The sequence below is a fragment of the Triturus cristatus genome, chromosome 2_1 (genome assembly GCF_964204655.1).
Source record: "Triturus cristatus chromosome 2_1, aTriCri1.1, whole genome shotgun sequence".
NCBI lineage: Eukaryota > Metazoa > Chordata > Amphibia > Caudata > Salamandridae > Triturus > Triturus cristatus.
In genome coordinates this window covers 467348192-467492370 of record NC_140581.1, presented here as the reverse complement: position 1 = coordinate 467492370, position 144179 = coordinate 467348192, and the positions used below count along the sequence as shown (strand labels likewise).

The window sequence follows — 144179 nt, the reverse complement described above, 5'->3', positions numbered from 1 at the left end:
GATTCAGGCGAGTAGGCCCAGAATTCTGTCATCAAGCCTTTTCCTGCCTTCTGCCTCTGAAAGCTCCAGTCTGAGCCTGCATCTGTATCCATGAACTTTGTCCTACTCCCTGCGTGGCTAACGGTGCCTGATCCAGCCTGTTGCCTGCCAAAAACTGTATTTCACCTTCAAGATTATCTGCTCCGCTCCTCATCCGATGCATTCCTGTCTAGTAGTTTAGGTAAACATTCCTCCAGCTACCGTGCAAAGGGCCAGGCCTCGCTGTCCTCATGCAAGTAATTCATAGCCCCCGTTACCATGGAATATTCCTACCCCCTCGCATCTCATGTAGACACTTAGACGCTTGTACACGCACTAACAGTCAGTATAGAATAGATTCTATCCTAGAGACCTTTCCTTTTGGATAACACAGTTCTTTAAACATAGGATATTAGATATGATTTGGGATTAGGTTGACATGACCCCCCAGACTTCTGTCTCCACATGTAGAGCTAAATGTCAAGTCCCCTTCACCCTCTAGTTGCACGTCAATCACACGTCATGCGGCTGCGCGCGCATCTCTGCCAAATATTTCTGCTGACATTGCAGGATTCTTTTATGGATCCACCCACTTGTGACATCATGTATAATGACGTTTACTAAGTTACGCCTATATGTCCGCCTTTATTAGTTACGTATGCACATTTTATCTGTATTATCAGCTGTTACGCCTCTTGCATCTGTTTCACTGTAATGCATTTCCTATAAAACTGATTATCTGTCAATAATGTATGCCCTTCCTTCCTGAACTTTCGTGGTGATGGAATTAGAAGCCTGCAATTCGAATTGTATTCCTTTGTATAGGAATAAAGCCTTTTAGAACCTCTAATACCACGGATTCTGCCTCTTATATTTACTGAGTTATTCTTACTAGACTTTACCGCATAAAAAATAGTACCGGTAATGAAATATTTACCACATAAATTGGCGCCCGAACAGGGACACTTTCTCATCTCACGCGCCGGAGGTGCGTTGCAGGCCCGGTCTCCTGCCACAGCTGAACGGACAAAAACGCGTACCTGCAGGATTTCCTGTATCTCCCTCCGGCCAAGCGGGGGCGACTGAGGCTGCGATCAACACCCAGAGGAGGCGGTGAGAAGTGCGAAGTATCCCGACCAGAGCCTAGCTGAGAGAGCAAGATCCGAGGTATACAGAGGCCCACCAGGTTCCGAAGTTCCGAGTCCAGTCGAGTCGAGTCCAGTCCGGTCCAGTTTCAGTTCCGTTCCGAGGCCTTCCGTTCCGAGCTACCCGGTGAGTACCATTACCGGGGAGGCATTTAAACGTGCACATAGTCTGTGCCGGTCAAGACGGGTTTGGGTACACAAATCCGGTCTGCACTGTTTCAGCAGTGTATCTGTACTGTTTAGCAGTATATCCAGTATGTCTTGCATATAAATAAGTATTATCTAGTGTCAGTATTATGTCATTAACTAGTTTTCTATTAGTTATCATCGTTCGTTAAACTATTAAGTGTTAAATGTTTTAATACGTTCTATATTGTGGTGTGAATGACTGTTCATTATTGTGTTTATTGCATAAAGTGTGTCCTAGTAATAAGGTCTAAAAATGCCGCTCTTTTCGAAATTAAGACAGATCAAAACTAGAAAAGGTGTACTCGAAGAAGCTGTTCCCATCCCACCTAGGGACACTCCAGGGTACTTTATGTATCATAAGCATGGCCTAGATGCCGTATTATTTCTTGATTTATGGGTAGACTACACCAAGGATTTGCCAGAAAATCAGAGATGGCCCGCAGCGGGGACCTGGGATGCAGATAGCATCATGAGAGTAGAAGAAGAATTATGGAAAAAGAAAGCCAGACAGTCACAGAAAGATGCCATTGAATTATGGCGTAAAGAATCATATAGACGTACAGAAAAAGCGCTCAGACAGGAAGAGAAAGGTAGAGAGAATTCAAACAAAACCCGAGAAAATCTATTAATTGAGGAAGGTACCCGAGTAAAATCAGAACAAGTAGATAGACAAAGAAACACTCTTATGAATGGTATGTATCCTCTTCTGGCCGAAGGGTTACCTAAGGCTACCCCGGAAATACCAAAAGACTTGACTCCTCCATTGCTCCCGATAAAAGCACTTCCCAAAACACATCCCAAAACAGCAAAGGACGTTTTCCTTTCCTCCTATTTAGATGACGTAGCTCCCGAGTATGCTAATACCATACCACACACACCGCTTGCCGATGGTGTTCAACACCAAGAGCATCCGTCTGTATCCCCGCAACAACAAACTCCTACACAAGTTCCCACAGGTCCGTCCGTTTCTACAGTTTTTCCCGCATCGACAATCTCTATCCTACGTCCAACGAATCCTTTCTTGCCCAGCACCTCAGATGGTGCTACAGGAGGTACGACAGACATGTTTGCCACACCGCCGCAAAATAAACAGACCCTTAGAGATTTAGCACTCCAACGTACACCCCAACTAGCGACATCCGACATGTTTAAAGAACAGCTTGTGGATTGTAGATACGATCCAGTGCCAGGTAAACAGGACAAATTGCTCATATCATCACTACGTATACGACGAGCTACATTGTATTTAATGACGATACCAGGAATGGTTGAACACCTAGACAATATATATCGCTTTTTCCAAACAGGGCGAGGTCCAGAGAGTATTAACGAAGCTATGGAATACCAGAAAGTGGATGTCCAAAGACAACTACTACGTTTTTTCATAAATTGCGTGATTAGGAACCAAGACAGGCCTGGGGCAGATCATGATACCATGCAAAAACTTGCCAAATGGGGTCAGAACATATCAGAAGAGAAACATGATAGACAGGCGTGTATAATCGCCATGTATCGAAAGATCCGCAAGGAAGTAGAACGAATACATAAAGAAAGACGAGAAGCAGACAGAGTAGAATCAGAAGAAGAGGAGGAGCAAGACTCAGAACAATTAGAAACGATAGCTTACGTAGGTAGAGGAAGACCCCATAATAATACTAGAGGCTTTAATGAGCCGATACGTCCGATACGTCCAGAATATAATAGACATTTTCCAAACCCTATGTTAAATACAAGATCCCCTGAACACCTATTCCAAACCGCTGATAAATTACTCCGAGATCGAAGGGGGTACCACATGCTCGATTCCATGGATGAACAAGAATTAGCCAGGTCAGCAGTACAATGGGCTGATAGTCCCAGCGAATACAATGTTGATGTACTAGCACACACGTTTCTGAATCTTGACCCATACGAACAGCGTTTAGCTAGTATATACATGATTCAACACCTCCTTATATTATATAAAAGCCAACACTCCGATCCAGGACCCTTACCTGACATATTGACAGAACTACTCACGAATAAATGGAGAGGGTCAGGTACTGATTTAATTAATGAAATTCTAGAATTTCGAAACCAATATATAACTTTCGTATGCCCAGAACACGTTCCAGTTCCCATTATGGGAAGAAAAATGTATCACATAGATAGACAGAATCCGTTACGCGAAGTACACCCAATCAGAGGTGAAGGTAATAACTTTACACGCGTGTTTGTGTACACGCCTATAACTAAAATTGAATTATTAGAAATGAAGAAAGTAGTACCCAGCCATGACAAGGATCCAGCAGGTTTCCACCGTGAGATAAAAGACACGTTACTCATGGGAGAGTATACCTACCCCGACATTATGAAAATATTAAAAGTCCTATTACCCGCCGGTGTTTACGAGAAACTCAAAGAAAAGGAATGGGAGGTGGGAGACCAAAAGATAGATTGGACAGCATTAGAAAACGAAGAAAGGGCCCGAGCTGTAGGAGCAGGGCTTGGGGAAAAGACTACAGCATTACCAGGATTACTAGTGCAGGTACTGCCACGTTTATTAACTACGAAAAAGGAAGACTGGGGTGCAATCTCAGCCTGTAAACAAAAGCAAGATGAAGACACTAGTGATTTCTATTCCCGATTTGAAAAATGTTTTGGTATAAATAGTGGCATAAAAGCAAGTAGCGAGTCATATCCACATCTGTTTGTGACAAAATTAGTTGAAAATTCCCTACCACAAGTCAAGAATAGAGTATTGAAATTCGAAAGTACCTGGCAAGGTAATACCCCGTCACAGATGTTACAGATGTTACAATATCACCACAATAGAATTAGAGAAGAACAAGAACACGAACAAAGACGTATGAAAGATACAAAAATGAAAATGCTTGTTGCTCAGTCAGTTCCAGCTGATGGTCATCAAAAGGGTGATTCCGCAGGTCCAACGAAAGGGACATGCAACTATTGTAAACAACAAGGTCATTATATACACGATTGTCCAGTCCTGAAACATAATATTGCCACAGGTAGAACCCAGGAGAGACCACGTCCACCTAGACAGGATCAGAATCAACAACAAATCCCTCAGCATGCGCAACCTAGGTTAGCTCCGCAACAACTAGCTCCGCAACAGGCAGCTCCACAACAGACCGTAGCACCACCACAAGCGCAGCCTATTGCTGCAACACAAGCAACAACACAACAGATGTATCAGTATGCACAAGCAGATTATCCCGATTATCAGCGATACACATGAAATAGCCTAGAGAGGGAAGTTGGCTTACCCCTTATTGAGGTTCCTGTAGACCAAGAGGGACCTTATGTACATAGTGAACTATTAGGGGAAGACAGAAAGTTTTTACTTGATACAGGGGCAAGCAGAACAACTATAAGACGCAGTGAAGTTCCAGGGGCACCCCTCTCAGGCTCACAAAATATTTCCCTTGGATTCTCAGGAAAACCTATAATTAATGATGTAACACAACCTCTTCCACTCACAGTTGGTCCATTGACACGTACTACAGATTTATTGCTTACTAAATCATGTCCAGAAAACTTGTTAGGTATAAAAACATTGAAAGCTCTAGGAGCCATTGTATGTTGTTCTCCGGAAGGAGTACGATTATTTTTACGTGACTTTAAAGGTCACTACGTGTCCAGAGACATGGATCACCGGCTGCAGAATTTACCTACACATTTATGGGCACAAGGCCCCACTGATGTTGGTTGCATGAATATTACACCATATCGTGTCACACTAAAAACAGGAGTAGTACTACCACGAATGCGACAATACAAGTTACCACCAGATGCTGTTGTGGCTTTGCTGCAAATCATTGACGAGCTCATTGCACAAGGAGTGGTTGTCGAAACCGACTCCAATGTATGTAATTCCCCGATAATTCCGATTCTTAAAAGAACGGATCCAAAAGCACCACCAGTATATCGATTAGTTATTGATCTGCGCGAATTAAATAAATGTATTGTACCACAATACCCTTTGGTCCCAGATATCTCTTCATTACTAACAGCTATTGACTCAGAAGCAACGTTCTTCACTGTAATTGATCTCAAGAATGCTTTCTTTAGCGTCCCAATAGATCCGGAAAGTCAATATCTGTTCGGATTCAGTTTAAATGGACGAAGTTTTAAATTCACACGCGCACCTCAAGGATTTACAGAAAGCCCCAGCATCTATAGCCAAGCACTGAAACGAGAACTTGACAGTATCCACATGCCAGTTAACACTGCCTTGCTTCAATATGTCGATGATCTGCTGATCACCGCCCGAAGCGAACCTGAATGTGAAAAAGCGTCACTGACGGTTTTGAAATTTCTGGCCGACAAGGGGCACAAGGTGTCCCCTTCTAAGCTGCAATTCTGTGTCCAGCGAGTTGTTTACCTTGGGCACTCGCTGTCCAAGGAGGGAAGACAGCTTACACCTGATCGTATCCAGTTAATCGCTAACATGCCACCACCCACGACACAAAAGGAGGTGCGGGCTTTTATAGGCCTCACTTCATACTGTAGGCAGTGGATCCCTCAATATGCATTTCTAGCAAAACCACTCATCCAGTTGACAACACAGGAGGCAGCCACATCGACTGTCCTCCCTTGGACTCCAGAACATACACATGCCTTTGAAAGCTTAAAGAAAGCTTTATGTCAAGCACCTGTTTTAGCAACACCATGTTACAGTAAACAGTTTACACTCTTTGTTACAGAACGCGACGGTACTGCCTTGTCAGTACTCACTCAGGAACAAGCAGGATCACACAAACCATGTGCTTATTTCTCCAGTACATTAGATCCAGTAGCTCAGGCTCTTCCTGCGTGCCTGAAATCGGTGGCAGCAACAGCTTTAGCAATCAGACAAAGCGATGCCATAGTGTTAGGACACCAATTGACAGTGCAAGTACCACACGCAGTAGAGGTTCTTTTGAACCGCACACAAACACAACACTTGACTATAGCGAGACTCACTGGTTACGAATTGACATTGTTTCAGCCACACATAGAAATCAGACGTTGTAATACGTTGAATCCTGCCACACTGTTGCCAGTAGGCGGAACAGATCCATTGGCACATGATTGTGTCGAAGTCATTACTATCACGACGAAACCTAGACAAGACTTGACAGACATCCCTTTATCAGATCCAGACCTGACATTGTATGTAGATGGTTCATGTATGAGAACAAGTACAGGAGAGTTAGTGGCCGCTTACGCAGTTACAACAGACACTGAAGTCATTGAAACAAATTGTATTAACACTTTGTCAGCTCAAGCAGCAGAGCTCATCGCTCTGACACAAGCCTGTACTCAAGCCAAAGATAAGAAAGTCAACATATACACAGATTCACGTTATGCATTCGGAGTCGTCCATGACTTCGGCGTACTGTGGCGAGAGAGAGGTTATTTAACTTCTCACGGTGCCCACATCCAACACGGACCCCTCATTCAAGCCCTATTAGACGCGATTCATCTACCTACTGCAATATCGATTATGAAATGCAAAGCCCATACAAAGGTTACCGATATCATTTCTCAGGGTAATGACCTAGCTGACAGAACAGCTAAACAGACTGCTCAGAATCAGACTCACACAACTGACACGACAAAGACAATAGTTCCGACACCAACACATTGCATGACAGTTAAGGATCCCGCCCTTGATGTAATTGACATACAGACACATGCTACACCAGAAGAAATAAAGAAATGGACTGAATTAGGAGGGATCCAAACGGATCAAGGATGGATGACGAAGGAAAAATCTATATGGTTTCTTCCCGACTCCATGGTTCAAGTCATCATTAACACAATACATAGTCCAGCGCACCTAGGAGAAAAAGCCATGCTAGACAGCATTCAACACATCTGGTTCAACAAACATTTACGAGCCGCAGCTAAACAAAAAGTTCGTACCTGTATGATATGTTGTCAGTTTAATCCAGGTAAAAGCATCCCCGTAGAGCAGGGTGGATTTCAACCTCCCGATCATGCCTTTGAAGCCCTCCAGATGGATTATATCCAGATGGAACGATGTCGAGGATTCAAATATGTTCTCGTAGTTGTTTGTGCTCTTTCCCGTTGGACAGAAGCCTACCCGGTTTCAGATTACACTGCCCCGACTACTGCCAAACAGTTAGTTCGAGAATTCTTCCCACGGTATGGTTTGCCACGTGTTGTCTACTCAGATAACGGCCAGCCATTCTCATCCGAACTAATGAAACACGTTTCCCTTTTGTTAGGCTATCAATGGAAATTCCACTGTGTCCGACATCCCGAGGCAGCAGGTCTCGTGGAACGCCATAATCAAACTCTGAAAATTAGATTGTCCAAAATATGTAGAGAAAAAGGTGTCGATTGGATAGTAGCCTTACCAGTTGCGCTCTTTTACATGAGAATGGTAGCACATTCTCGAACAGGGCTATCCCCGTACGAGGTGATCTTCGGTAGACCACCAAATATGTGGGGGACGCCTATACCTCGCAAAATCACTGATGTTGACTGTAATATGCTGACAGATTACCTGGCTTCCTTGATGTCTGCACTACAATCTTGTCGTTCACAGGTAGCTGCAGCTTTTCCCGATAATACTGAGGTGAAGCCCCATGACGTGGTTCCAGGCGACCTGGTTCTGGTCCGGAATTTCGACCGGAAGACCCAACTGGAGCCTAGGTGGAAATCGCCAAAGCTTGTTCTACTAACCACAAGGACAGCCGTGAAGATCGAGGGACGTAAAGGGTGGTTGCACTCGAGTCATATCAAGAAATTTTATGGACTACCATCCAGTGTGAATACTCAACCCTGCATTCCCTCACAGACAGACTCAAAGCTCCCCTTGGTTGAGCAGTCAAAACCGGAACTTTATAAACTAAAATTAAGGTCTAGCAAGTCAGACAATTTGATTGTTTAAGTCCTCTCCAAGGTGAATCGGTTGAATTTGTCTCTGACATGTATCCTCTAGACCGGAATAGAGAAAGAAATCAACAGATACAGCTTAAAAAGCATGCGTATTGTAAATCACTTCGTAGTCACTGCACAGTAACATTATTAATTTTGTTTTTTCTAAGTCTTCTGATCATCATTTCCAGTATACTATTGCACATGTATTACCCTATTTTTAAGCGTGCTTACAATGTAACTGCAGAACATTCTTTTAGCGAATTACCCCCGCATGAGTTGTCCTATAGATTTGCGCTGCGCAACAACACATTCATTAGTATGTTACATCATTCCCATCAGACCAGCAATGCCACAAATTGTTGGATATGTGGCCGACTCCCTCCCTATCAGAACTATAAGGGAGTTTTGCCCCTCTTTCCATATCCATTCACACACAATGGCTCCTGTGGAGCATGGTTTAGTTTGATTAATTCCCTAGATTCAAATTCTGCAGTTTATCAAAACAACTGGGTATGGGGAAACCTGAACCTAGTTTTGCTTAAAGTCTGCTACCCTAACAAGGAGGGACTTCCCAAAAGAACAGGAACTGATCTAGAAAATGAAGTATATGGATTAGGTAATTTTACACTTAACCTCATGATCCTGAACGTTGAATCTGAAGCTACACCAATCTTGCCCGCCATGTCAGTATTCCCAGTAAAAGGGGAATTATGTGTAAGAAAGAATGGTTCCATACACATGGGCCATAGTAAATGCACCACTGTAATAAAATTCATTGATCAAGGCAAGTCTACATTTAGAGCTTCCCGTCATTCCTACTTCATATGTGGCCAGATCGCATATATACGTCTACCTCTAGATTGGGATGGTACCTGTTACATAGCATTCCTTCTGCCACCTGTTTTCCTAGCCCCTCCTGATTATCACAGAAATACCCATTTAGTACACAATAGACAGCAGAGAGATCTCCTAATTGTCGATTACACTGAAACAGCATGGGAGCAATACACAGATTTCAATAAAGGTTTCTTTCCCTATATAGGTACAGTCACTAATAGTAAGCTGATACGTAGATTAACTAGAACCCTTGAAGCAGTAGTGAACGAGACTACTTCCGCCTTAGGCAATTTAACAGAAGAGCAGTCTGCTATGCGGATTGTTGTGCTTCAAAATCGTCTTGTCCTTGACGTCATCCTGGCCGATAGGGGCGGAGCTTGTAGGGTCATCGGATCAAGTTGCTGTGTTTTCATACCAGAAAATTCGCCGTCAGTATATAAAGCCATAACTCGCCTTCATAAGATTGTGAGCCAGATACACCAGAGTTCAAGATCCCGGAAGAAGAAAGAAGAACAAATGATGCTATATGAACAGATCGATGGATTGATGAAGATCAATATCTCCTGAGGGTCCGTAGGGGACAAGGAGGGAATGAGGAAATATGAATTTTGTGATCAGTTATGTCCCCTATCGTAGACCCCAACGGCTCCATGTGCATGCTATAAGTACATGTATGTTCCCTCCAGTTCCAGTTTTGAAGACGCAAATATATGTGCGTCCACCGTCAACATGTCCTCTTTCAGATCCGCCATGAATGGGTCAGATATTCCATTCCTAAGTATGAAAGGCCACCGACTTTATGTGGTTCACTTTCCACATTTTACAGATTCAGGCGAGTAGGCCCAGAATTCTGTCATCAAGCCTTTTCCTGCCTTCTGCCTCTGAAAGCTCCAGTCTGAGCCTGCATCTGTATCCATGAACTTTGTCCTACTCCCTGCGTGGCTAACGGTGCCTGATCCAGCCTGTTGCCTGCCAAAAACTGTATTTCACCTTCAAGATTATCTGCTCCGCTCCTCATCCGATGCATTCCTGTCTAGTAGTTTAGGTAAACATTCCTCCAGCTACCGTGCAAAGGGCCAGGCCTCGCTGTCCTCATGCAAGTAATTCATAGCCCCCGTTACCATGGAATATTCCTACCCCCTCGCATCTCATGTAGACACTTAGACGCTTGTACACGCACTAACAGTCAGTATAGAATAGATTCTATCCTAGAGACCTTTCCTTTTGGATAACACAGTTCTTTAAACATAGGATATTAGATATGATTTGGGATTAGGTTGACATGACCCCCCAGACTTCTGTCTCCACATGTAGAGCTAAATGTCAAGTCCCCTTCACCCTCTAGTTGCACGTCAATCACACGTCATGCGGCTGCGCGCGCATCTCTGCCAAATATTTCTGCTGACATTGCAGGATTCTTTTATGGATCCACCCACTTGTGACATCATGTATAATGACGTTTACTAAGTTACGCCTATATGTCCGCCTTTATTAGTTACGTATGCACATTTTATCTGTATTATCAGCTGTTACGCCTCTTGCATCTGTTTCACTGTAATGCATTTCCTATAAAACTGATTATCTGTCAATAATGTATGCCCTTCCTTCCTGAACTTTCGTGGTGATGGAATTAGAAGCCTGCAATTCGAATTGTATTCCTTTGTATAGGAATAAAGCCTTTTAGAACCTCTAATACCACGGATTCTGCCTCTTATATTTACTGAGTTATTCTTACTAGACTTTACCGCATAAAAAATAGTACCGGTAATGAAATATTTACCACAGAACTATATCTGCTATTTACTCTTTTGGTGCTTGTAATCACTTTGATGTGCTTCTGTCTACTGATTATCACAGCACACCTATTTTATACAAGAATAACATTAGTTCAATAAATATATTGAAACATCCCATTGAGTATTCTCTGTGTATTTCTCTGAGTGCAAGAAGCACAAGTTACTGAGCGGAAGGGTTCTGATATGGTACCATGATCCCTGAGGGGTCAGGGTTGTCATGTTCAGTGGTTGTCAGAAACCATTCGCTCTTTTTTTGGGTGTGGGGGCTTATGGTGGCACTTTGGCCAACATATCCTGAGGGGGTGCTTGGCATCAGCCTAGGCACCTCACCCAAAGTTTATTTTGTTAGCAAACGTGCAGGTCGTACATATTAGTGGTAACTAGACGACATGGCGCTGCCAGCATTGGTTGGGTTCTTATTTAACAGTCTACTTGAGTACTTCAGTTGTGATTTCTCAGAGACCCCTACTGATCTCCAAACTGGAGACTTCGAGGTGGTAGGGAAATCCGCCTCACCTAAGTAGGTATACTCTATGTATTGGCTCGCAGTAGGGTATTCAAGATTGTAGGATAACATTTTCTCACATTGTGCATACCCAGCTCCATAAATTCATTTATTAAATTTCCTTTTTCTTCAAAACAATGTCCGTAAACAGAGAAAACATTGAAGAAGAAGAAGCTTTAAACAAAGCAGAAAATCGAAGACATGCGGTTACTCTAAAATTATTACAGAATTTTCTTCCGGCAACTGGTGTCGATGTTACCTTTGTGGTAGAGTGTTACAGCAAACAAATGATGGACAGAATTCTGACAATGCAAACATTCTCCCCCAGTCAAAAGATCTGGGTTAAATCCATTGTTCATTTGCCCACTACGCCATCCCAGTTTGTACCCATCCATATGCAAATCAGTCTTGACCCTGTGCCCCATGGGAAGTCCAGACCGAACTGCCAGGCCAGGTCCTCCCTGGACCGGAATCAAGCATCCTGCAATGTATGACATTGTTCTGCATTTTGTCCATCAACTGCTGTTTTTGCATTTGTCACCCCGAGTGGGACGGGTATGCCCAGACATGGGTCCCGTGCTCTCCATGCCACTGGAATCAAGCTATCCTGGCTGAAGAGGGGTGAGACCCTGAAACCGGTCTTAGGATGCTTGTTTCCAGTCCAGGGAGGACCTGGCTTGGCAGTTTGGGCTGGACTGTTCCCATGAGGCGCAGGATCAAGACTGATTTGCATATGGCTGGGTTCAAACTGGAATGGCATGGTGAGCAAAAAAACGATGGATTTAGACCCAGATCTCTGTACTGGGGTGAATGTATGACATTGTTCTGCATTCTGTCCATCAACTGTTGTTTTTGCATTTGTCATCCCGAGTGGGATGGGTATGCCCAGACGTGGGTCCCGTGCTCTCCATGCCACTGGAATCAAGCTATCCTGGCTGAAGAGGGTTGAAACCCCGAAACCGGTCCTAGGATGCTTGTTTCCAGTCCAGTGAGGACCTGGCTTGGCTGTTCTGGCTGGATTGTTCCCATGAGGCACAGGGTCAAGATTGATTTGCATATGGCTGGGTTCAAACTGGAATGGCATGGTGAGAAAAAAACGATGGATTTAGGCCCAGATCTCTGTACTGGGGTGAATGTATGACATTGTTCTGCATTCTATCCATCAACTGTTGTTATTACCTTTGTGGTAGAGACACACAAAGCATTCTGAACAGAGGTATTCTATTCCTGGCTTAAATTCCCATCTTGAAATGCCCATCCACAAATGTTTCATACCTACATTGAAGATGAATCACCAAAGGAATACACTCCATACGCAGACACAGAAATTCCTCTCTCTTACCAAGAACATATATATTGGTTTAAAGACGCCCTTCCCCACACTACAGATAAAGTGAAACTTAGTCCGTTCAGCAAAGATGGAGTGACATGGTTAGTCCTAGCTGCATATACACCGCATCCTAACACTGCTAATTTAATTGCAGCAGAAATGCATACACTATATAGAGATTTAGTAAAGAAAGAAGACGTACCGCTTATATCAATTGGACTTCCATTTCCCTATCTTTTGGACCTATTGCCCTCCCAAGCCTCTGCCCACCACTGTGGTAGCTACCCGATCCTGAAGGAATGAGAGCTGTAATCTGCATGTGCCTAACCTGCTCAGCCAGGGCCAAGCTGAGAACACTAGCAAACTGAAACCTAGTAAGGGGTGTTCCATCTTCGTGTACAATGTGCACGTAGCCCATTAGGGGTGGTGCGCAATATAGTCCTCTAAATTCCCTAGCGGGCAAGCAAGTGAGGAGCCCTTTTCAGCAGCACTGCTCCCCCTACCTAATTGGTTGGTTTTTGAGCGAATAATGCTCACTGCCAGAGAGTCGTCTGGTCATCCAATATCTCCAACCTGAAGATCACCCTGTCTGTTCTTCATATTGCTTGCCAGCAGCTACCCTATCCTCAATGCCCCATAAAATGCCAAGCAGAACTCTGCTTTAAACCGGTGTACCTCAGCAGGTGATCTGCAAACCTCTCTCTTATGCTGGCCATGACCCTTTCCAATTTTAGTGGGTCTATGGGGCACCTAGCATCATGCTTGGTCCCCTCCCTCTCTGCTAGCCCCTCAGCGCTCTCTGTACTATGAACAAGTGGTCCCGTCGGTGTGCCCATCCCTTCTGGAGAAAAAGGAGATATCTGCCATGTGCCATCTAGCGTACAATGCTGGCCTCCCCTCCTCCCTTAACGATGCCAGAAATGCTATCATGGAATCAGGTGAAAAAATTCCCCCCTCTTTCCTCCCTCTGAAACATGGAGTATTTGTGAAATGCCCCCTCAAAGGCATGCCTTGTCCTGGGCACAAAACTGGCAACCATGCAAGCTGGGGCTCCAAGCCGCCAAAGTTGGTCAGGGAAAGGTGTAGGGAACTTCGCCGCTTCTGGATGGTGGTATCTGAAAACCTGTATCTTAAAATAAGACAGAGCATCTGCTGCATTGGTCAATACGCCAGCTAAGTGTTTAGACTTAAAAATTACATTGAGTTTCAAACATAGCAATACGATTTCCTCCAATAACTTCAAGATCATCTTACACTTTGCGGCTTGTTGGTTAATGAAGTCCACTACCATCATGTTGTCAAACCAGAATATGACAGACTGGTTGCGAACTGGTTGGGCCAAATCATGAGGGCCACCAGGCTGGGAAAGATCTCAAAGAAACCTATGTTTCCTACAAGCCCAGATTAACCCCAATCCACTGTCCATCGTTGGGCACAGCAGGAGGAGTCCAAGATGGTGCTAAAACCTACAATGCTTGCAGAGCCTATAAGCAAACCCAGCTCCCCAGTGGCCTCTACGGGGCTTGGCCAAACCACAGTTCCATTGAAATCCTTTAAAAATGTCTCCCAAATCGTTATGTCCTGCCACACCTTGCATGAGAACCTGGTGTGAGGGTGATACTGCTTCAATCTGGACATGGCCTGAGCAATACACCTTGAGAAAGAACGGCCCATGGGTATGATACTCAATGCAAAATTCAGCTGACCCACCACAACCTGCAGCTGATGCTTTTCACCTTCTTGATCTCTAGGCACTCTTTTAATGTCCTTTTAAAAGTTTTGACTTTATCCTGAGGTAGTCTAGACACACTTCTCGTTGTATCTAGCTCTATCCTGAGAAATTCAATTGTTGTGACTGGGCCGCATGTCTTAGCCTGTGCTAGCAGAACTCCAAATACCTTTCATTACCTCTTGAAAATTCTCCAAACCCACACCACACCTTGCTGTGCCTGGAGGAGCCAGGAACAGGAAATCATCCAAATAATGTAACACCCATGGGTGCCCTGAACTGCCAAAATACCCACTCTTAAAAGTGTTAAACCTTTTCGAAGTAGGCGCAGGAGACCGAGCGACCCTTGGGCATGCATTTGTCAAAGTAGAAGGAGACCTCAAATTGAAAACCTAGCAAATTGAAATCCTCAGGATGGAGTGGTATCAACCTAAATACAGATTCTATATCTGCCTTTTTCAGTAATGAGCCAGGCCCCATCTCCTGGAGCATCCTAATGGCATGGTCCAGCGAGGTGTACTCGTCAGAGGACAATGCCCCACACATGACCACATTGACAGACTGTCCGTTAGGTGCCAACAAATTATTGATTAAATGATACACCCCTGGATCTTTCTTTGGAACCAACCCCAAAGGGGAACACACAAAATTCTCCAGCGGGATGGAGTCAAATAGGCCTGCTGTCCTCACCTAGCTCTTTTCTTTCAGGATTTTCTTTCTGGCTACATTAAGATTAGCCTGCAATGATCGCTGATTCTTACAAAATGACACACCTACACATCCTTGTGTTGGGATTCTGGAACCATTCATAAAACATTCACACAGCACCTGTGTTGCTGCTGTGTTGTTGTAAGCATTCATCCATGCCACCACTGCTTACCAATTAACCGGGGAAGGGGACTTGTCCCAAAGAGACTGTTCACTCTTGCTTCTTAGGAATCAGTCCTTTGACTTATTGAAACATTTGTACTCTGGTTGCGATGGGAGGCCACAGAAGGAGCAGCAGTGTTTGAGCATACACTACCGGGGGCTCAAGAGCATGTCCTTTTATTAAAATCCCCAACATGACCTCTTTCACTCTACTCCTCCTGCATGGGTGGTTGCCCCCGACACCATACAGAAGGGATGCACCTGTTCTGATAGCATGCCATTTGTCCCAATTGTAGGGAATTTTCCGCCCATGATTGCCTGAAAAATTCTGAAACGTTTGACCCAATTGATCAATGGTTGCTCAACCTTTTTCTTGTATGGCCAAATGCACAGTCCCTTGAATGTTAACATTCCTTACAACTCTTACTCTCCTCCCTTTCGGGAGTATCCAAAATAAGCTCACACATTTCTACATAACTTCCTTTCCAAATCTTTTCTTTCACTTCAACCAGTACATGCCTGCCCAACTGGTCATGCTCAGAATACACATCCCCCAACCCAATGCTCTGTAGAGGAGCAGCTGTACCTGCTGGCAAAGAGTCTGTGGGGGTGTGCGGTGCACCAACTGCTGCCTGTGGAGTCTGTGCCACACCGACTGTGCTATGTGTACCAACAGCTGCTGGTGTCTTGGCCACCGGTGTGGCCTATGGTAGTATCTAGTTGGGTACCCTCCCACTAGATACTGAGGGTACAACAACAGCCCCAGTTTGCTGCCCTAGTAATGTCTAAATGGGCCACAAGCCTCTTGACCCTCTCCACATTACGCAACACCGCTAATGCACTCCCCATAAAAGGCATAGATAACATCCCTACTTTTGACAACCAAGGTAACCCACTGGCTAGATTAGCCACCGTGCTCATCCCTGGAGTTATCCCAATAGTGATGCAACTATTGCCACGTTGAACAATGCATAGGCACTACCACTGCTACCGAGCCCTTCTGTAGTTCAGCTGGGCCTACTCACCCAACCGGGACAATAACCGGATAACAGGTAGCCCCTAACCACCTATAACCTGCCTCCAACCCCGCTTTTTTACTGGCGGGAATGCTGCCCTTGGGGAGACTCCTGATCTTCTAGACCTCTCTGCCAGTGCTGCCGGCTCAGGTGCTTGCCCCTCCTGAGGAGCCGGTAATCGTAATAGCACCAACAATTCAAGCATTGAATCCATCATGGCATCAGTAAATCCATGTCGACTCCCAAGTGAATGCGCTTGGCGCCCGTCTTGGATCCCCCAGGCATGTTAGCTTAATAACAGTACCTACTCAAACCATCTCAACCAAACAAGACACACCACTCAAGGGTTAGCACTCAACACGCTGCAACAAATCTACAAATTATCAATTAAAAAAGCCTGATATGAAGCCCCAAAAATCCTAAGATGCTAGTACTTAAAAAAATGCTTCACTGCACCTGAGGCGGCCTTTCCACATGAAACAATTGCCTCACATATTGAGTCTCATACAAATATCCAACACTTGATCTCACTTTCCCCATCCTCTCGTACAAAAATAATGGTCACAGAAGAGATGATGTGCAATATATACATCAAATACTGATATTGACCACCTATCCAGCCACTTTGAAGGCTAAATATGCAAAGAACATAGTATCCTCATGACACAGTAAATCAATTTCTGTTGTCTGTATGTGAGAAACCAAGAAAGACTGTCGACGTTTCGACCCCCTTGATGTGTGCAGGGTATTTTATCCTTAGCCTGGGGTTCTTCACCAGGACATGTGGTGACACCCTTCGAACCACCTAGACAAATCTGGTGGTAAAAGTTGGAGATGTGGGCCCGTAGACTCCTACGTTGTGGAGGAGCGCAAAGAGGATGCACAGCTTGTTAGTTATGATTTTGTGTAGCATCAGGGTTAATCAAACGTGGTCCCACTGTATACAATTCAATATGCTCTAAATAGGAGACATAAACCCATGGATTGATAAAACGTTGGGTATACCCAAAATTCAACGTGGGCTGTATCATTGTAGCAATCTGTATATTTGACCGCGGTGAATCAGCGATATGGAGTCATTAGTGGAACGTTAGAGTAAATCAATTATTCCATCCTAAACTTGAAACGATCTGTGCGCTTGGTCAGAATAAATCAAGGAAACAGTTAAGGAACCCCATCCTCTCAGCCTTTTGCTGCCACAAGGACATTTTTCAATAATTTGCAATCAGATCTGAAAAGACTTGTGTTGGTCAAGCCAATGCTATGTCACTCATCTATTTCCCCTTACTTGCACTACACTCCCAAAATATCCACAAAATTACAAAATTCAGCTGAACGCTGGGGTGGGGGAGTAAATGCTCTACAACTGAGTTACCACCAAATACAAGAGTTCAAAATGTGGCTGCCCCTGCACCCTCTCCCCCCTAATCTCTAAAACCTGATGTGAGTGAATACCGCAGTGAACTGCGCGACGCCACCCAGAGCCTTCACCAGAGCTCAGAGCTTGTTTGTCAGACGGGAAAAAAAAGTATCCCTGCTTGTATGGCTCCTGGAGGGCAGTTGACAAAGCCAGCAACTGGCAGCAGTTGTCCTGCATGAGGACGAGGGTGGGCGGTGTTCGGTATCTGTGGTGGGAAGCAGGAAACAAAGAAGCCCATTTCCTGTCCCACGGCCCCTTTTAAGGTGCAGACTGTGTGCCGCCATCCCCGACCAGAAATGGCATCCCCTCTCTACACCCAGAAAGATTATGTGATTCTGGGGACAATGTGGCAGTGGCCAAGCTCCCAATGACCCCAGTGCAGCGTTGTGATTGGTGGGGACGTTGCCCAGCCAGGGGCTAGTGGGGTGGGCATGTTCTCCACGCAGGCTGCAATGCAGCCTGCATTGAAAGGGCAGAGAGCGCATGACTGGTTTGAGCAGCCCGAGAGGGCCGATCAAACAGTCTTTGCGCACATCAGGAGTGGGCAAACCAATCCTCCACTGCTCTGCTCTGAGAGTAGAGCAGCCTCGCCCACCCGCCAGCCTGCAATGCCCAAAGCAAACATAAAATGGTAATAACTTTAAGTTATTGCCATTTCATGTTTTGGCTTTATCCAATGCTCCCCCGCCCTAGTGGAGTAGCCGCCCCTGAGTCCTCATTGTCTTATGTAACATTTCCTATAGACTGCTTTTTATGCACGTATGATTCATTGGCTCTGTTTAATGTGTGTGTGATGTAAAGTGGTCGGACACACTACACTGGTCTGAGTAGTGCTATTAAAAATTAAATGCATGTGAGGGGGGGATATGGAGAGATGAGGGGTACTGCTAAAACGTGGTAGTGAGGGAATAAGTGGAGAAGGAGGTTTTTGGGGGCAGCCAACAGAGACTGTCGCACTGTGAGCCACCTGCGCTAACGCCGGCCTTGAGTGAACCATCAGCAGATGACAGATGCCGCTGAAACTCCTGAGAAGGACAAAGTCTAATGCCGGCATTGCTGGTGCACGCGACAAAACAATAAATTGTTGCTCGCTCAGTAAAGTCCTCATGAAGATTTACCTCAGCAGCGCACGGCAAACATTTGTGCGGGGACGGAGGCCAGCAGGGGACCCGTGGAACAAGAGCGAGGATTACTCTACTGCTTTCAGGCAACACCTGTCCGTCACATATCGGAAAAAAAGGACTTTATTGCGCAGCACGAAAGGCAGAACCCCGTGTTAATTGAAAAGCCACAAACCTGTGATTGAGTTGATAATATTTTGTGTCTGTGCCTTTAAATTATAAGATAGCGTCCTCTTTAATGCCGGAGCCTGCAGAAAAATCCATTATCAGCTGCTTGTTTGAATTCAGTTCACATCAGCTTCTCATGAGCTATAAAGAGGTTCAATCTGTTCCAGAACAGTAATCACAATCCATTAAACTCCCTTCCCTGTAGTCTTTGTTCCCACTTATATGTGATACTGCAATTCAGTGCTGGGAGGGGGAGGGGGTTACTACAACCAACTGTACCGAGTGTATTAACCCCTCGGCGCCCGAGGCACAGAGATGCCGCAGTGCAAGCACTCTTTACAGGAAATGATACAAGCTGCGCAGAGCCAAAAGTGTGCATCTCTCTAATGGATGCAGTCTAGAAGGGCTCTGCCCAGAAATATGCTGGAATGCTGCCAAAATTACATCTGGAAAACACTAGATTGGGGGACTAAGCCTGCTATTTATTAATCCGTGGTTCACGATTTATACGTCATTGCACTGTAGCAGGTCGAAGGAAAACAAAAGGGCAAAATAGCAAATAGTAAAAGAACTTAGGGGCATATTTACTAAGAAGTGACGGAGTGCAGCGTTAGCCTTCCTGGCTTAACACCGCGTTCCCCCACTTCTGAAACTCAGGGCTGCACCACATTTACAACAATATGGTGCAGCCCTGCATTTCCCCCTGCGCTGGCGCTAAATTTAGCAGCCTAGTGCCGACGCAGACACCCTTGCACGATAGTTAAAGGTCTCCCTTCCTGCACATAAACAATCTTTAAATAGCGTTTAGTAACTTCTATGTGTGCAGCTTAATGCAGCAGCACACATAGAAATAGCAAAATGTCATTTTTTTAAAAGTGATTGTTGTCTTGCAGGAAGGGGCACATAAACAATCAATAGTGTTTTGCTGTTTCCATGTGTGCTGCACAATGCAGCACACATGGAAACAGCAAAAACAAGAGGAAATTCAACATTTCTCCTTGTTTCGCCAGGTTAAGACCAGGCTTTCCCTGGTCTTAATTTTGGCTTTGCCTCCTATTTAAGCCAACCTTGTAAATAGGGAGCGGCATCAAAATCAATGGGTGTTGCGATGGAACACCCATCGCCCTCCCCTTGCACGCTAGGTATAGCATGAAAGGGTGCCTTATTTACAACGCAGGGTAAAGCCACTCTAAGTGGCTTAACTGCATTTTAAATAATGCGCAGCCCCCTATCGCCAATAAAATGTCCTGGAAAGTGACGTTGTGGTGGAGAAAGGGACTTGTAAATATGCCCCTTAGTTTTACCTTGAAGTCATCTAAAAAGCGTCCGTGTTCCCATGTAGCAGGTTAGAGTTCAGCGCTATAAAGTAAAGTTAGTAACAGACAGGTGGCAGTAGTGCCAATGAACTTCCTGCCACTCACCGCCCCCTGGACTCCATGGCAGCAGTTTTACGCCATATGAGAATAATTAGCCAAGGAATGGAAGGACACTGTAAATACACAGGACCATCCCATCACCTACCACCCAGCACTGCTACACTCAGCAACAACGTTAAAGTAGATCTAATGCTCAACAACAGTAAACAAGCTTTGGTAGCATTAGCTACATCACTACATCTCTGGGGGCAATTCATATGACATTTTCAGGCATGAATATAGATTTACAGCTGAAAATGCCTTCATTTACACCTGCCAGGAAATCACAAAAGCAATCCTGAGAGGAGTATATGTACTTACTACAGCATATTTCTTCAGCATGAATGTGAAGAAATGTGCAGTAGTAAGTCCCATCAAAGGGTGGGTAGAATAATATGTGGGTAATCTTGTACGCTTGTGAGCGCCGACAAACCTGTACAGTTGTGGGAATTCACATTCTCTGATCCCACACCCACCACACTTAAAATGGTTGGAAATTGACCCCATTAAAGGGCTGGAGTAACTCCCCTTCAACGAGGAGAAAGGAAACGGATCACCTTCAAACTTGGAAGAGAAGTAGGACAAGAAGTTTCTCCATAGGGAAAAATGTTTTCACAGCAAATAAATAAAAATACAAATGTGCATTTGCACATTAGGCACCATTTCCACAGTGCTTAAGTCTACACTATGTAGATTTACAAACTGGAGAAATAGGAGCTTTGGGAATATGTTACAGGCCGTTCCAATTGGTATTTCAGAAAACCTGTGCCTAGTACAGCTTTGCAGGTGTAGTACAAGTCCTACATTTGTAAAAAACATAAGTGCCAGGGCTCTTATCAGGAGGCCACTGCAACCTGCACCACACATTGCCCCTGCCATGCTGCCAATGATAGTAACAACACAACTACTAACCATCACACTCCTCCAAGTGTGACAATTCAGACTATTTCAGAACCCCAAAGCTGTAAGAATGGCTTACATGGCAGGGAATAGTAATTTTTAATGTATATTTATTGGAAAGCGCCCTTTTTGCAGGGTTATCCCCAAACTTTTGGCTTCTTCCTCCTAATTTTTCCTGACCTGCGTTTGTTGGCTTTAGGACTCTGGGCACTTTACAACCGCTGATCAGTACTAAAGTGCATATGCTCTCTGTGTAAATTGTCATTGGGATTGGTTATCCATCATTGGCATATTTGTCTTACCAGCAGGTCCCTAGTAAAGTGCACTGAGTGTGCCAGGGCTGGTAACTCAAATGCTACTAGTGGGCGTGCAGCACTGATTGTGCCACCCACATGAGTAGCCTTAAAAGAGGTCTCAGGCCTGCCACCATAGTGCCTGTGCGAAGTTTGTCAACTGCCATTTTGACCTGCCCAGTGTACCCACTTGCCAGGCCTTACCCTTCACTTTTCTTACACATAGGACTCCCCTATGGTTGGCCCAAGGTACCCCCTTGGGCATGCTGCAGTGAATGTGAGAGGTAGAACATGTACTGGTGTGTGTAACATGTCCTGATACTGAAATACTGTCAATTTCGTTTTTCACTATTGGAAGGCTATCTTGCCCATAGGACAGAATGGTGAATGCTGTGTTTTACAGGCATATCTTCCCATAGGAGTAAGATAAGAAATTAGAGTCTGGTATCCATGAACTCATAATTTAATAACAAATCTTTTAGGAAGGATGGTTTTTAAATTCTGTGTTTGAAAATAGAACTTTTAGAAAGTGGCTGTTTTCTTGTTCAACCTTTCTGTGCGCCTCTGCCTGTTTGTGGATTGACTGTCTGGCTTGAGAGATGACAGGGGCTGGGGTGGCTCCAGGAGTCTGGGTGAGTCAGCACTAGGCTGAATAGGCCGATCTGCATTTGGAGTGGTGGGAGGAGTAGCACCTGGGCCTGAATAGGGGTGTGTCTGCCTTCCACAATGCAGGCTCCACCCCCTGTGGTGTGTCTGATGACCCTGGCCCACACTAACAAAGGAAGAAGTTGTGCACTGACAGCGTGCACCCAGAACTGGTTTGGACTGGGCTCAGAGCCCTTTACACAAAGGAATCAAAGACATTTTGGGGTATAAGTATGAGACCTAAAACCCCTGAACTTTAGATCATTCCTGGAGTAACAAGCATTGGCATAGCCAATAGGTCTCGCTTTTGGGACCTTATAAGTATTTAGCCATGCAACAGTTGATGTTGTTGCACAAAGGATATTGTGCTGCATAACTAAACACTTATAAGGTCCCAAAAGCGAAACCTATTGGCTACGCCAATGCTTGTTATGGATCTTGTTACGTGGTTACGTGGCACAGCCAGTTCTAACATGTGCATAAACAGCAAACGCAGTGCTTATCCAGTTCATAACTATTTTTTGAACATCATTTATGAAAAGCGTTTGAGATTTTTTATAGGGCGGAATATGTTACAGGGTCCATTTACTCCTTTCCCAGACATGAAAATGAATGGATCGCAAATCGCTGCTTCTTTTGTGATCAGGTCTTCTGGCAGATACAGCTTCCCTTCATGGGGGGCGTGGCTTTGTCTGTATTATTGTGGGTGGTGTGAGCTTCAGATTTTCCAACAATCACGCTGGCCTATAATTTTTAAACTACCTTGTGCGACAAGCAGGGCGCTTGAGGGGGGTTTAAGGGTGAGTGGGAAGGGAGAGGAATGCAGATTGGTAGGGGTACTAAGTGAGAAAAATCACAATATTTTGTAAAATAACCAACATTTTTAAGACTTTCCAAACAGAGAGGGAGAGTGTGTGCATGTTTTTATCTGCATGTATGTCAAAATTCCTGGCAAAATCCAATAGGCACAGCCCCATACCCGACTGAAAGCACCTGCACCCAACCATTTACCAGAAAATACATCTATTAGGGGGTTGTAGCAACCCAAACTACGCCCCTGGGCCTTCTATGCCCTAGTAACCATAATTCAGACAGGTTCGATATAGAAAACGGTACCTCACGTGACCACAGCTCACGCCTTTCTTCCCCCGCAAGGGTGCATCTCTGCTTCCCATTATACAAGCTTTATCTACTCTATTAAACCAAAGCGTCTGCTTGGTCTGGCCCTTGCAGTGAGCAACTGACCCCGTAAAAGAGAGTTCACACTAATGATGTGTAACTTTAAACTTGTTTATGTTAGGAGGAAGTGGGGCTAGCCCTGGCGACTATATCTTAGGTACAGGGATTGGTTTATGTTTTTAAAAGTAAAGGTATTAAAGTGGCGGCTGGTGAATTTTGAAAAAGGTACAGTGTAAATACGTAGCTTATGTTCAACTAAGTAAAAAAGATAGCAAGCCCCACTTCACCCCGGAGGATATTTTTGGGGGGGATGGGGGTGTCTTTCCCTAGAGAATATTATTCAGCAAAATGAAGCCAAATTGTACATTATCAGCGCATGTTGTACATGTGGTTGAATAATAGAGAGATTCTGGGGGCATTAATAAAATGTTATCAAGTTGTTGCATGTAAAGCTTATTTTGTCTTCCCCTGGCCAAGAACAGACATGGGTCAAAAATATGGCCTTTGTGTGCAGAGCAAACCATGCGTTTCAAAGTGGCAGCTTCATTTTCTAGGTGCTAGCAGTGCGTACATGGAGCACTCTTTTGATATAGACAGGTTGAGGAGGACAGGATCACAGGTGAAATGCCCTCCCCCAAGGAATCAGCACATTATAGCTCTGACAGACTTTCTATTTTAATAAATATAAACTTTAAAGAAACACATTTTTTTGCCAGCTCATGAAAGTGTGTTATAAAATTGAAATGCTGGCATACAGGGTAGTGAGAGCCCATTGGATCAAAGTACAGGCTAGCACTGTAAATGTGTCTCTACTGAACAAACTGCCTTGTAAACTCAACAAACAAAAAAAATGGTAATTTACAGAGCTTTCAGCCAAGTCTGTGCTGCTTCTCTGCACCATGTCTGCTCAGGTTTTGCTCTCGGTGATTACACGCCACGTGCATTGTTCAGGGAACGGCAGTCGTACTTTCATACTGGAGCAGCTTAACATCCACTCCACTCTTACATGGCGTATAATCATGTTGATTTCGTGCAAATTAGCACTGTCTATGCACAGTGTGGTCCAACTTTTAATAAAACAATGGATTTTCAAATGCATTTCTGAAATGTTGTTTGGTAGAACGATATAATCATGTAAACGTGCACACTTATGCCTAAGCTTGTATGAAAATGTAGTTCTCCTTTATAGTTATACAAATGTTAAAATATAACTCTCAGTCCTATGTCTAGTAGGTTAATCATGATTTTTCCTGTTCTAAAGAGCGTCATATTAATGCTTATATATGGTGACTATACGTGCACATATAGCCAAATATCGAGTGCACTTTAACTGCTCTGCTAACTTAGCGTGACCAAAGGCCTTACATTTCTAGGTTTCACGGTTTAAACTTTAATTAGAGGATTGTTTGCTTGCATCTTTCTCACCCCTGCAGGTGCAGACTCAAGGCTTCATTAACTAGTGAAAATCAACTGTGCATATGTAGCAATAGTAAGGTACTGAAGGACATTTTTGGCAAAAAGAAGATGCGCTAACAAAGTTGGAGACAGGTTCTCATGGCAGAGAAAGGGATGCTCAAGGTCGATCGAATGTTCCCACTTGGAGGTGCGGGAGAAGAGCAGAAAGTGGCCATTTTCTACAGAGGAAGATGAAAATGTACTGGATGATCATGACGTGGGTTACCTTGAATGCTTTACGTGTTATTTGTATTGCACAGCTAATTAGAGGGCAGACATCTTTAGGGCTTCATTAGGTGCAGCCCTCTGTGATACCTCTCAGTGTATGGCTTCATGCTACACATTATTCTTTTGATTTGGAGCATTTGTATTTGAGTCTCCATTATACTGACACCGGTCCTTGTTTCCTGATTGACTAGGGTTTTCCAAAATGTTAGAATTGAGTCGGATAAGTCAGATTTCTTTAAATGTACTAATGACTAAGCAGGAGGATCAAATCTTGCAGTTTAATCTTCAGATCCTCTTCTACATCTCTTGCATCACCACCAGCAAGTTTTTGGTGTGCTTTTTATTGTTTAGATTGAATTTCTTTAGGAGGGTTCAGATTTATTATGGTGATATTTTATTTCTACAACATGCTTCTGAACCTCATTTATATTAGTTTGTTTCTGAGCTCGTAATAAATCAGTTTAACTTCATCTAGTAGACTTGGCTTTTTATTGTGTGATAATTTGGATTCACTTGTCATTCAGATTTTAAAATGATGCTAACTCCCTCTTACCTCTCTAGCAACTAAAAAGGTCTATCAACCGAAGAGAAGTGGAAATCAAAAGGCTCAGAGCTTTCTCAGATGGTAGCAGAGCGAGGATGGTTAGTTCTTGAAGTAGAGAGAGACAGAAACATGATTCATTACTAGTTTAGACCCAAACCCTAGCCCCTAGAGTCCATCTCCACACTTGGAGGATCGTTGAAGTTCCAGGTGTTTGGAAGAGAGTGATAGCAGAAGAGGAGTGAGTATTGATAGGGTTGAGTGTCGCAGTGGCTTCTACTTAGCTTGCTGGTTGTATGAGAATGGTATGATGTCTGGAATAGATGTTTGAATGTTGTGTGAGTGTGGTGTTAATTGAAGTTGCTATTGGGTCCTGCCCCACCTAAGATCCTGGGATGATATAAAAAAGTGTAGAAGGCATAATATTGTATTTGTCTGCAAAGGTTTGTGATGTGACATCGTCGACAGCCTAATTGAGATAGGGACTTTTTCTTTATGTGTGACAGTTAGGTATGATCAGTGCCGTGATCCTTTTCTTTTACTGGTCTAGATGATTCCCTGCAGGTTGAGGTGTCATTCAAATATGCTAGAATATATTAAAATCGACTTCTATAGCAAAGCAGACAATTGTTGTTGGTCGTTACTTGCATTCCAGGTGTTTGTGTGTGTTGGTGAAGAGAGTAAATTTGTGACGATTGTAAAGATGGATGAGCCGCTGCAAGGAGTGGGATTGGTGTCATCGTGTACCGCATTGAGATTGGTTGGTTTGTGTAAAGCCACGCTGTTATTGGCTGTTCAAGTCATCGAGTGCCTTACTGTTATTGGTCATTGGCACAGTACCAGAATTTTGGAGAAAAGGATTGTTTCCTGGGTAGAAATACATTCTGATTTCTATCGACAATTTTGCTGAAAATGAAAGGTTTTAAAATCTTACGTCATTTGATGAGGGGTGATGTGACAATACCTGTCAGAGAGGGATAAGAGGCACAACCTGAAAACAATGCAGGTCAATATATGGCGATAAATGTAGGGCTTCACACCTGTTTTTGGCTTAATCAATGGCACATGATCACAGAAAAAGAAGGAGCACTGGCAGTTCCATGCTATGGTACTTTCAATGTGTGGATTATTGAAAATTTAAGGAGAATAATATGAGATGAAACCATTATCAGAAACCCACACAATGTGAAGTGCTCAATGCATGTAATGATAATAGTACTTGATATAGCGCATGACTCGGCCCTGGAGAGACATCTCAGCGCTCAGACCAGTAGGCAGCTCAGCAGTTAATTAAAATAGTCAGGTTTTGACATGATTTTTTAAATTAGAAAAGCAGGATCATGCATGGATGGACAGTGGCGGCTATTCTAGTGGTGTGGGGCGATATAGGAGAAAGGAGGAGATGCGGTCCGTCGGCTAGACTGCCGACTTTGGTGCTGGAAACCAGGGTTGGGGTCGCATCTACATCCTTTGATTCTGGGCAAATCACTTAATCTCCCCGTGCCTGAATGTGCAATGTAAATACGGTGCTCGTGTAAAGCGCTCCAATACCTTCGGGTGCGAGTTCGCGCTATATAAATATGCAACAAAAAACACAAAACAAAAAAAGGCCCTGCCACCATATTTTGAAGTGAGAATGCGATGAGGACAAATAAGTAGTTGGTCTTTAGACCTAAGGTTCCTATTAGGATGATAAGGAGTAATTCTGTCTTGTAGATATTTAGGACCTGCACCTGACAAGGACATATAAGTCAGGAAGAGCAGTTTAAATGCATGGGAGCATGCAACACATGCAGAGAAAAGGAGAAATATTAAGGAAGAGCTAGAAAGTTAGTATTAAAGTATGTTGATGCTAGATGGAATGCAGAAACGAAAAGGTGGAGAACAAATATGATACAGGGAGTGAAATTGTACCCCGCATTAAACGGTGAAGAGAGTGAGACTGGGAAAGAGAAGAGAGAGAAACAGAAAAGGGACAAGTCAAAAGAATCAGGGGAGAAGATAGAGGATAGCGAGAGTGACACTAGTGATAGTCATCATCATACACTTTTATGGTCATAACAACCAAATAAGGTTTGAGTGCTTACAGTACAGTTATCCAACAATATATATAAATAAGAGAATCATTAGATAGTACACGTCTTTTGCCAGAGTTTTAAATCATCACTGTTTAAAATATTTTGTCAAAAGATAAAATCTATTATTATTTTTAAAACATATACCACATTATAAAAGGGATTCCACCGAACGTCAAAATTTGATCAATTTACAAGGATAAAACATTGCATAGTTGTTACAAAGTCTGGAAATAATTGTTTGATACAATTATGAAATGCAGACGCATACCTTCTGATAATCCACATTTTTCCAAGGAACTTTGCAGCTCCACATGCTACAGAAGGCCTACAATCTGAAGAGCTTTCCGGTGGCAACGAGTTCCCTATAATCTACAAACAGGGGCTAGCCACGTATGTCTCTGGAGTCTATACAGAGGGCATACAAAGAAACTGTGGCCAATTGTTTCAATCATTGTAGGACAGCCCGGGCAGTGCTGTGTTATAGCCAAGGGCAGCCTCCGAGCAGCTGTAAAGGAGTTCACAGGAAGGGATCCCAATCTAAATTGGATATAAAGTTTCCTATCCTGCAGGATGATTATAAACTCCATATACTGTTCGAAAGTGCTTTGTAGTTTGAATATCAATGAATTCTAGCGTGAGACGGCCCACAAGTGATTGAGTGACCAAAGACTGTGATACCGACATCCAGTATTGTTTTTTAACAACTTCTTTGCTTGGCAGTTGGCCAATGTCTTTGGTTTCCCATGAACTTCCCAGACCTATCACTGATAGTAGTGACCTCACCTCGTTGAACCACCCAATCTTTTTGAAGCGGTCAAGCTTGGAAACCTCATCAAGTGCTGCAGCCTAATGGGAGAACTCTGGAGTTAGTTTGAGACGAAGCAAAAAAAGCAGGGGGCGCAGCATAGCTTTGTCTGCAATTGAGCATCTACCCATACCTAGCTGTAGTGGTTGAATTGGTGTACTCTGGGGAAGTGAACATAAATATCTTAAAAATATATTCTCTGTAATTAACAGGCTTTCAATGTTTTCAAATCTCCAGAGTTCAGCCCTATACAGAGCAGAACTTGCTACCTTGTAGTCATAAATCTGGAGAGAGGCAGCTATTGGCTTAGTTTTGGAAGTTCTTTGCTCCTTAATCAGTGCCCCAATGGTCTGCCTCTGCTGAAGATTCCGCTTCGTAATGTGATCTTTCCATGCCGTTTTCTCAGAAAGGGTCATGCCCAAATATTCAAAGGTGGCCACTTTCTCAAGAGGGAACCCCCCCCAGCAGCATTTTACCTTTGAACGTTCTATGTCGTTCATTAACAAAAGTCTGGTTTTCCAGATATTGACCTCGAGACCTCTTTGATCGTAAAAGGCCTTGAAGAGATCCAAGAGCAGTTGCAGACCACTGGGCGTTTTGGACACTATCAATGTGTCGTCCGCAAACAATAAGGTTGTTACTTTGATACCCCCCAGCACAGGGGCGTCAGCTGGTACATCCGCTAGGTATAGGAAAATGTGTAAATCTTAATAAGTGTGCCCAAATTCGCCATCACTGTAAAAATTTGAAGTAGGACTTCTGTTTATGTAGACCATGGGTACTCACAAACTTTCTCTCGGGGACCAAATTTACAGTGTGGTTTGAGACCGAGGCCGCACAGGTGGGGGTGGGGTCAATGGAGGCGGAGTCAGTAGGGGCAGGGCTAGAGTAAAAAAATAATCACATTTTCAAAATATTACTAGATAATGCTGTATTTGAAAAGCAGATGTAACTAAAAGGAGCATATTTTGATAATACATTTTTATTATCAGACAATAGCAATCTTAAGAGTAAAAAAAAAGGTACGTTGAAGACACATATACTAGGAACTTATTTTACATTTCATGTCTCCTATTATTGTCCTGAAATATGTATACTGGCCATAAAATTGTAAGATCTCAATGTTCACACCACCAATAACTTCAAAAACGAACTTCCATTGAGGGAACCTTCCTTCCCCTTTAACCCTTCACTGATTTTATGGACCCGCATTGTGAGGTCTAACTTGATGCATCAAATCCGATAATCAGGTATTTTCATTCACATCAATCACAGGAGGAATAAAGAAAGTAGCTATAATTTTCATATCATATCATATTTCATTTATTTTATTTTAATATCAAAAACACAAATAAATTCAGTCTCTCCCACTCATATCCTTCATGACTAAATTGTACTGCAAGTTTGAAACCATTGAAATATACCATTGAGCAATATCCAATGTCCTTGCCTAAAGGATGCAGCCGGGTTCACATTTCACTACTTAATGATCCAGCACAGTTTCAAGGAAATTAAGGGTCACATTCTTCTTCAAATATTGTAGGTATTATTCAGGTCATTCCTAAATCTTAAACACCAACATTTTCAACCTTTGAACCTCATGCGTATTTTATCTATAGAAAGAAATCTTCACCAAATGGGCATTTTAAATGGTGACCTGTTAACAATGCACTTCCTCATTTTGATTTCACAAGGGACATAGAAAGCAGCTTCATTCTTTTTAAAAGTGAGAATGGTTACACACTCCTTTGCCCCAGGGCCATTTTCAAAAATAAAGAGGAGGGGCCACGCAGCCTCTCTCCTCGAGCTGTTATTGGCACCGGGGTCCCCCTTCCCCGGGGCCACTTATTTAAATGAAGAGGAGGGGGCCACACAGCCCCCCTCTCTGAGCCTCCTTAAGCCCTGGGGTCCCCATCCCCAGTACTGTGTATATTTTTTAAGGGATTGGGCCACGTGCCCCTCTCCCTGAGCTGTTATAGGCCCAGGGTTGCTTATCCCACAGTGCAACTTATTCAAATAAAGGGGAGGAGGTGCATGTGGCCCCCCATCCCGGGTTCCCGGGGACCTCATCCCCTGGGGGCTGGCATAATTTCAGGGAGGGGGATGCTGCCCCCCTCCTCGGGTCGATTTCGGCCCAGGGGACCCCATCCCAGGGGCCCTACACAGTTAAAGGTGGGTGCCCTGGTGCCCACCCAGGGTACCCACCATAGTCTCATTGGGGGCCAGATGTGCCATCACCCAAGCCCTAGTCACCAGCCAGTTGGACTACAGCGATGCATTCAATTCAGGAATCAATTTGCACCTCTTGAAGACACTCCAAACCATATAGAACTCTGTGGCCAGACTCCTCTTCGACCTCCGGAAGCAGACCCACATACCCCCCCACCTCAGGAATCTTCACTAGCTCCCCATTTAGAAGAGATGTCACTTCAAGATGATGATTCACACCTACAAAGCCCTACACAACCAAGGACCAGCATACATCAACCACTGCCTGAACTTCCACCAACCCTCCAGACTCCTGCGCTATGACTCCCTTCATCTTACTCACACTCCTTGTATACATCAAAGACACAGCAAAGGTCATCACTTCTCCTACTGCTTGTCAAGGGCATGAAAAGACCTCCCTCTACACCTCCAGACCTCACCCTTGCTGCTGGAATTCAATCAAACAATCAGGGGGTTTAAAGCGTGCTGCACACCCGTGAGGGTCTCAAGGCGCTGGAGGGGGTTGGGGGGGGGTGGGAGGGGATGCGGCTCCAGTTCAACCGAAAAGCCAGGTCTTGATGGTCTTTCTAAAGGTGCAAAGTAGGGGAGCATCTGATGTTGACTAGGAGCTTGTTCTAGGCTTTGGTCGCGATGTAGGAGAAGGCTCTTCCACCCGTTCTGGTTCTGCGGATGCGCACGGTTTCTGCCAGGGCAAGGTCGGCGGAGCATAGGTTCCTTTTGGGTACATTGAAGGAGACTCTTTCGTTGAGGTATTTGGGTCCAATGTTGTAGAGGGATTTGTAGGTGTGGGTGAGTAGCTTGAAGGTTACTCTCTTCTCGACGGGGAGCCAGTGGAGGTCTTGCAGGTGTTGGGTGATGTGCTCATGTCATCGGAGGACGAGTCTGGTCGCGGTGTTCTGGATGGTCTGGAGTTTGCGTAGTAGGGATTTGTTGATTCCAGCGTGGAGGGTGTTTCCATAGTCCAGTCTGCTTGTTATGAGTGTGTGGGTGACGGTCTTTCTGGCTTCGGGGGATCCACTTGAAGGTCTTGCGGAGGATGCGGAGGGTGTTGAAGCAGGTAAAGGTGACGACAGTGATCTATCGGGTCATGGTGAGGGAGGAGTCAAGTATGATGTCGAGGTTCGGGGTGGTCTGTGGGGGCGGAATGGGCACCAGGGCGTGGCATACCCCAGGTCTGGGGGAAGCCATTGTCGCATATCAAAGGTGGTAGAGGCTTTGAAGCCTCTCGCCTTGATATGCTAAATCACTAGCCATCCTGCCGGAGGATGTGTTACCACCTTTCTACAGAGCAGTCAGTGTTTCTGGCCTCTGAGAGCACGTGCTCTCACCTACAGTGGGGTCTTAAAGTTGTCTGTGGTGGTAGACTTGACGATACCAGTCAGAAAATACACCAGAGGACTAATAGGTTTTCAGGGGGCGTCTCTGAGGTGCCCTCTGGGCACATGTCATAATAAAGCTAGTACTGGCATCAGTACAGTTTTATTAAGACAAGGTGTTTAATACTGAACACAAGTATTTTCAGTGCAGCCATCATATAGTTGGGTAACTCGTAATGACCAGTCCCCAGTAAATGTCCTTGAGATGGCTGCCTAATCACTTGCAATATCTAGCAGTGGAACTAGATATCACCGGGGCACGTCTGCTCATGCAGAGGTACCTTCACATATAATATAATGCACCCTTCCTTAGGGCTCTAAGGCCTGATGTAGGGGTGACTTACTTATGGTATATGCAATGTACATTGGCATGGCACACAGGGAGTGTGCAATGTTAAGTTTTCAGAATGGTTTGCACTATTTAACGCAGCCTGCAATGACAGTCTGCATGCAATTGGTACAGGGGTCCCTTAGGGTGGCAAAATGCATGCAGCAGCCCTTAGAGAGCCTCTTAAGTATCCATGCCCTAGGTATGAAGGGTACCATTTACTAGGTGCTTACAGAGGTGCTAAAGTCCTTGCCAATTGGGTTACAATTAGACATTTACCTTGGTCTAAGAGAAAGAGCCCAGGGGTCTGGTTAGCAGGGACCCAGTGCACTATCAATCAAAAAGCATCAGTATTAGGGCAAAAAGTGGAGGTGACCATGTCAAAAAGGGTACTTTCTTATAGGTGGGAAACTCAAAAATGCTCATGTCAAGCGAGAGTAAACACAGGTTTCCCTGCCTGCACTGGTGCAGGCAGGGAAACCACTATGTCCCGGGGAACATAGCGACTGAGCCGGCCTAGGGAATGGAGTCTCCAGGGTCATTATTGGCTCATGGAGCGGGCCCCCCCCCCCTTAAATAATGGGCCCCAGGGGTGGGCTCCCCGGGGCATTTTGAATCAGGGAGGGGGGAACATAAAGTTATAAAGTTTTATCACTGGCGTGGGCTAGCTGGGAACTTTAGAGACTTGGAGGAGGGTGGGTGCATAACCCTCTCCCCATAAAAAGAAATTTCAGCCCAGGGTTGGGCTCCCCGGGGCCTTTGGAGGCTGGAGGAGGGGGGCTGCACAGTCCCCCTCCCCACATAAAGGAAATTTTGGCCCTGGGGAGGGCTCACCGGATCCTCAAGAGGCTCGGAGAGGGTGGCCACATAGTCCCCCTCCCCACATAAAGGAATGTGGGCCCCGTGGGGTGGGGTACCTAGGGACTCTGGAGGTTCAGGAAGGGGACCAAGCTGCCCCACTCACCTTTATCAACACAACCCCGGGGCATAACAGTATTAAATGAAGCCAGGTGCCATTTTTTTTCCTAACCTGGGAATCTTGCAGGATCGCAGCATTTTTTTCTTCTTTTTGGCCACAGGGGGCTCTATCTGGGTTCCCCCATGGGGCCTATAGAGCAGGGTATCCCTACCCTGCCCCTTTACATTATTTAATTTTATACTTCAGGACAGGTGACTAAATCCCCGCGCCCTGTAATGGATGACCGCAACATTTTTCTCATGTTCCTGGCAGCCAATCAGAGCACTCACTCCCACAGGAGTTTGACTCCGGCAGGATCGAGATGGCTCAAGTGAAATAAAGCTCTCTTTGCCAATCAGAACAGTCTATTTTTAAAATGGCACTCTTGCGAGAGTCTCCTGAGACTACTGCAGACACAACCACCCAGATATACAAATATTTTTGTCCCTTAATTTCTCAAAAACTTCTGAATGGATTTACACCAAAAAGCACAATCTGCAGCACAATCTGCAGACCAAGATCTAGCTTCCTGCCAAATGCGGTGTAATTCCGTTCAGCAGTTCATGCTGTGACCTTGTCTAAAAGAATCTATGGAAATTGTGTGGGGATTTTGCCTTTGGGTGCCCCCTTTTGTCTTGCCCCCAACTTGACGGATTACCTCAAAACTTTACAGGAAGGAGCTGAGGTGGAGGAACTTTTTTTGGGAGGGTTTTGTGAAGATTAGTCAAACAGGGCCAAAGTTATTAGCACACCAAACCAAAAAAATACTCTTTCTATGGAAAAGCAAACCTACCTGTAACTACCGAGTAGCATAGATTTTCAGTTATTATTTCAAACTGGGCGATATTTTTGTAGATGATATTTAGAACACCATACTTGTGTCAGACAGTAGCCTGACAATGATATTCTGATATCTACAAAAGAAGGGGAGTACTAGGAGCTGATGAAGGTGCAGTACCCATGCTCCGAAGTACTTAATTACTAATACAATAAGGGACTGTTTCTGATGTGGAAAAGAGGAAAGAGGAAGTGGTTGGAGAATCCTTGGGGATCCTAATTATTCCTTTATGTCCTCATACATTCAAAAGGATGTCATGTTTCATCCTATGGTCCTCGTAGTGCCGGTGCTGCAATGCCCTTAGGGCTCCACGAAGGGTCTCTTTATCGGTGATCTTTTTTTTTTAGCCTTAATGATGCATGTATGTGTGAGTGAGGACTTGGAATGTGTAGGGTGGCGTGGGTGCAGAAATTATAGTGAAAAAAATAAAAATTAAAACTCTTTTTGGGATGCCAAACTATGCTTAATGTGGTAGTTCCCTTGACAGAGTTAAAAAGCAATGACGAGAGGCTGTCATAAGGACTCAATGGACCAAAAGAGCTTAAATAAATGGGAGAGGACAAGATTGTGTATTTACGTTGCAAGGGAATCTCCAAAGGAGGCGCAAGAACTTGACCTGGATTGTATGTTTCGATTTTTGTCCACATCTTACAAACCGTGGCAATTTACAGCCTCATACATTATTGACCGGGCTCCTTTGCAGCACTTATTGCACAGCTTCTGAACTGCAACCCAGCCAAATCTTTCACTGCATCAGTCTAGCACTACCCAAATGGAGCATTTGCATACATATGGAGAAATCCTGCTTCTTTAATATGCAAGAGGCAAAATACATTCTGTCATTTCTTGAACACAGCTGTAAATACAGACATAGAGCTCAATGTTTCGCAGTAGCAAACCATTGGTGCACCTCCTTGCCAATCACGATGAAAGGGGACCACCCATAATGCCAGTTTGACACAACACCGTTTTTCCATAGAAAAGCTGCCATTTCTGGTGGAAAGAACAGAGAAGAGTTCCGTATTGTCACATTAGCTCACCAGGGCTCTGAGTTTTACAATGCCTGCCTGCGGGCTACTTCCAACCCGTACATGTGAGGCAAGCATGTAATATGTTTTATCTGTGCTCTACGCAGGGTATAGTTTAGCAAACTAATCCCCTAGTAAAATGTGTTGCCATCGACAATTCTTGCTTGATGCAGCTATCTGTGCAGAAAATACATTTTGACAGGCGAGAGATGCCTGCTCGGTTAGGGTGAGGAATTACAGCGAGCGGACCAAAGGAACCCTGCTGCTTTGAAGCTGGCAAAAGGATTCGTTTTGACGTCGATGAAAAAATCCAATAGGCTGCTGGGAGGGAGTCGCCTGGTGAGCCGCAGGGCCGCGCCAGAGGCGCCCCTCGGAGTCTGGAAGTCCGACAGCTCGCTGTCGGTAAACATGGTTAGTCACAGCTGGGGGCAACCTGCTGCCATTTTGTATCCCTCTGTTAAAACGGAAGCCGGAATGGTACGTATACGGCTGGATTTTACATCAAAGAGTAAAAATAAAGCTTTAAAGAAGATTAGGCGTTGATTTGTCGGCTTAATGTAGATCCTGGAGCTGCTATCTACGTCTTCGCAGGATTCACGTTACATTTTCAAAGTTTAATTCTTAGTCGAACCGGCGGAGAAGCTTTGGTGGCGATGGAATAGTGCTGGCGGATTTATTAAACCGGACCGGGAAGGGAAACGACTTACACATCCATATATCTACTTTTATTTATTTACGCTACATGGTGCAGCTTCAAAAATGCTCACAATGCTAAAATGCCTCACGCGTAACTATAATATGACATACCGTACATGCCAGAAAGCTTCTCATGAAAAAACGATGCCTACAGCCATGTTTATGGTCTGGCTTGACAAGACAGCTTTAGCCAGACAGTTATGTGAGCATCCCTAGAGAGGGGCTTTGGCTCCAACCACATGTTGGGAGTCAGGAGAACATGTTTTGATTAGGCAGAAGTTGTATGCTTCTGAAAAAAAGTGCTTGTCCTACTCTCAGCTGTGATCATTTAGTTTATTTATACAGCTGGCTGAGCTTGAATTTTCAGGGGAACACACATGACATTGTAATGCAAGTGAAGTTTCTTATATGACTTGTTTTTCTCTGGCAGCAGTGCAGATGGGAGGAGGGCAGTCGTTAATCTATATGCATTTTTAGGTTTGGGTTGACTGTGCAACTGCTCCCTAATCTTTTTACCCATATCAATATTATTTTACAGTTTTTTCCTTCCCCACAAATACATATCTGTTCCCATGCTATTTACGTGTAATGCTTCACACTACCATACATTCAACATTCCTTTAAAGCCACACCTATTGGCATGGCCAATGCTTATCTATAACATTTCAAGACAATCGCACACATGCGAGGGATGGTGTACAGAATTGCCTGAAGCAAAGTGTTAGTTGGCAATGTGCAGGTTTAGGTTTTCAGACACTACTTCAACTTGAAAAATATCTTCTTGTTGAGAAAATCTTATCTCCACACTCCATTAGTGTTGAGTGTGTTTTTTCTCCATCACAAACATATTCACTCCGCCTTTAGACAGAAGTGACTCTACAAGCATTTTCGGCAAGGGCAGCTATCTAAATAAATATCGACAAATATTTGTGCCATTTGACTAACATTTGCAGATTGGCCTGCCTAGATCGCTCTCAATTCAGCACAAGTTGAAATGCCATCATACTACAACATTTCTCAATGAGAAAATCCCATTTGCCCCCCCCCCATCCCAGATTCTATCAAACAGTGCGGATTTTTACCCTCACAAATGGCTTCTTTTATGCATTGACTAACTTTGGTGTGCGAAGCCAGCTGCAACAGCACCACCATGGCAAGTACATCATATTTACAGAGTCAAAGAGAGATTGCATTGTTTAATGTTAAACATACCCAAATTACACCTTAGACTTTATTTCCACCACCTGGACTGGGTTATGGGAGTTTCTAGGAACCAAGGATGAGTGGTGCAAAAGCCGATCATGACATCGTATGCCAGGACCATAGGGCCACTGATTGTAGTGCTGCGTGGGGGATTGCACATTTTCCAACAGGAGCAATTTCAACAAACAGTGATGAATGATGGGCAGATGACAATAAAAACTGGACATTCCTCATTATCTTGATTCTAATGTTGATGAAGACCTTGATCTTGTCCTATGCCCCTTCTCCTAGAACCAGAAGGAAAGCCATGCTCTACATCATCACGTGGTGCAGAATCCAACCATATTGACCCAAAGCAAGAACACTTGGGTAAGCAAAGTTCACAAATTGATTCCTAGACTCGCACATAAATTGAATGTGTTTGCCTGCCCGATGCAATTTCCATAAACCAATAGTGTGTATGCTGTATTTCAGAACCCTCCTTAGAAAGCAAAAGCGGCTGCCAGAACAGGCAATCAGTTCATACCAGTAATGCCAGAATCAGTAGTTGCTGCACCAGTCCTTACTGCAGACCATGAAGATCACAATCCTACTGAGGTTCTGTAGCGATCCGAACCCGTGAATTCGGTATCATAGTACTGACACGATTTTGGTACCAATGAACCGCAAATGATCCATTGTATACGTGACAGTGTTTTCGCTGCGCAACTAGCACGAATTCACTGGAAACTAGGGCATTTTCTCTAAAAGTCACGGCATCCATTTTAGTTACGGCATCCATCTTGTTTCTTGCCCTCACATAGTCAATGAACGGACGATGACCCCGGCAAGATCACCTTGTTAAGGACACGTAAGCTCGAGCCCGAGAAAGGCTGACGCTGCATGACTCGGCAGAATCAAGCTGCCTCCCTTGCCTGAGGCCAGTCCTGCTATACTGGTTCTCGTGTCCGTTGTCCTGACTGAAAGGCCGAAGACGATTGCCCTGCCCGTTTATGATCCATAAACACCTCTTATCCTACATTTCAATCCTTTGCACCTGGCACTGCTCCTTTCCTTCTGGGCTTTTACAATGGGGAGGTTACGATTTTTATGGTGGGGAGGATCGGGCGAAGAATGAAAAACTGTCGAGAGGACCTGATCGAATACCGAAAACCTACAACTAATCATTGTTTGATATTTATTTATTGTCTGTTTGGGATACCGGGTTGGGCATGAGAAATATTTGTGTAATGTTGCCCCGAGACATTTTTCTTGTATTTAAGAAGCGACCCACTTAATGCAATTTGAACAGTCTCCTAGATTCTGCCTCTGTGTGGTTCCTATGATTTCTGTATCCCTGCAGTAAATAAACCTTGGTCTTTGACGCCGCCATCGAGAAGCCCGTGTCTCTGTTTGTTTGTGCACCGGGACAGGGGGAACTCAGGGGTCTTCGGGTGTTGTTTCCCTGACACTTCTGGACTCTTAAAAGTCCAGAACCTCAAATTGGCGACCAACGTGGGGCGACGTCATCCGGTACCGGTCCAAAGCCTGAAAAGTTCGAGAAGTTTCGTGTGAAGATTCCGGAGGGAGGTACCCCGCTTCATCGATCCCTGCATGTCGTAAAAGTGGCCCGACGATCTCTTCCACGAGGGTTCCCGTTCCCAGACGGCTACAGAGGACCGCTGCCTTGACTGTCGCCCTGTCTTGGACCCGAGGTGCAGACCTTAGTACGGCGAGACGCAGACGGGTTCTCCTTGGTGACGTCTTCCACATTTCAGTTAAGTATTAATTGGGTTGTGCTCAGTCTGGTTATTTGGATACGTTTGTTTTGGATTTGTAGATTATCATTGGTTGCTCTTGTTAAGATAATCTTGGTATTCGGTATTGGTTCATTTTGGTAGGCCTAAGTTCTCTGCGCATTTTGGTTGGAATTTGTCTTTGTAGTCATGACTAAGGGTAACAATTGGTTTTTGTCCTGGTTACGTTGCAACGGGGATTCACGGTTGGAGGACTCGTGTTTGGTTCCTCCGATTGGGACTCCTACATATGAGCTCTATTGTAAACATGGTGTGGGTCCTATTACGTATAATGAAGTATGGGTCCGTTATACCAAGAAAGATGGTGTCCTTAGTTGGCCACCGCATGGTAGTTTCGAAACGGAAATTCTAGATAATTTAGAAATGAAGTTGTTTAAGAGAAAAGCCCGGCCGGCGATGTTTGATTCTTTTCGCGTATGGCGCAAAGAAGCCAAACAGAGAGAAATTAGGAAAACAAAGAAAGAACAGAAAGAGAAAGGGTTGACTTTAATGGAGTCTGCTAGGCAGCTGCATGTCAACGAGACCGAGAAAGCAATGGAGATGGCGAGTAGAAAACATAATTTGGTGATCGATAAATGCTACCCTGTCTTGCCATCTTGTCCTGCTAAGCCGATAGAGGACCCTGAAAAGGATCCCCTGTTGTCTTACCTGTTGAGTTCACCTCCACCGTATGCACAGGGTATTACAGTACCACAGTTACTACCTGTTGTACAGCCAGCTGTTGGTCAGCCTGGGATAGGTGCTCCACCCCCTTTGAATCCAGCTCCTGTCTTTCCCGTGGTCAATGATCCTACGGCACCCCCTCTTCCTGGGTCGCCTATTCCGCCTTTGCCTATCGTTTCGCAAACTGCTTTACCTACTACTCCTACCCTTACTACTTCATCTGCTTCAGCTGCCCTGTCCCCAAGCCCTGTCATTCTGACTCCGCTTTCCGTTCGTCGGAAAATAACCGACTCTGTAACTAATATATTAACCCCTCTTTACAGGTCCTTAATTGGGACCCCCGTTTCTGACTCTATACAGAGACGTAGCCAGCTTCCTGGTCCCGAGGAACGAGAGACGTTAGATTCGACAGCTCTTAGGTGGATGTCGAAAGCTGTGAAGTATGATGCACGAAGAGTATTAGACACATTTATGCAGTGGAATGAACCAACTCAACGTTATGTTTTTGACGTGATGTGTTCTCTTGTGCGTGAGGAATGGGAAGATGATGACTTAGATTCCGTCCCTTCTGATTTAATAAATATTCAGCAGAAATTCGCCGCAGGAATGGTGATAGGTTCAGAAGTAGGGAGAGCGATAGAATTGATTCTAGCTTATAGGGATGAGTCCCCTTTTAGGGCGGCAAGAGACCCTGATGGTACACCGGTAACTAGAAAAAGACGAGGTCAGTATCCGATGAGGGAAGTTCCGCCCATATGGCGCGAAGCAGTTGCTGCTGATGGGGCTAATAATATTGTAGCTGCTCCAGCACAATTCCAGAGAGTGTGGATACACATTCCTTGGAAACGGGCTGAAGTACTAGCGGTAAAACAAGCATTGCCAGATCCTCGTAAGAATCCTGCTGGTTATTACAAAGAATTAACGCAGACAGTCCAAGCGTGTATCATGAATTTGGCAGACATTGAAATGCTGTTTGGTAATGTAGTGCCACAGCCTATATGGGCCAAGATTCGGCAAGAGAACCACCCAGTCGCCTTAGGAGGTGATTGGCCAGCTATCGTAGCGGCAGACGCACAGCAGGTTGGCGGAGCTAAACCCGAACCTCTGATTGCTGACTTACCTGGCAGAATAATTAACCTGATGAAAACGCTGATGCCAGCGTTACGAGTAAATTGGGATAAACTATCAGCATGCAAGCAAAAGAAGGACGAAAGCGTCTCTGACTTCTTCACTAGATTTGAAGAGACCTTCGTAGATCACAGTGGGCAAGATATGAGTACCGAGGGAGGTCAGAGGTTGTTTGTTGATAAGTTTGTGTTTAATTTACTACCTGAGCTTAGTAACAAGTTAAAGGATTCTGAAAGTGCATGGGCAGTGTCGACGACAGCACAGATACTTGCAACTGCTCAGTATTACGAGAATAGAGAGAAAGAAGAGAAGGAAAAGTCAGAAAAGAAAACGAAAGATTTAAAAACCAAAGTTCTTTTGCAACAGGCATATCCGCCTCGTTCGAATCAGTCAGACTCACAGCAGCGACCCCAGTTTCAGCAGCAGCCACAATTCCAGCAAGGAACGGCCCAGAGATTTAATTATAGTTTTCCCCGACAACAGTTAGCATGGAATCAGTGTGCCTATTGTAAAAAGGAGGGTCATTATAAGAATGAGTGTCCAGTACTACACCCACAAACTAGTGGTGTCCCAGCTCAGAGAGGTAATGTTGGATTTATGCAAGCTCCTAGAGGTAGAGGGCGTGGTACGATGACACCACAGGCTGATCGCCAATCGAATTATTTCGACCAGCGAAATGTACAACCTACGCAACCAGGTAGATCTCCACAGTATCATGTTGAAGATTACTATGATCATAATGAAGAGATTCAAAGAAACGAACAATAGGACAGCCGCAGGCAAAGAGAGGGAGTAGTATCAGTTCCAGTTGATCAGAGTGGACCTTATGTCACAGTAGTTACCTCAGGCGTGGTCGAACCGTTTCTGTTGGATACTGGTGCGGCAAAAAGTTCAATCATGCGTGCGAAACTCCCTGGCGCACCTTTGTCCGGCTTAACGAACACTTCAGTAGGTTTCTCAGGCGCCCCTGTTCACAATCCTGTGTCTAGTCCTTTATCTATCTCTGTTGGGCCATGCGAGCTAGAAGCACCCCTCATTTTAACAACCGGTTGTAATGAGAATCTGCTTGGTTTAGACCTGTTGAAATGCCTGCATGCGACGTTGTACTGTTCTCCTTCGGGAGTACAGTTCACATTAGGTAAAGGAGTCATCTCCCCGATGTACATGTCGATGGACAAGCTCCCACCGGAGCTGCGTTCTCTCCCTGATACTCTTTGGGCAACTGGTCCTAACGATGTAGGCCTCTTGGAAATTCCCCCTTACGTGGTAAGTCTAAAAGCGAATGTTAAATTTCCACGAATCCCACAGTATCGGATTTCAAATGAAGGTGAACAAGCACTTTTACTGATTGTAAAGGACTTGATACAAAAGGATGTGATAGAAGAAACGAGAGGAAATGTCTGCAATAGTCCTGTCCTGCCGATTTTGAAACGCACTGATCCTTCCAAACCTCCAATCTACAGATTTGTGATTGACCTCAGAGAGGTTAACAAAATTGTGATTCCACAGTTTCCAGTGGTACCAGATATCACTGCATTACTGACGTTGATTCCTGCATCGGCATCATGGTTCACGGTGATCGACTTGAAAAATGCATTTTTCAGCATTCCGATAGCAGAAGAAAGTAGAGACATTTTTGGTTTCTCATTAGGAGGACGCAGTTTCAGATTCAAACGCGCTCCACAAGGTTATTGTGAGAGCCCTTCAATTTATAGCCAAGCATTAAAAAGTCAATTAGACGCTCTTGTACTTCCTCATGGTGTTGCTCTGATCCAATATGTAGACGATCTTTTACTAGCCGCTGATGACAAGGAAACTGGCAAAGCAGCTACAATTTCTTTATTGCGTCATTTGTCAGACTTACATCACAAGGTGTCACCTTCTAAACTACAATATTGTTGCCAAGAAGTGACCTATTTAGGTCATCTTTTGTCAAAGGAGGGAAGAAGGTTGACCCCAAAGAGAATCAAAGCAATTTCACAGATGACTGTACCAAGCACACAAAGAGAAGTGCGTGCGTTTTTGGGTATTACGTCATACTGTAGGCAATGGATCCCAAATTTTTCTCTCATGGCAAAACCGTTGGTAGCCCTGACTGGAAAAGGTGTTCCGAGCCCTTTGCCATGGTCTGATGAATGTCAACAGAGCTTCTCTGACTTACGTGATGCGCTGTGTTCAGCTCCTGTGTTGGGTACTCCTGACTACAGTAAGCCGTTTACACTATATGTCCATGAAAGAGAAGGTTGTGCATTGAGTGTATTAACGCAACAATTTGGCGACAAACACCGGCCTTGTGCATATTTTTCATCCACGTTAGATCCGGTAGCCAGAGCATTGCCAAGTTGTTTGAGAGCCACAGCAGCAGCCGCAGTGTCTATTCGACAGTCTGCTGGACTAGTCATGAACAACATGCTAGTAGTCATGGTTCCACATGCTGTGGATACACTCATGAATCGAACGAAGACTCAGCACCTCACCAGTGCTAGATTATCAGGCTACGAGCTGACGCTTTTGGCAAGTCACATTCAGATCAAGCGATGCAACATATTGAATCCAGCAACACTGTTGCCGATTGCTCAGGAGTCGAGTGATTCAGAGCTCCATGATTGTTGTTTCAGAACTGAGGAAGAGACAAAAGGTAGAATTGATTTGAAAGATACTCCGTTATCAGACCCAGACGGCACGTTATATGTCGATGGGTCCTGCTTCAAACTCCAGAATGGTGATGTGACGGCCGCGTATGCAGTTACGACTTTGAGTACGATTGTTGAGGCTGCAAGAGTGAGTCAGAATTCTGCCCAAGCAGCAGAATTAATTGCATTGACAAGAGCATGTGTTTTAGCTGAGGGAAAGAGAGTGAATGTGTTTACTGACAGCCAGTACGCCTTCGGCGTTGCACATAGTTTTGGACGTCTCTGGAAAGAAAGAGGTTTTCTCACGTCCCATGGAACTAAGATCCAACATGGACAGCTAGTCAGCGATCTATTAGAATCCCTGACTCTACCGAATGAAGTTGCGATTGTGAAGTGCAGTGCACATCGAAAGATTACGGATGATGTTGGCCGAGGGAATGCGTTTGCTGATGAGGTCGCTAAAGAAACGGCCAAGAACATGATGAGCCGAATGTACGTTGCAACGTCTGCAAGATGGATTGCTGAATCAGGAATGTGTGAGAATACGATTGACAGTGTGAAAGCAATCCAAAATGAGGCAACTGAAAATGAGAAGAATGAATGGAAGGAGAAAACGGGTAAAATAGATTCGAGTGGATGTTGGATTGATCTGTCTGAGCAGCAACGTTGGATGTTACCTGACGCGTATGTACTTGCGGTAGTCACGATGGCGCATGGAACAGCGCACATCAGTTCGAAAGGGATCTGTAAAATGTTAGCTCCAGTATGGAAGAACGATGGAATTACTAAGTGTGCGGAAAGAGTGGTGAAAAACTGCATGGTATGCCTGATGCATAATCCTGGCAAGGGAACCCCAACCCCAACTGGTCATTTTGCTCCCCCTTCTTGTCCCTTTGAAGTGATTCAATTGGACTATATCCACATGGACAGGTGTAACAATCTTAAGTATGTCCTAGTGGTAGTATGTGCCTTTTCAAGATGGATTGAGGCATACCCATTAAAGGATAACACTGCCATGTCCACTGCCAAAATCCTCCTCAAAGAATACTTCCCTAGGTATGGTATGCCACGGATCGTTTGGTCAGACAACGGAAGTGAGTTTGTAGGGAAAGTTATGAAGAGTGTGTGTGCAGGTCTAGGAATTGTACAAAAATTCCACAGTGCGAATCATCCACAGTCAGCAGGTTTGGTGGAAGGGTACAATGGCACCCTGAAGCTGAAACTTGCGAAAATTCAAGCTTCCACTGGTCTCTCTTGGCCAGACGCACTGCCTCTAGCTTTACTGTCCACCAGAGCGACTGTACACTCTCGAGTAGGGCTTAGCCCATATGAGATTGTGTTCGGCCGCCCTGCTAATGTTTGGGGAGTCCCTAGGCCAAAGGAATTTAAACAAATAGAATACCCAATGTTGATTGATTACCTTCATGATCTGACTGCTAAACTGAGCCTTATTCATCAACAGGTATTCGAATCTTTGCCTAAACTGCCGGAGAGTCCAGGCCATACGTTGAAACCCGGTGACCAGGTAGTGGTGCGGAACTTTGAACGCACCCGAAACCTTCAGCCAAGATTCGTAGGCCCGTTCCAGGTCCTCCTTGTAACCAGAACTGCAGTACGCCTGGCTGGCAGGAAAAATTGGGTGCATGCCAGCCACACAAAGCGTGTCCCTCTTCCACTTCCCTATGACAACTGGGTTAGACAGGGAATTGGTGTATCCGAGACAGAACCTGTTCCTAGGCACATCCCTTTCAGAGATGCAGAGTACCTAACGGACCATCCACGAACTGAAACGCAGCACTTTGACACCTCAGCAGAAACCGTTCCTTTGAATCCTGAACCAAGTATTGCACAAAGTGAACACTTGTCACCTGTGGAGTCGAACATTTCTACACCTGTGGACCAGCTATTTCAAGACCAAACAAGACCTGGAAAATACAGATATAATCTACGTTCTCATGTGATGAACTGATGACATTGCATTATTACATTTCCGTTTGATAACTGTAAAACTGTTTTGATCGCATTGCATCCCGTACAGTCAGGAAGTTTGCTTTTATTTTTGCTATCCTCTTGCCTTGCCGTCTGGGTTACCGTAGGGTCGTAACGTGTGCCTTGTTTTAATTTACAGGGAATCAGACATTAGGTCGGTTTCTTCTGTTTGTCTTGGGAACTCCCAGGATAGACAGAGGTAAGTTTCTAACAGGTACAAACCATCCGTTGCGAACGGTTGTAGAAGATGGAGCTTCCTGAATTACGACGGGTTAAAGTCATAAATGTGCACAAGACAAAATTATATGACATATTGTACAGTAAATGTTTCCTAATGCAATGTGCTCTGACACTTCTGATTGTTTTTATAACTCTAGTAGGCGGAATTATTTTTGGTATTCAATTGATCTTTGCACCTGTTATATCTACAGTATCTCCCCATATTTCTGTTTCCCCAACTATTGGTACTATTCACTCTTTCCACCCTTTTCCTGCTCATGAGCAAGCTCGACGCTCACGAGTTTATAAATAACACTTTCATTCAGCTCTTGCACCAACATCAACTAGTGGTTAACACAACAAACTGCTGGGTATGTGGCCTGATACCACATACCATGGACAAGGGCATCCCTTATTTGGTGCTGCCTTTCAGTTATAATGGATCATTCTGGGCATTTCAGACCATGTTCGCCTATGCTCTAGAGACCTACCCTCCACGACCTCCGCGTTCCACCCGGTATAACTCTGCTAATAGAGCCTTGGTAAAAGGAATCACTGATATAGTGAGAGATGTCACTAATACTCCGTACATTCCCAAGGATGAGTTGCGAGTTTACATGGGGTGGAACATTACAGAATATGGCATCACTCTGGGTGAGAACAAACGTAAGAGCTCAACTCCGATCTGGGTCGTACCCCACCAAGGTCAGGTCTGTTTGCAAGGAAATGGGAGGAATCCGAAAGCTCGACTAGGGAAGAGTGACTGTATTGAAACGTACGTGTTCCCGTCACAATCTTCCCCTGCATTCTTAGCCGCTAAGGGTACCTATTTTGTTTGTCAAGACAGAGCATATATATGGCTGCCCGCTGACTTCTCAGGCTCATGTTATATCGCTCAACTGTTACCTCCGACATACACTGCTGCACCGGATTATCACAAAACGAGAGTTGTGAGAGGTGTATTCAATAAAGAGGATACTGCTGGCCAAGAAGCAGGAGACTTTTTCAAAGGTTTCCTCCCGTTCTGGGGGCCTATGGTCAACAGTAGAAACCTGCGTCAACTAACACGAGTAGTTGAATCCACCATTATCGAAACTACAGGTGCCCTTAGTAACCTGACAGCTGAGCTTCAAGCGGATCGCCTCATGACGTTACAGAACCGTATGGTTCTTGATGTGTTACTTGCAGATCGAGGTGGGGTATGCAAAATGATCCAATCAAGTTGCTGCGTTTTTATCCCAGATAATGCGCCAACAGTATACAAGGCCATCTCTAAGTTACACAAAATCTCCGACTCCATTCATGTAGAGCAAGGTGACTGGTCACTTATGGGATGGTTCTGGAATCTGTTATCTGCATGGGGGTGGAAGGTTCTAATGGTCATTGGTGTTACGTTGGTATTTTTATTCTCGTGCTGTCTCATTATTCAGTGTGGCCCTGCCTTATGTAACGTTTGTGTTTCATCGTGTGTAAGGAGACCACCTGTTTTCGGAGATGCATCACGAGATAAAGTAATGCTACAACAACATATCAGTGACCTAATGAACATAGAAATGGACTCTGATATAGAGTGAGTTATTGCCTATGTAAGGGCAAAAGGACGGTCTGAGGTTCTGTAGCGATCCGAACCCGTGAATTCGGTATCATAGTACTGACACGATTTTGGTACCAATGAACCGCAAATGATCCATTGTATACGTGACAGTGTTTTCGCTGCGCAACTAGCACGAATTCACTGGAAACTAGGGCATTTTCTCTAAAAGTCACGGCATCCATTTTAGTTACGGCATCCATCTTGTTTCTTGCCCTCACATAGTCAATGAACGGACGATGACCCCGGCAAGATTACCTTGTTAAGGACACGTAAGCTCGAGCCCGAGAAAGGCTGACGCTGCATGACTCGGCAGAATCAAGCTGCCTCCCTTGCCTGAGGCCAGTCCTGCTATACTGGTTCTCGTGTCCGTTGTCCTGACTGAAAGGCCGAAGACGATTGCCCTGCCCGTTTATGATCCATAAACACCTCTTATCCTACATTTCAATCCTTTGCACCTGGCACTGCTCCTTTCCTTCTGGGCTTTTACAATGGGGAGGTTACGATTTTTATGGTGGGGAGGATCGGGCGAAGAATGAAAAACTGTCGAGAGGACCTGATCGAATACCGAAAACCTACAACTAATCATTGTTTGATATTTATTTATTGTCTGTTTGGGATACCCGGTTGGGCATGAGAAATATTTGTGTAATGTTGCCCCGAGACATTTTTCTTGTATTTAAGAAGCGAACCACTTAATGCAATTTGAACAGTCTCCTAGATTCTGCCTCTGTGTGGTTCCTATGATTTCTGTATCCCTGCAGTAAATAAACCTTGGTCTTTGACGCCGCCATCGAGAAGCCCGTGTCTCTGTTTGTTTGTGCACCGGGACAGGGGGAACTCAGGGGTCTTCGGGTGTTGTTTCCCTGACACCTCTGGACTCTTAAAAGTCCAGAACCTCACTACAGTACAACAAAGAATGGCTTGCATGTGTTGCATGCCAGGTGATGGTGCACCAAGTGAACGCTCAAATGAGTTTGGAAATCTAATCTGCGGACAGTCATATAGGGAGGCATCACTCACATATTTGGGCTGAATATGAGCCAAAATCAGCATAATAAACTAGCTGGGTAGCCAGAGGCTCACGAGCTGGTAGGGGAACTGCTGCTGGCATTTCCTCCTAATACAGACATGTTATGTTTAGAAGCCGATTTACGGAAAAATTAATGCATACTATATCCCAGTGGATTGTGGCAAGACAAGTGTGTGTGCATCCCAAGGGAGCAGGACAGAGTAGCTTTCTCAAATTCTGTGGATGAAGACTTCTCTTCAGGGATTCGGGATGATGTTAAAGTCAAAGGGCCCGTTTACGAGTTTGGCGGTGTAGGAGCGGGCTGCCATGCCACCACCCCGTTCCCACAACACCAAACAGGGCTGCCGGCTGCCTGCCCGATTATGAGTTTCCTTGTAGCCTGACGGGCGGTCTTTTGGCATTCACACGGTAGTGCCTTTAAAAAAGGCACAGGAATAGGGACGTCAAAGCCTGTTCCTGCACAAGCATAAACTGTAAAGTCATGCAGGAAAGGGGGTGCATGCAGACAGGTGGTGTACCATGTGCCCCCCTGCATGCATCCCATGGGCCTGAAGAAAGAGGGGGCCCTATAGGGCCCAGTTTGTTTCCTCATCGGCACCCTTTTCAATGCGTTCTCACCACCCTGGTTCGGGTCGCAGTGAGGAAACTCGTAATATGCTTGGCAGTGCCACAGCAGCACTGCCAAGCACATTGCGATGTCAAGACTGCGGCGACAGGGAGCGCGAATCCCTGACGGCTGTGGAGGTTTGTAATACGGCGGTCGGACGGCCGGTGCGCACTGCCACTGCTGCACCACCTCAGATTTGGCAATCCACAGACTGTCAAGCTCGAAATCAGACTCTAAGATAGCAGCAGCAGTAGCATAAGTGAAAGGATTGAGCTGTAGTAGACATTTGCACATGAACAATCTTCCTCTGCTCTTTCCTGGATCATCAGTGCTCTTTTTAGGTCTCACTATCTTTTATAAGACCCTTTGTTAACTTACAATGGGCTTTAATGGCATCCATTGCTTACTATTGTTTGGCCTCATTGTCATTGTCATTTTCTTACTTCTTATTCATCGGATTCCATAGACTTTCCTTCCTTTTCTTTTGTTTGACCCTACCCAGGAGCATAGACGCATCACTTTGTCCATCCAATGCTCACTTTTTCAGGCCTACTTTTTTCCTCTTTGTTTATGTACTCTACAAGAATGCATGTGTTTTCCAGCTGTCGTCTTAGTGCATTTCTCTCCTTTGTGTTCCTCCCCACATGCCGCCTGTCCACTCTCTGATGTGTGTGTGCTTTCCCCAGTCCCTCCTACCCCCTCTTTTATCTGTGTGCTTCTTCCAGACCCTCCCACCCCCACTTCGTTGTCTGTGTGCTTCCCCCTTTTCCTCCCACTCACCCTCTATTGTCTGTGTGCTTCCTCATCCCCTTTCACCCAGTCTTTGTTATCCATGTGTTTGCCGCAACCCCTCCTGCCCACCCTCCATTGTCTATGTGCTTGGCCCAGTAACTCCCGCCTAATTTCCATTGCCTGTCTGCTTACCCCAGAATCTCCAGCCTACCCTCTGTTGTTTGTGTGCTAACCCCAGCTCTTCCCGCCCACCGTCCGCTGTCCGTGTGCTCCCCATCTCCTCATGCCAGCCTTCTCCCACCATCTGCATCATACTCTACCACCCTCCCTCTCTTTGTGTTGCCTCTTCGCCAGTCATTACCATGTTTGTTTGTTATTTTCAACAAATGAGGGAGTGCATTGGGGGACAAGACAACACAGAGAAAGGAGACCGGGACAGAAGGAGAGAGGTGTAGGAAGAGTGCAAGTGAGAGGGGATGGTGCTATGATGCAGTCACACTGATGTGCTTTAAATAAAAAAAACACCAATAGCAGCGGCTGTGCCAGAGCGCTATTTTTTTGTTAAATTAAGCCATACTGCACAGCAATGAAGCTGCCGTATAGCATGGCTACAAGTCACGGTCAAAGTCATAGATGGGAAAAATTGGCTTTGCCGTGGCTTATTATTGTTTCTCTCTCCAAGGTGAGCCACTGCTTCTGCCCAGAAGTAAATCTAATCAGTTTTATATGTTTTTTCTTGGAAGACAGTGAGGTAACCAATCTTTCTGTCTACCTCCCTGCTGTTCAACAATGTGCCCTGGCTTCGACTCAGATGGGTCAATTATTCAGTTATTCAAGCTCTCCCTCTGAAAATAGTAATTTAAACAATGTTCCGGAGTGACTACATAGTGGGGCGTGAAACTACATTTCCAGGGTCTACTGGCAATGAGAACCACTCGAACAGCACATCTCTGCTTCTATGTAGAGTGGTACATTGCCAATCATTTCGGCTTTCCCTCCAAGGAGAACCATTGAACCATGTCGTGGACAAAACAAGGAGAAGACTTGTACAGCACTTCACTCTCTGATGTCTGAGCTTAGAACATTCATATGATGAGACTCACTATAAAAATATATTTCTAAATTGCAATCAGACATAGGACCTGATTACGATGTTGGGCGGGTGCAAACCGTTGCGGTTTGGGACTGCCCGGCCATAGTTCGGCCGTTCCGACTGAACAATTCGGATGCGATCAGAAACATCAATTTTTCAATGGCAGCCTGTGCGGCGGGCGAAGAAGACCTGCAGTACAAGCTGGCATTGAAAAATGGATGTTTGTAAACATCCCTGCACCATGTGGTGCCTGCCAGACGGTGCAGGGATATTTAGGGGGGGGGGCATGGGTGCCCTCTAGGCCCCATAGCGGAGGCCACGGAGGGATGGGGGCTCTGCTAGGGGCCTCCAATGTCACTTTCTGAGAGCCGACATGCTGGCTGTCGGAAAGGTCGACATGGAAAGGCTGTTGGTAAGTGACATGATAATCCCGACTGAGGAGCCGAGGCTGGCTTGCCATCATTATGGGATTGTGATTCTTTCCGATGCAGTAGCAGATGGTCACTCATCCAGATGCCTCAGCCCGCCACATCGTAATGCAGCTTGTGGACTGCAGGGCGAGATCTCGGGCGGACTGCAACCGACGGTCGGTCGGTTACGTTCCGCCCAACATCGTAATCAGACCCATAGTGTAGTTGCAGTGATTAAGTTGTGCCTGTTGTTGCAGGTGTTAGGACAACGGCCCTCATTTTTAGGGACTATGATGTATCTACCATCATCAGATTTTAACCCAGAGTTAGACAGAGTGAAAGAGAAAAGGTGAAGAGACGAAGGATGAAAAATATAAGAAAACAGTGACACATGTAGAGATCAGCGATGAAATGAACCTGAAAGCGTGACATAAACACTCATGAAGTGTAGGATGGTGGAAGGAAACGGGGTGGGTTGGAACAAAGACTAGACAGCCTTGACATTCGATCACCCCAGCATTCAGTAGCGCCGGGGCGGGCTCCTAACAAAAGCTTTGTGCCCATGCACTTGGTATTAATTTGTGTTTCTTCTCAAATTCAGTACTTTGTTGTTGTTAATTGTGCCAACTTCATATATAATTTCTTGCATAAATCTCTTTTGTGATTTGAGAGGATGAGAGAATAGGAGTGACAGGGTTTGAATCCAAAGCCCAGAGTAAAGTGTTAGGTGCTAAGGATGCAGTCGCGGCCGGCATGACTTGCGGGGGGCACTTGGGGGGTTCGCGCTGGGGGTTTAAATAATATACCTTTCCGGGTCCTCGGATGTCGCCGCTCCTGGCCAGGTCCCGTTTTCCTGCGTCTATTGGGAGACCATTTGCTCCATGTAGGCTGCATAGAGAAGGGAGAGTGGTAATGACTTGTTTGGTCAGCCTCAGAGGGCCGATCAAACAGTCAGGGCCCGCAACATTGGGAAAGCCACTACTCAGCCCCGCTTGCCCACCCATCCGCCCCCAACCAGGCATACCCTTCTGCTTTCTCGCAGTGCGAGAAGCAAAAACATAAAATTGTAGTTTTACCAATGCAGTGGGGCGATGCTCCTCCACCCTAATGGACGAGCCGCCCCGTTAGGATTTTGCCCTGAATGCTAATTGCACAACACAAAAACACTGACAGGGGAGAAAGGGGAAGCTGTGGAAGACTGAGGAATGGAGAATCTGAAAGTTAGACCACTAATCACTGCATGATGCGTGCTTTCAGTTGCAGTACACTTCCGGGTCACTAGTGTCAGAGCACATATAATCTCATTGCGCACAGATATCTTTGTCTGGCAATGATTTGTAGTTGCGTTGGCTCGCCACTTCAATCAGTTCCCAAGGTTCAAACTGGTTCTGCATCCCTCATGTTTTTATTTTTCCCCTTTACTGTTTCCCTCTCATAGCCCTTCCGTGACGCAATTATTTTTATTGTTGTATCTTTTGTTCACTTGTATTTTGTAGCCCAACGGTCTGCTGCTGATTCTCCATTGCCTGGGCATGCTGGGGAGCAATGCCTTTATCTGGGTAGACATCTGTTTTCAAGACCCCGCAGTACGCCCAGGGTTCGGGTAAGTTTGTGATTACTATTGGGGTTCAGGTCTCACTATCTGTACTATACATTAATCCTAACCGCCTGCTGATCTCTACCTCTTCACATACTTATTTAGCCTTTTCTCTACATAATATCTGAGAGTGAATGTGCGGTAAAATCCAGAAGCAGACACCACTGCACTCCAGGTTTTGCCAATACTGACTTGCAACAGCAAGCACTCCTGTGTCTCCCCTCTCCCTTCCCTGTTTTCCCCCTCCTTCTCTGCTGAGGTATTGTACTGGCAGTGCCAAGAGAGAGAGAGTCGGGGACACTGGGACTTTCAGAAGATCTTTGCCTTCAGTCAAAGAAGATTTCCAGACCGCCTCATCAGACCAGATCCTGTCGGGAGTCTACTTCAGGGAATAGCTCAAGCCATTGTTAAAATTTGGGGAGATTTGGGAATGGCCTTTCTGTTGAATCTTCTAAATCGATCCCCCGCCCCCCTTTTAAGCACTAGTCGGATAATGGATTATTTTCCCGTTCTTATCAGCAATGGGGAGGAGATAGTTTAACTGGGGGCTCATCGACAACAAGAAGATCATCCCTCACTCCTTTAGCCGCACCTGAAATATACTCCGGCAAACCCTTTGAATTTACAGTGATTTTTGACACAGTGTCAATTACACTTTTTGTCAATGCCCCAGTTAAAGTTATTTTAATTTTGTCCTACCTTAAAAAGGAAGTGTTGACTAGGGTGACTCCCTTGATCACAAATAAGAGTCTATAGCAGGGTCATTATGAACAATTCATGTCTCACTCTACAGCAATGTGTGGGAAGACACAAGCCTTGCAGATGACCCATAAGGGGCTTCTTGTGCCAAGACAAGGTAACCGAGAGCTTGTCTCTTATATCAGTTCATTTTATCAGTTAAGGCCTGATGCTGCTTGGAAACATGAGGCAGCTGCTGCTGGCTTTTTTCAAGGCCTTTTGGGAGAGTTAAAAGGCGCCCTCCCTTTGGTTGAATCTCCCAATACTAATGCAGCCCGCATAGATTTGACTCTACAAGCTTGAGAACAAAACAAAGAAGGGAAAAAGTAGAAGAGAAGGCTTTCGGGATGTACCTGTTACTCGTCCGCCATAGACATTTGTGAAGAGAAATATGTCTGCGAAGCCAGTGCAGCCGCGAGGGTCAGGAAGACTTACCTTGGAGGAATGGAAGAATCAACGTAAAAAGGACTTATTGTGATACTGCAGGCCATTATGTTTATAGTCCATCGGAAAATGAGCCTATTTGTCCCTTGAAGACAGACCTACGGTGAGCACATCAAATAATGACCAGTCTGTCCTTTCAAAGTTCAACTTTTTTCTGCAAGTACCCATCACGGTGCGAGGAGGTCCCATTACCCTCCATACATTAGTTGATTCTGGTGCATCTGGTTGATTTATGAATCATGCTTTGCAGCTGCGGTACATCATACCCACTGCCACCAAGGAGGAGCCTAAAAACATCAATTGAGTTTATGGCACTTACCTCCTGCCTGGAGTAGTGCAAGAAGAAACCAAACCGATACTTATGAGTACAGTCTGCTGACATGTTGAAACCATTTGGTTTCATACTTTAGACTCTCCTACATTTCTTATCATAAAGGAAACTACTTGGCTCAATCTCCATTGTTTTTTTTAAAAAACATATTTTATTAAGCTTTTACACATCTTATACAATTAAGACATAGCTAGTAAATCCATGTGTCTGTTATGTACCTTCACAGTACTGCAATTGTATTCTTCATATAACAACAAGTATAATTTTACAATACTACTATGAACCAAGATCTTGGTATCTCATTTACATTCGTATTATTGGCTCAGTCTCCATAACCCAGTCATTGACTGTCAGGTTCCATCTGCTTTCTTTTCTGTACCTTATTGTTTAAAGAAGTGGTGCACAACAGTGAAAAATTCACCAAATCAGGAATTAAAGTGTTTTGCCTTCAAAGACTGATGGCCATAGATAAGGAAAAACCCAAGTTCAATAAAGATGAGTTTCCCGCAGCCATATAGGGAATTTGCCATATTTTAATTGGAAAAAGGTGCTGACAGCTTGCCACCTCATCAACCAACAGCTGTGCCATAGACTCAGGTCCCTGGAGAAAAGATTCTACATTGAAGAATTTGTCACCTGATGGATTAGGACGATGAGGGGCTTAAACAGTACTTAAAAGAACATCTCAACAAATATCCATTAAGTGTTCAACATCACTGTTTGAAATGGGCCATTTTTGCAGGATCACCCCAGATGTTTACCTGCGGTAGCTGAACCTGTGTCTTTTTCTTGACATTAGGACTCTGTGCACTTCTCCCTGGCCAACCAGTGGTAAAGTTTAAACATTGCAAAATTGGCCTTCACGTGATTGGCACATTTAATTTACATGTAAGCCCCTAGTATAAGGTACTACATGTATATATGGCCTTGTAAATTAAATGTTACTAATATGTTGCGGCACTTATTGTGCCACCCATTAATGTAGCCCTTTAAAACACATGTGGGTGTAGATTTAAAACTGCCATTTTGACTGGCAAAACAAACCTTTTGCCAGACCTAAACATTACTTTTTAGTACTTATAAGTCACCTCTAAGATAGGCCATAAATACTCAAAGGGCAGGGTGCATGGTATTTAAAAAACAGGATATGTATATTTAAAGATTGACATGTTCTGGCATTGTAAAATCCTGAAGGTCGTTCTTCACTGTGGCATGGGTGGCCTGCCATAGACTAACATCGGTTTACCTCGCAGGCTTGGTTTGTGTATTTGCTGCTGGGGCTGACACGGAGAACTTGATTGCTGAACTGGGAGGCAGAGGACATTTTTACTTGATTTTAACCACCTCAGGACTGCGAGGACCAGGGCGCTTTGCTGCCTGCTGACCTGCCGCACCTGGTTCCTCTTCCCGACTCCTCCCCTCGCATCCACTTAGCGCCTCGCGGCCCCCTCTTCGCGGGAGCCGCTCGCAGGCTTGGTTTGTGTATTTGCTGCTGGGGCTGACACGGAGAACTTGATTGCTGAACTGGGAGGCAGAGGACATTTTTACTTGATTTTAACCACCTCGGGACTGCGAGGACCAGGGCGCTTTGCTGCCTGCTGACCTGCCGCACCTGGTTCCTCTTCCCGACTCCTCCCCTCGCATCCACTTAGCGCCTCGCGGCCCCCGCTTCGCGGGAGCCGCTCGGAGGCTTGGTTTGTGTATTTGCTGCTGGGGCTGACACGGAGAACTTGATTGCTGAACTGGGAGGCAGAGGACATTTTTACTTGATTTTAACCACCTCGGGACTGCGAGGACCAGGGCGCTTTGCTGCCTGCTGACCTGCCGCACCTGGTTCCTCTTCCCGACTCCTCCCCTCCCATCCACTTAGCGCCTCGCGGCCCCCGCTTCGCGGGAGCCGCTCGCAGGCTTGGTTTGTGTATTTGCTGCTGGGGCTGACACGGAGAACTTGATTGCTGAACTGGGAGGCAGAGAACATTTTTACTTGATTTTAACCACCTCGGGACTGCGAGGACCAGGGCGCTTTGCTGCCTGCTGACCTGCCGCACCTGGTTCCTCTTCCCGACTCCTCCCCTCGCATCCACTTAGCGCCTCGCGGCCCCCGCTTCGCTGGAGCCGCTCGCAGGCTTGGTTTGTGTATTTGCTGCTGGGGCTGACACGGAGAACTTGATTGCTGAACTGGGAGGCAGAGGACATTTTTACTTGTTTTTAACCACCTCGGGACTGCGAGGACCAGGGCGCTTTGCTGCCTGCTGACCTGCGGCACCTGGTTCCTCTTCCCGACTCCTCCCTTTCCTTATATTAGTCGTTCCCTGTCTCGCGTGAGTGGGACGCGTGCGGGGCGTAGTCCGGGGCTAAGCCCGGGCAAAGGGCGGGCCCTCTTAGGCCCTCAGAGGCCAGGAGAGGCCGGGCTGGGCCAAATCCCTTACGTCCCTATTGTGTTGTATAGATTGTTTCCCAGCATTGTTGCTATGGCCCAGAGTCTGGCCAATGTTATTGTAGAAAAGCCGGGGGGGTTTTCAACTGGCACTCTTGATAGTTATTTCACAAGGGTTCCCACTGATCAAGACAGGGAGTTAATATTAGAAGAGCGTAGGGTGGAGCGTCGTCGCTCGATTGATTGCTTGAAAAATTGGGCTCCAAAAGATCTTATGCCTCAGTCTCTCCCCCCTAGTGGAGGATGCCCTAGTGGTATTGACGACCTTATATTTCTTGAGAGCGCCCCTCTATTGTTACGTGATTCCATATGTACTCCTACCCCTCTAATTGACCAGTCTGGTAGTCATTCCACCCCTCCTAGCCTTAGTGCACTAACTGTTAATTTAACTAATCCAACTACCAGCAGGGGTAAACCTGATCGATACAAGATGATTAAATCAAACCCGCCCAAGGCTCATGGTCCCCCTCCAGGCAAAAGAAGACGTAAAGGGGGTGCATTTCAAAAACTTAAGATTAGTCATAAAGATTTTGGCAGACATCCTAAGCCGGACACTAGAATAGACCAGGCGCCAGTTGCCGTATTAGACAATCTTCATAAACCTACCCATATTGACAAGTAAGCTAGCTCCATTACACTCACTGTCTTTTCTGCTGATTCTGTATTGAATACAGCACTCTCCACCCTTCTACCAGATAGCATGGAACAACTAATTAGGTCCCTCGTTTCTCCAATTATTGAGGGGCTAAAGAGGGTGGAGAAACGTCTTGAGGTTATTGAGTCGGCTATTAGGAGCAAGGATGTTGCAACTAGGGATATTGTGGGTACGGTGTTGTCCCCTTTAAACTTGGGTGTACAACCAAATAGCCCAGCCCCTAAAGCTACAACAGTACCTCCTAATTTAGCAAAACCCCATCAACAAAGGCCACCTCCCCCAATGATGGTAAATAAACCAGCTATAATTCCCGTAAACGAACCTATGTGAGGTACAGATAATGTATCCCCAGGAAATTTGCAGGAGGGGGCGGGGAGCACCAGATATACAAGGGTTCCAACGAATAAAGGTCCAATAGTTTAACTCCCCCCTGAAGCTGTGCCTTATGTGGTCGTCTTGACGGGGGTCCCCATATTGACAAATAACAAATGGGAAGGGTTTGCCCAGTTAAAAAACAAAATCATGCACTGGCTTAGTATATACAGACCTATAACAAACAACATCAATGGTGAAATAGTGCATGTTCGGCGACTCCCATGGCTGGGTGGCAGAAGTAAAGATCTTGAGGGAGATGTAGTCGTGGTTAATTTTAGAGATCCACGAGTCAACTATATCCTAAATTGGCCTTCGGGTAATGGAATGAACTCCATCATACCTCGTGCTTTGACATACTTCTATCCAAGATCACTGGTGTTTCCTACAACCTATTTAAGTGGTCAAGCACCCACTTACCCGAATTATTTAGCTCCTTTTGACACGGGGCGCCTTGTACAAGCACAACACTCAGTACCTGTTGTTGATCCCTTTAGGTGGAATACTGTTCCTCTAAGATTTAACACAAATACTAATAGGGGAATGGAGCATTTAAGACCTTTTACACACTTGGAGACTGAAAATAGGTTCGATGTGTTTACAGATATGGAAGGGTGCGATTGAAGATTACAGCAGTTGCGGGGTTCGAGGGCACCCCTTATTGATTCATCTAGCAAACAAGTAGTTGGGTTTGATCCCCTTACTGATCGAGACTCCATAATTGTACATGATAACATTTCTAGGGAGGAGGTTTTAACGGTTGGTGAGATTTGTGTCACAGACGGAAATGGCTCAATTACAACTTCTAACGTACCACCGCTTCCATTTGTGCCAGGCAGGAAAGATCCTAACAAAGGTGGGGTTGGGATTGGAAGCTTAATGTCATGGAATATAGCGGGCTTGCGTTACAAACATGAGTCGCAAGAGTGGGTTGACTTTGTCAATGGTTTTGATATCTGTATATTCCAAGAGACATGGGTGTGCGAACCCATGTTCCTGCAGGGCTTTTTGAACTATTCTGTGCCAGCCACTAAGGGTAAAAAGGGCCGGCCTATGGGAGGTTTGACGATTTGGGTCCGGCAAAACCTGTCTTTAAATATAAGAGTTATCGAGACAGGGAGTAGGGACATCCAACTCATAAACCTAGATTTGGGATCGCTAGGGTGCCTTGACCTATACAATGTATATATTAGGGGTAACAAGGGTGGAAAGTCAGAAGCCTTAGCTTCCTTGGTTGCTCTCCTAGACACCCATTCCCCGGCTAACAATATTATAATTGCTGGTGGCTTTAATCGTACATTTGAACCTCTAGATATAGGTGATGACTGTCTAGGGATAGATGAAGATAGGCATTGGAGTGTCCCTCCACTTGACTTAGATCCGATAAAGCGATGGTCCGATGACATCATTTGCCTAAATGCCATCTGCCTGGAAAGAGGCCTCCGTGCGTTGAATGGGAGAACTAAGAGCGATAGGATGGGAGCTTGCACCTTTGATAACAACCGGAGCAGGAGCAGGATAGACTATGTCATGTGCAACCTGGAAATATGGAACTTGGTTAATGATATGGTGGTTATCCATAGGTTGGAAAGTGATCACGATCCTTTGTGTATCTCCCATGGATGGTGGACGTTGTCTAGTGGGAACGGTCGAACAGCGTGGGAACGTCTCCCTCTACCAGTTTCCTCCAATAACACACGCCAGCTAAAATGGCCCCGTGTATTGGCCAACCAAGACTCTATAGCTAGTATAAATAGGGAGGTGGATAGAGCTATCGAGGCCTTGGAGCAGGCTGTTGCTGTTACCCAGGGGTCACAGGAAGTGACAATAATCCATGATAAACTCTTTCTAACTATCAAGTCACATTTTCAGAAGGCAGGTAGGGTTAACAAATGCAGGGCCCCTAACACGACTGCGAAGTGGTATAATGCACAGTGCAGGATGGCAAGGTTGGCCCTGGGCAGCGCCATTAAGTCCAGGGACCTGGTGTTAATTCGTGGTGCTAGAAGCAATTATAAAAACTGCATAGCTGCAGCAAAAAAGGAGTGGGACGAGAGGCACTGGAGAGAGTTGCTGGAAGCCTGCGGCCCAAAGGACACCAGGCTTTTCTGGAGTATTGTTAGATGGGGGAGAGGCGGTGTGCCCGATTGCCCTGACAATAATGTCCCGGAGGAGGATTGGGTCAAATACTTTAAACCTCAATATGCTGATCCTAATCCTGGCAGGGAGATGGAAGGGTTTAAGGATGTCTACCCAAATGAGCCATTTTTTAGCCTCAATGAGGTTCTGTTGGCTCTAAGTGTTGTATCGTCGGGTAGAGCCCCTGGGATGGATGGGGTACCGGCAGATCTCTTTATTTATGATAGGGATAGATGGGGCAGATACATCCTACTCCTCGCTAATGCAGTTGCCCAAGGAGCACCGATACCGTTGAGTTGGAGGGGTTCAATCATCATTCCCATATTCAAGAAGGGCGATAGGGGATCGCCTGGGAACTATCGGCCAATCAGCCTGATAGCGACAATACAAAAGGTTGTGGGGAGGATGGTTGTAAATAGACTCATGGAATGGGTGGATGAGCACAATGCATTATCACCCTACCAAGCAGGGTTCCGGAGGGCTACTAGCAGGATAGACCAGGTGTTCCGTTTTACTATGGTCCAATGGCGGACTGTGGCGCTGGGTGGAGGCAGCTTGTACGCTGCTTTTGTAGACTTGCGGGCTGCCTTTGACCTGGTGCCTAGGTCCAAGTTGTGGTCTGAAATAGGAAGCCTGGGTCTGCCTGACGACTTGTTGACTATGGTTATGCGGTTACATGCAGATAACTTCGCTAGGATACAGTGGGGCACGCAGGGCGAGACTACTGATGATTTCCCAGTAGAACGGGGCGTGCGTCAGGGTTGTGCGATGGCCCCGCTGCTCTTTTCTTTATTTATTAATGGGGTAGTAGTCAGAATGCTGGCCTCGAATGTGGACGCTCCTTCGTTGGCGGGCATCAAGATTCCGATCTTGATGTTCGCTGACGACACGTTGATCCTGTCTAAGACCCCTAGTGGCCTACAAAGTGCTCTCTGTATTTTTGACGATTTCTGCGGGAATTATGGCCTGGAAGTAAACGTGGCAAAGACCAAACTTATGTTTTTTAACCCGCATCGCAGTGCCAGACCCAGGCTGTTTTTGAGTCAACGCCCCCTGGATGTAGTCAGAGCCTTCACTTACCTGGGCGTTCATATAACCGATGATTTAAGATGGGCTCAGCATATTGAACTGGCTGCCCTAAAGCATAGGCAAGTGTCTGGAATCCTTGGGCTTGAGCATATGAAATCACAGTCGAAACCCATTGCACCAGTTTTGAAGGTGTATGAAGCAAAATCTTTGGGATCTGCACTATATGGTGCAGAATTGTGGGGATTTGGTAACCTTAACACGATGCAGATGTCTGAGAATAAGTTTCTTAGGTCATTAGTCGGTCTCCCTAAAAGTACACCTTAGATACCAATGAGATATGATCTGGGAAGGGAGGCTGTAGGGGATCTGGCAAGATTACGCCCGATCTTGTATTGGAGGCGTCTCTGGTCTACACCAGAACTTAAGCACTATGCTGAGGGCTTTGCAGCAGTGATTAAGGCTGATGTTTTTCACAAGATCCAATGGTTGACCAAACTTAGAGCATTGTTATGTACGCTTGGGCTAAAGATGCTATGGGATACCCCACATGAAGCTGTCTTCCCTAGTAAGCAAGCAATTAAGGAATTGTACTGGGCCTATGTGTCCGAACAGGCATGGAGAAAATCTGATGCAGGTTCTATGTCTGGTCGTTTTTTGGAGGTCAAGTCCCTCCCTATACTAGAATCATTTTGGGACATTATAACTAACCCAAGAGACAGGAAACTTTTTTTCCAACTGAGGATAGGCGCCCTCCCCTTAAGGTCTTTAACCGGGAGATGGAGGGGGTCCACTGATATTACCTGTCCCGCTTGTGGAATAACAAAGGAGTCCATTGGGCATTTCTTGTTCTCCTGCAAGGCCTATACTGCCCCTCGGCGTACTTGGTTAGCACCGGCTTGCAGAAATTTAAACATTTCCAATGGTACTGTAGCTATGAGAATCATCTCCACTAGTTCCTGTCTCCAAATGACTGTTGCAACCGCCAAATTCTTGGGTTGGGCATGGTCTATTAGACAGAGCACCGTTGCCTAGGAGTTAACCGTCTAGATGATGTGATACTGGGATTGTGCAAATTTATTGTAACTATGCTTATCTCTTTTTTTTTTTTTAAATTTATTGTTTTTATGATGTATGATAATAACAATTATTGTGTGTATTGCTTTTATGAGAAATTCTCGAATAAAGCTCTTTGAATGGCTAAGTGTTAAATTCAGTTTGGGAACAGCTAGAGAAATACTTATTCCACTCATTTTAATTGTAATTTAAAATTCTCTTTAGTGGTGAAGTTGGAGTTTAAATTGATATTTTGATAATGCCACTTTTACAAAATTGCATTTTCCTGCCTAAGCCAATGTGCCTTTTTGCTAGTGTCCAGGGTCACCTGACTATTAACGGTTCTCCTGTGGTGTGACTTGTATTCCTTCCAGACAGTGGAGAAAAGGGCCTTATGTGAGAGGAAGTGTATTCCTCTGCTGAGCAGGACGACCGGGGTGATGGTGGTGGGGGCGGGGGGGATGCATCCACTCCCTTTCTAAGCTTCAAAATGTTAGCCTGAGAGCTTTACTCAGCCCCTTTCTGACTTCAGACGATGCATACCCTGTCTCTGGCAAATGAAGCTCACACCTAGGTCTGCCTGCCTTTGCATCACTAGACAGACAGGAACCATACTCTGTAGAAGTGGAAGAAGTGTCAAGAACCAGTTTTAGTGATAGACATTGGGGTGTCCACCCACCCACGGTGTCGCACTGGGCATAAATGTGGTTTACCCAGAACCTGAAGGACTGCCCTGCTGTCCAAAGAAGGAAGACTTGACCTGCTTGCCTAGAACCCAGGAGCCCAGAAGTTGTTCCAATGGTCTGTGGGCTGATCTCTTGTTTGAGCTACAGGGACTTAGCAAGCTTCCAGAGGCCTTTACTGCTTCCCAGCTGACCAGACCCAACGGAACTTGACCTGGCCCCCTCTTTGGCCTCTGTGGGAGTGAGTCCTAACCCCCAAGTGGTGTCCTCAAGGTCATGGACCCTTGGCTGGAGACTCTGTACTTCAGCCTGCTTAACTAAAGGTTTCACTGGATCCAGCCCAGAGTGGTGCAGAGCGACGCAGATTGACGCTTCAACAGCACCTCGCAGCCTCTTATCAATTGTTTCACTAGATACACCGCAGAGACACAGAGCCTCCCATAGCAGCACCACACAGCACCTGATCTGCGGCTGCACCGGATCCAGCTCAGAGCACTGCAGAATCCCACATTACAGTACCGCACAACCCCAGCACTAAGAACAGAATGTACAACTTGCAGTGGGCTGAACCTGGTCAAGTACCCAGCCCGCGCTCCATCACTTTGAACTTTTGCCGGTTCGGCGCAACCAGATACCTGCAGTTGGCACTTTGCTTTCACTTTGCTACTGTTTGAATACTGCACAAATACTTTACACATTGCCTCTGTGTTAAGCCTGACTTATTTTGTGTCATGCTGCAGAGGATTAAGGACTTGTTTATTTAGTGACTTTTGTGGTTTATCCTGACAAGGATTGTGATTGTTTCTTGAAGTGGGTCCTCCCTCCTCCAACAAAAAACCCAATTTCTTACAGTCACCAGCTGGAGTTACAATCTTTTTTTATATCAAAACCAAATGAGTAATACAGACCTGCGACCACAGAAATAGAAAGTCCTCCACCTGCCCTGTTGATAGATGGGCCTTCAAAATATAAGGTGGAATCAAGCAGGTGTGGCCGGCACAAGTAACAGCGGTGGGGCAGGGCCGGGGCGGGAGGGAGTGGGAGGAGTGGACAGATGACAAGATAGGGAAAGTAAAAAAAAACAAAAAAAACCACCCTGTGCTCGCCACATCACTGAGTAGACGATGCCGTGAGCCCAAGGTAAGTGATTTTAAAAAAAAATGTTTTACTTTCCCTATCCTGTTGTCTGTCCACTCACACTCCCACCACCCCGTCCTATTGCCACACCGCTGTTACCTGTGCTGGCTGCGCCTGGAATCAAGATCAGTTGCAGGATTTGATGGCTGAAATGGGTATGATGTTTCTGAAAGGTCCTCGAAGCCAGCCTCTTTTGTTCAATCACCTCCTTTGCTTAATTTGTAAAATATGAAGTCCAGGTGCTCAAATGTTTGTTGGAGGCCACACCTCATTTCTCCTAGCTCCACCCACATCCTCCGCTGGCTCCACCCACTTACTCTATTGGCTCCACCCACATCCTCAACTGGCACTGCTAAAAGTCAGATGTAATACCCGATCTACATTTCAGCAAGGGAGCCTTCCTCACAATAAGGTTTGGATAGGAGGTTCCCTGCCCTGTGAATTTTTTTTAAAAGATTACATTAAAATGCATTTAAACTAAAGCACAATTTTGGATTAAGTTAGCTAAAATTACTAGTGCATTGAAAAGGGACACTAGAAATATTCCAGTGCTCTATGTGCCGATTTGGGGAAAGGACAATACTGGGGTATAGGGCATAGTAGCTACACATTTGTCTCTAATGATTGGCACTTGTGTCATCAGCTTTTCACTGTTTTTAATCCTGATAGCTGAATAAAGTTACAATATAGCTAACCTTGTAGCCAGTTTTAACTTCTCACATTACAGCACTGCACCCTTTTTCTCCCACACACACAACAGCCCACATAGGGGTTTAGTATACCCTGCCTGATTCAACAAAAACATCCCTGAGCTCCTCCCTCGTAGAGAGGGGGTTGTAGCTCACACGAAGACTAGGTATTTCGTGTGAAGAGGCACCCCCATGATGAAGCATGACACCTTTGGTGTGTGTGGGGAACCTTCCTGAAAAGGGAATCCCCCAATTCTGCATGACATTCCTCTTCTAAACGGAACACCTCTTCCCCTGCCCGCTTTCCCACCACTGCCCAAAAACATGTTTCGTGAACATAACTCTTTCAAGAACACTTTTGTGAATGCACAAGTGGCCGTTGCCCAACTATTCCTAAATAAGCATTGCACAGACTAATACATACGTCCAGCAGTTGAGATGTGTCCAGAGTTTCTTATAGCTAGACTTTTACCAGTAAAGTATTTTTCTCTGAGAAGGGTGGAAACTCTAGCACTGTATGTTTCTTCAATGAACTAGAAAATTGTACCAACTACACTTTGTAGGTATCCCCCATCCCCTAGCTCTGTTATTGTGACATGATTTCTTCCTCGTGTGTTCACAGCCAAACTTAAATTGAGTTTACAAGCCAAATTTGGCGTTTGAAGAAGAGGAAGCAAAAATAAGAGCGTGTCCCGAGATGAGGAAAAGGAGGCAGTGTCGGCAGCACTGGACGTTGTTCGAGTCCAATTCCTATCCCCTTGTCGTCTATGGCTATCAGCTCGTTCCTCTCTATACCCCGGGGTTTGGACCCACCCTCCGTCCGTGGGCTCTGGCAGAAGCGGAGGTCTCCCTGTTTGTACCAATCCGCAAATGTTTGAATTTATATACATTGAAACATTAAAATCTTCTCTTTACTGCCGGACTTACATGCAATGAAACAATATTTGGCTCCATTTAAGAGGCTATTTTTAACTTCTGAAGGCCACGCGAGGGATGTGTGCCAGATTCAGGTTGTTAGCGGCTGGGGGAGAAACTCTGAGTGGACTCTTGCGGTGAATAAGTCTATTTAACAGAAAGGAGAGAGTGCGGTCAAGTCTACAGTAAGTAGGTATTTCCGTAGAGTCACTCAAGACATGAAGAGTCCACGGGGCCGCCTGTTTAATCTAAATGCTCAGGTGGCGCGCAGGCTTCATTATCCCCCTCAGCCAGGACTAGGAGACTGGAAGGGCAGGGGCCGGGCCTTTAACTTAACCCAGGCCTGATTGCAATGATATCATTTATAACCCCGTCCAGGCGGCGAGCACTCCCTCCCCGCTCCCCCATGGTTGTTGCCATCGCTGCACGCTTTTCCCTTAATAAGCACTTGACCACTTCTTGGTGCCTGAAAAGGTCGCAGTTTTATTTTCACAACAAACATTTTGGTAACAGGAAATCTTCATGTTTCAAATTTCAACATTCCTGGTCTTACTATGGTCCTTCAATGACCATGTTTCACTTTTATCTATTGTTCATTATTTTCTCTATTCGCATTCTGGACCAAGCCGCCTCAATTGCCTGGGAGAGGAGGGAGGGGCCCCACTCCCTGTGTTTCGATTCACGGGTCTAGGCTTCAACTTGCTACCGATTTGGAGGGTGTCCCTTTCTGGGCATGCCCGGGCTGCAAGTGCCGTCCCGCTCGTCCTGTATCCTTTCGGGGCCCTCCCTTCTCCCCGTGGTCTCTGCCGTTTGGCATCCCAAGGACCTTACTTGAGCATCTACTCTATTTTCTTGCGGCTGGGTCCTTGTCATCTTCTCCGTCTGTACCCCTGCCGTAAGGCATCCCCGGGGTCCTGCGGGAGTGTCATCTCTGTTCTTTCTCTGGCGGCACGCCGCCCAATGGCTCCCCCAGTCATGAGGCATCCAAGGACACTGTGCGAGCCTTTCATCTATCTTCTAGTAATTTCGTTCTCTACTAGGTTCCTCGTGTCCGCTCCGCCACGCTCTCTACGGTTTTTCGATCGGAGGGAGCTCCCCCCTTAGCTCGGCCTAACCTCGCTACCTACTTGCCACCTCCTAGCTCGAATATGCCTACGATGTTCCGCGTGAACTTGTCTATTCCTATCCCTGTGCGGTATACCTCCTCCTCCAGGTGTTACCCTGACTACTACCAGTCTATGAACCTGTGCTGCCTGACATCCACCCCTGGGCCTTGTCAGCTTTGGCCCTGGTGGTGTTTAGCTCTCTTCTGGATTTTTTCTATGCCCTCTAGCTTCGCCTCCTCTAACTATGATTAGTGCGTGGAGCAGGTATACTGGACTAGCTTTTCGTAATTGACATTAGGGGCATTGTTTTGCCCATTTTTGCAGCCAGGCTGGCTGCTTGGTGGCGTATGCCTCAGCGCAAATCGTAGGAATATGTCGTCATGCCATTGATTGTAAGCGGATGGTCATGCCTCTCACGGGCAGAGATTCCCTGCCTCAATTTGCAGAAATCCCTCGCTATGCAGAATAATTATTTCATTTCTCGATAGAGATGCACCTGTATTCTGTCTCAAAGCACGTCTTTACTACCCTTCAGCCGCTAGGAAGGACGTGGCCCCCACTTTGCGTCCGTTTACGCGGTACTTGAAGCTGTATGGTCCACATTTGCTCCCTTTACCACCTCCGCCCCGCTTTTCTCCCTAGTTCAGTTGGGCGTTCCTGAGGTTGGCCATTATGCTTCTGGGTGCCACGAGTGGTGCGTGCCCCGACGAGGCCTTGCAGGATGCTGCCCTCCCATCGCCAGGCCCGTTTGCTGGCATCTGGCCTCAGCTGTGTATCTGTTCCCACGCCAATCTGGATTGTTATAGCCCCAGGCGGTCTTGGTCCCTTCCTGCTGTTTTTATGCCTTTTAGACCAGGTTGGTGTACTTTTTCTTACAGGGGCCCTCCCCTAGCCGAAAAGCGTATTCCCCAGGGTCTTAACTTGACCATCGCCCTGACCATGGGTAGCTTTTGTACAGCCCTGTCCGGGTTTTGCTCTTTTCGAAAATTATACTATTTAATATGACAACAAGAATTGGGTTGTCCTACACACCTCAGGAACACACCGCTCTCACTTCATGTATGCCCCACTATTCATGGTACCACCACTATGCGTATTTTTTTTTTGTTTTTTTGCTCTGTTTGTTTTTACCAACTTGTCCTTTAACTGCAGTGACCTGCAACTCACAGATCTTTGTTTAATAAAGAAAGAAGAATCAAAATGTTTTGGTTGTATAACAGAATACCATAGCCCCGAAACATCGTCTGAGAGAACATCTCTTAAATATTGCTTACTGCAATATCGTCTCATTGGATGTAGAATTTCTATTAACTCCAATAGGGCAATATATGTTAACAATATTTTGCACACCAAATTTATGTGAGAAGATATTCTGACAACTATAGGCTAGTTGCACATCCGCTGGACACTATACATCTGGTTTGTTCTAGCTAATGAAGGTCTCTCAAGAGCCAAACCTCCCTGTGTATTCCATGTAAGTGTGTTTATCGCTGCTAGTTTGGTAACTTAATATGGTTGTACAGGTTGAGTCTCTTCTGAATGGTATTTTGTAAGGTACTGGGACTTGTGAGGTAATTGGGTCGTTTGTCATGGCTGTGCTACACCAGCATTGAACCTTTGAACCCTGCTATTTATCTATTGGAGGTGGATGGATTGGTTTGGCATCGCACCTCTGGTGGAGCACACCAGAGTGGGCACCTTGCGGCATAATGCCGACATAAAGACTCTTGATTCTGGGAGCCAGGATGTCATAAGCAAGCCACAGTTTTTAGTTTACGATCTCATTCCTGGTGCCTCTAGCCTTGCATCTGCTGGGGAATGTTTGTCCCCAATATACCAAAATACCGCTCCCGTCAGACGAATAAATCCTTGTCATCACAAAGCTTCAAGTGATTTCAACAATTGAAGCCACCTCTGCATGCCCGAACCCATGCCCGTCCGTTAAGTTACGGAGGGACTGCGTGCTCTGCCCAGAGTCTGGAAGTTGCCAACGCTTTATTCGCTAGGCCACCTCTTCTCCCCCTCGATCAATCTCAGAGCATGGTAATAGGCCACACCTCTTGGCACTGCCTTGCTCTCTGGGTAATTAACCTCCCAATGTGCTAGCCCGGTGCTTTTTTTTTTATTGTTCTATTTTTTTTTTTATTTTTTATTTTTTTTATTATTGTTTAACTCTTCCCTCGCGCCCCGTGCACCCTTAGTGCGCCTGTGTACCGCTGGGGGGCCTAGGAGACCCCCCCCCCTCATGATTCGACCTATATTTGGCCTAAAAGTCAATTCCCTGCCCTCGAAATCGCCATGTGCGCGTTTCTCGCCTTAAACGCGGATCTTTCTAACTGGGAGGAGAATGCCGCTGTCGCCGTGACTCTCGCGCGCTAGTACCCGGGCACGTGGATATTCGATGGTGTCTGCGGCGGGAACATGCACGCCACACCTTTTTGTAAAATGTTAGGCACGGAGAGTTTGCGGGATTTGCCCCGAGTCACAGGATGTTGAGCGTCCCTGCCGAGACTTGAACCTGGTTCCCCTGCTTTGAGCTCAACTGCTCTAACCGCTAGGCCACATGCACGTCTCATTTTTCCATATGTCAGGGTGGGAATTATGTTATTTCGATATCCGCAGACAGCCTGTCGGGGAAATCACCTTCATTCAAAAAATGGACTACATGGGAGGCAGCGTTGCCTTAGCTACGTGCTCTAAAATAATCGACAGTGGCTTGCCTCGAATGAGATAATGCAACCTTTTACCCAGTTATTCTAGTGTCGCCATGCAAAACATTATGACAATTGCAAGCCTCAGAATCGGGCGACGTCCTCTGTCACTGAAAATTAATTATAAACCCCTCATTATGCCGCAAATTTTACATTTCAGAGGGAAGTGTTCGCAGGTGTGCAGTCGATGAAAAAATCGGCCACGCTGAACTCTATCTTCTTCCAGGGCCGGCTTAGGGTGGAGCGGCCGGTGCCGCCGCACCGGGTGCTAGCTTCCTGAGGGCGCCGTGTTTGAAAGTTTATTAAGCCTTTGCAGCACCTGCTGCAGCGTTTCTACCCGCCGGCAATTACCCGGCACCGCATAAATGTCAAGAAAAACTTGTGCGATTAATTATCTTCCTGGAGGGAGATCAGTGTTTTGTAAGGTTGAGGTTTTGACTTAGTGAAGTTAGTGCAGAGGTTAATATGCCTGCTGCAAAGAACGTGTACCAACTAGATTACAGACTGCATATGATGTAAACAGATCAGCAGATTACTGCTTTCAAAAGAGACATCTTTTCGTTACTTGCAATTTATAACTTAAAGTCCCAATATAGAATAGTGAGCTATTAACTTTCATCCCCGAACTGCATATACATCGCAAAATATACATTACTAGCACATTCCTTAATGTTGCAAAAAGTGCTTAATTTGGCTATAAATCCCTTCTTATTTTTAAAGAAAAACTCAACTACGCTGTTTCTTTTCCGACTCTGCGTGCGTGCTTCTCCACACCAAGCGCTCGTAAACTATAATGCCTACCAGTATGAATGACATGTGACTCCTACAATTTCCGTCCTTTGGCTTATGTATCAATTCCTATACACGAATTTACACCTATGATTGATTGTCTCTTTGTAATGCGTGTGTGACGGAAAGTGCTCGGACCCCTACACTGGTATGAAGGCGCTATATAACTAATTCAATGCATCTGCGAGAGTGTGGTTATGGTGCCTTGGTCACTGTTAAAGGGAGCTAGTGAGCGAATGCGTGGTGGAGGTGGTCCTTGGGGGGGGGGGCGCCAACAAACATTGTTGCACAGGGCGCCACCAGCACTAAAAACCGGCCCTGTCTTCTTCACAGAGCGGTTCACAGAGATTGGACCCAGGCCGGGAAGGCTCAGGACTGTTTACCGGGCTCGAAACCTGCTCCGCCTTTTCGAGGTCGACCCACCACGTAAGGTCACATTCTTTCTATTATCAATGCCGGGGTGGGGTACTTAGCGATTGTGAGTAGGCTGGCCGCAACCCTTCTTACCAAACTGAGTCGGCCGTACCCTAGCTCCGCGCAGCCCCGCTCCTTACCTTTTTCACTTAATGTTCCTTCCGGGCTCGTTATGGGGGCACTGCCGCCCGCACCAGTCTTCCTCCTTTCGGGGGCACCGCCGCCCGCACCGACCCACGCGTGGTTCGTGTACTGCCGTGCTTTTACCCAGTTGCTGCTCAAAGTCTGCCAACCGCCCCGGGGTGGGTTTTCGCGAGTACCGCTGTTCTGGCTCCAGGTGCCTCCGGGTGGCGGTACCGGCGTACTGCCCAGTCTCGATCCAACTCCTCGCAAACCCCCGGCCGTTGCTCCTGTTGCTCCGGGCACCACCGTATTGGTTTCAAGTGCCCGTGAGTCCTGACTCTGTGGTGGACCCTGCCCGTAACCTCGACAATAGATGGGGCGGGGTTGGAAGTCGCCTTTTTTCTTTCCGACCAAAGGCGCGAAATGCCATATAGCGTCCTTGCGTCGTCCTCTTCTCCGGTCAGCTTCCCCGGCATTCCTTTCTGTCTCTGCCTTCCGTGCGGTGGCGTGGCTTTCCGTCTTCGCTGCTAAGGCGCGAAACCCCCTGATACCGTTGTTCCTTTCCTTCTTCCTGCCTCAGGCGTGTATACCACAAAGGCCCCCAGCGACGCCGCGCAATGGCCGGAAGGTAAGGTCTATTCCCAGGTCTTTACTAGGCAAATGGGGGTAACAGGGTACTTCTCTGGGAAGCAGGCAGTGTCCGTTGCCACCCGTAGGCCCCCCGCTTGCGCCTCTTGGTTTATGCTGCTCACGGCGGAGGCGGCTCCACTCCTCCCGCGCTTTTCCACAGAGAGTCGTCCGGCGGTACTTGCGGCCAGCTGCTTCGCTCCCTTTTGAAAGGCGCTGAGACCGCCCGCTGCCGGCGCTGCCGTTGGGGAGGGAAAGCCGATGCCTGGGCCCCCTTTAGTTTGGACCACGGTTGTGCACGCTCCCCCGGGTCTTACGCTGCTCACGAAGGGGGGGCGATGGTCGCCGATGGTCGCCTCCAGGTATGCCCCCCTTCTCTTCTACTTCTTACGCAAGGGGGAGGCTTGAAATGAGATTTCCTGGGCCGTTGGCCCCTCTTAACCTCCCCCTTGCCTGCCTTTCTCGCCCCCTGATTGGGGGGGGAGCTTCCTTTGTTTGCGGGCCTATCCATGCCCTCCCCGGCCTAGCCGGGTTTCCTAATTGTGGGGGCGTGGCGTGGGGGGGTCCCGCCACCGGCCGGCGTTCTACCCAGGCCTCCATCGGGTCCGGCTTTGCCTTCCCCGGCCCGGGTCTTTTTGTATGGCTAGACCAGGGCTCTGGGCAACACCAATTGTTTAGATTGTGGAGCCGGAGCTACCACGGTGACCGCCATGCGTTGCCATCACACTAGGGGGCATATTATCAAGACAGGCGATAAAATTATCGCCGCTTTAGCGGCAGAAAACTGCCGCTAAAACGGCGATAATGGGCTTGATAATATGCTCTATGGAATTCCAATTGAAGCCCATGTTAGATGTCCTTCACATCTAACATGGGCTTCAATTGGAATTCCATGGAGCATATTATCAAGCCCATTATCGCCGTTTTAGCGGCAGTTTTCTGCCGCTAAAGCGGCGATAATTTTATCGCCTGTCTTGATAATATGCCTCTAGAGAAAAAAAAGCAGCGTTGTTTGGCAATGTCTGCTTAGTTAGGGGCATATCAACAAGCAGGCGATAAAAAATGATCGCCGCTTTTGCAGACGTTTTCGGCCGAAAAGCGGCGATAATTTTATCGCCTAATCAGCAAGGTCACGCTAACGCGTGAAACCTTGCTTTAGCGTCAGGATTTCTAACGCCCAGCTTTGCATCTCTAATGAGATGCAAAGTGGACGTTCCTGACCTGGCATGACAGGAGAAATGTTGCTAAGCGACATTTCTCCTATCAGCAAGCCTAACGCTATGAAGCATAGCGTCAGGAAAAGTAGCGATAACACCTGTTATCGCTACTTTCCTAACACCTTGTTAGACCTGTCAGCCCTTTGGGTGGTCCCTCCTCATCATTATTTATTTTGTCCCACTTTTGCCTCAAACCCTGTTAGTATTTTTTCCTTTTTGGGAACCACCAGACTTTTTAGTATTGATGCAGATTCAGGGAGCCATTTTATCTACCCCTGGAACTTCTGTCTGAGGGCCTGAAACACAAAATGGTGGCCACCCATTGTCACCTGTGACATCACTGGAACTTACCAGCACCTTCCAGAACATTCCAGAACCCTGTGACAGTGTGAGGCAGGTTTAGAATGTTGGGAAGGCATCTCCAGGTTGGCAGTTGGAGTTGGCAGTTGGCACCTGACTGGTGAAGAGAGAGGAGCACAGAACTGAAGGAGGAAGGAGTGAGGCAACAGGGGTGGAAACTTGTGCCTGGAGTGGGGTCCAGAAACCCACCCTTGATACTAGTCCCTGCTGACTGAGCCCAGCCTGGAGCCCTGTGTGGGAGAAAGCAAGAAAAACCATCTTAAGGACCTGGACAGCCGGAACAGGCCTTAAAAGTAAAGAACAGCAAGTTCCTGACCTGGTTACTGGTAACTTCCTGAAGTCCGACGTCGAGAAGCCTGGAGACCCGGAGCCCGAGGTGGAGAAGCGGCGCTGACTGGAAAGCAGACGTCGTACCCGGAGCCGCCAGAGGTCGAGAGAGGGCGCCGACGGAGGTCGTGGAGACACCAGAGGTCGAGGAGGAAGTCACCTGAGGTCGAGTGTGCGGCGTCGACGGGGGAGTGAAGTCCGCCCTCCGGAGTCGCCGGAGACCGAGGTGAAGCGTGCCGGAGGTCGGGAGTGGAGATCGCACTCCGGAGTCGCCGGAACCTGAAGAGAATCGTGCCGGAGGTCGGGAGTGGAGGTCGCACTCCGGAGTCGCCGGAACCTGAGGAAAGGAGCACCGGAGGTCGGGAGTGGAGATCGCACTCCGGAGCTGCCGGAAGTCGACATCGAGCCGAGGCCGCCCGACGTCATCGAACCGGAGCCGCCCGAAGTCGACATCGAGCCAAGACTGCCCGACGTCATCGAACCGAGGCCGCCGACATCGAACCGGAACCGCCTCCCGGCGTCGACAAGAACTGTCATTGAGCCGAGGCCGCCGACATCGAACCGGAACCGCCTCACGGCGTCGACACGACTCCAGCGGCGCCGGAACTTCATAAAAAGGGCAGTAAGTGGAATAGAGGGCGCCTAAGGCCCTGTGGAGCCCTAAGAGACCATCCTAGGGGCTAGAGAGGTGCTAGAACCAGCTTGTTAGTGCCAGGGGTGAGCTGAGACTAATACAGAGGGGTTGTGTAGTGTGGGAGAGCCAGATCTCTAGATTCCCCCTTGATCTACCTCAGTTTAGGCCTCAGCCTTGTCCAAGCCAAGTAGTACACCCCTCAGGTCATCCAAAACTCTACAAGCTGGGATTGGGCCAAATCATCCCATAGTACCTCAGGAATGTGAACTGATTTGCAAGTGTCACTGTTGGCTTTTATTATTTATTGAGAGCACTGTATTTATTGTATTCATTCTATTTATGGCCTCACAGTATTTATTGCCTCACAGTATTTATTGTTTCACAGTATTTATTGTCGCACAGTATTTATTGTCTCGCAGTATTTATTGCCTCATAATATTTAATTGCCCTATATGTAATGCACTTATATTTATGCCGTGATTATTTATGATCTACCTTATTTATTGAATCGTTGAAGTATTATTTATTTGACTTACCCTTCCACAGGAAAAGCCTTGTGTACTGTGATTGTATTATTATTTATTTAATCAGCAACTAAGAGAAAAGAAGATAAAGAGATATATTTTCAGTATAATTTTTAAGGTGTAGTGTCGTTTTTGGAACGGATGCACGCATGGTTATTGTGTGGGTATGACGTATGCTTAGCACGGTGCCTGACCCCCGACCGCTCGAGCCAAGCTACCACAGTGTATGTCTGGGAGAACACCACCACCCTTCCAGTGTGGGAGTGTTTTTCTAACACACCTGCTTCAGGACTGACTTAGCCATGATATCCTATGGAAGGAGGATATCATGGCTAAGTTTGTGAGTCCTTATCAACAAGCTAACGTGAGATTATCGCTGGGTTTCCAGCGATAATCTCACGTTAGCCAGTTAGCGCCAGGATTTTTATCGCTGATGAGATAAGCGTTGCTAATAGCACGCTATCTCAGCGATAAAAATCGGCGCTAGCCGGCGAAAATTATTCTGCCGCTAAGTGCGCTCAGCGATAATTATCGCCGGTTGTTGTTGATATGCCCCTATGTACTTACGGTTACTGGTGGTGGGTTGCCGGGGCACTGGCTTTATTAACTGATAGGCCTGCTGCTGCCTGCCCTCGACGTCCTGGGGCTGACCTGAACCATGGCTGATGACTTGTGGGGTGCGGGTGTGCCGGGGCGTGGCATTTTTGAAAAAATCTACGCACGCAGCCTCCTGCACAGCCCTGCCCCCGCAGAACCAAATCCAACCCAATCAGTGTCCCGTCCACCGGGAACACTGAACTAAGGGCCTAAGGCAAATTCGCATTGCGCATCAAGGTCGGATCGGATATATTGATATTGAATAAATTAAGGTTGGACGGTCTGGACCAATAATGAATAATCATGAATCTTTGTATTATTGTCTTTCACAGCCGCAACACTCTTCCCCGTGACTCGGGAGAGGAATAACACTGTCTGAGCCAAGTCAGTGATGCAATTATATTTAACTATGCCACAATACCATATGATGTACAGATGTGTGGTGCAGACCCGGCCCTGATAAATGAGTGCCGGTGCTAAGCACCGGCACAAATTAAGCACAGATATCAATTAAATAGATGTTTTCGTAACAAACCACATCGTTTTGCAAACTCCCCAGATTTTTAAGTAGTTGTGCTGGCGCGGGGGAGACACTGTCAAGATTTCAGTCCCAAAGCGCAAAGGGAAAGGTCCGATACCTTCGGGTCGAGTTCGCGCTATATAAATATGCAAAAAAAAAAAAAAAAAAAAAGGTCTACAGTGCGAAGGATGCTGTCCGCTGGGTCAGTTCCAGAATAACCAGACTCGGGGTAATAACGTAAGTTATGGAAGGCTAGGCCATGGAGGATCAGTAAGCTATACCGCTAACCGATGCGGTGGTGGGAACTTTCAAGTGTAGTACCGATCTGTGTCACTAGTGGCTGAGCCCTGTTCCAGGCAATGATTTATATTTGTACTGGCTCTCCGCTTCATTCAGTTCATCCATCTGATTCTGCACACCTCACCTTTGTTATTTTTGCCATTTGCCAGTTCCCTCACATAGTTTTCCCTCCCAGACTCCTCTTTTAAGTTGTCCTATTTGTTTGTCTTTTTGTATTTTGAAGTACCTCCATCTGCTGCTTATCTCAGATGCCTGGATGTCCTAGGGAACGACAACTCTATCCTGGTCGGCTTTTGCTCTCATGACTATGTAGTCCTTTCAGAATTTAGGTAACCTGGAAGTTACTGTTGGGGTTTAGATCGTACTATCTTTATTATAAAAACAATTCTACCTGCCTGCTGATCTCTACCTGTTGTTTTTCAAATGTAGCCTTTGCTCCCCTTATCATCTCAGAATGAGTGCTCTGAAAATCCACAAGCAGATGCTACTCCACGCTGGGTTTTGCCAATACCGATCTGCAACTGCAAGCGCTCCTTCGTCTTCTCTCCCCGTCCTGTTTTTCCTGTCCTTCTCTGTTCAGGTTTTACTCTGTCTGTACTTCGAAAGAGATTTATGAAAGTGCTGGAACTTTCAGCAGATCTACGTCTTTTGCCGAACCTCGATAAAAAAAAACACATTATTAATTGTGTTCCGGACTCATCCACAGTGCTCAGAATACTATCAATTGTACTTTTTGCATAAAAGAAATTCACAAGGACTTTTTCAATGGATATCATAGTCTAAAAGACACAGACACTGAGACTATGACTGAAATGCTGTTTGGCGGACTGGTCCCAAAATAGTAGGCAATTATGTTCAGCAGAGGTTTTGATGAGGAACCCCATGTTGCATAGTGGTTGCCCAAGAGCAGTTTCATCAATAATGTTTCATATTCCCAACTGTTCCACAAGGCTGGGATATACAGAGATCTGAAATTAAAATGATATAATGTGGCATTTGCTGAAAGGCCTACATTAAGAGCCTTCCCCAGTCCTTCCACGGTGGAAGGCATACATGCAAATAATATGATGCTCATACAGACAGCTCTATGAAAATGAAACCATTTTTGTAGATCTTTGAGTGGTCATTCCAACCACCTTCATAGTCATAGATCAACCTAGACTCGAATATCCATGAGACATCTGCACATCGCCTTACCTGCCTTTCAGATCTTCTTGATGGGGATGCTCCACTCCAGGGCAAAAAGAAAAGACTCAAGACTTTCGGCTTCCTGGCTTAACAAAGCTTTATATGAAGAAAGAAGATCCTCCATTACAATCCTGGATGGACACACTCAACAGCCTAAACAGTAACCCTACCATTGTTGAAAGCGCAAAATCCCTCGGAGTCGCCCTAGATAAAAGATCACATCTTCAATTGCAAATCAGCACCATGGGCAAAAATGCTCTAATCAACTGCGCCACTTCTGGGGAATCCACTGCTTCATTCCAAAGCAAGATTTGAAAACTCCGGTCCATTCCTTGGTGCTCTTAAAACTCGACTACTGCAACTCTCTCCTGACAGGTCTCCCCAAGGCCAATCACTCTCCGCTTACATCTTTCCTACATTTGGCAGCATGCTTCATGTATGGGGCCAAAGGAAATGATCACATCACACAGATGCTGCTAACTCTCCACTGGCTGCCCATTGAAGCCAGAGCCTTACACAAGACTGCTCGTACCACACACACAAGGCCCTAGATACGTCCACTCCACACTACCTGGACGACAAACTCAAGATCTCTGGTAGCAATAGTCCATCCAAAATGCTTAAACACTACTACTTGAACCCCCAACCTTTAAAAAGGAATGACTCAAGGCACAATTATTCGCAGGAAGCGCAACCAGGATATGAAACTCCTTCCCTCCGAACCTATGCACCACTACTTTGACGGCTGTCTTCAGTTCAGAAATAAAAGCTCTCTTCATTCAAAGACATTTTGTGTTGTCTCATCAATAACCCTTATCATGGATTTAACTACTGTTCTTAATTTGGGCATCTTTAGGTAAGCTGCTGCCTCAAATAATGTACATACATCGCAGGAATATCTTATCTGTGTCTTTTGATTGAGTTGTAATCTTATGTCTTTGTAATCAGGTATCTTGTTCATTGTAAAGTGCTCTAGCACATTTGGGTACTATCTGTGCTATATAAAAATGCATAATAAATAAATGACGAGGGAGGTGATGATCACCATACCAGTACGTTTGACAGGGGGTAGTGAATCAGTGAGTAACAGGTGAAGGTTACTGTCAATTGGCAGTTGATTTAAAGGTCAATTTTTAAACTGCCCATCATAGAGGAAATATTACAGCAACCTCTAATCATAATTACTTTAATCATAATGATGCAACTGAGAATATGTATATGTTCTGTATACTAGGACCATAAATAAAGTCATTTATCACACAAACACTGATGCTGAACCGAGCCACAGCTAGGAGATTTTTGTCACCCTCAGTTGCCATCCAACATGAAAGGGGAACTAGATTGCACTAGCAGGGAGTAAATGTGGCCTTTCCTCCACCTAGCCCCCATCTTCGCCAACAACAGATTTAAAGCTTAACAGGGCAATTTGGTTCCCTTTCATTTTGGATGGCAGCAGAAAGAGGACAAACAAGCAGACGCACAGGTGGGATAGAACAGACGTGCACCGGGCTTCCTCAGAGCTGTGTCGCCTTTCTATGGCCATTCCACAAAGGAGTACCACAGCAATAATGTTCCCTTACTCTCCCAAGTACCTGGGGACCCCACAATACCCATTGAACAACTACTCCTTTTCTTGACTAGTTCAATAAAGACTCGTTAAAGAGCACTGGTTAGTAGAATAGTAATGTTCTTTCTCCACTAGTCAACTGATGGGAGTGATTGACAACCTATGTTTTTATTCTTAAACTAACGGACATAACAAGCCCAAAAGGTACAGGAAATCAGGCCAGAGATCATAACACACTCTGTTTGTCTGCCATCATCGCATTCATCACATTCTGTAAACAAAAGCCTTTTAATCGGACACAACGTCGGCGTGAGAAAACAGAATAAGAAATGTGAGCACCTTTTCTTTTTGCAGCCGGCATTTGTACACATATTGTGGGTATTCTGGGACGATGATATTGAGGACCAGCTCACTCCGCGTTTGCGTTGCACTTTGTGCTGTACAAAGCTGGTGAATCACCCTCATGGAGCACTTTACAGGCTTGTTTAAGTGCCAATTTGCGCCGCCGCATTTCATACAATTTCAATTTTCTTTGTGAATGGCCTCCAGTGTGTTCATTGAATGGTTCACTCTGCAATGGCCGCTCATGCACACACGCACCATATGTATGGGGCGCAGAATGAAGCACTGTAACGTCATTGTTTATTGTGCAATGCATTAGAACTTGGAACGAATATACCAGTGCTCCCACAGGAATGCAGACAACGTTTAATGCAAGCGCTACAACTATTACAATAACAGCCACAACGAAGCAGTCAACCAACCGAGTCCGATACTAAACATCTCCTGCAAGATACGCAACACAGAAGCCGTGAAAAGCTCTCCAGGCGCGTCACCCACAACAGTGTAAAAACTGCGGGGCATATTATCAAGAAACGGCATTAAAATGATCACCGCTTTAGCGGCAGAAAACTTAATGGGCTTGATAATATGCACTTGAGATTTCCCATGGAAGCCCATGTTCTGGTGTCAACATGGGCTTCTATGGGAATTCTCCAGGGCATATTATCAAGCCCATTATCGCCGCTTTAGCGGCAGTTTTCTGCCGCTAAAGTGCAGATAATTTTAACGCCGAAATTAACGTTATAACACATAACACACTACACAATAGCGCCTTCCTAGCCAGCTGTTCCTCGACATTCTTTGATCAGTTCCTTTCACACATTGAAACCCGTAGAGAGGAGGTAGAGAAACTAGAGGAAAAAATCAAAGGCTCAAATGAACAGTAGAGAGCAGCCTCCCCTCGCTTCATGTGTCAATAATATTGTCAGATCATCGACCCCTGATTTCACAGCCTGCACCAATGCATCGCTGCGGATGGTTACAGCGCCTGAGGGCTGGAAAAAGACCGTAATCACTCCACTCTTAAAGAAACAAGAAATGACCCCGAGGCTAGAGCCAATTAAAGGTCACTCTCCCCTACTGAAGCAAAATATTGGAAAGAGAAGTCAGAAAGCAATTATCAAAATAAAACAAGCATTGGCATAGCCAATAGCTCTCGCCTTTGGGACCTTAAAAGTATTTAGTCATGCAGCACTTAGGTGCTACAACATCTACTGTTTTTCAACGTGGAAAATAGGTACATGATAGCACTGCATTGAGAAGTACTTATTTAATATGTTCTTTTTTTTTACAACTGGTAATCTGAACTCACATATCTGAAAGTGCTTTCATACAAGATAATAAAGAAAAAAAGAGTTTTAGTGAAATAAATATTTTGCCTCATAACACAATTCAAGGAAAGAAGCCACAATGCATCCAGGTTTTCTGGTTTCACTTTACCAAGTGCACATTGAGGGGCATATCAGCAAGCAGGCGTCAAAAAATTGACGCCGCTTTTGCGTCCGTTTTCGGACGAAAAGCGCAGATAATTTTATTGCGTTATCTGCAAGGTCACGCAATCACATGAAACCTTGCCTTATCTCCATTTCCCTTATCGCCCATCTTTGCATCTCTAATGAGATGCAAAGTGGGCGTTCCTCCCCAGGATAACGGGAGAAATGTCGCTAAGCGACATTTCTCCTATTGTCAAGCCTCACGCAAAGCAGCATAGCGACAAGAAAAGTAGCGATAACCTCTGTTATCACTACTTTCCTTACGCCTGCTTTGAAACTGACTTAGCCATGATATCCTATGGAAGGTGGATATCATGGCTAAGTATGTGAGGCCCTATCAGCAAGCTATCGCCAAACTTCGTGGGATTATCGCTGGGTTTCCAGCGATAATCACACGTTTGGCAGTTAGCGCTAGGATTTTTATCGCTTTTGAGCTGAGCGTTGCTAATAGCACGCTATCTCAGCGATAAAAATCCACGCTAACCGGCGATAATTATCTTATCGCCGGTTGTTGCTGATATGCCCCTGAGTTATTAAGTGAGCAATGAAAATGGGACCCTACCGCCTAGTTTGAGTAAAAAATAACCTATGAGTTTGGTGTAGCGGTTTCCCCAAAACGTGTGAGCCTAGTGCCACTGCACCTTCTGTACTCTGGTGGTTGTATGGTGCAATAACACCAGCCATGGTATTGGAGGGCTGACTTGCACAGGCACGCAGAGTGCAGGCTGATATACAAGCAGGGGTGCAGGAGTAAAAGCTGAGGTGAAACACTGCTGGTTATGGTATAAGACGTGGTGCAGGAGCGATGGCTGTGGTATAGGAGAGCACTGACCGTGGTGTTGTGCCATATCATTGACTGTGGTAAATGTCAGAGCCCTGAATGTGGTGTAAAAGTGCTGTTGGTGAAACACAGACGCTGGCTGTGGTGCAGGAGCGCTCCATCAGCTGTTGAAGGGCTGGCTGTTGCGCCTGAGCACTGGCTGCCGTAAATGACTGGTTTGCAGCTTTCTGAATAAGCGCCTGAGCTGTCTGCAATGAACCCCAGAATCAGGCCAGCGAGTTCAGATATTTGCGGCTGCAGGGACTGACTTCTTTTTCATCACCAGTCTCTGTTTCAAATCAAGAGAGAGAAAGGGAGAAAAGGAAGAAAGGACAAAAAAGAATAGGAAAACAACAAGAAAGGGAAACACATTGCTAAAAAAAGAACTTGCAAGCGTGAGATGAAGAGAGACGATGTACAACGGGGTAGAAAAAAACTTCATGGGGCGGAATCCAGGCCAGATGGCATTGGTCTTCAATTACATATAATCAATCCTGTCTTTACAATTATGCATTACCACTTCAAACTGCCCATATTGGCAAACATGGGTTACTTTAAGTGAGGGGAAGGGGCATGTTCTTTCAAATCAGGGAAAATAATAGCACAACTGGCCCAAAAATAGCCAAAAATGGTCCATCCACTAAAATGTCGGCTCAGCACCTAGGGCTCTGTTCACTTTATGAACCCTGCGCATATTCCACATAGAATCATGCAACAAACATCACGGAGCTCCTGCACTCAAGTTCAAGAACATGTATTTCTTTTGACCCACTGAAGCGTTATGCCTTTGTCCACAGGCGTGCTGAAATATTTATAACAAGCTGTTGGCTTTGTCAATGTTTGTCTGTAAAGCATTGTTTGCAAAAAGTAAAAGAAGAGTCATTTACAAACTACTGGAGGAAACGCAAATACATATCTTATGGTATCTGAAAATTGTATTGAATTCAAAGTGTTCAATATTTATCAGTGACATGATTTATTTTTCAAATACTTTTTACTCAGGAAGCACTTAACAAAATGTGTTAGAATAGAAAGGGAAACACTTGCCAAGGCCTCAGTTATGTTCGACAGGACTCAGCCTTTTAGTCCTCTGTAGTAACCGAAGGAGCAGCTTTATGGGCCTCCAAGAGAAGTGCAATGCTAAGTACACCTTCTGCCTCAGACACCAACTGAGTGCAGCAGATGACTCTTCCCCCACCACCATAAAACATTTGTGTGTCAAAAGGTGTGCTTTCACATAATAAGTGAAATGTAAGAGATAAAACAAAAACAACCCCCTGATCTTCAGCCATACTCTAGAACAATTATCCATGTCTCTATGCTCTTACAGACTAGCTGGAAGGGTGAAAAACAATTTAGTGGGGAAGGTATTTGAGGAGTGCACAGCACACGGGGAGAGAGCTAAAAAATGCAGGCACTTTTATACCATGCTGACTGAAAAAGTGTACACGTAATTCCTTAAATGTGAGCAGTGGAAGGATACAAGTGAGCCAATCACAATGATAGTAAAGAGTCTATGCTCCAGGGAATGGACGGACACAAGGAAGAGGAAGGAAACGATCAAATAAGAAGCAATGAAGTGACAATGACAATAAAGCCAATCACAAGTAAGCAGCTTGCGCTGGCTGCTAGGCAAGATCTAAAGGGTTAATGGGTTAATCTATTTGTGATGCTGAACTACTATAATAAATCAGACTCCTACCGAAGATGTACATAAAATCAATCAAGTGTATGGATTTAAAGAAAAAAGCTAAAGGTTATTAACAAGATAAATCCAGAGAAAAGCCATAATGACTTTTCTATGAAGAAAAGAACTGACATAGGAACATGTCAGGAGCAAAGTATAAACAGAAGAAAAACGTATATTTTCTGTAAATTTAGTATGTTTAAATGCCTGGCTAGGCTGGACCTAAAATCACCGGGGTATGGCAAAAACACGACGACGTATATCTATCTTTATATCTATAGCTCTCTCTATATATATATCTATCTATATGTGGAAAGATATTGCAACCTGACGAATATACTCACTTGGCTACCTGGTATTATTTCCACTATTCTTGTTGCACCGCCAAAAGAACATTTATAATGCACTTTGCCACAAATATGAGGATTGCCGTGATATATTGGATAAAAATGGTGCGGCATGGGAATTGTATTTTTCATCTGTAGGCACGTGATTAAAAGAACTCTTAAAAGCACGTAGAAGCGCACTTGGCAGTTTGAATTAATTCCTTCCACCTGTGAACAAGGCTGACAGGGGCCGAAACGTTAGGGCATCTGAAGGTTTACTGCAATGCATGAGGTTGCAAGGCGTTGATTAAAAGAACAATCCTGAACTGTATTGGGCCTCCAGTCTCTGCTGTATTTGTTTGATGGTTTCTCTCCGTGCTCATTGTTAAAAGGAGGCCGCCTTGAAGGGTTGGGGGCTCCGGTAACGGAGGACTTTTTCTTGAATATATACATATATATATATATGTTTTTCTTTTCCAATCCTGGCGGCGGCGAACAGTCAGGCACAGACTCCGTGAAATAATGGCAAAAAATGAAATTTAATCCAACAAAGGTTAGACGCGTTTCGGCGGCGCACCGCCTTGGTCACTACATCTAGTACATACTGGTTTGACAGATATATACGCTTTACTTAAGTTGTCAGGGCAACCTCACAGAGTTGATCATAGACATAGAAAATCACTCTGTCAGTTTCAACATGACAATGCAAAACAAAGGGCGGCGAAAAAATACATGCCAAATAATAACTACAATTCAATTTACAAAGAAACACAGACATGATGTAAATATATTGATGGCATACATTTACCAGTTTGTAATGTGCTTCTAAAAAAATACTGCAGAAACTGAAAATGGGGGCAAGCTGATGCTCATGTGTAGCAACGTCCATTTGCCATGTGTAGACATAGAAGAAACATGTGTGCGCCTGGAGGACCCTGTGTAGTAATGTTACCTAAAGGATGGTTTAGGAAATATCGTAGAGGAAGATGTGCCATGCATAGTAAGTACAGACTGAGCAAACGCTACCGCTCTGGTGTATACGTACAGTAGTGTGCGTTGGGCTAATGCGTGCTGTGAGGAAAATGAAAACAGCTTGCTAAGCTGACAGTGTCTCATAGTGTCGTTAATAGCGGTAGAGTCTTAATAGACAGACAGATAAATTGCAAAGATGGATCGAATCTGTAAGCGATCTATTTGAGACTTAGTAGATACTAAATAGAGAAGGTTTGTATATGCACTTAGAGCAGTATTGCCCGAGTGGGCTTATGGCAAAAAAATCTCTGCTACGAAAAAATGTCTAAATACAGTTCGTAAATAACTGTGGAGTGGGCCTCGTAAGGCGTAAGCTAAAAAGTTGGTAAATGGACGTACAGAGATAAAGAAAACCGGTTGCTAAAATATGTTTAAAGAAAAAGCAAGGCTAATGTATGCCTAAGTTAAAATAGTGTGTGTCCTAAACGTTGCAGGGTTGGGAAAGAGTAGCGGGATAAGCAGCAAGGGATTGATCAGAGGTTTACAGTTAATGCTTCATCCGCATTCATTCCATTGGGGATTTTGGAATTGTAGAGGATGATGTAGCGTGATTCGAGTCTCCTAAGGGCAAGTTGTCTATTGCCCCCCCTGGGACTTTTGGGGATGGTGTCCACCACATAAAAAGAAAGATCTTGCACCTTGCCATTGTGGACTGCATTGATATGGCGAGCGACAGGGTAGGCAGGGTCATTATTAGTGATAGCTCTCAAGTGTTGTAAAATACGTACGTGTACTGGGTGCTACCCACATAGATTTTCCCACAGGTACACGATAACACATACACAGCAAAATCAGATTTGCATGTGTAGTGCCCTCTGATGATGTAGGGGGATTGTCTGAAAGGTAATCTGACCTCTTTGGTATTGATGCCGTGTCTACATGCCTTGCACTTGGCGCATTTATAGAAACCTCTATGTATGTAGATATGTGAATGTGTGTATATATATGTGTGTATCTATCTATATATATATTCACTGAAAAAAACATAGGTTTCAGGGGCGTTATAGTTAGCTGGACATTTCCCTCATACAAAACCCTTCAAATTCCCCCGTTATAGTTAGTTCAGCTAACTATAACTCGCGCCCCCGCAATGCACTGCTGATGACGTCACATATTACATCACTCATGACATGGCCAGTGACATCACTGATGACATCTGAAATGACATCACTGATGACATCACTGATGACGTCATCCAGTGAGTGTGTGTTTCCATAATTTTTAAATATGTTTAATATATATATAGGGAAGAACCTATGGAAGATTGAGTTGGTGTATAAGTGTGTGAATGGATGATTTAGTAGGTGCGTGACTGACTCTATAAGAGAGTCATTAAACGTATCTTACTGCAGACTAGTGACTAAACTGTGTGAATGTCTGTATCTGTCTGTCTGTTGGTGTATAAGCAGCTGCATGGTTTTGTGAATAGCTATATGAGTGTCTCTATGGGTTATTGATTGGTTGTCTGAGTATCTGTTTGGGTGCCTGAGTGTTTGTGTGGGTGGGGTGTGTGTGACTCTGTGCATACATGTGTGAGTGGATGATTCTATGGGTGCATGGTTTTAAGAGTGCATCTGTAATGGACTGTATGGTTGGGTGAGTGTATGTATGGGTGTGTTAGTGATTGAATATATATCTCAGTGGTACATGTGTGAGTAACTACATATGTGAAAGGCAGTATATATGTGTGTAAGAGTATATAAGTGGGTATATGTGAGAGTGTGTGATTGTGAGAGTGGCTGTATGGATGAGTGTGTGCTTGTATCAGTGATTGTATAACAGCGTAAGAATGTGGTACTATTTGTATGAGTAAGTGAACTTGTGTGTGTATAACTGCATAGGTGATTAAATGGGAGTGTGATTAATTATTTTCATGACTGACTAAGTGTGAGAGTACCTCTATGGACGATTGGTGGTGTGTGAGTGTCTATGTAGGTGTATCAATGCATATGATAGTCCTGTACTAAGTGACTGTAAGTATGAGTGACTGTACAGGTGAGTGAGTGGATGTGTGTGTAGATCTAAGAGTCAATGTGTGGGTATGTAGTTATTGGTATTGGAGTATCTATGGTTTTGAGAATGGACGTCTGAAATTTTGATTGAGTATATCAAAGGATGTGAGAAGGTGCACTAATTTATCACACGGATGACGTCATCAGTGATGTCATCAGTGATGTCATTTCAGATGTCATCAGTGATGTCATCAGTGATGTCACTGACCATGTCATGAGTGATGTAATATGTGATGTCATCAGCAGTGCATTGCGGGGGCGCGAGTTATAGTTAGCTGAACTAACTATAACAGGGGAATTTCAAGGGTTTTGTATGAGGGAAATGTCCAGCTAACTATAACGCCCCTGAAACCTATGTTTTTTTCAGTGAATTTCAAAGGTTTTTTAAATGCCAATTCCTAACTATAACGCCCCGAAACCTATGGTTTTTTCAGTGAATTTCAAAGGTTTTTTAAATGCTAATTCCTAACTACATCAGGCCTGAAACCTATGGTTTTTTCAGTGAATTTCAAAGGTTTTGTAAATGACAGTTTTGAATGTATTAATTGTTATACTGACTTTTTTTATACTGATTTACTACATTTTTTAAACTATTTATTTTTAGATATATTTTTTTTAATTACATTATAATGACATTATACATTACAATACAAAATATACTTTCTCAGAATGAATTACTTTAGTTTAAATACTTGGCAAATAGGCAACAGACTTTTAAGTACAGTAGTTACAGTTGTTGCAATGGGCAACACAATTTCAAACACAAAGCAACATTGAGCTCAATGTGAATTTCTACTTAAATGCAATTAGTTACTTTATGGATTATTTTTCTAACCACAGGACTGGACCCTAGATTCAGTCCTTGGACATCTCCTGTAAACAGTTGAGTAAAAGCCCTTTGGTTACAGTAGTAATTTTTAAGGAATATTATTGTATTTTAAAAGTTGACACTTAGAAACTTTTTCCCATAGAATCACCAATGTTATCCTATGGCAGAAAATTCACTTAGCAGGTAAGTAGTGTTATCGTTACTTTTTCTTACTCAGTGGTGGATCCTGGATCCAGCACTGGCCAACCTCCTGTAAACAGTTGAAAGAATGTGTTTAAGTCATACAGACGATTTTTTAGGAATATTTTTCGTTTGTGAAAATAGACACTTAGAAACATTTCTGGTGAAAACCACACAATGGATTCCTATGGAAGGAAATACAAGTTACTGGTAAGTACGCTTAGAATTACTTTTCAGGGTCACTGCTGGGCTAAAAGATGCAGCCCTGGATTCTCTCCTGATAACAGGTGAGTAAATCGGAATTCGTAGTTCGGCTGATTTTAGAGGAATATTTGTACGTTTCAAAAATGGACACTTTGAAAATTTTCTGGTGAAAACCACACAATGGATTCCTATGGAAGGAAATACAAGTTACTGGTAAGTACGCTTAGAATTACTTTTCAGGGTCAGAGCTGGGCTAAAAGATGCAGCACTGGGTTCTCTCCTGATTACTGGTGAGTAAATCGGAATTCGTAGTTCGGCTGATTTTAGAGGAATATTTGTACAATGGTGAAGGAAGGGGGAGGGGCCTGAGGTGACCTGTGCAAACACGCCCTGTGGCGTGTTTTAAGTTGGGGAATTAATTCCTCTTCAATCCTGTGGTCCACTGGGGGCCAACTAGCCCACCAGGTACCTCCAGGATGCGCCAGGGAGCTGCATTGCAGAGAGGTATTCAGAGGCCACGCCCCTTTTTACAACACTCTGCAACACAGCTCCGTGGCGCTTACTGGAGGTACCTGGTGGACTAGTTGGTCCCCGGGGACCCTCAGGATTGAAGAGGAATTAATTCCCCAACTTAAAATGCGCCACAGTGCGTGTTTGCACAGATCTCACCTCAGGCCCCGCCCCCTACCTTCACCACTGTGCAAACCCGCCCTGTGAGGTGTTTTAAGTTGGGGGATTAAGTCCCCTTGAATCCTGAGGTCCCCTGGCGGCCAACTAGCCCACCAGGTACCTCCAGTATGTTCCAGGGAGCTGTGTTGCAGAGAGGTGTTCAGAGGCCACACCCCTTTTTTACAACACTCTGCAACGCAGCTCCGTGGCGCTTAGTGGAGGTACCTGATGGGCTAATTGTCGTGCGGCCCCCCTCCCGGGCCACTACAGGCCCCGGGGACCCCATCCCCCGGGGCCTGGCCACTGTTGGGGGCCGTGGGGGGTCCCCAATCCCTAACATGCTGCTCCCCGTGTGGAAAAGCAATCGTCTTTGGTATTTGGAAGAGAGAGCAGGTTCCCTGCTCTTTCTTCCAAATACCAAAGCAGTTTGCAATGGCAGGATGGGAGCCGCGAGGCTCCCACCCTGCCATAGCAAACAGCAGTGTCCCGGGTGTGGGCACCCCAGGACAATGCAGGAGCCGGCCCTGGGGGGTGGCAGTCCCCAGGGCCACGACAAGGCTCCAGAACGTCACAGACCACTATGAGTGAGTTCTTGGGCGAGGCAAGATACAACAAGATGTCATCAGCATATAGCGAAATGCGGTCCTCGTGTTCGGGCGACCACCGAAGGCCACGTATATCCGGGTGCCAGCGTATCCACGCCGCCAGAGGTTCAAGAGCGAGGGCGAACAACAGAGGCGACAGGGGGCAGCCCTGCCGAGTCCCCCTCCCAAGCCGGAACGGAGTCGATGCCCGGCCATTTACCACCACACTCGCAAGGGGTCCCTCATACAGCAACCTCACCCAGCTCACGAAACCAGGGCCAAAGCCGAACTTGGCTAGCACAGCCCACAAATACTCCCATTCCACCGTATCGAAGGCCATCGTGGCATCAAGAGACGCCACAATAGCCGGTTCTCGCAGCGTGCCAGCCCTGGCGATCACCCCATGAAGGCGCCGAAGGTTCAACGCGGTGTTGCGATGCGGAATAAAACCGGATTGATCAGGGTGAATCAAGTCTCCAAGTACCCTGACCAATCTGCCCGCCAGGATTTTAGCCAGGATCTTCGGCTCGGCGTTGAGGAGTGATATGAGCCTATATGAGGCACACTTATCTCGGGGTTTACCAACTTTATGTATCACAACAATTGTCGCCAGCCTCTGGTCCAACGGGAGGGTCCCACTCCCCCGCGCCTCCACGAACATGGCACGCAGGTGAGGGGCCACCCTATCCGGGAACAGTTTATACAGGTCAATCGGCAAGCCATTCGGGCCCGAGGCCTTGCCCGAGTTCAGCGCGCGAATAGCTCCCGCCACCTCATCGACCGTTAAGTCTCCATCAAGATCATCTCTATCTACATCAGAAAGACAGGGCAGAGCGATATCCCGCAAGAGGTCACGCGAGTCCTCGGGCGGCCTATCCGACACTGAGGCATAAACCTTACGGAAATAGTCCGAGAAACATTGGACAATCCCCTCGGGTTCCACAATCACCTCTCCCCCCTCTCCCGTCAGCTCCGGCACTACTCTATTAACCCGTTCTTTTTTATCCAGCCAGGCTAGGAGCTTCCCGGCCTTGTCACCAACATCATACAGGCGGCCCTGCTGTTCCCTACTGAGGGTCTTAGCGGCATTTGTCACAAGGTCCTTATACTCGGCTTGCTTCAAGCTCAGCTCATGCAGTGAGGCCGCTGTTACCTCCTCCTCTAGCGCTCCCTCCAAAGCCACGATCTCCTCCTCCAACTGCATAACCTCGCCATCTCTCCGCCGCTTGGCCGCCACTAGAAGTGAGAGGGCCTCCCCTCGCAGCACGGTCTTAAATGCTTCCCAGAGCGACACTGCCGAGTCCACGGACCCCTGATTATCCTTGAAAAAATTATCAACTGTCTTCACCAGTGTGCTGCGCATCTTGGAATCTCGAAAGTACCAGGGGTTAATAGGAGCCACCCTTCCCCCTCCCTCTCGGCCGACATCCAGCCTGACCCACACTGGCGAATGGTCCGATATGCCACGCGCCATGTGCCTGGCCTCAGACACCAAAGGGGCGTGCACAGCCAAAGTGAGCAGATAGTCAATCCTAGAAAGGCTACCATGCGCCCCGGAGTGGAAGGTGTATTGACGCTGTGTGGGGTGTCGGAGCCTCCAGCAATCTATCAGGCCGAGTGTGTCTAGGAAGTCTGGAAGCCACTTCTGAGCCCCCCCTGTGTCTCTGGGCGGGTACCTATCCAGCAGCCCAGAGCCGACAGCATTGAAGTCCCCCCCTACCACTAACATACCCCCCGGGAGATCCAGCAAGGCCCTACCCAGATCTACAAACGTGGAGGCCTGCAGGGCTGGAGGGACATAAACCGAAACTAAAACCAAAGTTCTACCTTCCCACCTCCCCGCCACCGCCACAAACCTCCCCCTATCGTCAACAACGGTGGAGTCCACCTCAAATGGTAGCGAGGCCCTGACAAGGATGCCCACACCCCTAGACCCGGAGGAAAATCCCGAATGAGCTATGAATTTATAACCCTTCCTATTAAGAGCATAGCACGTGTTACCTATAAGGTGTGTCTCCTGCAGTAGGGCAACATCTGGCATTGACCGTTTCAAGTGTTGCAAAACTATCCCGCGCTTAATGCGATCCCCCAAACCATTAACATTCCAGCTAATAACACTTAAACCTCTACCCCCATCCCCAAACACAAAGAGGCCCACCCCCCCCCCGAAGAGCCACCATGGGACAATACCGAAGATGATCACTACGCCTTGCAGAAACAGACCCCCCAACAACAACCCCAAAATCCCAACCATCCCCCCACCCTGCACCCCTGCTGCAGCTTACAAAGCCCCCCCAACTTGCAGTGTGCCTGTCGCCCTACAAAACCCAAAATCTACAAAAAGCTCCCTAAGGGAGGAAAGAGCTCCCCTCGTCCTCCCACAACCCTCCGCATTTACTGCACTCTAATCAAGTCATCAAATAAAGTCAAATCGAGTCAGACCGGCTCCGAGAAATCAGCCCTGCCCATCCCGGCCACTGTCCCCATCAGCGGCAGTATCCTCTCCCGTCCGCCGCCGGGGCAAAGCGTCCAGCCATTCATCGGCCATAACAGGAGACTCAAAGAAGAATGTCCGATCTTCGTACACCACACGTAGTCTGGCAGGGAAGAGCACGGCATACTTCAGATCCCTCTCCCGAAGTCGCCGCTTCACCCCCAGAAAGCCCTGTCTCTGCCTCTGCACCTGCTGGGTGAAGTCCGGATAGAAATTCACCGACGCGTTTTGGAAGGGGACCGGGCCCGTCACCCTCGATGCTTGCAGGATAGCGTCCCGATCTCGAAAATGAAAGAGCCGGGCGACAATCGGCCTCGGTGGGGCTCCCACCTTGGGCCTCCCACCCGGCACTCTATGGGCCCTTTCAACCGCAAAGAACTTCCCAAGACCCTTAGGCTGCAGATGGTTAAGCACCAAGTCCTCGACGAGCAGGTCAACCGAAGCCTCATCCGAGGACTCCGGGACCCCGATGACGCGCACGTTGTTGCGCCTGGCCCGGCTCTCAAAGTCCTCCAGCCTGCGGGCGGCGAGATCACTCTCGGTCCTCAGCTTACGAACCTCGGTCTGCAGTTCCGCGACATCATCGGCGAGGCCCGTGGTCTTGAGGTCCAGGGTTTTAACCCGTTCATTCGTTTTGCCCAAGTTCGCACGGATCAGGTTGACATCCACCAAGATGGCATCCACCTTATGCGCCAGGGCATCAAACTGCCTCCCAATCGAAGTCTGCATCCCTTCAAGCGCGCCCATGACATCCTGCAGCGAGAGCTCCGGGGCCAAGGGCGAGGCCTCCTTCTGGGTATCTGGCGACTGGCTCGACCCACTCGGTGATCCCTTCTGCAGAGCATAGCGGTCCATATTATTGACCTGAGTATAGGCACCCCGTCTGGTAGATTTAGGCTTCAGCCGATCCACCTCTGCTTTGCCCGACATGGTTGGTACCAAGCAGGTCGGTTCAGATAAGACGGCCCTCCCTCAGCGAGAGGAATCAGGAGTGATCAGTTCTGCAATGGGCCGCCAGAGTAGCATGTAGAGCGTCCAAAGGAGAATGAAGCCACCAAGAGCTCTCCAGGGGCAGGGCAGACAAAGGGAGAGAAAGCGAAAGTGAAAGGACGGGGACCTCCATCCGACAGTTCACACCTCGCCTGGCCGTTGTTGTTCAACTAGAAGTCGGGCGTCCTGCCAACTCTAGGCCCTGGCATTCCTCGGAGATAGGCCGCAATCTTCCGCCATGCATAACTCCGGTTCCCGGTGGGCGATCCGACCGCGGGTAGCATCAATCGCCTCCCTGGCAGGTCATCTACACGATGCCATGCATACAGACAGGATTAGAGACAGGATAGTCGACGGAGGGCGCGAGGGTCTCGGGAGCTCAGAGCTCACGCGGCCATCTTGGTCAAGCGCTAGGCTCCTCCCACGGACCCCCTATTTAAATATTTAGTGCCCCGGGGAGGTGGCGGTCCCCGGGGCGTGTGGGGGGCTCAAGCCCCCCCACACTGGTATTTTATTATTTTTTTTAAAACAAGCCCCGGGGGGTGGTGGTCCACGGGGCTGCGGGGGGGCCATGAGCCCCCCGCATACATTCAGTTAATCCCCGGGGGTGTCGGTCCCCGGGGCCCCCCATTATGATAAACACATTGCCCCTGGGACTTGGCCCCCCCGGGGTCTAAATAAAAACGAAGCGCGGGAGTCCGCGCTTCGTTTTTTTTTTCATTAGCGGGATGCGCGGACCCTACGCGCATCCCGCGATTTAAAAAAATAAAATGTTGGGCCTTGGGGGTCCTTGTGGGACCCCTTGAGCAGGCCTAGGGGGTCAGGGTGTTTCTACTCTGCCCCCTTGTCGCGTTTTGCGTCTTTGTTTTTGTGCTTTCTTGAGCCTCGGTTCTACCGAGGCACAAGATGGCTGCCAACACTTCCTGATTCAGAGTGTTGGCAGCCAATTAGCATTCAGCTCGTGCTCGGGAGGGTTCGGGGAGGGTGCGGGGAGGATCTGCGGATCCTCCCCGGACATAGATATCACTAACTTTTAACTCTAATTTTCTCAGGAACTACTTTTACGGATTTACACCATTTAAGCAAAAGGCATGAGTCTGAACTGAGGACTACCTCTTTGCCAAATTTGGTGTAATTCCGTTCAGCAGTTCGGGCTGTAGCTGCGACAACAGATCCTATGGGAAATTACATGGGGAAAACACGTTTTTGGACCCCCCTTTTTTCTTGGCCCCCGCTTGACGAATCACCACAAAACTTTCAGGGTAGGAGCGGAGCGGAGCTGGCCAAAAGTTTGGAAAAATTTGCGAAGATTCGTCAATCGGCGCCAACGTTATTCCAAATAGAATGTTGCGGATTTCCTATGGAAAATAGGTCCTAACTATAACTATCTACTGGCGATATATATATATATTACCTACTGGCGGCCGCCAGTAGGTAGTTATAGTTAGGACCTATTATCCATAGGAAACCGCAACATTCTATTCGGAATAACTTTAGCGCCAGTTGACGAATCTTCGCGAAATTTTTAAAACTGGTGGGGCGCTCCGGTCCGCTCCTATCCTGCAAGTCTCGGGTTGATTCGTCAAGCGGGCACCGAGGAAAAAAGGGGGGTCCCAAAACGTGTTTTCCCCATGCAATTTTCCATAGGAACCTTTAATCGCAGCTACAGCCCGAACTGCTGAACGGAATTACACCAAATTTGGCAAAAATGTAGCCCTTGGTTCAGAGTCGTGCCTTTTGGTTAAAAGGTGTAAATCCGTTCAGGTGTTCCTGAGAAAATCAAAAGTAAAATCACATATATATCTGGGCGGAGCCTAACCACACATCTCATCGTGAGATCTGATTGGCTGTCGGCACTTCATCCAAGAAGTGTTGCCAGCCATCTTGGGACCGATATACATGATAGCACCTCATTAAAAAGCATTGCAGTTAATAGAAGGTTTTAAGACTTTAGGTACATTATAAATCATTTGTTGATGGTACCATACTCATTTTAGGAATTGTGGTGTGTTCTAAGGTGATTTTACCATGTGAAAAAGCCTTCTGCTGGGATATCATGAATCATGTTTGGGAGAAATCTATTTTCTCATGCTTTTCCCACAGAGGTTTGGAAGGTGATCTATAAGCTAAACTGAGAGCATATTTTCTGTAAATTCACATTATCTTTCTCAGTCATGTGAGAATGAAGTCGGACATTCTCAGTAAAACATGTACATCCAACAAGGGCAGAGACTGTCAGTTGATTCCTTTGTGTTCTACTGCAGCTTCCCAGAGTGTTCTAAAGAACAACTAGAGCGCTAACAGTCCTACTTATGACAAACATATTGCACACCTGAAGCCATCTTGATTGGAATAAAGTGGTAACTCTTAAAACATTTAATTTAAAAAGGAACAAAATGAGGGGGTTCATTTTGCCTTAGAAAGTATGATAAGCGCTGCAGAAAGAAAAATGAGGGCACATTTTGAGTGACTTCTCAAATCCTCTTGTATTTCATGAAACAATTCTGACAAGCAGACTGAAACATGCACTTTCAATACCAGCAGCAGACTTCTGTGGTGAGCAGTAGCTTTACCACAGTGATCTAATGAGCAACTAGAGTGCTAACATTCAGAATTTATGGCAAATGTGTGACATATCTGAATACCTTCTTGATGGAATCAAAGTAAAAAACTGAAAGCATTTCCTACTGAGGAGACTGCAGTAAATGAGAAAATTAGGAAACTTCATAACAAATAAATCTCCCAAGATGGCCACCAGAGACAAAAGAGCCCAAATGCAGCACAATGATCACCCAGATGTAGCCCAAGGTAAACAACCAAAATATAAAATCCAAAATATAGACAGGACATAATATCGAAATTGGGGCATGAAATATCGATTTCTATAATATCGAATTTAAAATATCGATTTCCATAATATCGATTTTTTTTGTGTTATGTATGGTAGTATATGTGTTAAAATTATGTATTATTTTTGTAATGCATGTTTAATTGTTTAAAAGTAATGAATGTTATGTAATTTAATTTTTGCGTAATATAATTCCGTAGCGGGTTGTGGGTTTATAGGGGAATAGGGTGGGAAGTAATTTAATTATAGTGAATTCAATATATTTATTTATATGTATTGATAAATAATTGATTGATAATTATTAATTGGTAATTAATTTTTATTAATTGTTAATTAATTTGTATTAATTGGTAATTCATTTTTAGTAATTGGTAATTCATTTTTATTAATTGATTCATTGAAAATTATGTTAATTGTATTTTTTATTAATAGGAGCTGGTTGTGGGTTTATAGAGGAATTGGGTGGGAAGTAATTTAATTGTAATAAAGTAAATATTATTTTTTATTTATGTGTATTGATAATTAATTGATAATTAATTATTAATTAATTTTTATTAATTGGTAATTAATTTGTTTTCAATGGTGATTAATTTTTATTAATTGGTAATTATTTGTAATTATTTTATTTTATTGGCATTGATAATTAATTGAATCTTATTTTAATATTAAATCATTACTTTCCCTACTGTTGCACTCTCAGGAGTGGGAATAGTAATTTTTACCCTCCCGCTATCCAACGCTTTCCCTACTGTTGCACTCACTGGAGTGGGAATAGTCATTTTTACCCTCCTGCTATCCAACGCTTTCCCTACTGTTGCACTCTCTGGAGTGGGAATAGTAATTTTTACCCTCCCGCTATCCAACGCTTTCCCTACTGTTGCACTTACTGGAGTGGCAATAGTAATTTTTCCCTCCCGCTATCCAACGCTTTCCCTACTGTTGCACTCTCTGGAGTGGGAATAGTAATTTTTACCCTCCCGCTATCCAACGCTTTCCCTACTGTTGCACTCACTGGAGTGGGAATAGTAATTTTTACCCTGCCGCTATCCAACGCTTTCCCTACTGTTGCACTCTCTGGAGTGGGAATAGTAATTTTTACCCTCCCGCTATCCAACGCTTTCCCTTCTGTTGCACTCACTGGAGTGGGAATAGTAATTTTTACCCTCCCGCTATCCAACGCTTTCCCTACAGTTGCACTCTGTGGAGTGGGAATAGTAATTTTTACCCTACCGCTATTCAACGCTTTCCCTACTGTTGCACTCACTGGAGTGGGAATAGTAATTTTTACCCTCCCGCTATCCAACGCTTTCCCTACTGTTGCACTCTTTAGAGTGGGAATAGTAAATTGTACCTCTATGCTATCCAACGTTTTCCCTACTGTTGCACTCACTGGAGTGGGAATAGTAATTTTTACCCTCCCGCTATCCAACGCTTTCCCTACTGTTGCACTCTTTGGAGTGGGAATAGTAATTTTTACCCCTATGCCATCCAACGTTTTCCCTACTTTTGCACTCACTGGAGGGTGAATTGTAATTTTTACGCTCTCACTATCCAACAAAATCTTTTAGTTAACTATATTTTAACATTCTATATTTTGGAATCGATATTTTAGTACTTACCTGTTTGTATATAGGGATTCTATATTCTGTACTTTGATATTTTGGAGTCGATATTTTGGGCCTTCTATATTATGTCCCTCAATATTTAGTCACTGAACCATAGCCCACATGTAGCCCAATGACAGAAGTGTGCAAAACACTTTTTATTTTTTTCTGTTTTTGCAGTTTTATATAGTGCAGACTTGTCAGGTATTGGAGTGCTTTACATGAACATTGGTTACATCACACAAGAACAATTTAATTTTGGTTGTAGACATGGGGAGATTCAGTGATTTGACAAGAATCACAGAATGTCGAGCTGAAGCAGAAACTCCAACCTGGTTCCCCAGTTGCAAAGTCTGCAGCTCTGGAAGTAACACCACGTCCTCTCCCCTAAGTGCAACATTTAATCAAGTGGTCAACTGGATAAAAAAAACATAAAGATAACAAATAATTCAAAAGTGCTTTGTCGCTATTTGAAAACTCAGAAAATATGTCCTCATTTTAGTTTTTAAGAGCACTAACCATAATTTTGATGCAAATAAGACCCTCGCATATATGTAATTTCTAAAGGAAATGCTCTAGGTATTACAGTTTTGATTACATCAAGATGACGTCAGGCGTGCCACACTTTTGTAATAAATTTAGAATGTTAGCAATCTAGTTGTTCATTAGGATACTGTTGAGAGGCAGAGGCCAGGGGAACGGACTCTGAAAATTGAAGGCAGGTAGGAGGGTGCAGAAGCAACAATTTGACCACACTGGGCAGGCAGGAAGGGCAGTGGCAGCACAACAGACTATGGAGGGCAGTGGAAAGGGGGGCAGGGGCAACAAACCAACAATACAGGACAGGCAAGAGAGTCTGTGGCAATATAATAGACCATTGTGGGCAGAAGGAAGAGGCGGTGGTAGCACAACCATACATGCCAACAGACCCGATGCAGCCAGGAAACGTCCAATGTTTTTAAGCTCAAATGGGCTTTATTTGATCTGTCTCCTGTCTACAATCTCCTCTTTTTCAATGTAACTCAAAGGGGAAAATCAATACCCCAGTTTTTTTCAAAATCTCCCTCTTACCAAGTTCAAAATGTTCGCAAGTATGGTACACTGGATCATGGAAGGCAGGAGAAATTGGGGTAGGGACATGGACTCGGATAACAGAGGACAGGAGGGACATGGAGAGGTGCACCAAACTGACCCTACAGGGCAGGCATCAGGGTTTGCAGCAGCACAATACACCACACAGGGCATGCAGGACGGGAGTGCAGCACAACAATCCATAGAAAGCAATAGGGAGGGGACAGGACCTTGCACATGGGCAACAGAGAACAGAGGGGAAAGAGGCAATGGTAGCTAGCTGACCATAATGGACAGACAGGAGAGAAAGCTGCAGCATAACATACCATAAAGGGCAGGAGGGACGGATCAGGAGCATTACAATGGAACAGACAAGCCAGGAGGAAGGGAACAGGGGTCTGCACATGGAAACAGAGGGCTGAGGGGCAAGGGGGCAGGGCAGGAGCAGCAAGATGACCTTGGAGATCAGGCAGGATGGGCACTAGAAGCAAGACACATCATGGAGAGCAACAGTGAGACTATGATGGCATGCACACAGACCATGGAGGGAAGGTGGGAGGGGGTCAGGGGTAGCTAGCTGACCACACAGGGAAGGTGGGAGGGGCCGTGGCAGCACAGAAGACCATGCATGGCAAGCTGGAGGGTTAGTGGCAGCATAATGGCTATGATGGGCAAGAAGGAGGGTGCAGGGGCATGCACAAAGGACCATGGAGGATAGAAGGGAGGGTCAGGACGTGGGCACAGACAAGAGAGTTCAGGGGAAGGGGCCTCACAACAGACCATGTGGGGCAGGCAGGAGGAGCAGTTGCAGCACAACAGACCAGGGAGGGCAGAAGGGTGTGGCAGTAAAATGGACCATGGAGGACAGGACGAAGGGGATAGGGGCATGGAATGTGGACAGGCAGGGTGGAGGTGGCAGGGACAGGTTACAGTCATCTGACAATGCTAGACAGGTGGGAGGGGAGTGGCAGCTCAACAGAACACTCACAGTAGATAGGAGTGGCAGGTCCATGGAACATGGTGGGCAAAAAGGATGGAGCATGGGCATGCACAAAGACATCGGAGGGCAGTGGGAAGGAGAATAGGGGCAGCACGCTAAGCACAGAGGCTAAGCAGGAGGTCAATGATGGGGCATAGAATTGGGCAATGGAGGGCAGGAGGAGTGGACTGGTACATCATGCTAAATGGAGGGCAGTGGCAGCACATCAGACCATGCATGGCAGGAGGGAGGAGGCTAGTCCATGGATTCAGACAACAGAGGATAGGGAGGAGATGGATGGGGCAGCAAGCTAACTGTTCAGAGAAGGCGGGTATTAGGAACTTTATTGTTTTTAAAATGTGTGTCTGTGCAAACTACTTAAAATATGAACAAGTATGCAGCATAGTCTCACTTTTATTCAGGAAGAAGAGGACGTTTGTGACTGTGACTCCGGGCTCACTTGGCAGAAACACCCCCTGACCCTCCACCCCCCATCGCAAAATGTAATGCCCGTGAAAAGGGTAGGTGAACGCAGTGTTATATAGAATATAGTCCTGAGAGCACGATTGAAAATGAAAACTAGATATAGTGTATGGTATAAACTATGCACCAAAAAGTGTGATATAAGATGAACCGGGGCATGAAATACAATCTGCAATCCATTGTGCGCAATGACAGATTCATTGGAGAGAGCGAGATAGCATAGGCACTAGCGTGTGCTATGCGATATGCACCTTGGAGTGTAATATGCACAGGGCAGTGTTGTGTAACCTAACTAGTCTCTAAAGTTGTAATATAAAATATGTGCTTGGGAGTGTAACAATGCATATGCACTGTGACAAAGATGTGAATCCCAGATTGTAATATGTATGGCATAGCGCTGTGCGTTATAACATAGGCATCGAGGAAGGCACGTTAGATGGGGCAATATAACCCATGCGAAGGCAAGTGTGGCATGACATATTCACGGGATGGTGTTACAGTTCACATGTGCTAGAGAGTGTCATAGCATACGCACTAGGTGGTGGAATACAACACAGAGGTGTGTGGCACTCGGCGGGCACTGGTGGGTGAAACACAGCATTGGGCTCAGCCAGAAGCGTGCTGTGACTCTCAAGTGAGGTTCATCTCCTTTCCAGAGAGTAACATAAAAAGTATTACACATCCGGCGGTGGATGTGTGTTTTATTAACCGTGAGGGGGGTTTCTTGCATAGTTTTGGTCAAATTTGTGTCAAATCCCCTTTGAATGGCTTGGTGTGCGTGTGTATTAAATGAGCCCGTCAATAGCTACCCATGTTTGTATAAATAAACGATAAGGGTGTCTACTTGGAGAGTACCCACTGGCAGGGGCGCCGGGATTAGTCACGGTAGGGCGTCAGACACATCAGAGCTTCACTTGCGCTGTAAATACATTCCACGTGGATTCATTGTATACATAGTTGCCTTTTAATGAATATCAGACAAATCGTCATAGTGATAGGTACTTACGGTTTGTCCAGCATGTCCTAGGTGTTTCTATAAATATATTAAAAAAATAATAAAAAACAAAGGCCGGCCCCGGGGGATGGGGTCCACGGGGCTGATTAAGGCCTCGGGAGGGGGGCCACGTGGCCCCCTTCCAAATTTTTTTTTTCTAAGAAGAAAATTAGGGGGCAGGCCCTGGGGGATGGGGTCCCCAGGGCCAATAAATTAGAAAAGAAGGGGGGCCACACAGCCCCACTTCTTAAAAAAAAAGAATGTATAAAAGACCGGCATCACGCCGGAGGCCACGCCCCCTCCTTGCAGCACTCTGGAAACACGCCCCCTGGCGGGTTGTAAGTTCGGAAATTAATTCCCCTTCAGTACTGAGGGTCCCTGAGGGCCAACTAGCCAAACAGGTATCTCCAGTATGCGCCAGGGAGCTGCGTTGCAGACAGGTGTTCTAAGGCCACGCCCCTTTTTACACCTCTCTGCAACGCAGCTCTGTGGCGCTTACTGGAGGTACCTAGTGGGCTAGTTTGACCCTAGGGACCCTTAGGATTCAAGGGGACTTAATCTCTCAACTTAGAATGGTCACAGGGCGCGTTTTCACAGTGGTGAATGGAGGGGACGGGGCCTGAGGTGACGTGTGCAAACACGCCCTGTGGCGCGTTTTAAGTTGGGGAAATAATTCCGCTTCAATCCTGAGGGACCCTGGGGGCCAACTAGCCCACCAGGTGCTTCCAGTAAGCGCCACTGCACTGTGCTGCAGAGAGATGGTACAGGCTGTGCCCCTTTTTTACACCTCTCTGCAATGGCGCTTACTGGACGTACCTAGTGGGCTATTTTGCCCCTAGGGACCCTCAGGATTCAAGGGGACTTAATCTCCCAACTTAAAACGGCCACAGGGCGTGTTTACACAGTGGGGAAGGGAGGGGACAGGGCCTGAGGTGATGTGTGCAAACACGCCCCATGGCGCATTTTAAGTTGGGGAAATAATTCCCCTTCAATCCTGAGGGCCCCTGGGGCTAACTAGCCCACCAGGTGCTTCCAGTAAGCGCCACTGCGCTGCGTTGCAGAGAGGTGGTCTAGGCTGTGCCCCTTTTTACATCTCTCTGCAACGCAGCTCTGTGGCGCTTACTGGAGGTACCTAGTGGGCTAGTTGGACCCTAGGGACCCTCAGGATTCAAGGGGACTTAATCTCCCAACTTAAAACGCCCACAGGGCGTGTTTACACAGTGGGGAAGGGAGTGGACGGGGCCTGAGGTGACGTGTGCAAACACTCCCTGTGGCGCATTTTAAGAGGTAGTTTTAATCCCCCTGCCCTATTATATACTAGGGGCTTACAGAGGAGGTCATGCTAATCACAGGGGGACCCCAACGCATAGTGTTCCCTAGTGTATGTAGGTGTTTTCACTGTATTTTAAGTGTCTTTTAACATAGCACTGGCTCTAGGACTGGTTAGTCAGACTCAGTTACCACCAGTATCTGTCTGAAAAAGTTGAGGGTACAGGATGATTTTGCAACAAGGCTTCTTTCTGCTCTTCTGTTTGTTCTTTCTGCACGTTATCCTTCTTCCTGCACTTTTCTTTGTCTTTGAGGACTTCTGTTGCTTCTTTCTGCATTTCTTTTTTTTCTTTCTGTGCGTTTTTTCTTCTTTCTTCACGTGTCCTATCTCTGTTAGAAATTAGCATTTAAATAACCTTTGAAATTCACTGAAAAAACCATAGGTTTCAGGCACGTTATAGTTAGGAATTAGCATTTAAAAAAACCTTAGAAATTCACTGAAAAAACCATAGGTTTCAGGGGCGTTATAGTTAGCTGGACTTTTCACTCGTACAAAACCATTGAAATTCTCCTGTTATAGTTAGTTCAGCTAACTATAACTCGTGCGCCCGCAATGCACTGCTGATGACGTCACATATTACATCACTCATGACATGGTCAGTGACATCACTCATGACATCACTGATGACATCTCAAATGACATCTCAATCTCTAGAGTAACATTTCTATTTGTCTTTTGTGCTTGCGGTGACCTGTCTCCCAGGTGTGAACATATGACCACATTAGCAGATTCCCACCCACACGTGACTTACTATCGCTGTCTGTGAAAAAACAAAAGGAAACCTAAACTGCAATAACACTTGCTTGAGCAGAAACATGCCAAATAGAAAGAGAAGCACGCAGCAGTCAAGATGGCCGTCTGTTTGAAGCATGCAGTTTAAATCAAGGGGGAAAGAACAGAGGAAGTGCTGCTGCATTGCAATGGTCGACCAGGAGGAACCATGAACGCGTGATGGTCAATCTGAAGGAACAATGAGCAAAATCGCCTGGGCGTGAACCAAATACATAAATGTGGAACAATTACAAGCAATGCACCACTAAAAAGGCAAAGGCAGCATTTCTTAAAGGCGCAAAAACAGAAGGAATGCCAATTGATGGGTTTGGTTAAAGAACATTTTGTAGATACATCACACTTCGCAGAGCAGTGCTTACTCACTCTAGGCTCGACTTAAAAAATGGCTAGACTTCACAGTTGCTGACATTAGATATCACTTTCTCATCTTCCAAGAAGGTCGCCATCAGACAGCTCTTATTTCCTGAACCTACAGTCAGGGGCGTGGCTTAGTCAGTGAAATTCGAGGGGTGTGAATCGCAAATTTCCTTACTAAAAAACTGTATGCAGAAGGGTGAAGGGATCAGATGACCAAGGCTTGGTATAAACCGATCCCATGAGAAAGAGTTTCAGTACTGATTTGTATTAGGTGGCCCCTGTCTAAGTTACTGATAAAAAAAAATACAAGTTAAAAGCTTTTAGTCAAATACGGATCAAGTGAAAAACCAACAAAGGCATAGGAGACTGGACTCAGGGCCGCCAGACCCAACTCTCAGGCTAAGAATGCATTTATTTGGGGGGTGTTCCACCCCAAACACCTGCCCCACTCGAATCAAGCTATTCTGGCTGAAGAGGAGTGAAACCCCGAAACCGGTCCTAGGATGCTTGTTTCCGGTCCAGGGAGGACCTGGCTTGGCAGTTCGGGCTGGACTGTTCCCATGAGGCACAGGGTCAAGACTGATTTGCATATGGCCAGGTCTAAACTGGGGTGGCATGGTGCGCAAAAGAATGATGGATTTAGCCCAGATCTCTGGACTGGGGGTGAATGTTTAGATTTGTTCTGCATTACGTCCATCAATTGTGTGTCTTTTGCTTTCCCACCCTGAAGCTACACACCTGCCTACAGTACCTGCAGCATAAAATATGGTAAAATGCAAGCTCCTGTTTAAACGACTCAGTGGAAAGGCATCACGAGCATGTCACATTTGTTCCTGGAGCTAAGCAAAGAACTAGAAGTTACCCAATGTGTGCAGGTTTCTGAGATGAAGGAGTCTGGGGCGCATTCCTGCTCCGCATGTAACTGTTCACTGCCCACATTCAGAGCGTGTCCTTCTGTTCGCACAATAACTACACTCCACGCTGTTACTTGAAGTGTAAAAGGCCATTTTATTAGGACAAGGTTGCAACCATTTTAGACTTTATTAAACAGTACATAAATGCCATCCCCACCAATTCGCCAGGCTCCCAGTTCCCACGCAGCATGCCGCCACTGCAACTGCCACCGTACCAACTCCCTCACACACCCCAGGATGAGGTCCCTTCATACCCATGCTCCCTTTGACCCATGCCCCTTGCCTTAGTGCGTTACCTGAGAGTCCGTCCGGGACCTCCACATCATGACCGGCGCTGCTGCGCCCTCTTGCTTCCTGTCCACCGTTCTGTCTGAGGCCGTACACGCCTCCTGTAAAACTAAAACAATCTGGTTACCTCCACCCCCCCATACCCGAAAACCATATTCAGTATCTTCTCACCATACCACCGTCTGACACCAATTTATCAATCACGTTGTTGTATGCGCTACGCGATCTCTCGTTGGAGGGAAGGTTGCCGCGGTCCCCCCTACTGCTTCTGGCCAGCGCCCCGGGGCCGTCATGCACACCACTGGCGATGCCCCGTTCTGCCGGTGTCAATTGCCAGTCCTGGCCCCCCCAGGCTGCTCCAGCCTGGAGGGTCCCTAGCACCACCGGGCCTCATGCTGTGCTGGCAGTACCTCACCCCTACCCAGGGATCGTGCACCAGCTGTGGCCCCCTCCCCCCCAAACCACACTGTGCCGGGCTGGCCATGGGGGGTGGAGGGCCCTGGCACACCTACCGCCTGCTGCACGCCCTTCTTAGAGGGCCCCCTACCTCCGCAGAAAAAATTCCAGAACCTGGCTCAGCTTCGCCCTCCCAAACATAGTCTGCCCCAAATAGCCCCCCCCCAACAAACCCAGGCTGCCTGGTCCAGGCATGCCGCACGACCCTGGGGTGAAAACTGCTGCACGTCCTCCCGCCAAGGCTCAATATGGAGTGGGAGCCCACTGGCCCCCCACGCTGCGGTGTTGTCTGCCAGGGCCTGTGCTGTGCAGGCACATAAAATACCCGCCTCTCCACCAACTGGGGGCAGGCTGGCCCCGGCTACCCCCGACAGAAAACCCCCAATCTAGCGCAGCGCGCCGCACACGCGCGGCCGGCTACATGCTGGCAGGGCCCTGTTCGTCCCTAGTACTCGCCTCGTCACGACACCAGGGGGGGCCCACAAACCGCGAGAGATGTGGCCGGGAGACGCGGCTGGGCGGGCGACGCTGGCTGCCATGAATCAGACCCGCTGAAGGGCCGACAAGCACCCGAGCGAGGTAAGAGGGGGAGGGAGGGGGGGTTCCTGAAAACCTTGCCGCATTATGCCATCCCCCTCCTGAAGAACCAAGACCTTATGGGCCTGGCGGCACAGGGTACACCTTAATCTCCTGAGTTCACCTGCTTTGTCGAACAGAGACACGGGACACTCCGTTAGGCGTAGAAGATAAGGTTTATTAGCTGCAGCTAAGTACAGTTGTCCCAGAAGTACACTCGGTATGTTCTTAGGAGACTGCCACTTTACTTCGTGGCGCACAATCTTTTATAACACACATATTCACAAAGAACACTCCCAATGCATACAGGGTCAACCAATGAGAAGAATGTGAAAACAAGATATTAAGTAACTCAAATAAGCCTCCCTTCCAACTGTGTTTGTCACCCTTCCCCACAAGTTAATCAGTGGTAATGTTTATAAGTCGACTTGCAGGTGACAGGACACATTTGTATGCCCCGGAGGACAGTTGTGAAATGAGAGAATACGAGTAAAGAATAGCGAAGGCCAGAGGATAAGATGAAGTCAGGAAAGAATGGTGCGAACCAACAGATAGTCGAGACAGGGATCAGTCAAACCAGACGAGGATTAGTGGAGTCGGCCAGACCCTGACACCAGCTATAAACAGAGGCAGGAGGTTATTTAACACGTTGCAGTAGGATGAAGGAAAACAACACCTCGTTCCCGCACTGCCTGAGTGAGGGCAACACAAAATGGTGGCTAAATACGAAAACTGAATTACCTCAGACCCTCCTTTTGCCATTACTCAGGAAAGACACACAGACTCATTTTAATCTGAGTCGACGTCAATGGCCATGACACACAGACTCATTTTAATGCTCTCCGTCTTCCGTGACACAGACCTTGGGACACACATAGTGGCAAAAAGACCACAGATGGCGGGGCCACACTGCATACAGAGACAACAGGAAAAAATGATGGCCAAAATCACTCCAAGGAATGTTAATACCTTCCATCCCCATTTGGACAGTAATCCCCAAAACCATTCCAATAAAGACCAATCTCCTTCGTCCTGATGAATCGACTCGGAGATCACATGTAATTTGGAGATGGCTTGGTATACCGTAGGGGCGTCGTCAGGTATATAAATGCAACAGCTAGATCCGATCAATTTACAAACTCCACCACAATCCACAAGAATAACATCCAGAGCAATCCGGTTCTGCAATGTCATGAGACGATCCGCTTGAAGTTCAGCTGTGAGATTACACAGTGACATCTATGGTAGTCTCAACAACACAAACCAATTGTCTCATGTTTCTACTGTTGGCCATTGGGCCCTAAAAAGGGAGAAATCCTTTTAGGAAATCCCCTCCCTTTTGTCCTGCCGTGTCTTTAGAATCAATAATCCCTCTGCCATATCTGTTTCTGTGATGTCCCGAAGGGGCAGTGTATGTAGGGGGGAGAAGAAAGGCTATATAGCATGTTCCTGAAAAATCCGTCGGTAGCCACGTGTACGCTCTATCGTGGCAGACAAAATACGTGCCCTGGGATGGTACTAACTGTGGTGAATTCTGATATGTGTGAATGTATGTATGCAAACAAACATTACTTCCTTGTCCAGTGTCAGTAGTCTGGCCATTCATTTGTAAACAAAAGTTACCTTGATGAGGCACAGTCCAAATCGGTGGAGATTTTCCCTGTTTAACTCTATCTGTAAGGCTAGTAGCGTAACGAGTCACGTTCCAACCATCGTATGCCCGTTTCTCATCAACAGGAACCCTACTATTCTCTACAATTCTAGCCATAGCCACTATTCCTTTTATCAGAGAACTATGACTAAAATCTTGCCCACTACCATATGAACCAACTGGACGTCTAAATCGGTTCTGATATGCATTTGAAAACATCACAAAATAGGCCCAAGCGGAACCTTCATAAGAAAATGGAAGGGCTAAATATGGCATCCCTTTGTCTGTGGTATGAGGCATAAGTCCACACACCCAACAGTCGGTTGTGTTGACTACCAATTGGTGTTGATGCAACAACTGGACAAATGAATTGTTAAAGTATTCTGTTCTCCTGATTAGTTCATGTTGGGGAAGCGTATGTAATTGATGTGGGGAGATAGTAGAATGAAAAGGCAAGGAAATAGAAGTAGGAACAGATTTATGCTGCATAGCATGAACAATCCAACCTATACAAGCCAATAAGATACTAGAAAACATAAAAACACACAATTTTATGCCACATTGACTGTACACTAATTTACAATATTTTTTTCTCATCTCTTCCTTCTTATTATTCTTTCCCAATTTGACATCCATCCTCTAAAATTGTTGCTCAAGGCAATCTTCCTTACTCACTTGGCTGTGATTATTAGCCGTCCTATGACACTGCAAGTCCTGGGGGCCTAGCCACTATACAGGTCACGAACCAAGACTCCTACCGTGACCCTGCAACCTGGACAGATGATACATGTCACGAAAGAGATGAGAATTTCAGGTGTCCTTGACCAGTCTAGGCCTTAAATTATATCGAGTTCTGTTGAGTACAGTTTGAAATAGTGTCTGTGGATCTGTAGTGTTCAATCGGAGATGTGGCGGTACGGCTTCTTGCAAAACGTCGTCATCTTCTTTCTCTGACCGAGCTCCATCTAGGTGTGCACTACTGAAAGGTACAAACCGGGGGACCCTTTCGCCTTCAAAATCACCTACACCCTTACGGACCCACTGGTCAAAAGGCAAGGGCACCTTTTTGCAGTGCACGCCAGTGCACGCCATGGATCCAGTTCTTTTTCCCTTCTACTTTCACTGCTGTACGTGTCACCAGAAGAACCTGTCGAGGCGCCTTCCAACGAGGTTCCAAATTCCTTGTCTTCTGAAAATTTTTCACACTGACCCAGTCTCCCGGTTGGATAGAATGACCTGGGTCTGTGGAGGCCTCTGGTAAAGCGTTTTGAACCTGTTGGTGAAGAACACGTAATTTAGTGGTGAGGTCATGTAAGTAGTCAATCAGCATTGGATACTGTATGTCAGAATACTTTTTAGGGTGAGGGACTCCCCAAACATTAGCCGGGCGCCCAAAAACAACCTCGTATGGGCTGAGTCCCAAACGAGAATGTACAGTTGTTCTAGTGGATAGGAGAGCCAAAGGTAAAGCATCGGGCCAGGCAAGTCCCATGCTAGCCTGTACCTTTGCAAGCTTAAGTTTGAGAGTGCCGTTATAGCACTCTACCAAACCCGCTGATTGGGGATGGTTTGCCGCATGGAATTTCTGCCCGATACCAAGACCGGTACACACCTTTTTCATAATTTGGCCCACAAATTCACTTCCATTGTCACTCCAGACAATGCGTGGCAAACCAAACCTAGGGAAGAACTCTTTTAGAAGAACTTTGGCAGTGGACAAAGCAGTGTTGTCTTTCAGGGGGTAGGCCTCTATCCATCTGGAGAAGGCACACACCACCACCAAAACATATTTGAGATTGTTGCATCGTTCCATGTGAATATAATCAATTTGCAACACCTCAAAAGGATATGTTGGGGAGCAAAATGACCTGCTGGAGTTGGGGTTCCCTTTCCTGGATTATGCATCAAGCAAACAATACAATGCTTTACTAAATTATCTGCACATTTTGAAATCCCTTCGTTCAGCCACACTGGAGCCAGAAGCTTACATATTCCTTTCGCACTGATGAGGGCTGGACCATGTGCCATAGCAACTACAGGCAGTACATAGGCATCTAGTAACAGCCAACGCTGATGCTCTGACAATTCTATCCAACATCCCATCGCGTCTAACATTCCTGTACTCTCTTTCCACTTACTCAACTCTTTCTCTGTAGCCTCTCCTTGAATCGATCTCACACTTTCTATTGTATCCTCACACATTCCTTTTTCCTTGACCCAATTTGCAGGGCCCGCAACATACATGCGACTCATAGCATCTCTGGCTGTTTCTTTCGCTACCTCATCCGCAAAAGCATTCCCTCGACCAACATCATCAGTAATCCTCTAATGCGCACTACACTTTATGATTGCTATCTGGGTAGGCAAAGCAAGTGACTCAAGAAGATCAGTTACCAACTGACCATGCTGTATTTTAGTACCGTGGGAGGTAAAGAATCCTCTTTCCTTCCACAAACGACCAAAACTATGTGCCACACCAAACGCATACTGGCTGTCGGTATATACATTCACTCTCTTCCCCTTAGATAACACACACGCTCTGGTCAAAGCTATCAGTTCAGCCGCCTGAGCTGAATTATGTCTGATGCGTGCTGTCTCCACGATTGTATGCAAGGTGGTAACAGCATAAGCTGAAGTTGTTTCACCATTAGGGAGTTTAAAACAAGAACTATTCACCCATAGGATCCCATCTGGGTCCATTCGTGGTGTATCCTTCAAATCAATCCTACCTTTTGTCTCCTCCTCAGTACGGAGAAAACAATCATGTTGTTCCTGAATACCTTTCTCTTCTGGAAGAGGTAACAATGTGGCTGGATTTAAAGTGTTACATCGTTTGATGTGTACATGACTAGCCAAGAGCGTCAGCTCATACCCAGACAAGCGAGCACTTGTAAGATGCTGCGTTTTCGTCCTATTTAGCAAGGTATCCACTGCATGCGGTACCATAACAATAAGAGTGTTATCTAGCACCACTCCAGCCGATTGACGAATATAAATTTCTGCTGCTGCTGTAGCTTTAAGAGAACTAGGCAATGCCTTGGCTACTGGATCTAATGTAGCCGAAAAGTAGGCACATGGCCGCTGCTTGTCTCCAAATCGTTGTGTTAAGACTGACAACGCACAACCCTCTCTTTCACGGACATAGAGCGTGAAGGGCTTACTGTAATCCGGAGTACCCAACACAGGAGCAGAGCACAGAGCAGCATGTAAATCAGAAAAACTCTTCTGACATTTGTCAGTCCAAGGAAGGGGTTGGGGTGTGTCTTTCAAAGTGAGTGCCAACAAAGGTTTAGCCAACAAAGAAACATTTGGAATCCACTGTCTACAATAAGAGGTAATGCCCAAAAAGGCACGCACTTCTCTTTGTGTGGATGGCACAGACATTTGTGCAATTGCTTGAATACATTCTGGGGTCAGTCACCTTCCCTCCTTCGACAAGAGATGACCTAGATAGGTAACCTCTTGGCGGGCATATTGTAATTTAGAAGGTGAAACCTTATGGTGAAGGTCAGACAAGTGACGCAATAGTGCAATAGTCACATTCTTGCAAATATCCTCTGAATCAGCAGCAATCAATAAATCATCCACATACTGAATAAGGGTAGCACCTGGCGGCAAAGGAAAAGCATCGAGCTGGCACTTCAGAGCTTGGTTATAGATGGAGAGACTTTCACAATAGCCGTGGGGTGCGCGCTTGAACCGGAAACTTCGGCCTCCTAAAGAGAAGCCAAAAATATCCCTACTCTCTTCAGCAATGGGGATGCTGAAGAAAGCATTTTTCAGATCAATAACAGAAGACCAAGCTGCCGAGGCAGGTATCATAGTTAACAGGGCAGTGATATCTGGAACAACAGGAAACTGCGGTATAACAATTTTATTAACCTCCCGGAGATCAATAACAAAACGATAAACAGGAGGCTGAGAAAGATCAGTGCGTTTAAGAACCGGGAGAACAGGACTATTGCATACATTTCCCCTCGTCTCCTCAACCACACCCTTCTGAACCAAATCATAAATAATAGCAAAAAGTGCTCTTTCACCATCATTGGGAATTTTGTATTGAGTGATGCGTGGCAATTTATCATTGGGCTTGAGGGTAACGACATAGGGTGGGATCTCAAGACAACCAACATCATTTGGACCCATAGCCCAAAGTGTTGCAGGGAGAGAGAGCAATTCAGGTGGAAATTTATCTTTAGACAAATACATTGGAGAAGTCAGTTTTCGCCCCAAAACGAGATGTACACCAGAAGGAGAACAATATATCGTTGCATGCAGTCTTTTCAATAAATCCAAACCCAACAGATTTTCGCCGCAACCAGTCGTTAAAAGAAGCGGAGCTTCCAAATCATAAGAACCAATTGAAATAGGCAGAGGACAAGAAACCGGGCTATGAACTGGGGCGCCAGAAAATCCTATGGATACGTTTGTTAAGCCAGACAAAGGTGCCCCAGGGAGTTTGGAGTGAATAATAGAACTTCTCATCGCACCAGTATCTAAAAGAAATGGCTCTGAAACACCCATTGTAGTGACATTAACATAAGGCCCATTCTGATCTACTGGAATCGATACAACTCCCTCACTTTGTCTATGGCTGTCCTAGTTAGCGTGAAGACCGTCATTCTCACCTTCAACACAGTAATCATCATTGTAATACTGTGTAGACTGAGTATTTTGCTGAGCAAAGTAGTTCGTAGAATGTGGATGTGGAGGGGAACACTGTGTCTGGGGCGTCATACCTCGACCTCTACTCCTGGGCGCTAACTGGGAACCACCACGACCTCGTGGAGTAGATAATCCTCCATTACGCTGTAATAAAACCGGGCAGCCATTCTTAAAATGATCTTCCTCCCTACAATAGGCGCATTGGTTAGGACCTAACAAAGGCCGCGGAATATAGGGCTCAGGCTTTTGAAACACACTCTGAAACTGGGGAGGCTGTTGAAACTGGCGCTGAGCAGAGCGAGGAGGATAAGCTTGTTGCAGAAGAACCTTCGTTTTTAATTCTTTAGTCTTTTTCTCTTGCTTATCTTTTTCCTCTTTATCCCTTTTTTGGTAGTATTGAGCAGTAGCCAATATCTGAGCAGAAGAAGAAACAGCCCATGCACTTTCAGAGTCTTTTAATTTATGTGACAACTCGGGGAGCAAATTAAATACGAATTTATCTACAAATAATCGCTGTCCACCCTCCGTAGTCATATCCTGACCACTGTGATCAATAAACGTCTCCTCAAAACGAGTGAAGAAATCGGAGACACTCTCATCTTTCTTCTGTTTACACGCAGGTAATTTATCCCAATTAACTCGTAAGGCGGGCATCATTGTTTTCATTAAAGTAATAATCCTACTAGGGAGTTCTGTGATCAAAACATCAGGTTTAGCACCACCCACTTGTGCTCTATCCGAGGCAGTTATAGCATTCCATTTACCACCCAATTCCTGAGCGTGATCCTCTCTACGAATCCGAGCCCATAACGCTTGTGGGACTACATTTCCCATCAACATGTCAATATCGGCTAAATTCATGATACAGGCATCAACAGTCTGGGACAATTCTTTATAGTAATCAGCAGGGTTTTTACGGGGATCCGGGATCCGGTAAAGATTGTTTGAGGGCTAAAAAATCAGATCTCTTCCAGGGGACATGTACCCATATATGCTGGAAGTGAGCGGGAATAGCTGGATTATTACCTGCTTGCGCAACCTCTTCCCTCCATATCGGAGAAACCTCTCTCATTGGGTAATGTTTCAATGTCTGCCGAACAGCAGGATCAGAATCAAGAAAAGTTTGTGAAGAAAATAACGACCTAAAAGTAACAAGTGTCCTTACGGCGTCCTCAACCTTAGAACCCACAATGAGTCCTTTATCGAAGTTAGCCTGAACATCCAACAGACCCTGTGGAAGTAAACCCAAATCCATATCCTCCCATCCTTTAGCAAAAGTGTCACACATAGCATTAAATACATATCTCTGCGTGGGCGCATCCCACTGATGAAAGGTGATCATGATATCTTTCACACTATACTGGGGACCCTTCTCGATCCATTTGTGAGCGAGAGAGTCCAACACCACCCGTTCGTCGGAACCTGGAAGTTGACTACGAGACTGTCTTCGAGAGAAAGTCGGAGACATGTTCAGAGTCCCAAAGAAAGGGGACAAAAAGCCAGAGACAGTATCTGTTATTCGTTTGCGCACAGTAGGAGAATTAGACATAAGGACAGGGGACAAGGTATTAGGCGATACAGGAGAGGAACTGGCAGTTATAAGGGGAGCCGAAGGCAAAGAAGATTGATGTTCAGGAGATGGAGAGAAAGGAATCAGTGGCACGAGAGGTGGGAGTGGCAATACCGGAAGGGGCAAATGTGGAAGAACCGGAACAGGTGGGGGGACAACAGGCAACTGAACAGGATGTAACAACGGGGGTGCATTAGCACCTTGTACATAGGGCGGAGGCAATCTCAATAGGTGAGACATCAAAGGGTCTTCCTCCAGATCCTTACTTTTATCAGAAGGGGAATTAGGCAACACTGGATAGCATCTATCTATTGCCATACGATGCTGTCTTTCTGAAATTTCCATTGCATTATCAATCTCATTATCTTTAAACTAGTGTGCAGCCTGTATAATCATCATATTTTGTGCTTTCTTATCTCGTTTTGCGTGCTTAATTTCTTTCTGTTTGGCTTCTTTACGCCAGAGGCGGACAGAGTCAAACATTGCCGGCCGGGCTTGTCTTTTAAATAATATCGCTTCCAAATTGTCTAATATGTCAGGCTCAAAACTACCATTTTGTGGCCACTGTAGAACGCCATCGTTCTTCTTGTATTGGATCCATGCCTTATTAAAGGCAATGGGGCCGACACCATGTTTTGAATAAAGCTCATAGGTGGGAGTTCCAACTGGAGGAATCGGACAAGAGTCCTCCAGCCGGGAATCCCTACTACAACCAAGGCAACAGAACTTCCTAAACTTACTCAGACCAGGCATCGTTATTTCACTGGACTGTTCACAAACATCAAGGGGTTAAATCAAATAATACAGCACAAACGTACTCACCCCTCAAAGGCCCAAATCAAAACAAAACAAAATAGTGGGAGCTACCCACCAATACTTAACTAAGTGTCTTCTTACGCCAACAGAGGCCCGTCTAATGTCTCGCGATACCAAACATCATCAAAGGGACCAAAGCAGGGTGGCAGTCAGGGCAGCAGTCGTCAGCAGCCGTCAGAAAGGAGAAACCACGCTGCAAAAGACCTTCGGACCACTTCGACATACAGGGGTCGCTTGACGTGGTTCGCGATTCCTCCAGAATTATCTTGCGGGGCTCCTCACGATCCTCGGGCAGAACTGCTACCTCTGAAGCCGGCCCACGTTCGGGTGCCAGATTGAAGAACCAAGACCTTATGGGCCTGGTGGTGCAGGGTACGCCTTAATCTCCTGAGTTCACCTGCTTTGTCGAACAGAGACACGGGACACTCCGTTAGGCGTAGAAGATAAGGTTTATTAGCTGCAGCTAAGTACAGTTGTCCCAGAAGTACACTCGGTATGTTCTTAGGAGACTGCCACTTTACTTCGTGGCGCACAATCTTTTATAACACACATATTCACAAAGAACACTTCCAATGCATACAGGGTCAACCAATGAGAAGAATGTGAAAACAAGATATTAAGTAACTCAAATAAGCCTCCCTTCCAACTGTGTTTGTCACCCTTCCCCACAAGTTAATCAGTGATAGTGTTTATAAGTCGACTTGCAGGTGACAGGACACATTTGTATGCCCCGGAGGACAGTTGTGAAACGAGAGAATACGAGTAAAGAATAGCGAAGGCCAGAGGATAAGATAAAGTCAGGAAAGAATGGTGCGAACCAACAGATAGTCGAGACTGGGATCAGTCAAACCAGACGAGGATTAGTGGAGTCGGCCAGACCCTGACACCAGCTATAAACAGAGGCAGGAGGGTATTTGACACATTGCAGTAGGATGAAGGAAAACAACACCTCGTTCCCGCACTGCCTGAGTGAGGACAACACAAAATGGCGGAAAGACACAAAATGGTGGCTAAATACGAAAACTGAATTACCTCACTCCCACTGTGCGCACCTGCAGCCTGCACTGACCGGCATGGGGGAAGATGGCCCAGTGGCCTCATGTGTTGGAGCAACGTACACGGCTCCTGCGTCGCTCCCTCGGGGTCTGCCCCTCGTAACTGGGTGGAAATCCTGCCCATCTCCACAGCAAGGCCGAACCAGGGAATCAATTCCTAGGCCAGAACAAAGGCCCCCCCATCCCGAACCTATATCGCCACGCAGGGCACTGCAGCAGCCCACCAGGTGCCCGTGGACCCACACCCCTTGCCAGGAAAACTGACCCACAGCCTGTTCCCATGCCGCTTTTCCCGCCCACCAGATCGGCGGGGTACACACAATTCCAGCATCGTGGACCCTTATAATGCCCCATGCCCCCAATAAATCGCCCCACCGACCCAACTAACCTTCACTGACAAACTTTTGCTCTACACCCCCCGGTGGTGCTTAAGGTGTCAGGAAGAGGCCGGATCCTCCTCTCCTGACACCTTATATACAATCTTAAACTCCCGCCCCTTCCCCAATCCTCTAAACCCTCCCCCACCTTGTCCTTCCGGCCTTGCGCGAATAGCCCTGGGGAAAGACTGGTCTGCGACCTTCACTTCCCCGGGGGCCGTCATTGCTGAAGTTGCTGAGGAGTCTCTGGGCTGCAGCGTCCCAGAGGCGTGTGGGGTGCAAGTTTTGGAGTAGGGCATCCATACTTATGTATGTCAAACTAGGGCATCTGCTTAGTGGGATCATAGATGTCATGATCTCCCAGTGTGAGGTGGGCTCGACTGCATAAAGTGCCCAAGACAACAGAGTGATCTGTGCGTTGGGAATCGTAGGAACGTCACAAACGAAGGTGTGACACGCTCCCTTCCTCTGAGGTTTTGGCTAGTAAAAGGCAACTCCTGGGAATGGTGGATACATCACAAAACATTTTAATTCCCTGATTATTTGTATGCTTTGTTGTGCTTGATGTTCCTCAGCACATTTGGATTATTATTTGTGAATTTTGCATTTTCTGTTGCATAGAGCAGCTTTTGCTATTTTTGATGTCATAGCTGCTCTGGACCAACTTCCTGTGGATCATCTGACTCTGGAACTGTTATCCTGCTTGGCTGTTTTCTCTCCTGATGTCAGGGGGAGTTTGGTGGCTTGCTGAGTCTCACGAACGCAATCTATGTCATCTAGTAGAATTGTGTTGGTAACAATCTACACTAAAGGAGTTTTCCTCCATATGGGTCCATCATCATAGCTGTGACCCTCTAAAAGTGCCTCTTCTATTACTTATATAATTCTATGCAGTGTGCCTTCTTGCCCCATGGAAGCATTCACAAGGTTCTAAACTCTGGGATGTACTATTGTGCAGCCACCAGAGCACAGACAACTTACTTAACCTTCTGGAAACTGCTAAAAACTAAACTTTTTGGACAATCAAACGACTAAGAATCTTGGGCAGATGTGCTAAACCTTATAATGGTCACAAACACTCCAATTCAGCGTTTGTGACATTTGAAATTCTTTTTCTTATTTACTAATCCCATTTTAGGGGTCCGAAATGTTTTTCTGAGTCCTAAAATGGGTTTCCAAATGGATACAAATTCAGTTTCTGTAAGGGGCGTGTTCTGCGACGGAAATCTGGTTTCAAATCATTGATTTTTTTTACCAGCTCAGATTTAAAAGGGGGGGGGCCCTTGGGACCCCCTTCCCTTTTGTGAATGTGAAGAATGAAGTGTTTTAACAAACTTTAAAAACTTAGGAAATGAGCTTTTTTTCTTAATTTAGTCCCGATCCCTTTGAGAAAAACGTTTAAGGAAAAGTTTATTAAAAAGCAATAACAGACATGGTGGTCTGCTGACCCCAACAGGCCATCATTTCTGTGATGGACTCAAAAAGATAGTCAGAATTTGCAATTTATCTCATTAGTATGCAAGAAGTATGTCATATTCCAACCAGTGGCATAAGGAAACTTGAGGGGGCCCCCTGCAAAGTACACAGAGGGGCCCCCCTCTGGACTCACATGGGAGCTCTTAGGCCAGGGCCCAGTGCTGATGGGGCCCCTTGGAGCTCTGGGGCCCCCCCGCACAGCGGGGGCTGCATGGGCCTTTGTTACGCCACTGATTCCAACCCACCATGATTCAGAATTTTAAGAACCCGCCTATTAGTGCATGATTGAATTTTTAAAATTCTTTACTGGTTGCAAAAATACCGGTTGCTAATTGCCACCAGTAAACTATACTTATGGCCCCAAGTTTCCTAAATACAGAAACGGATGGTGGAGCAGGTAAAGCAAAAATTTGTATACCTTCTCTATTTTGCATGAAAATACTAATTACGTAATCATTCTAAATATTTACATATATTAATGGTTTGGAGTGTTATGACTAACCAACTTTTGCACCTTAATAAAAACAAGATACACGTGGGACTAAAATGCTAAGTGCATGGCTAATAAATTTAATGATTAACTGTGGTACGCAAACTAACTGTAGGAGGTGTTGCAATAGAGAATTGCATGATTTATGTTGCTTTTGTGATGGTTTGTGCTTCTAGTGTTGCGGAGTGGTGAATATTATTGCTTTAAATGTTGCTACAAGCTAGGCAAATGCTAATATATATTGGAATTAGTGTGGGTTTAAACATTAGAATCTTCATTTCCATATATTAATTACCTTTATGTTTGTTTTTGCTTAAGTTGGCATTCGGGCCTACTAGGCCGCAGTATTCAAAATGGAGTTCAGAAGTGGCCACCGTCATTTCAGCACAATGCCTACTGCGCAGACTCGGATGGCTCTGAAGATCTCCAGGCGACCTCTAACAACAAGACGATGCGTTCCTTGTCAAGGATAGGAGCGTGGAGGATTGCCAGGACCCAGCTAGTGTGAATGACTGAAAATACAATAGCGACCTGTACCCGGAGGTCTACATGTTGTTACTTTGGAACTTTTCGCCTGAGAACGGTACAAAAGAATACAATTTGGGAGATGACATGTTCAATCTCATGGGAACGAAGAAAACATGGGAATATAAAACCTTATTAGAAAATTCAGGGGATTTAGCCAATCAGAACACTTTTACTTCAAAAATTGTTGCACATTGTTCTAGAAGTAAGGGGAAAAGAATATATAAAGGGAAATTTAGAAGGGGAAGGGGGGGGTTCTCTCCAAAATTTTACGTGGGGGATGGTTGGATCGATTTATTAGCGCGACAGCCTGGTCCCTTGGCTACGTTTGGGACTGAGTCGTGCTGAGAGAGAGACTTTCCGGATTTATTTGGGTCTTAATTTGAGTTTGACCGGACAATTTCATCTGAAGGGATTGTATTAAGCTGTGGGTTGACAGGTTCTTCTGAAAATGGTCACCAATATTCAAATTTAGGTAAATATACTAGTCATGTAAATTTGTGTTCAAGATACTCATTCAAATTCTGATTTGATTGAGATTAGACTATGCTAATGAAAGTGAATTAATTAGATAAACTAAGCATTGATTAATAAAATGAGCCCGTGATTTTTTAATAAGGTATTGATTACTCTAATGTTCTGAAGTGTCAGAATGTGTTTTAGCTGGTTCTAAATCACCATCAACCATTTCAACTGATTGGTCCATCGACCAAGTGGTGGAGTTCCTTGATGTTAAAGTAAGGACTCTATAAGTACTGATGTATATAATGTATATAATGTGAAGAATTTTCCTCCGATAGGTAACAAGGTGCCCCACATGTCCAGCACTTATTTCCTCCTGTGTGCAGATTCGAGCGAGACGTATGAGTGTTGGTGTTATGGGCCCCACCAATGAAGGCGTGCGTGAATGAGTAAGGGTGATGACGGATCTGTGATGCAGGGAGGATATGAAAATTTGCCCTTTTCCGCTGGAGCACGAGTAATGCCAAATATCAGGGCTCTGGTGAAGGGTGGCCGATCAATAATTGAAGATGCTTCTCCCATAATACTACTAACGACCTTTGTCTACTACAACTGTATTGCCTCCACTGACTTAGTAGATGACAACAGCCGAATAAACAATTTGAATATATGATTGTTCATAAGCATCACACACCTGCCAGTCACTACTACTATTGTTTCATTGGATGGTGTTCCTCAGTGGCAGTAAGGCTACATTTTGTGTCATATAAAACACTGAGTTAAATGTTTCAATAAAGACCTAAACACATACAAATAAATAAGTAAATAAAAAGCACTAGAGGAAGGTGCAACAAATGTTCATAATAGAGATCACCAGTAAAGATAATAGAGCAAAGCTTAAGTTGCAACATGATTTTGATGTGTACCATTAGGAAGAGGATGCAGAGTCGCTTCGACTCTCATATTTTATTTGATGGATTAACATTTGTATCTATTAAGAGTCCCCCAGTGTATTTACAAACGTTATTTGGCTCAAAGTAGTAACACTTTCAGTTTAATGTAGCTCTTGTTAATATTCAGCTTGGGAGCCCTTTGAGAGTTATGTGATTTGATTTAGATGAAAAGTAGAGAGAAAGGAAGTTAAAACCTTTTGAGAATTTATTATCATTGTCAATAGTCAGTTCACAAATAGGTAGCTACCCTGCGAGTCATTTATGTGAGAGAGAACACAATAGGAGTCCTTTATCAGAAAGAGAGAGCGATAAGAAGACGAGAGGGAAAGCAAAAAATAAATACAGTAAGAGGGAGGAAGAAGGAGAGTGTTATAAAGAGGGGAGGGAAGAATAAGAATCAGAAAGAAATACATAGCGTAAGAGAGAGTGCAAGAGACAGGGACAGAGAATGTTGCAGAAAAGATGGCGAGACAGAGACAAACGGGTAAGACTGATAAATTGTGAGAGAGAAGTAATGAAAGTTAACAAGAGAGATACCGAGGAAGGGAGAACGTGAGAGTGAAAGAGAGAACAAGAGAGGAAGAAAAAGAAAGACATATATAGAGAAGGAGATTGTGCAAGAGACATGGGGTAGAACATGAGACGAACAGGGTGTCAGGATGTCATTGAGTGGCACACAGGGAAAGAGACACACTTACAAGACAATTAAATTCCGTTTAAGAAAAAAGCAGGTAAAGGATTGGAGACTGTGGAGGACCGGATTTCAGTGGCTTGTTCAAATAAAAACACTGAGGGTCAAGAACAGACAGTTCCAGGACAGGGCCAGTAGCGTGTTCCTAAAAAAAGAGGCTGCAAACTAGCAAGGTGACGCCTGGCAACTTTTTTCTTGTATGGCTCCTACTTTCACTTAGTTCAGTACATTGGATCTTTCGTATTTTTTGTTTTGTTCCATCCCCGGTTTGTATTTTCCCAATTCTCTTGTTGTTTTACCTCCTTTCCTTTGTTTCGGTCCTGCTGTCCAAAAACCTTGGCAAGAGTTCTCACACATACGTTTGGTCAGGGGAAGATGAGGAGCAGCTAACTCTTAAACTATTGCACTGGTTATCTCAGAACATAGGGTTCAGTGCTATTAACCACATCGAGATCCTTATGACTAGAAGGGTGGATTGGGTGGACCCTTCTTGTAAAAGTTGGGCCAGTGGCTGTATTGTTGCTAAGTTTAGAAACCCAATCTATGTAAGAAATGTACTCACATTTTAAAATCATTCTGGCAAAATGCAGGGTGGCATTATACCCTTACCCTTGGGCTACTTCTATAAACCTTCACAGCAGGCTGATTCACACAGAATATTGCCCAGGAAAACAGATTGTTTGTGTTTATGTTTATATGCTTATATAGCGCTCGATTGCTGTGGCGTCTTGGCGCTGGGGAGTGTGGACAGGAATAGTGCACTATGGTTGGTGGAGGCCTATACGGATGTAAACAGCAAGGTTTTCAGGCTCTTCCTGAAAAGCTACAAGTTGGGTTGGAGCTTCATAGATGGTGGCAGTTTGTTCCAGATCTTTGCCGCGCATTGAAATATTGCCCTGCCCCCCATCTTGCCCGTCGGGTCTTTGCAATCTTAATGAGACCCAGGCTGGCAGATCTAATGGCGCGTGGGGGGATATATGGTGGGAACAGTTTTTGAATGTCCTCCTCACCACCACCATATATTGCCTTGTGCACAAGGCTGAGGGACTTGAATTCTACACGCTGTTTAATTGGAAGCCAGTGAAGTGATTTAATTCCAGTAGAGGTAGGCTGTCCTCTGGGTATGCCCAGGAGAAGTCTTGCTGCGGCATTTTGTAAAGACTGCAGTTGTCTTAGTTGGAATTTGTCAATGCCCAAAAATAGGGCATTACAGTAGTCCAGCTTGGATAGAAAAAGTGCTACCATCACCGTATTTTGCAGCTCTTGAGTGATGTATGGAAACATTTTTCTCAGAGTTTTCAGTAAGAAAAAGCAGGATGAGGTAAGGCTGTTTACCTGGGCGCCAAAGTTCAATTTATCATCGAAGGTGATCCCTAAGTTCCTTGCCTTGTTCACCAGACTGGGGCATTCTCCGGCCTCGATTGCCCACCAGGACCTATTCCACAAAGGCTGGCCCGGGCCGAATTCCATCACCTCTGTCTTGTCTGTGTTTATTTTCAGGAAGCTATGGCTCATCCAGGTCATAATCTCAGTGAGACAGGCATGGAACCTAGCTGCTGTGGTCTCAGGCTGATTGGTGGCAGAGATGACAAGTTGTGAGTCATCAGCGTAAGAGACCAGGACAAAGCCATGCCTCCTGATAAGATTGGCCAGTGGGGTGACGTAGATGTTGAACATTGTCGGGGAAAGGGCGGACCCCTGTGGAACACCGCATGGAAGATGGAAACTGTCCGACTTCAGGCCATCCCAGAACAGCCTCTGCTCTCTTGCCTACAAGAAGGAGGACAGGAGGGCCAAGGCGGTCCCCTCTACCCCTACGTCCCTCAGCCGCTGCACCAGAACTGTATGTTTCACGGTGTCAAACGCGGCCGATAGATCCAGATAGATTGTGAGTGCCTTAGCCTAGAAAAAGATTTGCCTTTATGCAATACATCTGTGTCACACCTGTCAGCCTCTGGGTGGTCGTCCCCCAAAATTGTTTGCCTACTTACCTCCATTTTTGTGCTGATGTTCGTTTTTGTTGGCCTTAGGACTCTGTGTACTTTACCACTGCTAACCAGTGATAAAATGCTTGTGCTCACTGCACTGAACATGGATTGACTTACACCTGATTGGCATATTTAATTTACTTATAAGTCCCTTGTAGAGTGGTATATCATATACCCAGGGCCTGAAAATAAAATGCTACTAGTGGGCCTGCAGTACGTGTTGTGCCACCCACTTAAGTATCACCTTAGAACACTTCCCAGGCCTGACATTGCAGCCTGAATGCAGTTTGAAACTGCCAAATCGAGCTGGCAGTATAACCCCCCTTGCCAAGCCTTAAACTCCCCTTTTATTGCATATAAGTCACCTCTAAGATAGGCCCTGGGTATCCCATAGGACAGGCTGCATTGTAATTAAAATGTTGAACATGTCCTTTGAAGTTTTACATGTCCTGGTACTGTGAGGCCTACCTGTCCTATGGAATAACCTTGGGTTGCCTCATTACATTTAATAAGTGCTAACCCTTGGTTGGGACAGGTAGCTAGTTCATGTTTGGTAGCAATAAAACTATAATAAAAAATCCCCTTTAATGGTAAAATTGGATTTTTAATTATCACTTTTAGAAAGTGAGATGGTCTCACTGATTTGATACAACAGAGACCAAAACGTTGACACTTAAACCAATCCTCTGACTTTAACTTTTGTTAATTGATTTGAGTTGAATCTTTAATCCTATGTATAGGACATACTCACTTTGAAGATGGTTTTACACATTATATTTTTGTATGTTTAATATTTATGTTCCCTGTTGTCAATGTTTGTTTTGATTTCTTTGTTGTTATTTCTCTACCCCCTTTCTTTGGATAAACAGTTGTCTATCTTTTGATATACCCGGTTGTTGAAATTGATTTTCTTTTTTGAATTTTTCTGGTTTATTTTAAGCTACCGCAACAAGTGTCATTAGAAGTCACTAGATTCAAGAGTAAGTTATTGTATTTAAATTTTTTTTAATGAATCCCATGTATGCACCGGTACCTCTAACTTTTAGAAAGTTGGCATTACCCTGACCATAGCCCTTCTTTGCCTGCAGCCTGTCTTGGGTCACATGACCGGGTGTAACTGACAGACATTGTGAATTCCTCCCAGATAGTCATACAATAGAGGGATTAGGTGTTCCTGAATGGGCCATCTGTTGGCAGTCTAAGCACAGCCCCACTTGCAACTAAATAGCTTATGCTCTGCCTTCATACAAAGGACCTATCAACTTCACATTGTCACTGCAGCCGGCTTGGAGCCAAGACAGGGGAGTCAGGAAATTTCATGCACTTCAAAGAACCTTTCTAGAAGCTTCTCTCTCCTTCTAGAGGAAGGTAACCACGGTAGAAAAATAGGAGCTTCAAACCCACTCTTCAGTTTATTTTGTGGACCTATGGAAAGGACTGTCAGAGGGTTGCCTGCTGCTGTGTCCTGATGTGCACTCTGCAAGACTGCTTTGCTGTACGTAGAAGGACTGGTTTGCTACCTGGAGCCTGGTTTGTACCCTCAGAAGCCAGCGCTGCTGTTGAGCCTTGCATCTTCACCTGAACCCAGGACTACCAGAGTGACTAAAAGTGCTGTTTTGCTGGCCTCCTGTTGAGAGCCACAGGGACACACCATCTTGAACCCGCACCTGTACCCAGCCTAAGTGAGTCATAAACCCCAAGTGGTGTCCCACCAGTCCTGACTTCTTGGTTGGGGTGCTAAAGGTTAATGGTGCCCAGATGGCCAAATCTAAAATCTGAGGAGTTAAAAGATTTTTGGCCAAAAACTGCCCTGAGAACCAGGAGGAGACTGGGAACACCCCTGCTCGTCTATCCGCCTGAGGAGCATCACCGGTCAGGTTGTCTTTGACGCTTCTCCCGCTACGTTCTTCTCTGCAGCAGCAAATCCTGGCCTGTGGTACTTTGCCAAAGGGGTATGCAGCTTTGTGGAATTGTCTTCGGCTATAGGCCCCTACCTCATTCCGCTGGAGATTTTCAACTTCCTAAAAAGAGACTAAGTCAGAATGTAGAAATCTTCACTATAGCTTTGAGCTAAGGCTCCCTGACAACTCTTCCTCCTCAGAAACTACCTGCGGCCTTGCCCCACTGAACATTACCTTCTCAGATCATTTTTTCTCAAAATTTCTTTTAAGTCCAAAGGTAAGTGTGACCAGGCCCAATCCACTTTTTGTATCCGAACCACCTTCCGTCGCAGCTGGCCATATTTTTCAACTCAACCCGGTCTCTCACTTCTAGATATCCCCGGTTGGCACTTTGATCTTTTAGACATTCGTTTTTACTAAAAACTTTGAAAAATCTGAACTCCAGTTCAACGGATTGGATTTTTGCTGTTTTGATGTCTAATAGTTTATTAAAATTTACTTTGTTTTTTCTAAATTGGTGTGGGATTTTTCTTTTGTTGTGTTTTCACTTTGTTGTTGTTTATTTGCTACATAAATACCTTAAACATTGCCTCTAAGATAAACCTGACTGCTTTTTGTACCAAGCTGCCCAGGGTTACGCACAGGTTAATTTAGTGACTTTTTGTGGTTGAATTGGTTGACCAGGGATTGGTCTGTTGCTTGACCAAGGCTCACAACCCAGTCAACCAACAACCTAATTTCTCACAATATGAAGCATTACAAATCTTACTGCAGTTGAAATGACGTATGAGCTGGAACATTGTCGGGATTAATTCCAAGTTATCTTTTCCTGATTGGTTGTCCCTTGTTAATAAGAATGACATCATCCTATTTCAATCCTCTTTAAATGGTAATGGATATGCATTTTATTCTATCCCCACTACTCCCTCCTAGTCCATGTAAACAATAGTGGATTGTCAATCTGGATTTAGTAAACTCTACCAGCTGATTTAAAGGTCATGGAGCCTAAAAGAACAGAGGGTCAAAATGTTTATGTTTGGGGTATGTATAATTTTCATGCATTGTATGCAACTATTGAATGCTGACTTCAGGGTGTGTTTTGGGGTGGGATCCTTTCTTAAATCATCTGTACACTGTTGGAACTCAATGATTTTTACATGTTTTTAAAGTTTTAACTGTTTAATTTTTTAAGCCTACATATTTATGAACTTTCTTGATTGTTTGAGCTGCTGTGCAAAATTGATAAAAAACATTGACAAAGCCAATAGATCTTGCATTAGTAAGACCTATTGGAATGTTTTATTCCCGTTCTGCAAGTGCTTAGTGCTGGCTCACTTAGAAGACCACTGGTGGCTACCACAGAGGCAATCTGATGCCCCTTTTTCCTTGAGCTACTTTTGAACCTGCTCTGGTTAGTATTTACAAACCAGAGAGATGTTCCTCAATGTAAAATGCAAACAGACACTCTAAAGATGTCAAATTATATCTGAAACAGGGTGTGGGATGGTCGAGGACTAAGTGTACCACTCGACCTTGAAGCTCCGGAGAAAACTCTGTAAATCTACAGCCTATGAGGCTTACAGCATCTTACGATGCAGGGGAAGGCGCACCTGCACCCCCATGAGCTGATACTCGGACTCACGCTCGGATATCGGGTGACGGATGCGGGACTGCGGAATTCTACGGCCGAAGCCGAATGCAGCCTTTGGAGGCCCCGCGAAAATAGGGGTTGCGGGTAAGCCTGAGGGCGGTGCCGCGGTCAATTCAGCGGCTGCCTAGAAATCGAGGCTGGGACTCCCTTTGGGGCCTCACCAGGCAGAGCTTGAGAACGAGCTCTCATTTCCAGACACAAATGAACATCTAGTAACCACATCAGACCTGACTCTGGGTGACAGCGGTGAGTCCATTATTTATGATCAGTTCCCTGCTGACCCTCCCCATGCCTTATGCTGACCGCAGCACTCATCTCTGCGTCGCCGAGCCCACGGCAGCTAAAGCTGCGCATTGCTAATTGGCTGGACACCTTCTCTCACCATCGTGCACATCCCTCCTGTGGTGCAGCAATTATATGTGGCTCATTGCGCACATACTCGCAACACCCAGTGGGACTGTCAGTATTGCTGTGAAGCTATTTACAGTCAGACAGGCGTTGGAGCTCTTTCCACTTCCATGAGCGCAGCTACCCAACTGGCCCTTCAGGACTCCACGCGGATTGTGATCCCTAGCATGAGGCAATTTTTTCTTTGGGTGACTCTCCCTGTTACTGTGGCATATATAGTTGCAACCTGAATCCGCACCTGTCCTAGGCACTCTCCCTGCTGACCACTTACCTCTATTTGTGGCGACGGGTTGGTGTGCACCTCTGCTCTGCCCGCCTGACAGCCTTCATCTCCCCTTGTTGCTGATCATTCCCTTCTAGAGTTTTGCTGCCTCTGGCGCAACAACCCCAAGCAGAGCCTGCTGTCCTGCAACACCACCAAGACTTCCCAACGCAGGGATGACGAGGGCTCCCAGAGAGCAGCCTCAGGCCCGTCTGGTACAGATGCTCCGGTACTGGAGGGCACAGAGGCCATTATGGCCAAACTAAGAGCTGGTTTCAAGTCAATTGACTCTCGACTTGATATGCTCACAAATTGACTGGAAGTATGCATGGAAGGCTTGACCATCACGATAAGCGAATGGGCGCCATGGAGTAACGGGTCTCTGACCTAGAGGATGCTGGCCATGTGACCACTAAGCATATGGAAAAAAATGGAGAAACTCCTCAAGATGGTGACTGCTAAGGCCGAGGACCTGGGGGTGCGCTTGCACAGAAATAACATCCAAATTGCCGGAGTGGCAGAGTCCACCAACACTGGCCGCATGAACATCTATGTCGAACGATTACTTGAGGTCATCTTTGGCAGGGAAGCATTCCCGTCCACATTTGCAGTTGAAAGAGCTCACCAAACTCTCAGCCCATGGCCTGCGCCCGGCACACCACCCCGTCTGATTATTGCCAAGCTTCTTAATTACCATGATCAGGACACTGTTCTTCGGCTTGCCCGCGCAAAGGAACAAGTACAACATCTAGGAATAACCCTATTGTTTTATCCTGACTTCACCCCTATTGTGCAAGAAGCGCAACGTACATTTACTTACATTAGATGTACGCTCCAGAAGGCCAATGTGCGGCATTCCATGTTATACCCAGCGTGACTCCGGATCCACTTCAATGGCAAGGCCAATATTTTCGACTCGCCTGCTGATGCCGCCACCTTTTGCAAATAGCACCATGTTGTGCCCAGCTCTCCTAACAGAGGGAGTTCCAATTTATCCCCCTCTCATAACCCAATGGACAAATAATACTCAACTCTTCTCCTCTGCTCCACATATGTTTACTGGCACACTGTCACAGCTACCTGACCTCTCCTGTATGTGACTGTGTGCTTGCAGACTATGTTGCTCCACAAGCTGCCTATCGATATTACTCATGTTCCAGATAAGGCTGATCACTCCGGGCCCGATTCACAGAACTAACTTAAGACAAAATCATAAACTTACTACCATTTTGGTATTCACAGAAGGCACTTACTCATTTCGGTATTCACAGAAGTTAGGATTCCTAACTTTAGGACTCCTAAATGCCTTCTGTGAATACCGAAAGTCTTAAAATTAGGATTTTTCTCAGTTTAGTAGTAGTAAAGTTAGGACTCCTAACTTTAGGACTCCTAAATGCCTTCTGTGAATACCGAAAGTCTTAATATTAGGATTTTTCTCAGTTTAGTAGTAGTAAAGTTAGGACTCCTAAGTGTTTCCGGGCAAATCATTTAGGGCCAGATGTACGACCAGCAAAATTGCGCCTCGCAAATTGCGACTCATTTGCGAGGTGCAATTTGCCATGTATAATAGTGTGTGTAACACTGTTTGCGATTCCCAATGGGGTCGCAAATTGCGAGGCTCATTAATATTAATGAGCCTCTCGCAATTTGCGAGCCCATTGGGAATGACAGGCCCTTCCATGTATGGTGGCCTGCTGGGCTCATTAGACCACCATGTCTGGGACTGCTTTTAAATAAAGCAGGTTTTTTTTAAAATGTGGCCCGTTTCACTTAAAAGAAAACAGGATGCATAAAAATAAAATGAAGCGTTTACGTTTAATTTTTTAAGGGCAGGTAGTGGTTCCTGGTACCACTGCCTGTCCTTAAAAAATATTTTTTGTGACAGTCACGAAGTGGAAGGGGTCACTTGGGGACCCCTTCCAAATAGCGACTGCATTACCACCCTCTTGAAGAGGGTGGTAATCTGCGAGTGTTTTGCGACCGCAATTGCAGTCACAAAACATTTGTACATTGATTTGCGGACGCAGTTAGGAAGGGAATGCACCTACCGAATTGCGACTCACAATTCCTAAATAGCAAGTCGCAAATAAATTGCGACTCACTATTTAGGAATTGTACATGGCCCTGAGCCATTTTGCATGCGCAAACGGGTTGCAAACCGTTTGCACATGCAATTTAAGGTCGTACATCTGACCCCAAATCTCCTCATGTCAAAAACCCCCAAAAATGAATGTGAGGTTGTGTAATGTAGCTCACTGGAGCTTGTGTATCAATCAATCAATACATTTGTAGAGCGCACAACTCACACGTGAGGGTCTCAAGACACTGGGGGGGCGGGGGTGCTGCTACTGCTCGAACAGCCAGGTCTTGAGGAGTCTCCTGAAGGCCAGCTGGTCCTGGGTCTGTCGTAGGCGGATGGGGAGGGTGTTCCAGGTTTTTGCGGCGAGGTGGGAGAACGATCTACTGCCGGCGGTCGCTCGACAGATGCAGGGGACGGTGGCGAGGGCGAGGTCAGCGGAGCGAAGCTGGCAGTTCGGGGTGTAGAAGGTGAGTCGTTCGTTGAGGTACGCTGGTCTAGTGTTGTGGAGAGCTTTGTGAGCATGGGTGAGGAGCTTGAAGGTGATCCTCTTGTTGACGGGGAGCCTGTGAAGGTCTTTCAGGTGGGCTGTGATGTGGCTGTGGCGGGGGATGTCGAGGATGAGGTGTGAAGAGGCTTTCTGTATGCGTTGTAGTCATTTTTGGAGTTTGATCGATGTTCCTGCCTGGGTGACTGTCTTTCTGGTACTAGTGGGGATCCATCTGTAGATCTTGCTGAGCATGCGAAGGGTGTTAAAGTAGAAGGAGGAGACGGCGTTCACTTGCTGGGTCAATGGCAATGCAGAGTCCAGGATGACTCCCAGGTTGCGTGCGTGGTTAGTGGCTGTCGGTGCAGCTCTCAGTGTGGTCGGCCACCGGTAGTCGTCCCAGGCGGAGGGGATGGATCCGATGATGAGGACCTCTGTCTTGTCCGAGTTCAGTTTTAGGCGGCTGATCGTCATCCATTCAGCGATGGCCTTCATTCCTTTGTAGAGGTTGGATTTGGCGGTGGCGGGGTCCTTGGTGAGGGAAAGGATCAGCTGGGTGTCATCGGCGTATGAGACAATGTTGAGGTCGTACGATCTGGCGATGTTGGCGATCGGTGTCATGTAAATGTTGAAGAGTGTCAGGCTGAGGGATGATCCTTGGGGTACGCCGCAGATGATCTTGGTGTCTTTAGTGCGGGATGGGGGGAGGCTGACACTCTGGGCTCTGCCAGTGAGGAAGGAGGTGGTTCAGTCCAGTGCTTTGCCGTGGATGCCTGCCTTGTGGAGGCATGTGTGGAGGGTGTGGTGGCAGACAGTGTCGAAGGTGGCTGAGAGGTCCAGGAGGATGAGGGCCATGGTATCTCCGTTGTCCATCATGGCCCTGATGTTGTCGGTTGCGGCGATGAGGGCTGTTTCGGTGCTGTGGTTGCTGCGGAATCCAGATTGGGACGGGTCCAGGATGATGTTCTTTTCGAGGAAGGAGGTCAGTTGCCTGTTGATGATCTTCTCGATGACTTTCGCCAGGAACAGGAGGAGGGAGATGGGCCGGAAGTTCTTGATGTCCTTGGGGTCAGCTTTGGGTTTCTTGAGTAGGGCGTTGATCTCAGCGTGCTTCCAGCTCTCCGGGAAGGTGGCGGTCTTGAAGGAGCTGTTGATGATTTTGCGGAGATGGGGTGCGATGGTGGAACTTGCTTTGTTGAAGATGTGGTGCGGGCAGGGGACGGATGGTGAACCAGAGTGGATGGTGTTCATGATTTTGATGGTGTCTTGTTGACGTGGGTCCAGGAAAGCAGGGGGTCGATGTCGATGTGGCTGGGGGGCGGTGAGTCTGAGGTGTCTGTGTCTGTCGGGGGGGGGGCCTGGTTGCTGAAGCTGTCGTGGATGTCTGCAATCTTGCGGTGGAAGAAGTTGGCTAGGGAGTCGCAGAGGTCTTGTGATGGCGGGATGTCGTTGGAGTTGGAGCTGGGGTTGGAGAGTTCCTTCACGATGTTGAAGAGCTCTTTGATGTTGTGTGCATTGTTGTCAATGCGTTCTTTGAAGGAGGTCCTTTTGGCGGTATGGATGAGTTGGTGGTGTCTGCGGATGGCGCTCTTGTAGGCTGTGTTGCTGTCCGGTGTCTGTTCGTGGTGCCACTTCTTCTCGAGCCTGCGGCAGGCCTGCTTGGATGCCTGGAGGTCAGCGGTGAACCTGATGGCTTTTCTGTCGGTGCACCTGTTCGAGGGTTTCTTGATCGGGGCGAGAGTGTTGGCGCAGTCGTCAATCCATTACCTGAGGTTGAGGGCGGCGGAATCGGTGTCGGTGTTGTCCGTTGGTGGGTTTCGGGCGAGGGTGGTGATTAGCTGGTATTCGGTGACTTTGCTCCAGCTGCGGTGGGGGGCCCGTAGTGTGCGGTGGTACGTGGTGGGCTTCTCGAAGGTGAAGTGGACGCAGCTGTGGTTGGTCCAGTGGAGTTCGGTGTGGCTGAAGGTGATGTGGTTGCTGGCGGAGAAGATGGGGTCGTGCGTGTGTCCGGCGGAGTGGGTGGGAGTCGTGACGAGCTGTTTGAGTCCGAGGTTGAGCAGGTTGTCGAGCAGGGTGGTGAAGTTGCTGTCGTTGGTGTTCTCGAGGTGGAAGTTCAGGTCTCCGAGGAGGATGTAGTCTGTGGACGCAAGGGCGTGCGTGCTGACGAAGTCGGCGATGGAGTTTCTGAACTGCGGCCGGGGGCCGGGTGGCCTGCAGATGATGGTTCCTCTGAGGGTGGTGTTGGGGTCGGTGTGGATCTGGAAGAGCAGGTGTTCGGCATTGAGAAGTGTGTCGTCAGTGCTGGTTGAGATTCTGAGGGTGTTTCTGTGGACGAAAGCGATTCCTCCTTCTGATCCGTTGGTGCGGTCCCTGCGGGAGATCTTGTAGCCGTCAGGGATGGCTATGGTGATGTCGGGTGTAAAGAGCTCCAATACCTTCAGGTCGCCGTGCACCCCCCAAAAAAGAAACGTGAACATTTTGCAATGTAACTGGTGCCAATGTAAGGCACTTCATTACCTTCGGATCAGGTCACAGTCACTATATATAAAAATGCCAAGAAAAGAAGAAATGGCACCTTAATCACAACGTGAGGAGCGGACGGACACTGATTAAGATAAATCAATTTGTATTTGTCTCATGGGCCACAGATAGTAAAGGAAGTGATGCAGAAAATTATGCCTCACACGCGCTGCCGAATTAGAAAGCAGCAAAGAAGACTGATAATGATACCAACGAATGGTAAGTAATGGGTTGAGTTTTTTTATACACAATAGGTCGCCAAGCGACAGCACAAGTGCACTGCCTGCAGGCTTGATCTTTTAAATACTAGACCATAGATGATGTGTGTGAGAAGAAGTAATACAATTATATGCATAATTTTACCTACCCTTGTGGTAGTAACAGCGGTCGTGATAGGGGTTGATATGAAATCCAAGAAAAGGGGAAGAAGGAGGACCGCAAAGAGAGACCCACTGGAAAATCAGCTCTGATGAATTCCTTACATTCGGATTCAGGAAGGAAGGTGTAGGGCAGCAAATGGAAGAAAACTGACAACCACGACCAAACATGGATTTTGACTTTAAAAACTCACCCAGACTCATCAGCTGTGTATAATATTGCAAGGCTACAAGACAGAGTCAGATTAACAAATGCTTGTTTAAACATATTGTGGTAACGTATACATCAAAATAGGTTGATGGGTAATAGTTGAAGCATTGGACTGATTAACTTATAAAGGGAATGTGGCAGTATAGGATGTTAGGTGTATGTATGTGTGTGTGAAAGATCTCTGTTCATGAGTGAGAGGTGGAGAGTTTGGGATTGTGAGAGGACTGGAGTAGATGGAGAAAGTCATTTTGAATCTGAAACTAAGTAGTACACGTGTTTGGGTGTTGTCATGCTTCGGACAGTAGCCATTCATTTCTATTGGCCATCGCAGGGGATTTAAATGCAGTACTGACTCCTCCTGGTATTTCTAGCAGAGTGCCTTACTGCAATAAAGGAAGTTGCAACCCAGAATAATTTATATAAGGTGAACTGTCACTCTGCAACAAGAGTAACAGTGAAATGGAAACCAGTGTGATGCTGAGCTGTCCTGGAGGAAAGGCGACCAGACAAGAGTCCTCCTCTTCATTGAGTTGAGTGAGAGGCTGTTGATCCTTCCTCTTCTAATAGTGCATCTTGCTCAGCAATGAATCAGATCTCTGTGCAGCCTCTGGCTCTTGGAACCCGCTTGGGCTTTTCTTGGGACTCAGTGAATTCAGACTCTCCAAACTGAGCTACACTGGGGCTATTGCTGGGAACTGCCGCTGGAACATAGAGGAGATGGAGTGGGATTCATAATGCGCTGATTGCTTACCGGTAATCTTCATTGCTCACATTTTCCTTCCTTGTCCCAGTAATTACCAATTGAGGTGTGTCTACCTTCTGCTAGGCACTATGCGACCCAGCAAAATTTGAAAAAACATATGCCCTCCATCTACTTGCTTCTGCATTCCACCCTTTCACCCCTCTTCTAATGAGGGGCATAAAGTGGGTGGAGACCACCAGATCTATCTGCAATCCGCAAGCACCAGATATCGATGTCATGAACCTGGGAGAGAGGTTCTTGCACAAGTAGTGAGGTTACCGGTAAGTTCCTGGCGCATTATATAGTCAATCCTTACTCTTGCCAGGAGTTGCAAATTGAGGATATGCCAGAGCAGTAATGTTGTGACCCAAGCATTACCAAACTCTTCCCAAAAAGTCAGAATTACCAAAGGAGATAACAGAAGTGTCTCAAAATGTGCAGGACCCAAAAGGACTGCACACTCATGAATAAAGGAATAAGTCCACCTAGATATGCAATGCACCTTGTCTAAGCCAAATCAATGAACCACAAGTTCCAAAAACTCTGAAAAGGAGAACAGGAATCTAAAATAACTAGTCAGGGTATCAAAACTGAATGGAGTCTGCGCAGAGCTTAAGAAAGACTATTAGAAGAAATCTAGACTTTCCACTCTAGCACCTAACCATATTTTCCTAAGAGAATCATGGCCAACCCAGACCTTATCCTAATAGGCCAAAATAACCAACAAACATAATTCCAGTATTAAAGAATGTCCCGGGACTGTAAGTCATGGTGAAAAATCCTGACCGAGATAATGATGTCATAATCTAGCAGTGGATCGTCCGCAACATGTAACTAGTCAAGAGATCCAACCAGCCTCTAAAATGATGCATATCTCCTTATATCAGCAAAGGACGGTGGTAAGCGTGGTTCCACCATGAAACAAACTACTCAACATGTTTAACCAATTGAAAAATCCTCCACCAGACGGGACTTCCAATTTGGGAGGAGTTCACCCTCCACCTTAAAACTCCAAACCTAGCTGGGAGTTTCTGGGAATGTTCAAGTCATCTGTTCTGGACAAATGCTAATGTCCAGCCTAGTCTGGGGACTAGAGATAAAATAAAATCCACCCACAGCTCATAGATTGATAATGAGAGAAATCACATGCTTGGATAAGGACCACAAGAACATTAAAACTTCTTTAACCTAAACTCTGTTTCCCAAGATTCATGGTAATATCGAACCTGGAGCGAAGTAAGCCACAGACCAGTAGACATATTCTCCCAAACCCAACCTCATGCCTCTGAAAAGTAGGAATTGTCCAAATGACCTCACAGGAGCCCATCTGCCAGGAGTCTGCTGCCTGCATCCTTTCATTTCGGAAATACCTGACTCAGTAGTAACTCTGGGCTCACCGTACCAGGCTTTGTGCTGACAAGTTCCCTCCAGACTTACACTTCCCACACTATCAGTGATTGAAGGAGGGGAGCCTCAGAGACCTTTACACTGCAGGATCCGCCATGTGTTAAAGCAATACATCCAGAAGGAGAAGGCAAGCAGGAAAAAGGACAAGCTGTAGAACGCCTACATGTGTTTATGAGCATCCAAATATCAAAACACAAGGGGGAGAGTAGAGGTAGGAAAAGTAGGGACTCGTCCTCCACAAGACTATGCAAATAACCAAAAAGGCTCCCTTCTGTGTCAGAGAAGGATGAAAAACGACCCTTGCAGGAACTTAAAGAAAGAAAAAAAAATTCTTTCAAATAACCCTCACCCAACAGAGTTTCCCCTTGGTGGCATGCTTCATCATAGGGTCCATCCCTGCCCTCTACGGACAGAAATAAAGTTGTGTTGGTCCTACTACTTTGGTATTTTTAACCTTTTTACACTTTAAATAAAAACCCACTCCATCTTCATTCTAAAACAACATAGGTGTATAAGTGTTTAGGGACACCCGATTGTCCAATCAAGTGCTCCCGTGTATTCGTTGGTAGCAGCATGCCCCTGTCCGTAGAGGGCAGGGATGGACCCAATGATGAAGCATGCCACCAAGGGGAAACCCGGGTGGGTGAGGGTTATTAGAAATATATTTTTTTCTTTCTTTACGTCCCTGCAAGGGTTATTTTTCCTCCTTCTCTGACACGGAAGTGACCCTTTTTGGTTATTTGTATAAGCAACCAAAGCCAGCTTACTAACAATAAAAAGCTTAGCAACACTTTCCTGAAACCAGGAAATTCTCTTAATTGGCTATGAAAAGTCACTGAGAAAAAGACAACATTCCAGTGAGCATAGACTGCAGGAGTAACAGTACCACCATCCAGTGTCCTGAAAGGCAAGCCATAGTAGAGGCTATTTAGCATAAAGCAAAATTATTGAAAATCAACGTTGACCCAAAACTGCATTTTAGTTAGCAGATGTTAGGATTTCCCAATATTATGTGGTTCAATGGATCCCCTGCAAACGGCTGGTCCTGCTTCACCTGGGATCGAGCTCGTAGCTCGCAGAAGGCCACGCACTGTGAGCTGCTGGCCTACAGGTTGTAGTTCTGAAACTGCAGCTATGCCACTTCTAGGGCGCTGCAGTCATGAGGCATCATTCCCGCACCCTAAGCATGATCCTGCCTCTAAGTGCCCACCACCAGATATATAAGTGAGTGTAAACCTGGACACCACTTACCACTATGTGCAAAAATAAATATGGAATGAGGACTATTACCCCGATTTACTCACCAATTAGAGGCAGGGAAAGGCTGTGCCACCCTCCTTGAGCTCCTCCATAACCTAGCGCCTCAAACTGCGACGAGGAAAGATTGAGGAGGAAATGCCTGGCGTGCAGAGCCCATAATGGAGTGATAGAAGCTTCAAGGTTCAGACTGTGGATGCAGGTGAATATTTGGGAGGACAGTATTTTTCCAGAGTGATAGAATTTGGGCAAAGCATCCTGCTTTTTATTTATGGTCTGTGAGTCTAAGGAGAAAAGCGCTATAATATTTTAGCAGGATGTGTCTGCCCCACGTGCCACCAAGACGGCAGTCAGCTTCTACTTGTTGCAAGAGTCCATTGGAATCGGTGGCTGATTTGAGCCGGTGGTTTCTGGTACTCGGCACAGGCACTCAATTGTCTACACTGGCACTTAAAACAGTCTACCACATGGTGCCGCTGTCGGTTTAATTTAGAGATGAGCACAACAACCGTTGGTAATTAATGACATTGACAATAAAAATGGCTAATAGCTGCTGCCGAAGCCATTCTTATAGATTTGGGGGCATGGAATGGTCTGAATTGTCACACCTGTAGTAGTTTGAAGGTTAGTAGTTGTGTTGGTGTACCATTGGCAGTGCTGATAGGGTCAATGGCTGGTGCACACTGCAGTAATCTCCTGACAGGGCCCTGGCACTTATGTTTTTTCACAAATTAAGCACTGGTTGACATAGGATTTCCCTACCTCTTGAAAAGAAGGTTTAAGGTCTTGGGATGGATTTTGGTAGAATGTCATGAGGTGTGCACTGCTACAGGAATCTTATTGGGGAATTTGGTGCGGGTAGAACGTCAGAGCAATTGGCCACCTAGCCAGAAGCTCTCATTGCTTTATGCTGTGTGAGTGTTGTTCTATTCCTTTGCTCTCAGTGCTTGGTGTGTTTATGTTACCAAGTGTTTCCCACACAGTCTCTGTGTTATACTAGGACGAATATTTTTTCAATTTTAATTCTTTCATTGGTGCATGTTATTTTATGGTCTCATATGCTGAAGTGAATGACATTTTTCTGTAACAGTGATAGGGGAAGCACTGACGGTAACATCACTGGAGACGGGGCCCCATTGGAATAATAAAATGTTAGGAGAGAGTGAAAACGCTGAATCCAGAGGAAGGCTCTTGTTTTGGTTTGTTTTTCCCACCTCACCAGGAACAACCATATGAGAATGAACCCAGGATATTCTTTTGTTTTGTGCATAGTGCAAGTGGTGTTATAACCATATCGTTAAACCTTCTCTCCTGTCTCTCTAGAAAATAACAATCCTAAAGGGCATCATCCTTTGAAGTTAGTAGGCAGACATTGAAGCAAAAGTTATGGGGCCTATTTAAAAAAGTATGATGGATTACATAAAGTTATACTCCTGAAGTATTCTTTTATGTAGTTTTACATGCCTTTGTGAATTGGTCCCAAATTTTAACAATGTGAATATAAATGGAATATTCATATTTAATTAGTACAAATAGAAAGAAGTGTCCCCCCTTTGTACTTTTACTAGTAGGGAGTTGGACATTTTGGTCCAATTCACAAACATATGTAAGAGTATGTAAGCAAGTGCTCCTACTAAAAGAGTATTACTGCTTCCTGTACTCACAATTGCTTTCGTGAATCGGCCCCTTTAAGTTTGCTATACATTTCAAACATTAGGTACATCAGGGTCTCCCAAGGTTACGGATTTGGAGAACCAATGTGCGTTGCATGTCATTAACCACTTCTCTGGTACCTTTTTATTTCATGGGTGTACCACTCGGAACTCTGAGCTCTACATGCTTAGGGCCAAGTGTATCCACATTAGGAACTGAGATTTCCAAATTGCGATTCTTACCAAATCGCAATTTGGAAATAGGACTTCATAATGTATGACAGTTTTATTTTCCATATAGCGATTCCTACTGGGTTGAAAGCGACCTACCTCATGAATATTAATTAATTTAATAAAGCAATCCTTTTTTTTTTTTTAAATGTAGCCCATGTTCTTTAGAGGAAATGGGATGCATTTGTCAAAAGAAAATGAAACATTTAAGTTTCCTTTTGTAAGAGTAGGCAGTGGTCCATGAGACCACTGCCTGCTCCAAAGATATATTTTGTTCAGTAGTCTCAAAGGAGAAGGGGTCCCATGGGTACCCCTTCTGATATGCGAATGGGGTTACTGTAGTGCCTTGTGAATTAACAATGAAGGAACCCTTTTGGCTCCTGATGAACTCTTTAGAGCTATGAACTTATAAATAGAATGTATTGCAGAGAAGGCTGCTTTAGAATGTTTGGTTTGCAGTAACACGCAGATGAATAAAGATGTGCATTACTAATCTCTGTGTGTGGCGTAGTCATTGGCAGATTCTACAAATGGCGACGAGATAGGTGATAAGTAATCCGAAGATTGACAGTGCTCTTTGAGGGAGTTTGCCATGGTCCACGCAAACGTTTTGTGCATGCCACGCGTGCGGTCGGTGAAGTTTCAGAATCAACGGGTATTGCATGTGGAGTCAAAGAGAAGTTTCAGCCACTGTGAAGCAGTTGAAAATGAAACACTTTACATAGATTGTATAACTCAATGGTCGAGAACCTTTTGGTCAGGCCACACATAAAGGTACCGCCCTCCTAGTCAACATAGAACCACACCTATTACAGAGTGATAATGCTGCGATTACAAGTGCAGCCAAGCAGAAATCAACCCTATGTTAAAAAGTACAAGTGACAGCCAAGCGCAAGATAACTCTGCAATTACAAGTGCGGCGAGGCAGCGATTAACCAGGTGTAAGCAAATGCCTATAGAAGCCAAAAGCAAAGAGGTCTAGATACAATAAACTGCCATCTGCTTACCAGAAGTAGTTAAAGAGAGTCTTCATACCTCAGCACTAGGCACAGCAAGCCCAAGGAAAAGTCGCTGGGGTGGTGCTTATAGAGCCGTCCTTACTTGAAGAGGCGAGCTGCCAAAGTTGCTGAGTGGGGCTCAGCAAAACACCACTGGTCCTTGAAGAGTGACAGTCAGTGAGGAGTCTGGAATAGTGGTAGGTTGTTGTTCCAAAGGAGACCAAGAAGAAAATCAAATTTCCAGTTGTCATCAAAGATGATCCAGAGGCCAGAACGTCACTGGGTCTCAGAGATAAGAAGCTAGAAGCAGTGGCTGAAAGACCACCATGACCTGCCTCATTCAGTTCCACACTGGTTTACAACGCTGCCTCTTTCTTGAAACCACCATCATCATTTAATACCACCAAAAAGCAAAATATTGGTGACCAATGGACTAAGTGAACAGAGACATTTGAAGATTTCATTGATGTACTTAAAGAGATCGATAACAAAAAGATTATCAAATATATCAAAAATATTGCTGGTGATGGCATGAAAGAAGTCAAAAAGAAAGTGCCATGAACTGACAAAGAAATTACATATCATGAGATTAAAGAAGTCTGTTGGACTTGGCCCTTTTCCCTGAATTGTTTCGTTTTTTATTTCTCCCAAGATGGCTGCCACAGGCCCCTGCTACTGCAGAGTGGTCTTTACTAGTAGCACCCTAGCTGCCAGGAGCTGGTTGGAACCCCACAACAATGTTGCGACACCAGCCCGCCTTTTTTGTCCCACAGGTAGAATGGGGAAGCTCCTGGAATGTGCTGGAACCTTCTAGAAGGGAGGTGGGGTTTTTACTTTTGCCGCCTTGGATAGAGGTCACCTGACCTAGGGCTACTTAAGTGAGGGAGGGAACATTTTCTAGTCAGTTGGCCAGTTGGGGTAAAGCAGACCTGGAGGATCCACGCAGGAGTTTTAGGCGGTAGGGCCTAGCCAGGGACTTATGCCTCTGAAAGTGACAGGACTTAGGTACTGCCTTTTAAGTGAGTGAGGGATCCTGTACAGCCCACTGATCTAGCCCAGTGATAGAAGAACCCAGGGGCCATCTGCTAAGCTTGACTAGGAAGGAACTAGTCACCAACTCAATCCCTAACCCCAAGGAACAGAACCCCCCAAGAGTGCCAGTGACATCTGCGCCGCAAGAACTGAATGCTGAGACTTCATGCCAGAACTGAATGCTGAGACTTCATGCCAGAACTGAATGCTGAAACTTCATGCCAGAACTGAATGCTGAAATTTTATGCCAGAACTGAATGCTGAAACTGCATGCCAAAACTGAATGCTGAAACTTCACGTTACGATTGAATGCTGGACTGCTGGGGATCAGCCAGGTACTAGCGCTGTGACCCCTGCGCTCCCCGACCTGGCCTGGGATCCCCTGCGTCAGTCCCCTGTCGGGCGCTGAGCTTGCAGCCCTCCCGCTTAATTTGTCAACCCCCCCCTGGCGTGGGGACCTGAAGTGTGCGCCCTCATCGAGTCGGGGCCCGCGGAGAAGCCCGGGGCCCCGTCGCTGCCGTCGCAGCTGCTGTCGGAGGCGTGAGAGGCTGTGACCTGTCCCCCGGCTGCTGAGCGCCTTGAGTGCGGGGCCCGGAGACGTGACGAACGCCGCCGCAGTGAAGATTCCCCCCAGGACACCTAGATCGAGGTAACCCCCGGGGGCTGGGAGGTAGCGTGGCCGTGCGGAGGCCTGGGACTCACCCCCCTGCTCCCCGGGAGGCTGGTGGAAGACCCGGTGCGCCCCCTGTAGATCGGGGGCGGCACCGCACACCGAGACTCTGGTTCCCCTCCGTGGTATTCCCCCCTGACATCGGAGACTCTGATTCCCCTCCGTGGGATTGCCCCCCCTGGCTGCTAGACTGCCGCGTAAAAGGGGACCAAGTGCCTACGGCCTGATTATTACGAGTAGCGCTGTATTCCTAAGCTCTGCTCACCAATGCTTAATGTTTGATTATTACGAGTAGCGCTGTATTCTTAAGTTCTGCTCATCAATGCTTGATGCCTTATCATTACGAGTAGTTCTGTATTCTTAAGCTCTGCTCACCAATGTTTAATGTTTGATTATTACGAGTAGCGCTGTGTCCCTGAGTTCTGCTCTGTAGTGCCCATGCTGGATTATTACGAGTAGCGCTGTATTCTTAAGTTCTGCTCTGAAGGGCTTAGTGCCTGGGTATTCCGAGTAGCGCTGGGTCCTCAAAGTCTGCGCTTAAGCGCTAGTAGTCTTCCATTTGTGGCGCTACATTTTCCAGCCCTATTTCAAGCGCTGATAATTGCTAGATACCGCACAAGGTACCCACGGCAGGTTGAAACACTAGTGGTGGGAGGGGCGCAGCGCGCTGGTTAACCACTGTGTTTACCGCTCCCCCAGGTTCGCCAGGTATTGCCAATGGAACTATGATGAATTGCTGATGAATCTGACGCTAATGTATTCAGGTACTGCCTATTGCACCATAATGAATTGCTGGTGAATCTGACGCTAACGTATTCAGGTACTGCCTATGGCACCATAATGACATGCTGGTGATTCTAATGTCAATGTATTCAAGTAATGCCCCTTGCCATCTCATGAACTGCATTTGCATCTAACTGCTTAGATAAACTTGTTTGATTTTCACTGAACCTATGGTGTGGCGTCCATTTTTGTGTGCGTTTCCTGCTTCAGGGGATGTGTGTGTTGTACGGTCGCTTTACACTTAAGCCTTCTGGTGCCCAACCGCTCGAGTCACGTTACCCCCTTAGGGCTTGGTGACCCCAGGTCTTACAAAGTCTTGAATCTCAAATTCAATCCAGTGCCACAAGTTGAATATGAAAGATATATCTTTAGTCAATAACAACAGGAAGTTGGTGAAACCATTGATAAATTTGTAGTGACTTGACACGCTCACCAAACACTGTAAGTTCAATGACTTTAACGATGAAGAGGTCATACGTCTTAGCGTCATTGATGGATGCTTTTCCAATTCATTCAGAGGCTGAATGCTGAGAGAAACTTTGAGTCTGGAAAGAGTGTTCATGGCTGCTAGAGCTGAATAGCGTGTCGATTGACAAGCTGCTGACATGGAAGCCAGAGAAGCCCAGAATTAATCACATAAAAAGAAGTTATGTTTTAGATGTGGATTTTTGTTTCCATACGAAGACAACTGTCCCACCATAGGACAGACATAAAAGGGCTGTGGGAAGGAGAACCATTTCGTGACGATGTGCAAAGCAAAGGGAAAACAAGTTTGTCACGGCGTGAAGACAAAATGGCAGCCGAAATGCTCCAGAAGCAATGTTCGACGTGCACCCACAAGACCCAGCTGAGATGACAGGTACAACAAATCGGAACTAAACTAAGTCGATTGTCATCTAAGTCCTCGCCAAGCAGTTCCTTGATACCAGTATCAAGTGAAAGTGAAGAAGATGGTTGTGCCATGTCGATGTTTACTTCAGAAAAGCATGCACATGTTGGACTGGCTGCCTGTGAAGAAAAATGTCAGTAAAAATGAAGTCAAAATGCCAAAGCAGCAAAGCCATTCAAACATTGGTCAGAAATTGCACTAAAAGTAAATGGTTGTTCGATACCTTTCATCATCGACAGTGGTGCGTTGATAAATATAATGCCTGAGGAGAAATATAATGAATTGCATTCCTTACAACAACTTATGCCGTTGAAAACCAAAGTGTATACATGGTCTGCATCGACACCCTTAAAAAGTCAAGGTTCATTTGTAGCAACGATGAAGCACAAGAAAACAAAGGTGCAAACGCCCATCCATGTGCTTCAAGGGACAGCGTCAAGTGACGTCTACTCACCTTCGCCACAGCTGCTGATATGGGACAGATGTCTGTAAACTACAACATGAATGCTCACTAAGAAATAGTAAGTCAGTTCCCTTAATTGTTTCATGGGTTGGGAAAGCTTAAGACTGTCAAAGTATAAGAGTATATCAATGAGGATGTCTGTCCTATTTATTAGAGACATAGGCAAATTGCTTTTCATTTACAAGATGCTGTTGAAAAGAACTTGAATTGTTACTTAAGCATGGTATCATTGAGCGCTCTACTGGTCCAATTGGTTCTACTGGTTCAACACCATGGATTTCTTCCATCGTGGTAGTGGCCAAAAACTACAGTGAAGGAGCGGTACGCATATGCATTGACATGAGTTAGGCAAACAAGGATATTACATGAGATTAACATCCAGGTCCACACTTTGCTGCCATGATAATGCAACTAAATGGTGCAAAGGTCTTCTATTGCCTTGATTTAAATATAGATTATCATCAGTTGGAACTTGAAAAAGATTGCAGGTATATTGCAACCTTTTCAACACAGGTTGGTCTGTTTTGATACAAAAGATTATGTTTTGGTGTGTCATCTGCTACAGAACTGTTTCAAGATGTCATTCGACGTACCATACAGCCTGTCATTAGTGTGCTCAAATACAGCAATGGCATATTGGTTTTCACAGCTAGCCAAAAAGAACATTATAAAGCTCTTACACAAGTATGTCGTTTACTTGCCTAAGCAGGTTTGAATTTGAATGCAGACAAATGTGAGTTCCATCCAACAAAGCTAAAATTCTTCGGCCATATCTTTTCCGATAGGGTTATAGCACCTGATCCTGCTAAACTACAAGCGCTATCAAAGGCAGATCCCCCACAAGATGCTTCCATAGTGCAATAATTTCTTGGCATGGCCAGCTACTGTTCTAGATATATACAAGACTTTGCCACTGTAAGTGCTCCACTGAGAGATTGAGAATGTTACTGACTTGGCTTATTTCAATCCCCAACTTCATTCAGAGGTTGTCGTTGATGTTAGGCCAGTTGGGTTAGCTGCTATCCTTGCAAAGCACAGAGGACATCCAAATGTTTGAAGGCATATTGTGGTGTACGCAAGTAGGAGTTTGTTCCAACCAGAACATGTTTATTCATAACCTGAGAAAGAAACTTTAGCAGTAGTGAGGGCGTGTTAACACTTCCAAGTATTCCTGTACAGAAAGCCATATTTGCTGGTGACAGATCATCAAGCTTTACTAAGAATATATGGTAATCCAAAGGCCAACATGTCTCCTCACATTGAACGCTGGGGACTACGACTACAAGAGTACATATATAACATTGTGCACCAACCAGGAAAAGATCAGAACCCTGGTGACTACTTTTACAGAGTGCTCATTCACGGTCATGGCACACCATCCCAGTCAGCTGAAGCCTATATCAACTTCATCGTAAAATAAAACACACCAACTGCCATTTCGTTAGTCCAGATTATCACTGCTTTAAACCACAATACTGACATGCTAAAGTTAAAAGATGTAATTACCAGAGACTCGTCTCACTTTTGGCGTTTGATTCATTGTTCACCACATCTCCATGGTGAAGGAGAAACTGAGTCTGAAACACTGGTGACTGCCTTTTTACCATCCCAGCAGACCATGGGTCATGATGGTGGCTGGTTTCAACTTCACTTGACACGTTCAAGTCGGACCATTACAGCTCCAAAGAATTAATTATTGAGATTTGAATGTGTATATGTGCGCGTCTTTTTGTACAAGTGGCAAGTTTTCATTTAACAGAGGGGGAGATGTAATGTCTTGCAAATCAACAATGAAGGAACCCTTTATGGCTCCTAATGAACTCCATAGAGCTGTGATGTAACGAATAGAGAGTATTGCAGTGAAGGCTGCTTTAGAATGCTGGGTTTGCAGTTACACACAGATGAATAAAGACGTGTGTTACTAAGCTCCGTGTGTGGCATAGTCATTGGCGGGTACCCAGCTGGGAAGACACAACTGGTTTCCACCAATTTTGAATTGGTGGTAAAGTATTACTGTTTTGCAACTGGAATTTGGTCGTAAAGCAATAATAAATAGCATTCCAATTCAGTATTTGGAAGAGAGGCCCCTTCCAAATACCGTAATAGTATTTGGTAGCAAACAGAAATTGCGATTTGGTAACGTGCTACCAAATCGCAATTTGATGTTTGTACATACCAAAGAGCTTTTTGCAGTCGGATTCTGTGAATCAGGTCATTTGCGACCTCAACAAAGCAATGCACATCTGCCCTTTCATCCTACTAATGAGTAACTTATGTTATAAATCTGTTAACTACCCATAAGTACTTTAGACATTTTTTACTTTACTTGTGGAACATAGACGTTTTTGGCTTTGTGAAAAACTTGTAAGTTTTGGATGTATATTGGATTTTTCCCAGTAGTAAATGGAATAGTAAAAGACACACTATTGATGGACGGAATGCAGAACAAATCAAAACATTCACCCCCAGTCAAGAGATCTGGGTTAAATCCATCATTCTTTTGCTCACCATGCCACCCCAGGTTAGACCTGGTTATATGCAAATCAGTCTTGACCCTGTGCTTCATGGGAACAGTCCATCCCGAACTGCCAAGCCAGGTCCTCCCTGGACCGGAATCTAGCATCCTAGGACCGGTTTCAGGGTTTCACCCCTCTTCAGCCAGGATAGCTTGACTCCAGTGGTGTAGTGAGCACGGGACCCACGTCTGGGCATACCCTTCCCACATAGGGAGAACA

At 45.8% G+C, this 144179-nt stretch overlaps 1 protein-coding gene across 1 annotated transcript; it reads left to right on the top strand.

Moving 5' to 3' along the window:
* The first annotated feature begins 35758 nt into the window (after window positions 1-35758).
* On the top strand, window positions 35759-117853 carry LOC146865487 (uncharacterized). Its single transcript, XM_085640744.1, has 4 exons — window positions 35759-35814; window positions 37528-37605; window positions 52627-52733; window positions 117126-117853. Exons 1-4 carry the CDS (start codon window positions 35812-35814, stop codon window positions 117313-117315), a joined length of 378 nt encoding a protein of 125 aa, XP_085496870.1. The 5' UTR covers window positions 35759-35811; the 3' UTR covers window positions 117316-117853.
* Window positions 117854-144179: the final 26326 nt, after the last annotated feature.

Excerpts from the sequence above, each read along its gene's own strand:
- LOC146865487 (XM_085640744.1), top strand. Across the intron at positions 37,606-52,626 it reads CCCAAAGCAAGAACACTTGG|CCCAACGGTCTGCTGCTGAT; the intron begins GTAAGCAAAGTT and ends TGTATTTTGTAG. Across the intron at positions 52,734-117,125 it reads GCAGTACGCCCAGGGTTCGG|TTGGCATTCGGGCCTACTAG; the intron begins GTAAGTTTGTGA and ends TTTTTGCTTAAG.